General features: G+C 39.2%; 2 protein-coding genes and 1 long non-coding RNA gene across 3 annotated transcripts; 2 read left to right on the top strand and 1 right to left on the bottom strand.

Annotated features, from left to right (window-relative positions):
- Positions 1-10,493: 10,493 nt before the first annotated feature.
- On the top strand, positions 10,494-49,962 carry HPSE (heparanase). The gene is made up of 12 exons (XM_001376848.5): positions 10,494-10,922; positions 16,471-16,616; positions 20,466-20,591; positions 28,568-28,741; positions 32,554-32,719; positions 33,160-33,207; positions 34,117-34,210; positions 35,770-35,876; positions 38,274-38,388; positions 40,393-40,511; positions 43,629-43,775; positions 49,549-49,962. The coding sequence occupies exons 1-12, from the start codon at positions 10,690-10,692 to the stop codon at positions 49,706-49,708; spliced, it is 1,635 nt and encodes a 544-aa protein (XP_001376885.2). The 5' UTR covers positions 10,494-10,689; the 3' UTR covers positions 49,709-49,962.
- Positions 49,963-61,562: 11,600 nt separating this feature from the next.
- LOC130455118 (uncharacterized) lies at positions 61,563-62,753 on the bottom strand. Its single transcript, XR_008913027.1, has 2 exons — positions 62,614-62,753; positions 61,563-61,697 (listed from the first exon to the last, which is right to left on the bottom strand). It is a non-coding gene; the product is annotated as an uncharacterized LOC130455118 (long non-coding RNA).
- Positions 62,690-122,090, top strand: COQ2 (coenzyme Q2, polyprenyltransferase). The gene is made up of 7 exons (XM_056803282.1): positions 62,690-62,939; positions 89,680-89,846; positions 95,083-95,204; positions 98,671-98,756; positions 108,176-108,309; positions 114,390-114,578; positions 121,535-122,090. The coding sequence occupies exons 1-7, from the start codon at positions 62,711-62,713 to the stop codon at positions 121,688-121,690; spliced, it is 1,083 nt and encodes a 360-aa protein (XP_056659260.1). The 5' UTR covers positions 62,690-62,710; the 3' UTR covers positions 121,691-122,090.
- Positions 122,091-131,960: the final 9,870 nt, after the last annotated feature.

The following is a 131,960-nucleotide window of genomic DNA, read 5'->3' as shown; positions in this document are numbered from 1 at the left end:
GAAAACACCATCTAATTTTAAAATGGTCAACTATTCAACATATTTGTAGTTGATCAAAACAAAATCATTGTTGTTCAAGAAATTAATATCTATCATCACAGGAAAAATAAACATTCTTTTTCATGACAATAATGTTAATATGACATTTCATAAGTAATAAAATATAGCAACTACAAAATCCTACATATGCAAAAGATAAAGCACCAAAGCACATTACTAAAATACCAAATCTAGATGCAAAAAGCATAACATAAAAGCATTAGTATCAATATTTTATAGACAGTAAAAAAAATCCACATATTTCAGTAACAATGGATGGTATAAATCACAGAGTAAAATCTAATTGTACATTCTAATATGTACATTGTACATATATTGCATATTTCCCGTTGTGGCACCATATTAGCTATATGAGTAATCACTTTTCTGGTTTTACCTGGAATATCATAGGTAGGTCTACTCACTGGTTTAATAGTTCTGACACTCTAATTTCTAGATAATTGACTATTATTAATGTATAATTATAACTCTGAGCTCATCAGACTCATGCTAGCCATTCCAGTCCCCTATTGATGCACCCTCTTTTCTCTATGACTGTAAGACTTAATTCTGCTTTATCATTTGAATTCACATTCCCCTGTGACTGAGATATATTAGGTTGAATTCTTTGAAAGTCTTGGGAACAAGATAGACAGACAGACAGACAGACAGACAGACAGACAGACAGACAGATAGATAGATAGATAGATAGATAGATAGATAGATAGATAGACACCCTCAGCTTTGTCAGTATTAAAACTTTCTGAGTTGTTATTTACCCCTGTAAATCTTTCTACAATATGCAGCCAAGTTCTTTAGCTTTGAGACTGTTTAGTTAGCTATGCATCATCACTGTATGATGGTTCAACATACAGGAAGCTTTACTGCCCAATGAGTAATAGATGGTGCCAGATGCATATGGCCCTAATTAATTTTATAGAGTGATTTTGGAGGCCCAGGCTCTCTTCAATAAGATATAGTGGAGTTTTCTGGTGGTTTGATAATTTGTGTGTTCCAGGCTAACTAAAATTGCTCAGACTCTGTGACTTTTATGAATATCTTGACAAAGAATTCAGGCATGTTGCAATTATCTGTTTATTGTCATTTTTTAATGAGCTAATGTTATAGATACTAAACCCTTTCAGTCCATCTCTCTATTTTTTTTTTTTTAAACTCTTACCTTCTGTCTTAGAATTGGTACTAAATATTGGTTCCAGGGCAGAAGAGTGGTAAGGGCTAGGCAATGGGGTTACAGATGGTGTCTGGGATCAAATTTGAATCCAGGGCCTCCACTCTCCACACCTGGCTTTCTATCCACTGAGCTGCCCCCAGTCCATCTCTTAAAAGAGATATTTACTTCACTGTGAATCTTACTATCCTCTTTATTACCTCCAACTCTAAAGCATGAATCAGTAGTTGAGGGTGGTTCTCTACCAAACATTAACAAATAAAGGGTAAATAAATTCTGTTGAAGAATTTCAAATACCCTAGATATCAAACATGTTGACGCCATGGTAAATAAATAAAAGAAAGAAAGAAGCATTTTCAAAGTGTTTACTCTGTGCCAAGCACTATGTTTAATACTGAGAATACATACAGAGAAGGCGAGACAATCCCTGCACTCTAAGAACATACTCTCTAATTGGTAGAGACAACATATAAAAGTTTAGCTGCAAAGTCAATGAAAAGGCCCAGATAAACTCAGTGTTCCATGGTTCCATGGTGGGTTGGATAACAAGGCCAAGGTATCTCTGAGCTACTACACTGAGTCAAATGAGAGTATAAAGGCTTAGCAAGTGTAAAGGCAAGACCAGTTGGTAAGGACTGATGATCCTTCATTCCACTGTAAAGAATAGAGTTGATAATTCCCATCTCACCCCAAGTTTTATGAGCAAACAAACAGCCCAAATGGGTTCTGGGCAGCCTCAGTCTATGGGAGGGGAACAAAGAAAAGGAGAGAAGAGGGACATTTTTAGTAGTGATAGGTCTTCCTGCCAGACATGTGTTTTGGACCATTGAAACCAAGGAAGTCAAAGGACATTTCTGCTTAGTTTTAAAAGTTTCTAACATATTTAGCAATTAGTCAATAAGCATTTATATACCATGCTAAAAGCTAGGATGCAAAAGAAAAGAAAAAGAAAAACAGCAGGGTAGCAAGCATGAACTTAGACAAAGCTAAAGTGGAAATAGGTCTAATAAATGAAATAAGGGACACAATTTTATCTTACTAAAAAGTACCATAAACAGTGAAGTAATATCAATACTAAACATATATGCACCAAGTGGTAGAACATCCAAATTTTTAAAGAACTTAAATTTAGTTACAGAAGGAAGTACAATAAAACTGTATTAGTGAGGGATCTCAGTTTTTTCCTCTCAGAACCAGACAAATCTAACCAAAAAACAAACAAGAAGTTAAGGGAATGAATAGAATTTTAGATATGATATGTTTAGATAACTTAGATATGATAAGCCTCTGAAGAAAATTACATGAGAAAAGAAAAGTATATACCTTTTTCTCATCAGTGCATAGTACCTACAGAAAAATTGTGGGCATAAAAATCTCAAATTAAAAAAAAGCAGAAATGTTAAAAGTATCCTTTCCAGATTATAATGCAATAAAAATTACACTTAATAAAAAGTCATGAAGAGGGATTAAAAATTAATTGGAAACTCAGTAAAGAATAAGTGGGTCAAAAAACAAATCAAAGAAAAATAATTTTATTAAGGAGAATAATGATACAACATATCAAAAAATTTATGGGATACAGATAAAGTAGTACTTAGAGGAAAATGTATATCTCAATAAAATAGAGGAAAAAGCAGATTAATGAATTGGGCATAAACTAAAAAAACAAGAAAGAGAACAAATTTAAAACCTCCAATTAAACACCATATTGGAAATCCTAAAAATCAAAAGTGAGATTAACAAAATTGAAAGTAAGAAAACAATTGAATACAAATTAAATACAATTAGAAACTGGTTTTATGGGGGGGAGACATACTCTTCCCTCTTTGCAAAATTGGGAGTTTTATAATATATTGATCATTAAAGAAATGATCAGCAAACATCTGGATAAGATAGGGCATTGGTGGCAAGTCTTTTAGAGATGGAGTGACAGGCCTGCCCCCACCTTCCCAAACCACATGCTGGATATGCTCTTCCCCTACCCCCTTACCCCACACAGAAGAGGGGAAAAGCACTCCTATTGGGCTCCTGGACAGAGGGGCAGGGTTAATATGAAAAAATATCATCAGGCATCTTGGAAAGGGGGAGGGGAGCAGCTCCACCTGAGTCCCTCTGCCTTTCTAGTAACAAACTCTGGGGTTGGGGGGTGGGGGGTGGGAAGGGAGGGTGGGTGGCCGAATGCTCACAAAAAGTACCCTGTGTGTCATCTTTGGCATCTGTGCCATAGGTTCACCATCATTGGGATAGGGTAAAAAGTCAGCATGTCTTCAAGAACAAGTCACAGTAAGCTAATTGCATTTCTTTTTTTTTTTTACAGTACTACTAAGCTAGTAGATGGGTGAATGTTATATTCTATATATATATTAACTAGACATAATATAGATATAGTTTAGATAGATTTTAGCAAAGCTTTTGATAAAGTATTGTAAACCTCAAATTTCCTTAGACTTATAAATGTTGGAAATTTCACCATTGGGATATTTCATACTTGGAAAATTTCTTACTGATAGTCTATTGGAATGGGAACCCCATTGGCATGGGAGGTTCCTTCTCTTCCCTTCTTAAGATTACTTTAGGACAGAAACCCTTTGCTGAACAATGGAAAGGACTTTGACCTATGCTTAAGCATAGAACAGGAATTTCTTTGAGTCTTGATTGATTTTAGAATTGATACAATGGAGATACTTGGAATAAATCTCCACCCTATTCAGTCCTAAGAGGATTGAGTAAGGGCTGCAGCCTAGATCAAAATTTAATTATTCCAATCTCTACCCTACTCAAGTTAACAGGATTTAGAAAGGGCTGTAGCAAAGGAGCAAAGATTTAATCATTTGAAAATATGACCTTCAACAGACATGTGCAAAAGCCAGAAACCTCTGGGCGGTCCTGGGTTAAGCTAGAGCCTCCATTGACAGGGAAATTGATGAACAGTGATTGGTAGATGTGAGGACTGAGGGGAGGCAACTTGGAGGGTTTCCTTAAAGATAGGGGGTCTGAAGACTCAGGGAGGTTGTTGAGGTTTTGGTCGGTGTGGTTCCTGGGCTCTGGGAAGGCTTGCTCTGAAGGAAGCTGAAGGTGGGGGCCTCTGAGGACTGGTTCTCCATTTTGGACACGTGAGTAATAGGGACTGATCTCTTTTCTTTGCCCCAGCTATCTAAGGGCTTGGGCCTTTTGGCCCAGCCTAAACAGAAGGGGTATTTAAGCCCTATTCCCTTCTCTCCTTTTTTCTCTCTATCTCTAATTCCTTTCTTACTCCTATTGTAATTAAACTCCAAAAACAGGCTGATGGCTGACTTGAGTGTTTCATTTAGGAATTACATAGCTGAATTCCTTGGCGACCTTAAATTAATATATATCAGTCTTTTAAAGTGATTCCCTTGTAACAGTATCTAACAATAATAACACTTAATATATGCCACTGTGCCAAGTACTTTGCATTTACTAAATCATTTGATCCTCACAATTCTAGGAGATAGGGCTATTATTGTCCCCATTTTACAGGTGAGGAAATGGAGGCAAATAGAGGTTAAGAAAATTGCCTAGGGTCACATAGCTAGTAAATATCTGAGGCCAGATTTTAACTCAAGTCATCCTGATACCAGATGTAATGTTCTACACACTGTGCCACTTCATTATCTCTAATATTTTTATAGAGAACATGGGTAAAATATGTTTAGATTAAAAAAATCAAATAAATTCAGTATTGGTTGCATTGCCAGAACATATTGACATGGGCACTGTACCTCCAGAAACCCAGGAACTCCCTGGGTCCCTAGCTCCCTTGCATCCTAGAAATACCCAATGACCCCCCTAGGGACCTGAGATGTTTATCCTCTTTGATAGCCCTCTAGATTTAAGATGGACAAAGAGATGAATCTTTATGCCTCCAGGCAGACCCCAGTCAGATGACTACCCCACCCCACCAAATGCCTGAGGGACTAACACTCTAAGTCATGTCCACACCAAGACATAGCATCTGTTGTAAAGAGTATAAAATCCCCAGAACTGATGTCATCTGGGGGACAGCCTTTCCTTTCATGCTGTCCTCCCAGGAACTGCTCCCTATCTTGCTGTCCCACCTTGCTATCCTCCTGGCCATTTTCAACATTACTTTCTAAATTAATAAATTTCTCTTTTTGTTTTTAAAGCTAAGTTTTGGAGTCTTGCATTCTTGCAAAAGGTATCCTTCCCAAACCCCAGGGGTACATATCTGAACCCCATAACAATGTCAAGAAGTAACCAATGGAATACTTCAGAAATTCGTGCTTGGCCCTGTGCTGCTTTAATATTTTTTGTCATTCTTAGATCAAGACATGTATGATGTGCTCATCAAATGTGCAGATGGCACAAAGAATTAGAGCCAGGACCCAAAATTATCTTGATAGGTTAGAAGATTAGCTGAATCTAATAAACTGGAATTCAGTAGTGGCAAATGCCATATTGTACACACAAAATATCAATTTTACAAGTATAAGATGGAGGAGATATAGAAAGCAGTTGCACTTGCTTCTCTTGCTGTGGAAGGTTTACTTCTATCTTTATCTGAAACCTTTTCTTGCCTAATCTCCAGCCCTTGGATGACTGAGGAGTTGTAAAGCAGAGCCTCCTATTTGACCATCTAATCATACTGGTCCCATCTCATATTGCACTTGCCTCTAGCCAGATCTCCAGCCTCTAGTGGTAAAAGGAATAACTCCCTACACTCAATGGTGAGAATTCTCACTCCTGGTCAAACCCTTCCCTTCTTTGTAATTCTAAACTCTTATAGATCTTTATCCATACCCCAATCCCCATGGCCAGATTCTTCATGCCAGGCCCCCTCAACCTGCCCACCCCAAAGTTTCTGCCTAATTCTCTTCAGTCCTTCTATTGTGCCTTCTGGAATACTAATTGTATAAGTAACAAACTTCATCTTAAATCTGTTTCTCTTCCTCTCTGTCCATATACTGGCTTTTAGTGAAACCTGATTCTCTACACAATCTCAGAAGCCACCCTTTCCAGCACTGACTGCACATTCACTCATTCTCCTTGGCTCTGTTAACTGGGAAAAAACTTAGAACTATGTCAACATGGAATCTAGGAATCCCAAACTTGTGGCCTAGTGGGATCTGATGAACCCCAAGTTTCAGGACTAGTTTATAGGTTGGAGACCCCAAAGCTTGCCCAGAAGGGAATCCCAGGCTAGCAGTTTCAGACTTGCGAGGGAGACCCTCAGGGGAATGACAATCCTGGTTGGGTGAGACTAAGCATATGCTAAGGACCCTCTTTGTTTTAGGTTTGTATCTGACCCTTTCCCAAGAAGATCCACACCTGGGCAGGAACCATCCTTTAGTATCCATTGGAAGCAGCCCTTTCTCTTACACCTTAGCCTCTAGCTATGATTTCTTTCCCAAGCTTGATTGTATCCTGTCAGTGTATTGAACACTCCCATTTTCTTTGTAACTATAGTGATGTCAATCATCTTTTCCTGCCCCTGGACCCCCCCAATAGTATAGAGGTTCCCCAAATTCTTTTGTTCCTCAGAGTTGTCATCTAGCATTGTGGCACTCCCAGGGATAACATCCCCAGAGTCCAGGGTTTGCACCCTGAAAAGGTTGTGGCGCTGAACTCTGAGTAAAGGACCAAATATTGGATTTATCCCTATCCTGATTAAAGACTTGGTTTTTCTGACTATTTAATAGTTCTGTGTTATTTCCAAGTTAACAACTGTTAGTCAGAAAAGCCACTCTAATTAAGGAAAGGGGTACAGTGCTGAGTTAGATCTCCACACTGAGCTGTGTGCCAGAGTCCGAGGACTGTACTCAGGACCTTGACCCCCGGGAATCGCCAACTTCCCTAGATTGGAGCCATTAAAGTGGGGAAGCTTAAATACCTTTCTAGGGGAACATGGGTCCTGTGGATGAGAGGGACAGTTGATTGACTTTACAATGGTAACAAAGGAAAATGGGGAGTTCCAGACAGGAATGACTGTTTGGGGCTGGTGCTTTACGATGGACACAAAAGGGAAAGATCCATTGGGACAAAAGAGATACTCAAAACCTGCTGGGATTCTCCATCCCCCCCTAAACTATTTTAAGGTCTATTGTCAGTCTGAGACTAGTGAAGCTGGACTTTCCCTCAGAGAGGAACTCTCAAGAGACAAAGTCAAAAGTGGGGCTTTCACCTTTAAACTAAGTAAACTGGGGGGGGGGGGTTGTCATTGAATGTTTCTGGGCAAGTTTGGGGGTTTCTAGATTCCACACTGACAGCTCAATGGTCAAAGCAGAGGAATTAGAATACTCCTTGTTCTCCATTGCCACTTCTAGGTTATCCAACCTCCATCACTCTGAAACCTCTCTGCCTTTGAGTCCAGGCTATTCATATCTACCACAAATCCTGGTTAGGATCTACCATCAACAAAATTCTGGCAGTTATTTTCTACAAATCCCCCCTCCCTTAAAGTCATTCCCCTTCTTTGCTCAATGAATTCAATACCCGGCTCTTAATTTTTCTCTCCTCCCCAACTCCTGCCCTCATCTTAGTTGACTTTGACCGGAAAAAAATACAGAACTATTAAATAGTCAAAATCACTCTTTTAATCAGGGGCAAAAAGGGGTTCAGCACTAGTAGACAACCGAGCTGCCCACCACACTGCACAGGGTCCCAGGATTAACTCTGGCTGCTCTGGTCACTGATCCCTGAGAATGCCAAAAGTGGGAGAATGACTATTCTGAGGAGCCAATAAAGTTGGGGAGCTTAAATACCTTTCTAGATGACCTGGGGGCTTAGAGAGGGACAGTTGATTGACTTTACAATGGTAAGAAAGGAAAAGGAGGAGTTCCAGACAGGAATAATAGTGAGTGGCTGATGCTTTACAATGGACACAAAAAGGAAAGGTCCAGCCCAGGGCTGGGCCACCTTGGTAAAGGACTTTAGCCTAGGGGGAGAAACCATTGGGACAAAAGAGATACTTAACCTCTGATGGGATTAGCTATTTCCACCCAAACTACCTGGATGTCTACGGTTAGCCTGAGTCCAGTGAAGTAGGACCTTCCTTCAGGGGGAAAACTCTCCTGTGACAAGGTCATTTCTACCTCCAAACTAAATAAATTGGGGACTTCTAAATTCCGCATTGACATCTTCAACACATATATTGATTTAAATACCCTAACCAGTGTTAACCTGGCAAAAAACACAGTACTAAAATAGTCAGAAAAACCAAGTCTTTAATCAGGAAAGAGATAGTATTCAATATTTCGGCTGCCACACAGAGCCAAAAGCTCTGACACTCTGGGAACAGTATCTTAGAGAGGATCACCATGCTAGACGACTGAAGAACAATAGAATTTGGAGAACTTACATACCATTTGGGGAATCAAGGACAGGGAAGTATGATTGATTGACATTACCTAGGCTACAAGGAAAGGAGAGATCCAACCTACACTGACAGGATGCAAACTGGCTTGGAAAAGAAACCAAAGTCAGAGTCTGGGGTATACTTACTATAGATACTCCAGATAGGATCCAAGACTTGTCAAGTACTAGAATCCACCTAAGGCAAATGTGTTTTTGTCCTACTGGGAGAAGGGTGGAGGGGTGGGGTAATCTTTACTTAGATATCAATAACTTGAGAATAACACACCGATTTCTCACTCCAAACAGCAAAAATCAAAAGGACAGAAGAAACCCAAAATAAATACCAGGAAGCTAACTTCATGGGAGTGAGAAGGGGAGGCAGGGAGGTCACTGGCATCTAGTAACATGGTCCATTTTGTAGGGGGATTTCTGAAAGTCTGGAGAACAGCTCAGTGGTATCTTTCTAGTTCTGATAGTTTTCTTTCTTTTCTTTTCTTTTTTTAATAAAACCCTTACCTTCTGTCTTGGAGTCAATACTATGTATTGGTTCCAAGGCAGAAGAGTGGTAAAGGCTAGGCAATGAGGGTCAAGTGACTTGCCCAGGGTCACACAGCTGGGAAGTGTCTGAGGCCAGATTTGAACCTAGGACCTCCTGTCTCTAGGGCTGGTTCTCAATCCACTGAGCTACCCAGCTGCCCCCCTGATAGTTTTCTTTTAAATCTTTTTCCTATTGACATTGTTTTCCTGGTTCTGCTTACTTGGCTCAGCTAACAGAGTATCAAGAGAGGAATTCGAACCCACTGACTTTTGGCAGCCAAGTCACACAGCTGACTCTTAAATTCTTCCTCTCGATTCATTAACTCCTTCCTACTTGACTCACCAAACTGATCTTATTCTACCTAAAATTTTTATCTAGAGAATCTTCCTTTATACTGTCCCTGTGAAACTGACAAAAAATAAATTAATGCTTCTAGGCAGCTAGGTGGCGCAGAGCCCTGGAATAGGAAAGGCCTAAATTCAAATCCCACCTCAGCTTCTCTGCAAATTACTTAATCCTGTTTGCCTCAGTTCCTCATCTGTAAAATTAGATGGAAAAGGAAATGGCAAACCACTTCAGTACCTTTGACAAGAAAACCCCAAAGTGGGTCTTGAAGAGTTGGACATAACTGAAAACAGTTAAACAAAAGACTACAATATACTTTAAAAATTAATTTCTATTGGCAAAATGCCCCATAATAGATTATTAATTACTCTCCCCAGGTCTTCTGTTACCTGTTCACTCACTCCATATAGTCATACACTTTACCTTCTCACATATTTGCCAGTCAACAAACACTTATACATATACATACTTATACATACAACAAACACTACAATATGCCAGGCACTGTGCAAAGCTCTGGCGGGCACACTTTTATGTCTCCATTGTCCTCACTTTCCACTATTTTCTATCGCTATTCCCAAATATCCTTATACTTTAAAAAAATCATATTTGATGCTCTGTGGTATTCCATTTCTTTGAAAAGCTTTGAAGCTGAGGCACATGCAGGGTGGTTCAGTGGCTTGGAGCACTAGCCCACAAATCCGAGGGTAACTTCACCTGCGGTGACAAACCCTTCCAACCTCATTCCCCTAAATGAGCAGCACCCAGGGTCAACTTGGCTATTATATATCCTCACTCGGCCAGAAGGGTGTCGGCTCGGGCCGTCAGAACAAAAAGAAGGGCTACAGTGTTGGGTTTCGTCTGTTAACTGGCCGACTGAGAGCGAAGGAAAAAACCCAAAAGGCCATGGGAGTTACTGATAGGAGGGGAGGGACTACAGGAGGTGGAGGAACTGGGAGTGGGATGTGGCTTTGGTTCAGGTAGGAGGGGGAACGAGAAGGCAAAAGGGGGAAAGAGGGGAGGGGAGGAGGGAAAGGAGGAAAAAAAGGGAGGAGAGGAGGGAATTGGAGGAGGAGTAAGAACCTAGAGAAAAGGGAAGATGGACTAGGAGAGGAGGGGGCAAAAGGAGGAGGGGGAAGGGGGATTCAGAGAAGGAGGTGGAGGCAGCGGCAGCGGCAGCGGCGCTGTCCAGTATTCCTGTGCTGGGTCGTTGCTGCTGGCAGAGTTCCCCGAGGAGTCCGACATGCATCCCAGCGTTCGGGTGTTCGCGATGCTGCTCTGGCTATTCCTATTACATCAGATGGGGCTCCCCACGCCGCTTTCAGGGAGCCCCCTGGCGGTTTCGGAGCCGCTTCCCGAAGTCTTGAAGCTCAACCTGCGCACTGAAGTCACGGTGCAGGAGGTGAGCCCGGCTTTCCTCTCCATTACCATCGATGCCAACCTGGCTACAGATCCCAGATATATCATCTTTTTGGGGTAAGTTGATGGCATTCACCGGGCCCTTCTCTGAATACTGTTTATTTCCCCTTGTTTCCTACCTCCTTTCCCTTCCCTATTCATGAATACTGTCCACTGCTCTCCCCATTTTTCTTTTTCAGTCAGCAATTTTCTTCTCCAGTCAAGTTTCTATGCACTTTCTAACTACATTTATTGTCCTTGGCAAGATCTTGAACTCTGAATTTCTCTGAATTGTCTTTGGCAAGATCTCGAACTCTGAATTTTTTAATCAGGAGGCAGCTGTACTACAACAGGGGTTCTAAATGTGGGTCTCTGGATAGACTTCAGGAGGTCTGTAAGAGGGAATAAAAAAATTACCTCTTTATTTTTACTACTGACTAACTGAAAATTGGTAAGTTGGTATTTTCCTCAATTATTTAAAAATCTTACCATTTCACTCTCTCACTCTGTCTCAAAAAAAGTTGAAGGCCAGAATAGGCATTGGTTATTCTCAGTGCCTACCACTATGCTTTGCATAAGAGATTCTTCTTTTTTCATTAATTCATTTAGAATATTCCATGGTTACTGTTCTTTCCCTCCCCTCCTATAGCCAACCAGCAATTCCACTGGGTTTTACCTGTATCATTAATCAAGACCTATTTCCACATACTTAATATTGGCAATAGACTGAAGAGATTCTTCTTAATACATAATGTAAATGGGGACTTTCCAAGTGAGTTCTTGGGGAAAGGGTTCACTCAACAGTCTAAAATCAAAGTCCTTATCTTTCTGTAAAAACCCTCCCTTTCCTATTTTTAACCATTGTCATCTTATCAATTCTTATCAATTAATCTTATCAATTCTAAGACAAAAGGACAAAAGCTTGGCAAACAGGATTAAGTGACTTGCCCAGGGTCACACAGCTAGGAGGTTTTCTGAGGCCATACTTGAATAGATACTTATAGTTCCAGCCCTGTACTCTAGTCACTATGTTACATAGCTAGTCCTTTTCCTATTGTTATTAAAGATATCTAAACCTTTAGTCACCCATACTTGACTTTAAATTCTCTCACATCCAATCTGTTGTCAAGTCCTGTCTTTATAACTCCTTTATAGCCTCTCCAGCTTGCTTCTTCTCTTACACTGCCACCATGTCCCCCAGAGCTTTGCTCTATGAGGTTATCAGGCTTTGCCTTCTATAACTTCACACTTGGACTATTATAGTAGCTTGTTGATGGAGGAGGGTCTCTCCCCACTCCACTACCAAAGTAATCTTCCTAAAAGGAGGGGCAGAGGAGAGAATAAAAATTTATAAAGTGCCTGTTTTGTGCTGTACACTGTGGTAAGTACTTTTACAAATATTGATTTAATTAATGATCTTTGTCACCCTCCCAAGCCTTTCCAACTTCTAAAAGATCTGATGCTTTCCTATTCCCTCAAGGATCAGCTATAAGGTACAATTGGCTTTTTAAAGCCCTTCATAACATTATTCCTTCCTACCCACCTTTCCAGTCTTGTTATACCTTACTCCTTTCCATGTGCTCAGTGATCCAGTGACAGTGGTCTCTTTGCTTTTTCCCATCCCACCTCTACCTTTTCAGTGGCCAACCCCAAATCTTGGAAAGCTTAATCTATTCATGCCTCTCCTGGAATCCCTAACTCCCTTCAAGTCTAAGCTAAAATCTCTTAGCAGAAAGAATATTCAGGGGAAGAGGGTGTCTAAGACTGAAGAGAAGGAAAGAGGATTGAGAAAGATTTGACCACTTTGAAGAGAGGAGTTTTTGGAAGAATGATGAGGTTGGAAGCGAGAAAGAAAGCAAAGGATTTAGAAGAGTGAGAGGCAAGGAAGAGGAAGCATTGGTTTGTAGCTGTGTTTTTCAGGCAATTTCATTCTGAAAGGGAAGAGAAATATCCAGATGGCCAAATAGATCAAGTGAAAGGGTATCTGAGGATGGGTTTGTTTGTAGGTATTGGGGAAACAGCCAATGTATAGACATTGACAATTAGTGAGAAAATAATTATAATAGAAAGAGCATGGAGAAGGATTTGCTTTTGGCAAGGAGAAGGGTTATTACCCTTTTGTGAGAAACAGGGATGAAGGAAGAAAAGTGAATGATAGGGGACAAGAGGGAACTCTACTTGTGAATATGTCATTTTTTGTTAGTGATATGAGACAAGATTCTTTTTCTTGAGAGGGTGAAGAGGGGACCCATGGAAAGTACAGATAAAAAGATTTTGAACAGCCACTGGTATGTGGGATATTGAACTAAATCTATAGTGGATCCAATTGGTATGACTTCTTTAATGATTTAGCAGCTTGGGAATAGGAGAGAATGCAACAAAGACAGTGGGAGTATTCTAGGATTGGGGGTTGGCAAGGTAAGGTCAGCAATATAGTAAGAGGGCAAGGAAGTTAAATGTATAGGATGTGGTCCCAGGGACCAAGATAGGGAAGAAAAAAAGTATAGCAAGGGCAAAAGTGATGGATGGCCTAGGAAAGAAGTAAGGGGGGGTGGAGGACTGGAAGCTATTGTGAGAAAGGAAGAACAGTTAGGGACCTTGGGGCAAAGGGAAAGATAGGAGGCTAAGAGATTATGATGAGTTTTGAAGTTCATGCTTTATTTTATGGCTGATAGCGAAGATCAAGGGTATGACTATCTGCAGCTGAGGGGAAATGAAATGAAAGAGGAAATTTAAGGTATGCATGGCACTTTACAATAATATCTCAAGTTGTCCTCCCAACAATCCTAGGAGGTAGGTGTTATAATTATCCTTATTTCACAGTTGAAGAAACTGAGGTAGACAGAGGGAAGTGATAATTCAGGTCTGTACTCCAGATCCAGCTATCCAGATGTATCCAGATACATCAAACCACCTAGCTATCTCCACTGACCAGAGATGTCTTGCAGTTAGTCATTTTGTTGAGACAATACTTCAAAGTGAATAGAACAGACTTTAAGACAAAAAACAAAAAACAGGGCAAGACAAAGACTAGGGTCTTGGATAATAATGGTGGCAAGTTACTGAATTACTCTAGAATTCAGTTTCCTCATTTGTAAAAGAAAATAAACTAATTTTTATTTTTTATTTTTAAGTTACTTTGGGGGCAACTGGATGGAAGACTGGATAGAGAACCGGGATTCAAATCTGGACTCAAGATACTTTCTAGCTCTGTAACCCCATTTGCCTAGCCCTTACTACTCTTCTGCCTTGGAATCAATATTTAGTGTCAATTCTAAGATTTTTATTCTGAACTTAAACAAAATATACATTTGCATATATACCAAAGAACATAAAATTAAGGATTGAGCATGAAGCTTCTTATTATTTATAGCTTGCATTTCTTTGTAAGTTGTATGTTTAGATGGCAGAGTAGATAGAGTGCTGGGCCTGGAGTCAGGAAGACCCGAGTTCAAATGTGACCTCAGACATGACCTGAATTCAAATGTGACCTCAGACATTTACTAGTAAGTCTCTTAACCCTGTTTACCTCAGTACCTCATCTGGAGCTAAAGAAGGAAATAGCAAACTAGTCCCAGCTGCTCACTCCTTCTTTATTTTCAAGCTCTCTAAATGTTAGCTATTAATCCTTCTCTGGATGCTGGGAATGCCACCAGATCTGGAGAAAAGAATGGAAATGATCTACTGTGACTTTTTTTAATTTGGAAATTTTTATTTAGTTAATTTAGAATATTTCCATGGTTACAAGATTCATGTTCTTTCCCTCCCCTCCCTTAGCCTGCATGCAATTCTACTGGATTTTACATGTGTCATTGATCAAGACCTATTTCGATATTATTGATATTTGCTGGGGTGATCATTTATCAAACCATGTGATCATGCAGTAGTTTTTCTTCTGTCTTTCTACTCCCATAGTTCTTTCTCTGGATATGGATAGCCTTCTTTCTCATAAGTCCCTAATTGTCCTGGATCATTGCACTGCTGTTAGTAGAGAAGTCCATTGCCTTCTATTGTACCACAGTGCACAATGTCTCTATAATGTTCTCCTGGTTCTGCTCCTCTCACTCTGCATCAATTCCTGGAGGTCGATCCCGTTTACATGGAATTCCTCCAGCTCATTATTCCTTTTAGCACAACATTATTCCATCACCAACAGATACCACCATTTGTTCAACCATTCCCCAATAGAAGAGCATCCCCTCATTTTCCAATTTTCTTCCATCATAAAGAGTACAGCTGTGAATATTTTTGTACACATCTTTTTCCTTATTGATCTCTTTGGGGTATAAATCCAGCAGTGGTATGGCTGGATCAAAGGACAGAAAGTCTTTGGGCATAGTTCCTAATTGCCATCCATAATGGTTGGATCAGTTCACAACTCCACCAGCATTGCATTTTAATGGCCCAATTTTGCCACATCCTCTCATTACTTTCCTTTGCTATCATGTTAGCTAATCTGCTAGGTCTGGGGTAGTACCTCAGAGTTGTCTTGATTTGCATTTCTCTAATTATGAAGATTTAGTACACTTTTTCATGTGCTTATTGATTTTTTTTGAGTTTTAATTTCTTTTATCTGAAAATTGCCTATACATGTCCCTTGCCCATTTATCAATTGTAGAATGGCTTGATTTTTATTATTATTGATTTATTTCCTTACATATTTTGAGTAATTAGACCTTTGTCAGAGTTTTTTGTTATAAAGATTTTTTTGTTGCTTCCCTTCTAATTTTGGTTGCATTGTTTTTGTTTGTACAAAGTCTTTTTAATTTAATGTAGTCAAAATTATTTTACATTTGTAATTTTTTCTAACTCTTGCTTGATCTTAAAATCTTTTCCTTTATCAAATATCTAACAAGTATACTATTCTGTGTTCACCTAATTTACTTAGTTTCCTTCTTTATGTTATATTTATATAAATCATTCACCCATCCTGAATTTATCTGGTGTAGGGTGTAAGATGTTGATCCAAACCTAATCTCTCCATACTATTTTCCAATTTTCCCAGCATTTTTTGTCAAATCTACTGTGACTTTCAGTTGAGGGTCTTATCATTAACTTTCAGGTCCTTGTACCATAAAGAAAGATAATCCCCAATCTACATGTGCAAACAATTTATTTGCACACAGGTTTATAGAGGAAGGAAACAAGCATTTATTTAAAGCATTTATTAAATGGCACTGTATTAAGTGATTTATAATATCCCACTTAATCCTCATAACAACACTAGGGTGGTACCTAGATTCTCTATAGATAAGGAAAAGCAAACCAGTTATATGACTTAGGGTCACACAGCTAATAAATTTCTGAGGCCAGATTTAAACTCCTCTTCCTGACTACAGCTCCACTTCTGGATATATTGCCATTGCCATCATTTTTCCTTCCCTCCAAAAGAGTCCACACCCTCCCTAGTAATAAGTATTTTGGGAGCAGCTGGGTGGCCAGGCCCAAAGATTGAAGGTCCTGGTTTGAAATCTGGCCTCAGACACTTCCTAGCTGTGTGACCCTGGGCAAAGCATTTAATCCCCATTGCCTACCCCTTACCACTCTTAACAACTAAAAACAAACCCACTAGATTTTCTCAGTGAAAATGTACTTTTTACTAATTTGATGAAACCTTGTTTCTTAGTTCTCAAAGACTTCGAACCTTAGCCAGTGGCTTATCTCCTGCCTACTTGAGATTCGGTGGCACCAAGACGGACTTCATGCTCTTTGACCCAAAGAAGGAATCAACCTTTGAGGAAAGCAGTTACTGGGAATCTCAAAACAACCCAGGTGATTTTTTTCTAAAAAAAATCCTTACTTTCCATCTTAGAATCAATTTCATGTACCAGTAAAGCCTAAGCAATGGAGGTTAAATGACTTGCCCAGGATCACACAGCTAAGAAGTATCTGGGGTTAGATTTGAACTGAGGACATCCTAACTTTAAGCTTGGCTCTCAATTCACTCAGCCACCTAGCTGCTCCCAGACAAGTGATTTTTTATTTTAAAAGATCTTGTTTTTCAACATATATCTTCTTGAGTTAGTCCTGTGTTTGCCTTTGGTTTGCTTTGGTTTTGTATCATTTTGAGAAACAAGGACATTCTGGGTGCACTAATACATTTAAGAGAAATATTTAAAAAATTTTTATAGGTTCATTTAAGTACTTTCCCCTTTTTTCCAATAAGTTGCTAGGAAGATTGGGAACATGGGAAGTGTGGCCAGCTATGAGGAGGTAAGGATTAATATATCAAAAAGATTTTAATTTTTAAAATTTTATTAGTCTTTTTCCATTAGTCACACATTTAAAATACTCCTGGTTACAAACAATAAAATTCTCTTAAATACACTTATTACTTTAAATAAGAAAATATGCCTTTTACTTATCAAGAAACCCTAAGCATTCTCTTTGCTAATATTAGTGGCATTATTCATGTTGTTCTTTTTTTTTTCTTTTTTTTTTCATGTTGTTCTTAAAACATCCTTTTTGCTCCCAGGGATCTGGGCTAGTAGCCAAGGGACTAGACTATGCAGCTTTGATGACAGGAAGTTATCTGAATGTCAGCTATTTCTAGCTGCACATGACTTTAGGCAGCTGGTGGCTCAGTAAACAGAGACCTGGGCTTTGAGTCTGTAAGACCCGAGTTCAGATCTCACCTTGACATATATTTACTATGTGAACCTGGACAAGTCACTTCACCTTTGTTTGCCTCAGTCTCCTTAACTAGATAATGGACATAATTATAGCACCTACTATTCAGGGTTGTTATAAGGACAGACTTCAAATAGGATAATGCTTGTAAAAAGTACCAGGCACATAGCAGTCACTATATATGCATGCTTGTTCTATTCTCCCCTTTTCTGATGTGATAAGTGTCACAATCTAATGAGGATTTAAGGAGGACTCCTTCATACTGTTCATTTTGCCCTCTTTGACAACAAGTTATATACAGACTTTTTTTACTCTTCAGAAATGTTTTATTTTTTCCCAATTACATGTGAAAACAATGTACCTTCTTTAAAAGGTCAGCCTTCCTCACATTATCACTTTTCTCCCATCTCCACTGTCACTCTTCCATAGGATCCAATAGAGCACAGTCACATGCAAACCTAGAATTTTGTAATGTGTTTCTTTTGTGGGGGAAAAAAGGTAGAGGAGTGGATCAAACCCTGGCCTTGGCATCTTGAGTTTGAATTTTGCCCCTGGCACTTGCTAACTCAGAGTTCACCTAGGCAAGTTACTTTAACCACCTCCTGTAAAATGGGAATGATAACAGCACTTGCTTGGGGGAATTTTGTGAATCATGTTACTATAAGCTTTCCAGTCATTTCTGACTCTTTATTTTGGTGTTTTCTTTTTATAGGTCCTAAAATGGGGGCCCCTAGATGACTCCGTGTATAAGAGAGTCAGGCATGAAGACAGGAAGTCTCCTGGGTTCAAATCTGGCCTCAGATACTTCCTAGCTGGGTGACCCTGGGCAAGTTACTTAACTGTCATGCCTAGCCCTTACCACTCTTCTGCCTTGGAACTAATAGTAGCAATTCTAAGACAGAAGGTAAGGGTTTAAAAAAGAAAAAGACACTGGGATGGTTTGCCACATTTTACAGATGAGATGAATAGGTTAGGCCATTTGCCCAGGGACACAGAGCTAGGAAGTATCTGAAGCCAGATTTGAACTCCGGTCCTCCTGAGTCCAGGTCTGCTGTTTTGTCCACTCTACCACCGATCTGCCCCCAATTTAATTAGTTTTTTTTAAATTATTGGGTTTTTATTGATATACCGAGTCCCCTCTTAGAAACTCCCTTCAGCAGGGTAACTTAACCTTGACTTGCCCGATGCTACATAATTGGTAAAGGGTAGAATTTAAACTCAGGTCTTCTTAACTCCATGGCCATGTTGCCTCCCAGTTAATCACAATTTCATTGTGTGATAAGAAGAGCTAGGATGTTTATGATGCATTTTACATAGTATCACATTTGATCTTTACAACCCTATAAAATAGGAAGGAAATAAGCACTTATTAAGCACCTACTACATACCACACATGTGCTTAAGAGTGCTACAAGATTATCTCATTTGATCCTCACAACAACCCTGGAAAGTAGGCTCTTTTTGTCTCCTTTTATAATGGAAAAAACTAAGGAAAATACAAGTTAAGAGACTCGATCTAAGGTCATACAGGTTGGTTTCTAAAACACAGGTCTAAAACTGGATTTGAACTCGTGCCCACTATTCCATCTACTGTGCCACCTACTTGCTTCAATAGGGGATATCATCATTATTCCCCTTTTTAAAATTTTACTTATTTTTATTTAATTTAGAATATTTTTCCATGGTTACAAGATTCATGTTCTTTCCCTTCCCTCCCACCAATCCCCTCCTGTAGCACAACTCCACTGGGTTCAATAAAATAAAATAGGTTCAAGACCTATTTCCATGTTGTTGTTTGCACTAGGGTGATTATTTAGAGTCTACATCCCCAGTCATGTCCCCCTTGACGACCCATGTGATCAAGCAGTTGTTTTTCTTCTGGGATTCTACTCGCACAGTTCTTTCTCTGGATGTGGATAGCATTCATTCTCATAAGTCCTTCCTAATTGTCCTGGATCATTGCATTGCTGCTAGTAGAGAAGTCCATTATGTTCTATTGTACCAGAGTGTATCAGTCTCTGTGTACAATGTTCTCCTGGTTCTCCTTTCGCTCTGCCTCACTTCCTGGAGGTTGTTCCAGTCCCCATGGAATTCCTCCACTTTATTATTCCTTTGAGCACAATAGTATTCCTTTTTTTTTAATTTTTTTTAAATTTTATAGTATTTTATTTGATCATTTCCATGCATTTTTCATTAAAGACAAAGATCATTTTCTTTTCCTCCCTCCCACCCCCCGTGGCTGACGTGTGATTCCACTGGTATCATATGTGTTCTTGACTTGAACCCATTGCCATGTTGTTAGTATTTGCATCAGAGTGTTCGCTCCGAGTCTTTCCTCTGTCATGTCCCCTCAGCCATTGTAGTCAGGCAGTTGCTTTTCCTTGGTGTTTCTATTCCCTCAGTTTGTCCTCTGCTTTTGGATAGTGTTTTTTTCTCCTTGATCCCTGCAGATTGTGCAGGGACATTACACCACCACTAATGGAGAAGTCCATTACGTTCGATTATACCACAGTGTATTAGTCTCTGTGTACAATGTTCTCCTGGTTCTGCTCCTCTCGCTCTGCATCACTTCCTGGAGGTTGTTCCAGTCTCCATGGAACTTCTCCACTTTATTATTCCTTTGAGCACAATAGTACTCCATCACCAACATATACCACAATTTGTTCAGCCATTCCCCAATTGATGGGCATCCCCTCATTTTCCAATTTTTGGCCACCACAAAGAGCACAGCTATGAATATTCTTGGACAAGTCTTTTTCCTTATTATCTTTTTGGCATCCTTTTTTAATAGATGAAGAAACTGAGGGCAAGTGACTTACCCTCAGGCAAATAGCTAGTATGTATCTGAGACAGGATTCATGACTTGATTCTTTCTGATTACAAGTCTGGTCTTCTAGCAAACACTAGGATCTGAAAATAGTAGCTGAAAATAATCAGAAATAGTATCTGAAAAGTCTCTAAATTAACTCAAGGCATTTCCTTCTACTGCAGATTCTTGTAATTTGGGTCCTATCCCTCATGAGGTGAAGCAGCAGTTACAATTGGAATGGCCCATTCAAGAAGTGCGACTCCTCAAAGAACAACATGAGAAGAAATACAATATTTGCACATTCACAAGTAAGAGCTGCAGGTGGTTGGTAGGGTAATCTGATCTCAGGAGTACTCTTAGGCAACCAGCATGGCAGAACACTAATTGTTATTCTAGAATTCCCAGTTGTTCCTCACCTCTAGATTTCCTTGGATGGCCCTTGGGAGTTGTTGGGAAATCAAGGGGGATGAGCTAGTGTGCTGACTAATGGACTTCACTGGGTAAGTCAAAGAGATTGAAGAGTCTTAGATAAAACCAGAAATGTTCTCTTACTAAACTGCTTTCTTCTTTCCGCCATTAATACAGTTTTCTTAGCAAAGATATTGGAGTGGTTTGTCATTTGTCATTTCCTTCTCCAGTGGATTGAGGCAAATAGAGCCTAAGTGACTTGCCCAGGGTGGCAAAGCTAGTGTGAGACCAGATTTAAACCTGTCTTCCTAACTAGGCCAGCAGCCTCAAGTTATAACTAGCATAATAAATGACAATAGTAGAACCTCTGAAAAAAAGTGATTTGTCCATATTCAAGATAGAATCTTTATAATGTATCATTTTAGTTTGAGATGCTTATCTCCACAATAGAAGTCTCAATTCATATAAAATTCAAAGAATTACTAAGGATTGGTCTTTGAATTCAAATAGTTTTGGAGCATCCAACATTTTTATTAAAACTAGTGTCAGAGTGTCAGAGGCCATATTTTTTAACTCAGGTTCTCCAGTTCTAGACCTAGTGGTTCTATACCCTGTGCCACCCAGCTACCCCAAAGTTGTTCTTTACAGTGTTATCCTTCAGTGAAATATGTTCTTTCATTCATATAACTACTTTCTTTCATTCATATAACTACTTCAATTCATATCATCTAATATTCTCTGCCATAATCTCTTTCCATTACATCCACATTTCACAGATTGTTCAGCCATTCTCCAATTGATGAGCACTGGCCCGCTTAGGCTAGAATCTAGTCTTTCCCTTCTTCCCTTTATGAATTTGATATATTTCTCCATGGTCTTTCTGGGCCACAGTTTCCTCATTTGTAAGATGAAGGATGGGACTAGATGGTCTTCCAAAATATTGTTATCCCTGGAATCCATGCCATGGGGTGATTATTAAAAATAAAACGGTGATTTCAGATTACAGATAAATTAATTACCTTATACATTCTAGAGAATCTTTTTTAATGAGATATTAATGTTTCAGACTGGGAAGAGTATATCTTCCTGAAAACAACAGCATCACTAATTCTGGGCTGTTCAGGCTGTTCAGACTGGATCCACAATAACCCCAAATGAGTATTAATCTTTATAAAAGGAGTATGTTTTAATTATGTTGCTATCTATATAATGCTTTGGATTTTTTCTGTTTTTGAATTCTCCCTAAAATGAAGGAGCTGACTTACTGCTGCTGCCATGGTTTTTCTATACTTTTTTCTTTACTTGCAAGGTCCATTTCCGTTTTTCTTTAGGAGTTGGAGAACAGGAATTATCTACCTACTTGAGTATGTGGCAAAGATGGTACTTGAACTCATCTTTAGGACCCCCCCCCCCCCCCCAATTTTTTAGAATATTAGATATATCCTGGGAGGTCTGGAAGTTCCACTAACATAGCCAAGAAAACAAAAACATGACTACAACAAAACACTCTGTTGGGTTCTTGCTATTGGTGAGCTCCAAATCTGTCTTGGGTATTTAATTATCAGTATTAGAAAAACTCCTTATAATGGGATTTTACTTACAGAATAATACCAGGGTGTGGATTCTGATCAGCCTCCCTTTGGATGGTATTTTTCCAGTTCTCTAATCTTGTTAGTAACAATTATTTGTGTCCTAGTTCCATGAGTTGTTTTTTTTTTTTAAACCATAGCATCTACTACTTAGTATTGGTTCTGAGGCAGAAGAGCAGTAAGGGCTGGGCAAGGAGGGTTAAGTGATTTGCCCAGGACTTTCTAACCTCTGAGTCCCCTAACTGCCCTGTCCCTTCCTCACTCAGCTGAAGAGACTTTCTGCCCAATCTGAAACTTTACTGCCATAGTATTGTTTACTTGAAAACAGGTAGAAAACAGATTAGTTTTTGGAGTGGAAGGGCATCTGGGCCTGTGATTGTGGGAAGTGTGGGAAACTCCAGAGTGTATTCACCCTCCACCAAGGCTGATGCTCTGCTTAGAGAATTCCATGGAGGCCCCCCCAGTCAAGGTAAAGTGAGTTGTTTGTGAAGGCCTGGCACATAGTAGACATTGAATAAATGTTTATTGATTAATTGATGTCAGAGACTGAACTAGAACCAAGTGCTTCCTGCCTTCAACCATCTCTCCACTCTGTCATGCTGCTGCCTTGATGAATGACTGATCCAAAAATGAAACCTTGATGTTTTTACAAATTTATGAATGCCAAATTCAGATATTTAGAAACATCTGGATTTAGCTAAAATTTTAAAACTCATTTATTCGACACATTTCCTTATTTAGGCATCTGCTCACCATGTTATTGAAGCAAGTAGATATTTCGATTCTATTTACAGGGTTGTTGTGAAGCCACAGCCTGGGATGGCAGGGCTTCAGTTAGCCCAGAGAGCCTTTTTCTTTGGACATTTGGGTGGAGCTCAAATCAGTTGACCATTAGAACAGGAACTGCCTGTGTCAGTACATTTATTTCCCCAAGATGACAGAACACTGGACAGCAGGATAGGAGCTCATTTCAGACCAGATATGACCTTGGGTGTGTCTGCCCTCAGGGGGATTCTTGTGTTAGAACAATGGTGATTGGAGTTAATAATCATTGTATTGAGGTGACTATGGAGGAAGTAGTAAATAGACAGCTAACCTTAAAGCCAGGAAGATCAGATCCTGCCTCTGACACATCCTGGTTATGTTTCCCTTTATAAGCCACTTAGATAATTGCTGACCCAATTTGCAAAGGGAGTTTCCTTACCCTCTAATGAAAACACAATCCAGTCCTTAACCCTATGGTTGGACCTTGGGATGTAAAGACTGGAAGATCCAAGTTCAAATCTGAGGCCAAAGTTGAATTCAGGTCTTACTAAATTCACAGATCTCCTTAAATTGACCCACAAAGCACTAAAGGAACACTAGTGTGAGAACTTGTGAACTTAATGCCACTGCCTCTCAAATTCTTTATCTGTGAAACCACTGAGTTGTAACAAATCATTTTTAAAGTTGTATCCTGTTCAAAAATTCCATCTTCTCCCTTTATTGAGAAAGCAAAAAAGAGAAACCCATTATAAACATAGTCAAGCAAGATAAATTCTTACATTCATTTATTTTTGGAGCATAGCTCTTTGTGAGTTCATTTGGGATTTTCTTGGCAAAGACATGGGAATAATTTGCCATTTCTTTAGCTCATTTTGTATATGAAGAAACTGGCACACAGAGTTGAGTGTCCAGAGTCACATAGGTAGTAGTATCTGAGGCCAGATTTGAACTTGGGAAAATGGAGTCTTCCTGACTCCAACCCTGGAACTATTCATTATATCATCATTCTTTTCTTAGACATGTTTAAAATGTATGTATCAGTGATGGCGAACCTTTTAGAGATGCCCACCTACTCCCACCCCAGACTATACCAAGTGCCAGGCATGCCCTGTGCGTGCGCATACAAACACACACACACACACACACACACACACACACACACACACACACACAGGGGAGGGAAGAACGAACCGCTTCCATTGGGCTGTTGGACAGAAGGGTGGGTCAAGTGAGGAATGTCCTCTGTGAGAGGAGAGAAGGGGAGGGGAGTGGCCCTGCCCCCTGTGAGCTGCCCACCTTACCAGCTGTGTGTTCCCATTAGTCTGCTGGGTAGAAGGGTGGGGGGTGCAAAATTTCATCTGACACAGTGGAGAGAGGGAGGGGAGCAGCTCCTCCTGAGTCCCTCTTCCTTTCAAGTAACAAATGTGGGGAGCTATGTGCCATTTTTGGCACCCATGCCATAGGTTTGCTATCGTGATACATATACTTCAGTTTATATTGGATCTATCACCACTATCTGGAGGGTAGGTAACATGTTCCATAACAAGTACTCTGGAATTATAATTGATATAGTAAGCAGATTTCCCAAGTCTTTTAAATTGTTTTCTCTTTCTAGCATTGTTATTATGTGAATTGTTCTACTTTCTGCTTCCCTTTTTTTTTTGTATAAGTTTGTATAAGTCTTCTCAAATTCACTGAAATCCTTTTCATCATTTTTTAACAGCACAATAATATTCTGTTGTATTCATATACCATAACTTGTTCAGCCATTCCATAGTTGTTCCCCATAAATTGTATTCTTTGCTGCCACAAAAAAAAGTTTTATGCATGAAATTATTTCCCTCTTTCCTAGGTTGATCTAGAGAGTATAAATTTAGCAGTGTCATCACTGGATTAAAGGAGTATACACAATTAATAGGTTTTGGGGGGTTGTTCCAATTTGCTTTCTGGAATGGAACTGATATATAGTTCCACCAAAAGTTTGAGTTTACTTGTTTCCCCATGGAAACATGTCATTTTCTTTTTATTGGTCAGCTTGGTTAATATGTTTATGAAGTATCTCTGAATTGTTTTAAATTGCATGTCTTAATTATTTGTGATTTATAGCATTTTCTATAAGCTATTGATAGCTAGAATTTAAACTCCTGAAATCTGCCTCTATATCTTTTGACCATTTCTCAATTTGGAAATGGTTTTAGTTCTTATACATTTAAATCAGTTCCCTTATATCTTAGAAATGAGACTTTACCAGAGAAACTCATTGTAAAGATTCTCCCCTCTCCACTTTCCTGCTTCTCTTCTAATTTTAGCCACATTGGTTTTACTTGTACATAAACTTTAAAATTTTTTTATTTCAGAATTATCTATCATGTGTATTATGCTTATTTATTGTCTCTCTTTGGTCCTGAAATGTTCTCCTTCATATCATAGATCATAGGTAATTTCTCCTATGCTCCTTAAATTTTTTTTTATGTCACCCTTTTATGTCCAAATTATGTTCCCATTTGGAACTTAACTTGGTATACAGGGTAAGATGTTGGTCTATGCCTAGTTTCTGCCAAACTACTGTCTAAATTGCCCGGCAGTTTTTCTTGAAGACTATAAAGTCTTGTCCCAATAAATTAGATAAAATCTTTGGGTTTTCCAAACACTAGGGTCCTGTGTACTTCTGTTTTGTATACCTAATCTGTTCTAATTCAACCTCTCTTCCTTACACCATACCAATTGTTTTGATTATAGGTTTGTGGAATTTTTTTTATATTAGATACTAATAGGCAGTAACATTACTTTTTTTACTAATTCCCTTAAGATTCTTGATCTTTTATTTCTCTACATGAATTTGGTTGTTATTTCTAGTTCAATAAAATAATTTTTTGCAAAGCAAAAGTAAACTAAAGCTAAGTAAGTTAGGTAATGTCACTTTTTATTATATTGATGACCTAACCAAAAGTAATATTTGTCCAGTTACTTCAATCTATACTTATTTGTATAAAGAATATTTTATAATTTCACCACAAAATTCTTGGGTGTCTTGACAGACTTCTAAGAAATGAAAAGTCCTCTTCCTGCTGGGTTTTGTTGGTAATAGAAAGAAATGTTGATTTATGTGGATCGAATTTGAAGTTCATCTATTTTGCTAAGAATTTCAGTTTTATTGGCATAAAATCGGAGGAAATAGATCCTAATAATTTTCCATTGGTTGTGAATTTATCCTTTCTTTGTATACTGTTAATTTGGGGGGGGTGCGAAAAACTGGGGAAATAGATCCTAATAATTTTTTTAATTCCTTTTTCATTGGCTGTGAATTTGTCCTTTTGATACTGTTAATGTTTTTTATTCTATAACTTTTATTAGAGACATTTTATTTTAAAGATGTTTTAAATTATATTATAATCTTATAATTTGTATTTTTATGATTATATGAATATAATATATTATAATTGCATTAAATTCTTATTTTTTAATGAAAAATCTGCTTTCTCTCTCCCACTCCAACTCCTTCCAACCCAAATGAAAATGAAAGACAAAACCTTCATTACAAATATGTCCTCAAACAAAATAGATATACACACTGGCCATGTCCAGAAAAAATCGTCTCATTCTGGATTCTGAATCCTTTATCTGTCAAGAGATGAATAACATTTTTAATGTAGAGAGGGGTCTGTGTATACTGTTTCTTGTTGTGTGACTCAAAGGGAGACAGAATAGCTCTAGTTTTTTCTCCCCCACCTATCTGCTCCCTTAAATATTAGTCTAGATTGGATTCCGTCTAACTTCTGATCACTTTTTTTTTAAACCCTTATCTTCTGTCTTGGAGTCAATACTGTGTATTGGTTCCAAGGCAGAAGAGTGGTAAGGGCTAAGGAATGAGGGTTAAGTGACTTGCCTGGGGTCACACAGCTGGGAAGTGTTTGAGGACGGATTTGAACCTAGGACCTCCCATCTCTAGGCCTGACTCTCAATCCACTGAGCTACCCAGCCCCTCCCCTCCCCCCCCACCTTTGTCTTGAGAGGGAAGGGAGACCTTCTAAGCCTTGACCCCTCTCCCAAATACTAGTTCCCCAATGAACTACTGTAGGCTTCCCTTGATCCCTGGATTTCTCCCCTTGTCCACTATAGGCTTCAGGTGAGGCTGAAGGCTAGAGGAATCTGTTCTGTTATTGGGGTCAGTGCTCCATGACTACTCCTGGCTTTTGATCTTGTTTATTGCTTAGTATACAGGTAATGCCTTCAAGTCCTTTTCAACACCCCTATTCATAGGTCTTCTCATCAGTGACTCTGGATCTATGACCATGAACTGGGTTGTGAGTAACAGAGCTTCCAGTTGGTTTCTTGCATCTTGCTTCCCTGAACTACCTACCCTGATACTCTTGGTTCATGAGCACTAGAAAGTTCCATGTGACAAGCTCCTGACCAACCTTGTCTCCAATGACTGGGCTTTCCTATCCGCAGTGACTCACTAGAAGTTTTTTCTTGAGTTTCCAATCTGGTTTCAGTCTGGTGCATTATCTAGTTCATTGTGGAGGGGGCATGGTGGAGGAACTGGGCTGTTCTCCAAGGTACTCTGCTATCTCAGCTCATTTCCCAAGTGGTCTTTTCAAAACTTAATAATTATAATTCCTTGATAGACTGCAGACATTATGGAAGTAAGAGACACATGGAACACCTAGAAAACAACAAACGACCCCGTAGATTAGTTTCAGCTTTTCGGCCTTTTTCATCATTAAGGTCGGGTCTTCACACCTATAGTTACTCAGGTAATTCAGGCAAACCTTTTTCTTCCCCTCAAACTCTGGAAGAAATGCTAGGGAATGAGGTGGAATGGGTTTGTTTGTCTTTAATGATTTATATACTAAAATAGTTATCTGGGTAGTTTTGTATGTTTTAGAACAGAAACTGGAAACAGTGATATATGTTAAGTGTTAATATATGTTAACATTCATGCATAATAGCTCTGGTTTTGAGCATACCCCCCAAAAAACTATACTATCACCACCTCTATGAACCAACTATAATAAAGTAAATGGTTAATTACTTTAATATTTTGTGATGCACCATTATTCTACATGAGAGTCTTTGGTGTTGAGTACTTCAGGTCAAAAAAAAAAGCCTTTGTCTAGAAATCTAAATATATTACATTTACCTCATTTATTGCCCTATTCCAAATCCAAAATAATGTAGAGGTGTTTAGGTTGTCAAGAGGAATTGTGATTGTTTCATCTTATTGCATTTAACTGGATAAGATGCTCAATAGCAAGGCAAACTGAGGCCTTTTAATATCGAGGCCAGAGGTTTGGGGTGCCTTCACAGTCCTATAGATAGGCTATAGCATCTGGAGAAGATGGAAATGTATTAACCACTCCAATGTGTTCCTTTTCTTATAAGCAAGTATTACCACTTATTAGGACTAATTCAAAAGAGTTGGTGATAAAATGGGAATAAGGCTATATGTAGAGGACATCTTCAGGTTCTTTTTACCCTAATAGCCTAATAATTCACTATTAAATTATGTTTTGATACAGAAAGCACAGTGGATATGCTGTACAGTTTTGCCCAGTGTTCAGGGTTGGACCTGATCTTTGGCATCAATGCCTTACTAAGGAAAAGAAATTTGCAATGGGACAGCTCAAATGCCAAGTTGTTCTTGGATTACTGTACCTCCAAGAAGTATAACATGTCCTGGGAACTCGGCAATGGTAAGTACACTGAGGGTATTTCTTTGATTAGAGTGCATAAAATACAATACTGTGCATTGGTTCCAAGGCAGAAGAATGGTAAGGGCTGGACAATGGGGATTGAGTGACTTGCCCAGGGTCACACAGTGTGATAGAGATGTGAAGAGAGAGGGGTTTTGCAGGGCTTGTGGACTAAGATGCAAGAACCAGGGTTCCAACGGAATGTTCCCAGTTGGTGGCAGTTTGAGCTGACAGGGGGGAGGAAATCTGACTGGAAGTCACTCTCTTTCCCTGGAGGTTTGAACCTGGATGAAAGACCTTTGTGAGGCTGACTTTTTTGGGGTTTCTCTGGCTCTGAGCAGTTGAAGTTGACACTGAGAAGAAAAACTTGGCTTTTGGGACTTGGTCTTTGTCTCTGTCTCTTTGGCTCTGAGCAAATGGAAGCTGACCAGGGGGAGAAGCTTTTGAGTTGGGAGTTGAGCTGGCCAGGAAAAAACTTAGAGACTTTGAATTTTGGTTTTCTTTGGGGTTGAGGCTGAGAAAGGAGAATAGCCAGGCTGGATTTGTGAAGAAGAAAGAAGATTTTGAACTGCTATTGTCCTCCATCTCCCTAACTGTCTCAGAATCACAGTTTGTGACTGGAATACCTTTCTAAAATTATCCCTATAGTTTAGGGAAATCCTCATCCCTCTTACCTCAGTTTCCCATCCTGTTATCCCAATAAACCCCTTGACTGAGAAATCAACTAGAGTATCTTTATAGTTCACTCAGGAGGGAGGGGAGAAGCAAAGGCTTCAAGAAGATTTGGGAGGTGAGGGAGGCAAAAGGGAGAGGTTGGTTAAGGGAGGGAGTGAGGGAGGAAGGGGGTTAGGAAATAGGTTGATCCTTCAGCCATCAGTAGGGATCAGTAGGCAGACCCCAGAGCATTCCTTATAAGCATTTCCCCCGTGTACCAGTATCCCTGTGTGGTGGCATCCCTCAGCATTTCTCATTCCTACCTCCATTATAAATAAGCAGCCTCAAGTTCCTATAGGCAGCCCTCTCTAGACACAGCCAGCCAGAGAACAGTTTATCCTCTCTATTTCAACAAGTAATAGTTTTCCTACAGTTTATTCTTATATTTCAACAGCTGGGAAGTATCTGAGGCCAGTTTTGACCTCCCATCTCCAGAGCTGGCTATTAATCCACTGAACCATCTAGCTGCTCCTGATCAGGGAGTACTTTTAGTAAAATATAGCATGTTTTCCTTGATTGTGATAATAGCCTGAACTTAGAGCTGTTTAAAGTTTGCAAAGTGCTTTATAAATTTTATCCCCACAACAACACTGGGAGGAAGGTGCTATTTTTGTGTCCATTTTATAGATAAGGAAACTGGCAGTCAGTGGTAACTTAGGCCAGTAACTTCTGTATCTCATATTTTTAGCAAGTTCCTTTGGTTTTCAGTCACTTGAAACTAGCATGCAATAACATTTTTAAGTAGACAGTTTACATTCATTCTTCCATCTCCTTTTCTCCCCACACATCTACTCCCTACCTCACCATCCAGCATCTGAAAACCTGGTATTATTCCATCCTGTGAACTATGTTGAGGGGTCCTTAGTATGAACTCATCCTTCCCTTAGGGCCAGACAGCATCCCATTCTTTATTTCTCACCTCCAAAAGGGCTCTGATCTTTTCTAGGTAATTAATAAAGTGTTTCTAGATATTAAGTGAATAGTTAGCTTTCCTGTTATAGGCCCAGTCTCATTCAGACAAGTTTGGTTCTTGAATTTGAAATTGGAACAAAATGAGACTTACAAATGAGTTCATACAAAAGAATGTTTACTTAGTTATAGCAGGGAAATGGTATTCAGCAAAAATACATCTGTTTCTAGCCTGTTTCCCATGCTGATCTGCCTGAGGAAGTTGCTACTGATTCCTTGGGCTGGCTTTTTGCACCTAGATTGCTTCTTGCTTCCCTGATAGTTTTCATCCTATACTTCTTTTCTCTGATAAACTCCTTGAAAAAGCTTTCAGTACTACATATCTGTTTCCTTTCTCCTCACTCTTCTAAATCCATGACACTCTAGCTTCCAACCTCATCATTTAGCTGAACTTGCCCTCTCCAAAGTCATCAATAATCTCCTGTTTAGCAAAATCTCAGTCCTTGACATCCCTGTTGATATACTTTGGATAGTTAACTTTAGATATAACACTGCTGATTACCTTATACTAGGTCCTCCTGGTTTTTTTTTCTCTCTGGTAATATTACCCTCTTTGGTTCTCCCTTTACCCATGAGACTACCCCCTCCTAATTTGGATCTTCACTTAAGATTAGCCCACTAACTGATTTGTGTCTCCAGATCCTTATCCTGGGTCATCTGACTTCTTTTTTTTCTATACTTTCATAACATCTGCAACTGTGAGTTTAATGGTCATCCTTCAGATAATTCCAACATCTATTTATCCAGCCCTCATCTCTTCTGGGCTCCAAACCCATGTCTCCAACTGCACTTTGGATATTTCAAAATAGACAGCCCATGTCCACCTAAAACTCAGCATATCCAAAAAACAGAACTAGTGTCTCTCCTTTGTTCCTCTTTTATGCCTTATTTAAAAAAAAAAGAAAAGAAAAAGAAAGCTTTTCTAACAAATATTCAAAGTCAAGAAAAACAAGATCCCATAATGGTTATGATCAAAAATATCTTTTTAAACATGTCTTTTTTTTCCGTTTGTTACATTAAAATTCCCCAGGTATCTCCCACCCTCCCTCCCCTCTCTGCACTAGAGCAAGCATTATTCAACAACAAAAACATATTTATGTGTGTGTGTGTACACACTATTTCTTGCTGTGTTTTTTTTTTATCAGTTTCTCTGGAGGTACATATGCACAAGTCATTCTTCAAGTAATTACTTCTGTTCTCTTGTTTCTAGCTTCACTTTCATTGTGATGATGATGATGATGCTTCATATCACTTGGTTCACCTGCATGTCTTTCCATGTTTTTAAGAAATTAATCTGCTTGAGGACAGCTAGATGGCTCAATGAATTGAGGGCTTATGTATGGTAAAGAAAAATTGGCCAGCTTTGTTTCTTAGTCACAATCATATCACAACTTGTTCAGTCATTCCTTAATTGATGGATATCCCCTCTGTTTTCCAACTTCCTGCCACTACAAAGAGCAGCTATAAATATTTTAGAATATATAAATATTTTCATTTTCCCCTGATCACCTTGGGAAAAGGGGATGGCCATCATATGGGGAATGATTGAAAAAATTATGATATGTGAATGTGAAGGAATTCTGCAGGAAAGAATGAAAAGGATAGTTTCACAAAAGCCTGGGAAGACTTCTATAAACTGATATAAAAGAAAGTGAGCTCTGAGAACCAAGAGGAAAAATAACAAAAACAAATAAGATTGGAAGACTTAGGAAATCTTATCAGTATAATGACCAGAAGAATGTTGACATACGCTACCCCAAATTCTCCAGCCCTGTGACTACTCTTAAATTATGAACCTTCAATCAATCAACTCAATTTTTTCTCTATTGTGGATGGAAAACATGAACTCCACAGAGGTTACACTTTTAAGAAGTTTACATATTTTTAATAGTACCTTTTAAACTCAAATTGATTTCCATTTGAGGGAAATAGGCAAACCCTTCTCCCCACTTTCCCCTAACTTTACAGTGAATTTCAAAGGTAGGAAATGTTTTCTTTGTAGTTCCAATTAGCCTTTTTGCTTTGTTAAAGATTATCATCTCCTTTAGATTCTAGAAATTCTCTTATCTTTAGGGAAGATAAATATTTCAGAGATGAGAGGTTATATATGGAGAATTGTTTTTTTTCAGAACCTAACAGTTTTAGGAAGAAGTCTGGCATTTATATTGAAGGATCCCAACTAGGAAAAGACTTCATTAAATTGCATTCACTTCTAAAAACATATGATTTAAATGCAAAACTCTTTGGACCTGATATTAGTCAACTAAGGAAGACCAGTGGGGAGCTACTAAGAAGGTAAGTAAAGGGTTTTTTTCTTTTTTTCATCTAAAAAAAAGGAAAAGTGCAACCATTTCTCTTTAAGATTGCAAAGTAATTATAAGTATTATCTCATTTGTTCCTCTCAACAACCCTGGGAAAGGAAGTGCTATTAGTATCTCCATTTTGTAAATGAAGAAACTGAAGCAAATAGAGGGTAAGTGATTTTCCCAGGGTCACACAGGTAGTAAGGGTATGAGGTCATATTTGAACTCAGGGCTTTATAACTTCAAGTCCTATGCTCTATGCTCTATACCACTTAGCTGCCTTGATAATTCTAAGAATGTCCTAGATTCTTATTTCCAGATTTAATAGCCAGCCAGCCAACTTAGGTTTGTTAATAAATATCATTGGAGTTCAAATCCAGCGTTTCCATATGAGGGTGGAAAAAAGATATAATGATGGCTATTTGTTCCTAGCTTCCTGAATGTCGGGGGAGGAGTAATTGATGCAGTCACATGGCACCAGTAAGTATGTTTTCTACTATTAAAGAATGATTACTAGTCATCTCAAGGTCTCTGCTTTTTTATCCTATATTTCATATAGAAAATGATGCTGCTACACTTATTAAGCACCTTCTCTCTGCATTTCCTATGCTAAGCACTAGGGATACTTGAGTATCCCTCCATGAATCTGCCATGGTAGCTGTATCCATTGTATTAGAGGCTTTTCTCTTTTCCTTTTTTTATTTCATGGGGACCTAGTGCAACTTCGCTTAAGAGGAATATGAAGATAATAAACCTCAAGGGTGTGCAAAGAACCAAAAAGAAAAACAAAGCAGTTCAACCTAAGTTGGTGGGATCTGACAGCATATTCAACTTTCTGTACCCATAGTCACTACCTCTAAAAAGAGAAAAGGAGGTACATTCTCATCTCTTTTTTTGAGACCTTTGCCTTTTAATTTAGTTCTTTATCTATCTCTCTGCCCAGAATAGTACCTAGGAAGCAGTTCATACGAGTCTGATCAATGAATAAATGATCAATAATTTGTAAAATAATTGAGTTAGTTTAGATAATTATGCTACTCAAGCCCAAAGTGATTGTGGCAAGGCAATTCATACTTAGATGACCAAAATGTCACCTTCTTACCGGAAGGCTGATGGGTGATAAAGAAAACTTAGCACTTAAATGGGAACTTTTATGTGTACTTTAAGGCTCTAAGAGTGTTTTAAGCTCTGTTTTATTGCAGAAAAGAAAAATGACAGCTTTTTTTCTTTAGGTCGATGTGGTATAATATGTTCTCTTTTTTGTACTAAAGTAGGAAGAAAATTATGAAATGTCCATGTTCTGGTGTCAAGTGGGATAAACCTGGTTTGGTTTTCATTAAAAGAAAAATTCTCCTTTTGAAAAAAACTTCATATATGTGTGTGTTTCAGCTACTACCTGAATGGACGAAATGCTACTAAAGAAGATTTTTTAAACCCTAACGTGTTGGATTCATTTATTTTCTCAGCACAAAAAGTTTTTCAGGTACTTTTTCTTTCTTTTAGAGCACAAAACCAAAAAAGTTAGTATTTTGTAGACTTATATGTTCTAAGTTTTTCAGTCATGTCTGATTCTTCATAGCCCCATTTGGTATTTTCTTGGCAAAGATGCTGGAGTGGTTTCCCATTTCCTTCTCTAGCTCATTTTACAGATGAGGAAACCTGAGGCAAACAGGTTTTGCTAGTCACGATGGCTAGTAGGTGTCTGAGGCCAATTTTTTTTAAACCATTATATCTTCTGTCTTAGAATCAATACTAAGTATTAGTTCTTAGCAGAAGAGTGAAGGGCTAGGCAATTGGGTTAAGTGACTTGCCCAGGTTCACACAGTTATGAAGTGTCTGAGGCCAGATTTGAAGCTAGGACCTCCCCTTTTCAGGCTTTCTATCCACTGAGCCACCTTGGTGCCCATAAGGCCAGATTTTAACTCTGAAAATGAGTCTTTCTGACTCCAGATCTAGCACCGCCACCCACTGTGCCAAATACAAATTTCTTACTTTTGATATTGCTATCAGGTTGCTGACTAAAATACTCATAAGTCAAATTTTCTCTGATCCACAACAAAAACAAGTTCCTTAAAAAGTCCTTGTTTCTATCAAATGAATGATTGAAGAAGAGTTAGGGAGGAGGTATGCTGCCATGTCAGACATCATGGTTTTAAAAAATGTCATCATTAATGGAGAACATCCAGGATAGTAGCACAGTGGATGGAGGGTTAGGCCTACAGTAAGTCCAAAGTTCAAATTTAGCCTTAGATACTTTCTAAGTTTGCCATCCTGAGTAAGATACTTATCACCTCTGAGCCTTAGTTTCCTCATCTATAAAAAGGTGATAATAATAGCATGTACTTCCCAAGGCTGTAATGAGAGTAATATTTGTAAAGTGTTTTGCAAACCATAAAGTGTTATATAAATATTATTGTTATCACTATTATCATCATTAGATTTGCTCTTCTCCCAGAGGACAGCAGTAGGGTCAAAGGCAGATGTTGCAGAAAGACAGTCAGGAAAAACAATTAGATCTGTCAAATATAATGGGTTACCTGAAGAGATTTGGAGGGCTCCTTTTTTTTTTAACCCTTACCCTCCATCTTAGAATCAATACTAAGTATTAGTTCCAAGGCAGAATAGAGCTATAAGGGCTCTCATGGGGGTTAAGTGACTTGTCCAGGGTCACACAGCTGAGAAGTGTCTGAGACTAGATTTGAGCCCAGGACCCCCCATCTCTAAGCTTGGCTCTCAATCTACTGGGCTACCCAGCTGCCCCCGGAAGGAGGGCCCCTTGATGGGGATAAGTAGCAAAACCTGTCAGACCAGTGTTCAGATAAGTTGTAGAGGGAATTCTTGTTCAGGTGCTATTTGTCAGTCATTTAGTTACATACCTACTGTATGCTAGGCACTGCTAATGGATGGGTAGAGAAAGAAAGGCAAAAGACAGTATATAGAGGTCAGATAAATTAGAGACAATTACAGAGTAAGATCTTTTGCCACAAATCATGCAACTCCTCCATTATTATTGCAATCACTGTAAATTCTTCTTTTCTGTAGGTTGTGGATGAAACCAGACCTGGCAAGAAAGTCTGGTTGGGAGAAACAAGCTCAGCTTTTGGAGGGGGGGCTCCCAAGCTCTCTGATACATATGCTGCTGGTTTTATGTAAGTGTGAATATTCATCTCAAAATTTCAGATTAATATAGGCCCATATCTACCCTATTGTAGTAGATCACAGATTTGGACAAAAGTGGATTGACTTAGCTAGAACTTTGTCTCATCAAATTGACCTAGGCCGTTAGTTATTATAAGAAAAAAAATCCAAGCTTGTTTTTTGTTTTGTTTTTTAACCCATACTAACTGTTTGTTCTAAGGCAGAGGAACAATAAGGACTAGATAATGGGGGGGGGGGGGGGTGAGTGACTTGTCCTGGGTCACAGCTAGGAAGTTTCTAGGGCCAGATTCATACTCAGAACCTCCCATCTCTGGGTGGGCCTGGCTCTCAACCCACTTTCATTTTTATTTTTGTGCTTTGACATATGCTATATATAAGAAAAGATTAATTCCTCTAAGTATATTTTAAAAGAACCTCTAAATTTGAGAACATTGCTTAATATGTACATATATATGTACATGTACACAGAAGTGCTATGCATGTAATCTAAGAACTGGCTAAAAAGTCCCTTCTCTGGAGGTAAGAGAAGGACATAACATTTTTTAAATTTTATTTTCATTTCCTAATTTTCTCTCTCCCTTTGAATCCTCCCCCACCCTTTGAGAATGCAAGAAATAAGATATTCATTGTCTATGTGAAGTCATGCAGAACATATTTCCATATTGGCCATGTTGTGAAAGAAAAAATGCTTCATTAGGCACTATATGCCAGGCACTTTATAAATGTAATGTATTTGATGCTTATATTATATATAAAGTGTTATTTTTATCCAGGAAACTGAAGCAGTCAAAGGTTAAATGACTTGGCCAGGCACTTATACAGTAAGTGTCTGCATTCGAACTTTTCTGACTCAGGGCTGTCTACTGCTCTGCCTGTAGAGGGATTAGGAACTTTGGGGCCCCAGTATTTCTAAGATACTGACCCTGAGTTCATAGTCTGATAACTGAAATTCAACAAGGAATCACACAATCATGAAATTAAAGCTAAGAAGGGTCTCAAACCCATACAGGAAAGCAATCAGAGGAAGTTCTGATAACTCCTCAGTACCAGTGTACTTCTTAATCCATGGTACCCTGAACAGAACACAATATTTCAGCCAATGCCTGATGATGAAAGAATACTTCTCTGTTCTTGACAGCCATACCCTTATCTTTTTCTTCCTCTGATAATATTTTATTGTTTTACAAAGAGACACACATTTTAATACTAGTTTCTTGACATTTTGCAATCGAAATTTTCTCCCCTCCCTGAAATGGCAAACAATCTGATGGGTTATACATGTGCTATCATGGAATATATATTTCCATATTTGAGATGTGAAAGAAGACACATTACACATGAGAAAAACCTCATGAAGGAAATAAACACAAGACTCCATTTGGCCACCTCATCACCCTGCTGGCTTCTTTTGAACTTAAAATAATCCATCAACACCCCCTGATCTGTCATGACCATACCTTCCCCAATTAATGCTTATGGAGGTGATTCTTTGTATGCATTGCAAAACTTTAAATTGATTTCTGTTCAATCCACACTGTCATCAAGTGTGACACCAGCTTGGTGGCATCTATAAATCTGATAAGAATGCCATCCACTTACAAAATGTTGACACCAAAAAGATTGTTTTTTATAGAAACAGAAATCTTGAATAAAATTTGTTTATTAGTAAAATGTACTTTGAGTCAATAGCTGTGTTCCAATCCCCATTCTTCCACTTCATTTCTTTGAGCTTCAGTTTCTTTACCTGTGAAATGAGGGGATTGAACTAGATAATCTCCAAAGCCCCTTTGTAAAGTTTTAAAGTTCCCTGATTAGATCTAAGTTACCCTTTGCTGAGATTTGACTGAACTAAGTGATTATGCCTTTAATTCCATCTCTCAATTGGAGGCAGACTTAACCATTGAATTAAAAGGAACAGAAGCTGCAGCCATGAGCCAATGGAGCAAGGCAGTTACCCGACTTTCCTCTCTCCTCTTGGGCTGCAGCAGTAGCAGTAGCAGTGGGCAGAGACCCTAGTTTTAACTTCCATTCTGGGTGGGCAGGTTGTAGCACTGGGCAAACTTAGTATCTTTACTGCAAGGCTATCTTAAAAAAAAATTTGAGAATTCTATCCCTTCGTGGTTGCCAACCAAATTCTGAGAATTAAAATTAATGTACAATAACTTAAGTATTTATAAGATTTATTAAAATTAAAAAGTAGAGTTAAAAAGGAGCTAACTAACTTAAGCCAGAAGAAAGAGAGAGGAAGAAGTCACAGAAAATTACATTCAAAAGTGACCATGGGGTACTGAAGTCCAAGGGTTCAAAATTCTAATTAATACAGTTTCTTTTCTGTTGGCATTTTTTCCCCTGTTTTTTAAAATAGTCTTTGTCTATTTCTTCAACAGGTGGTTGGACAAACTAGGCTTGTCAGCTAAAATGGGTATTGAGGTGGTAATGAGACAAGTGTTCTTTGGAGCTGGAAGTTATCATTTAGTAGATAAGAACTTCAATCCTTTGCCTGTAAGTGACTATTAATTTTCTGTTTTTCTGTGAATTGATTGCATTTCTTCACTTTAAGAAAGCTTCCAGTTCTCCAGCATGTAGTCTCATCACAGTGATCTATGATAACATGGATTAACGCCTCTCCATAGATTCCTTTCTTATAATAAAGATGTAGAATAAAAGAAACTGCTGCCCCACTAATCATCTATCATCATAATCTGTATTCCCTGAATCCTCTAATGAAAGGGGAGAGGTATATTTCATTTTCAGTTCTGGGATCATGATTGTTTCATTGATCTGAATTCTGATGTCTTTGCATATTTTTTTATATTATTTTCATCAGTGTGAATGTTATCTTGATTCTCTTTTCATTCCTCTATTTTTCCTAAACTTCTCTGAATTCTTAATTTTGTGTATTAGAGTAATCCATTATGTTCATGTACTACAGTTTCTTCAGCTATTTCCCACCTTACCAACATTCTAAGGTACAATAGGAAGTGCTGCTGTGAATATTTGGGATATATGGGAGCTTTTGCCTTATTCAAGTCTTTTGACTTATTCAATCAATCAGAATGAATTCTTTAAATGCCAAGCCTTGAAAGACAAAGATAAAGTGCTCTGCTCTTAAGGAGCTTCCTATACTATTGGACTTTATGCCCAACAAACATTGGGGTAACCATCTTAAAATCTTAACCACTAACTTTGGTTCCAAATTGTTTTCTAGAATATTTGGACCAATTCACAACTGCATCAAGAGCAGTGAATGCATTTGAGTACCTATCTTTTTACAACTATGACTATTCTTTTTTTCAGGCCATATGATAATTCTTTTCTCTCTTAAGTGCCTATATTTTTCTGGAGATTTTTTTGTCAGGGAGATTTTTTTTTTTAATTATCTTTTATGGGTGAGTTGTTTAAATTTCTATTTCTCTAATTATAATTATTTTCAGCAGTCTTTCACATGATTGTTGATTTGATCTTTTTTTCCTTGAAAACTGTTCTTTTCTAATTTTTGACCACTTACTTACTGGAGAATGAATGGTTCATGGTCTTGGTTATACCATGAAAAATTTTCAAGGATATAAGAAAATGTAGTTCTAATGCTTTCTTACCCTCCTCCCAATTGACTAACTGGCATCATTCTTGTAGCTTTCCAAACTGAAAAATAAAACATTTGTGCTAGGGCTCTAAGAAGCGTTGGAAAGAGTAGATGTCAATAGGATATCTAGCTTGTGTGGTTTGTGGGTAGATTTCCCAGAAAACTTGCTCTTTATCTACACTGGTCAGTGCACTTAGAGAAGTCTAGTTGTAATTTAGAACCCATCATTCTTTGATTAGTGACCTTGTAAAAATGGAATTTATCTCTTTCCTATATGTATTAGTTGAAAGATAGGAACAATGCCAATTTCACCTCTGATATATACTAGCAAGTACCTCTCCATGTTCAAGGGCCACTCTCAAGTAATAACGAAAGTGCCAGCCTTTATGGATAGAGGAAATTTCTTCACTTGACACCTTAGTAATGAAATTACTAAGGAAATCTAATTCATTTCCCCTGTAGAATTATCTCTGTAGTTAAACCAAACATAGCTGGCTCCTTGAAGCAGTATTCCAGATCTATAAATACCTGACTTGTCTATGGGCAATATACAAGAAAGGCAAATAATTTCAAAATAGTTTAACAGACACATCTTGAAGGTAATCCTTATATCCTGTGAGATTTCCCTTACAGTTACTGGTCGATTTATTAAGTTCCAACTTCTTTCCATAATTAATTCATGTCTTTGTCTTAAGGGCTTAATGAATTTAATAGGGACATATTAATGCTAATACCTTCCCTTTCATATTACCTCCAGTTTTTCCTGTCAATGTCTTAGTTATATTTGCATGGATTTGTTTTTTGTTTTTGGTTTTTCTCTGCAGCCCCACAGTTCCTGGTATTTATTAGGTGCTTAATCAAATACTAGCCTGCTAGATTTAATCTTGACAAAACAAAGAAACAAAACTTTTTCTTCCATGTAGGATTATTGGCTCTCTCTTGTGTTCAAGCAACTGGTTGGTACCAAGGTGCTAACAGCTAGCGTGAAGAGTCCAGACAACAAGAAACTTCGACTTTACCTTCATTGTACCAACAACAAGAAGTAAGTGTTCATAACACAGCCACACAGTATGTATTATTCTTGGTATCATTTCACCTAGTAAGCATGGTGTAGTGCATAGTGAAGAGGTCATGATGTCTGGATGACCTGGATTCAAGGTGCACCTCTGTACTGGGTCACACTAGGAAAGTCACATAACCCCTTAGTACTCAAGGTAACAAGATTATCAATTGAAGGATACTTGCTGAACTGAATTGAGATAAAGAATTTCCTACCTGGTAGCTCATTTTGCAGATAAGTTAAGGGACAGCTAAGTGAGTCAGGCCTGGAGATTTGGTCCTAGGTTTGAATCTGGCCTCAGGTACTTCCTAGCTATATAACTTCACTTAACTCCATTTGACTAGCCATTACTTCTCTTCTGCCTTAAAACTAATATTTAGTATTCATTTTAAGAAAGAAGATAGGGTTGGTTTTTTTTTAAATGAAGTAAGCAAACAGTCATTTATTAAATACCTTCTATTTGCCAAAAACTGCATTGGGATTGCAAGTAACCAAGAAAGAACGTATCTTCTTGTGGCAAAGCAACTATGCTATGATATAGACCCACTTTAGTTCATGATGAGTCCAGTAATATTCACTGTGCTACATAAACAATCAATTCCAAACTAACCCTGATACTATCCAGAGTGGTGTTGTCAAATTAGCACCAAATCTGACAATTATTTACCCCCATCAATAAAATCTTAAGCTTCATTTCTGAACAAATCTTATGAGTTCATCAGATTTGACATTTGCTTAGACCTTTAGTTCAGCTGTTTTTTTTTATTAGTCATAATTGTCATTCTTTAGGAACATAACTTTTTAGGACATAATGGTTCCTAAATAATCTTAAGAAAAGTCTTTCATATACAAGCTATATTGTGATAATGTAGTTTAGAAGTCAAGTACTATTGTATGAAAATGCTGGAGCAGTTAGGTAGCTCAGTGAATCGGAGTGAATCAGAGTACCAGGCCTAGAATCTGGCCTCAGACACTTCCTAGCTGTGTGATCCTGGGCAAGTCAATTAACCCCATTTACGCCTAGCCTTTGCCTTTCTTCTTGAGAGTTGTCACTAAGATAGAAAGTATGGGTTTAAAAATACCCTAAATCATTACAGTCTGATATATTCCTCTCTTTGTAGTATAGTTTGTGTGTGTTTTAAACCGATACCGTCCATCTTAGAATCAGTACTGTCTATTGGCTCTAAGGCAGAAGAATGGTAAAGGCCCGGCAATAGAGGGATAAGTGACTTGCTCTCAATCTACTGAGCCATCCAGCTGCCCCCTGTAGTTTTGTGTTTGTAATTTTAAAATTACAATAACGATAACTTGCATTTAGGTATTCTTTTAAGGTTTTCAGATAACTATATAAATATTATGTCATCCTCACACTAACTGAGAAATCCCCATTTTATAGATGAGCAAACTGAGGCAGACAATGGTTAAATGATTGCCTAAAGTCACACAGCTATCTTTCTGAGGCAAAATTTGAATTGCCTCAAAAATCTGAATTTGAATTCAGGTTTTCCTGATTCCAGATCCAATGATATATCTGTTGGATTTTTCTGGCTGCCCATGAAAATGGGCATGGAGGGGTGTGCTTACAGTGCTCCTGGGTGCTTTCTGTGTGCTTAAAAGAAATGAAGTTTCATAGACTTAGTTGCTAGCCACCAGAGTAATTGGACTTTGTCATTTATACAAAGCTAGTTTTCTCACTTTGGGGTCAGATCTGTCAAATCTTTTTTACTAGATAAGATTTCGAATCTCAGACTTGCCAGGTCCCATCTCCATTATTCTTTGCTGAGAGTTTCAGCCCAAAACTTTTGACTTTGTTTAATTTGCTAAGTGTTTGGGGATACAATTGGATATGGTTTAAGAACTTTTTACATTTTCTCTTTTAAACCTTTAACTTCCATCTTAGACTCAATAAGTCTTGGTTCCAAGGCAGAAGAGCAAGGACTAGACAATGGGGGTTAATTGACTTGTCCAGGGTCACACAACCAGGGAGAAATCTAGGCCAGATCTGAGCCTTTGACCTCCCATCTTTAGACCTGGCTCTCAATCCACAGAGCCACCTTGCTTTTTTTCTTTATGAACCTTCTATATATAAACAATAGAGTGGGGTAGGCCATATTATCCATTTCCTTTCTAAATGTCAATATGAGTAAATTGAACCTATATTCTCAGAATTTCCCTTGACAAGGCACCATGCATTTCAGAATACCTTAGCTATGGGGACAACACTACAAATGAATTGTGATTGAATCAGTGGGTGGCTGAACTCAGTCTTCATAGATGTAACTCAGACTTTAAGCCTGGAGTAGGTGGTCTTGTTTTTCAGTGATCATCTCCCCCCCCCCCCCCCCCCCCATCTGCCTCACCCCCACCAAAAAAATCCATCAGTATCTGTTGGCTAGCCTTCTATTAATGAACCTGTCCAAACTTAGCTAGATTAGTTCCTGGAGAGAGAATCCAGTATAAGGTTTACATTTAAAGCCTTTCTGGGATGGTAAAACCTGAGAGAATGTGTCCTCTTCCATCACATAGTTCTTAAAATTAGTAGGACCAAGTCCTAAAAGTGTCCATTGACACTTTTTAATGTACCTTAAGATAGTAATCCGTGCAATGATTCTTTCCCCCCTGTCCCACCCATGAGACTGCAATCACCAGAAAATGCCAATCTGAGATGCCCTTTTGGTGACAGTTTCAGGTTTCCAACAGTAGCCAGCAGGTCCTACTCCTGGAATCACCATGGTTTGGGATCACAGAAAGACAGTTCAGGCTATTAGGAAAAGCCACCAGGTAGGCAAGTTGCAAGGTGCTGGTGGCTTGGAGAGAAGTGACTCTAGGCCTAGATGAGCACAAGCTCTGGCTGGTTCTGCCAAAATAAAAAAGGTTTTGAGTGTGGAGTCTAGGGGTGGGTTCTGAGGTGATCCTTAAAGAATTACTTCCTCATAATTCTTTTCTATAAGATTAAAATGTTTCTCTTCAAAGGTCTTGTTCAATGCTTATAGCTTATAGCAGGCACTAATTAATAATGAATTAAGTCTGTAGCATGTGTGTGTTCACAAGATTTATGTTAGGCAAATATGAAACCATTAATTTAATCTTTTGTTTTAGCCCAAAGTACAAAGAAGGAGATTTAACTTTGTATGCTCTAAATCTGCATGAAGACACCAAATATCTACAGTTACCCCCTCATTTAAATGATAAGCGTGTGGAAAAATACATCTTCCAGCCTTCTGAATACCAAAATCTACTCTCACAGTAAGTAAGATCCCATGCTCCTCTTGTAACTCTTTAAGGATCCTCAAACTTATCAGTGTTGACCAGTATATTGTAGTGTTTTTAGCAGTGGAAATGGTGCAGCCCAAGTTCTGGGTGTATTTCCTTTTGATTAGAGGCATTTAAAATGAAAAGTAAGTGATTAATCTTGAGTATGCCAAGGTATATCACTTCAGATCTTTCACTACTTTAAGAAAATCCTATACATGGGAAATTAGCAAACAGATGGCAAAGTAAGCCTTGAAAAATTCTGGGTCCCCGGTTTCCCTTGTGCCCACAACCTATGGAAATATGTTTTAGACTGAAGTCAGTGGTATGATAATTTGAAGAAAAGAATTCTCAAGCCTGCTCCTGGTGAGAATGACGAGGGAAGTGTACTGCTAATCACTAGGCTTAACCAACTCTATAAAGAGGTAAGAGGATAGTATGTTTCAATCTATAAAGAACCTAAGGGGCCACATAACCCTTATATTTCAGGTGAAAAAACAGGTCCAGAGATGTTCGGTCTTTATTGAATAGTTTTTCCCTTCATTTCCCATGTCACCTCTCTCTGCCTTTCCGGAGTTTCTTGCCACGTTGTTTCAAATTAATCCAAATTTAGATGTTATTCAATTTGTGCCCTAAGATAATGTTTGTTTTATTTGGGGGGGGGGGTGCTTAATAAATTTGACAGTTCACACTCAGATGTTGATTTCTAAGTCCAAAGTGAACTTGTGGCACTAAGATGGTAATAATGGTCTAATGAAATTGATCCATTCCTTTTAGGTAGCAAGCTTCCTGTGAATATTTATTTTTATTAAGCCTTACCTTCTGTCCTAGAATTAATATTAATATTGTAGGGGGCAGCTAGGTAGTTCAGTGGACTGAGAGCCAGGCTTAGAGACAGAAGGTCCTAGGTTCAAAACTGGCCTCAGACAATCGACTGAGCTAGCCCCCCTGTCTTTTTATGTTGCTTTTCTTTACAACACTTCTTACAAGTCACTCCAAGTGTCTTCCTTGTATTTGTTATTTCTATTGGCTCTAATCAATGATTACAACCCTATGTCAACTTGAAATCTAGAGACCCAAATCTGCTCCTGTTCCCTGAGAGCTCACCCTGAAGGAAGTCCCAAGACTCCACATTTCATTTGAAAATTATTTTGAGGTAGACCTTATCAGATGTTAAGTACCCTTTTGTTCTAGTACTTTTCTCCCATTGTATCAAAGCCTCTCCCAGGTAGTCCAGCTATCCTCTGTAAAGCACCAGTCCCTCATACTTCCCTGTCCTATGTTCCCAGGTTCTATTGTTCTTTGGAGAAATCATCTAGCAAGAGAAATCATCCCAGGGATTTGGCTCTGGGCCAAATCTATCTCTTTCCTGATTAAAGACTTGGTTCTTCTGACTACTTTAATAGTTCTGAATTATTTCCAAGTTAACACCTATTTTATTATATTTAGATATTATAATTTGGTTAGGTCAGTCAGTATTATCTAATTTTGTTAGTTTTTTAATACATTTTATCAACACCTTTTGTTTTGACATGTCTTTTCCATTGTTGCCTTGTCCAACAACTAACCCTCCTTTGTAATAAAGTCAGACAAAGTCATGCTGCATAGTGACTAAACTTGAAAGTAGAAGTGACATTTTGTGTGCCTTGGTTCCTACATTTCTATGAAAGCAAGAGTGATGCATATCCTCATCTCTTCTCTACGGGCAAGATTCACTGTTTGGGTGTCTTTTTTCCTTGACATTTATATGGGTCCCTTGGCTGCTCCTGGAAGAGTCTCCCCCAAGTTTTTCAATCATTTTGTAAAGTGCAGTGGTATTCCAGTACATTCATACCAGTCAGTGTTCAGCCATTCTCCAACTGCTGGACATCCTACAAAAATAAAGTCAAGAAGTAGGCTAGAAGAATATATTCCAGTCCTTCTCCACCTCCCACTTGCTCCTTAGTTTTTGTATCCCCAAATGGTATGCTTTTATGTCCATCAGGATGCCAGGCAGCTATTAAAATCTTACTCCTTGGGTAACCTTTAAGTAAATATCCTTCTCTTGGTCTTTGTTTTATGACAGGATGACTAAATTCAGATACTGTGGTCAAGTCTGGATGTAACAGATATCCTGACTCTTTTTTTTACTTAGTGTTTTCTCTTCCTTTTCTTGCTTTGTTTCTAAATAAAGCTTTGCACAGTCTTATTGGTTTAAACAGCAAAAAAATTTCGATTCCATTATCATTCCACCATATTGTCTTCAGATGCTTTGTCTATTAATTCTCCTTATTACACATCCTTTTTCAGCCAAATAAAAAATCTTAGAATCCTAGCACTCCAACTGAATGCAGCCTCAGAGGTCACCTTGTCCAAACCCCCCACCTCCCCCCCCCCAGCTTTTTGAGGGTTTTTTCCCAATCCTCCTTATTTATTTGTTTTTTTAACCCTTTATCTTCTGTCTAGGATCGATTCTAAGGTGGTACAGGTTAGGCAATTAAGTTAAGTGACTTGCCTAGCAAATGATTGAAGTCAGATTTGAACCCAGGTCCCCCCAACTCTAGGCCTGATGCTGGTCTTTTGCACCAATGATTAGCCTGGGATCCCACTGCAGTTTCCCAAAGGCAATCTCCTACTCAGTTCTAGATCTAGCTCATTGTGGCTAGGATACACATTCAGTGAACAGTGTATGATGATTTGGCTATTATGCATTTTTCATCTAGCCGACAAGATATGGCAATGGATAGAGCACTAGATCCAGTCAGGATGACCCAAGTTCAAATCTGATCTCAGATATATACCAGCTGTATGTACAGCTGTGTCTGTAATGGGAGCCTGCCCCTGAACACAGGGAGGGGGGCATTCTAGCCTCTCCACCATCTCAGGGGCTGAGCCAACCCCTGTTGCCCTGAGGAGTGTGGACCACCCAAGGCTGGTAGTCTGACACACACACACCCCGAAAGGGAAGGATATGGGGCACTGGAGCCTCCCCACAGAGCTTTGTCCCCACCCCTGAATCACTGCTTTAGGCAAATCACTTAACCTCTGTCTGCCTCGGTTTCTTTACCTGTAAAATGGGGTAAATCATTGTATCTACTTGCCAAGATTGTTGTGTGAATAAAATATTATACTTGCAAAGCACTTTGCACACCTTCCAGTGCTATATAAATGCTATGTATCTACTTAATTTTTTCTACTATGGCAGAGAATGAAATAGTACCTAGTTATGGATCTAGAACTGAGTAGGAGATTGCCTTTTGGGAAACTGCAGTGGGATCCCAGGCTAATCATTGGTGCAAAGACCCTAAAGGATCTAAAAAGATTAATTTGTTCATCCTCTATAGCATCCTTGATAGGCTTAAAAAGCCTGTGCTTTTAGTATCCCGTCTAATAAATAGCACAATAATTCACAAGTCAAGAATTTTTTTTATGCTGAGTCAAAATCTATACCTTCTAACTTAAATTACAAAGCCTATTTCATTCAGAGCAACAAAGGAAATTAATTTACTTTCGCTGTTATGTGAAGACCATATCCCTGAAGTTATCTTAAGGAGGGATCTCCTTACAACTTTCTTCATATAGAATATTCTAGACTTTTGTACATTGAAGTTTTCCAGCTCTATTCTTAAAATGCGGCATTCAAAATGAAACAATGCATAGTGTGGTCATGTATGATAAAAACTTATCTGGACCTTTTTCTGGCTCTGCTACTCTTATCTATTAAAATGTTTTGTCAGTCTTTTGCTTTTATCCATTTGTGAATATATCCCTCCTTGTTCAAAGAACTTTCCCTTGTAATAAAGATTTCAAAAGAAGGAAGTGGTGGGTGGAGTGATCTGGTAGAATCAGCAAAGTCAAGCCTGTTCCATTATCTTTTCTATAGAGTTTTTGGTCAGTGATTCACCATTTTAGAGGTGTATTCTCTTGCAACCTTGAGTCCCTTGTCTTTCTTTCATTCCTAGTCTTTTAACCCTAAATTTGAGGCAATTAATTGGTACAGTAGTTCAAAAACTGCACCTGGAGTCAAGAAGAAAAATGTGAATTCAAATCTAGTCTCAAACACTAACTAGCAAGTCACTTACTCTGCCTGCCTCAGTTTCCTCATCTGAAAAATGGAGACCTTTCAGGCTTACTAGAAAGATCAGATGTGATGGTATTTATAAAGCATTTTTGCAAACCTGAAGTTTGCAAATGATGAATTCTGGCTATTAATTATAACCATAAAGAACAACTTGAGTAGACAACCTGGTGCAGTGGATACAAAGCTGGATTTTTCATCAAGAAGCTTTGGGTTTCAATTCTACTTCAGATACTTTCTCTGTGACCCTCACCCTGAGCTAGTCACAGCTTTTCTAAGCCTGTTTCATTTTACAGATGAGGATATTAATGGCACCTACCTAAGGTTTGTTGTGTAAAGCAAATGAGAGAAGCTATAAGAAGTGCTTCAAGAATGACATGAAGGTGAGCAAGTGTTATTAGGGAAACTCACCCATGAGCTAACTTGTGGTTTCTGAGAGCTGTCACAGTATTTGCTTTTTTGTACCAGTCAATAACTAATGGGTTCTAAGTGTGAAAAGCAAAAAATGGCGAATATATCATATCAGAGCTGCCTTAGTAATAATATCTTGGATGTCACATGTAAAATAAGACAGATATAGATACGTTAACGAGATCCTTTTGGATAGATACATCGATTCCAATTTAAACTGGGCTTTGTACTAGGAAGAGCAGGTTTGAAGACTTTTTTTAAAAGTTCCTCCCCCAAAAAAAGTTATTTTTCACTTCTTTGAAGAAAGTCAAAGCAAACTTTTTTTTAAAATGCATTGTTTCTAGACTCGGGTTCCATTGGTCAGGTTTTCTATTTCTTTAACCATTATGCAATAGTTTAATTACATGTAATTAATGCATTAGTTAAAGAAATAGAAAACTTGACCAATGGAACGGATTAGATAAACCAGAATCTAGAAACACATATTTACACACAAAAATGTGTGTAAGTAAATACATATATGCAGATGTGGAGGGGGGAAGATGAAGCAGGGTTAGGTGACAAGAACAGTTCAAATCTTTACTCACATTCTTGTCTTCATATTTATACTTAATATATATATTACTTTATATTCATCATTACAATAAAATTCCATCATGTTCAACCACTTCCCAATCAATGGATATCCAACTTCCTTTTGCTATTACAAAAAATGTTGTTATCAATATCTCATATCCATTGCACCATTTCCCTCTCTTTGACCTCTGTGGGGATATATACCCCAAAGCACTATTACTGGGTCAATAAGTCATATAGTAATAACAAGAAGAACATTCATATAGCACTCACAATGTGTCTTATGTATTTCCCTCAACAATTTGTGAATGTTGTCTTATTTGGTCCTTACGATCACCCTGGGGTGGGGGTGGGATGTTATCTTCATTTTGCAGATGAGGAAGCTAAGACAAATAAGGATTTATCTCATATTATATGAGCCCATATTTGAAGTGTTCCAGACTTTGCATTATTCATTATACCACCTCGCTGCCAATATCTGGTTTATTATTGATTTGTATTCTTTAGAGCTGAATTTGGTCTGTGAAAAATAGAAATAATTATTTTAACTAATTAAAATAGTAATGATAACTAATATTCCTTAACATAAACAATATAGCATTTGTGTAATTCTATTGATGTCATGCAGGCTATCAAATACATTAATTTGTCAAAGAATGATCTCCCACTAAACCTTTTGTGGGTAGATGAATTAATTTATCCTCTTCTCCCATTTATTTGCAGATCTGTGAAACTGAATGGCCATATTCTCAAGATGGTGGATGACAAAACATTGCCAGAATTAATTGGCAAGCCCCTCTGCCTTGGTTGTACATTGACTTTGCCACCTTTGTCCTATGGATTTTTTGTTATAAGAAATGCCAAGGTTGCTGCTTGTATCTAAAAGGTGTGAAGGCTAACCAGCTTAGTCCTGTGGATGAATTTCAGGAATAATAGAAATGAAGTACAACTTGAAGCATTATGAGGTCAGACAAATATTTTATCACATATCAGCAAATGAAAGCTCCCAAGAGACTAGGATGGTATCCAAGTGAATGCATACACCAAAAAGGATTTCAATTTCAAAACCTACAGAGTCTAATTTTTATATGTGAGTGCTTTTATATTTTCATATTTTTAATAAAAATTATTTATGGAGTCATCGTTTTAAGAATTTTTATTAAATGCAACTAAAAACTAGAGCCGAGATGAGAGAATAGGGAGGAGTTCAGGGGGTTCTTTGTCCTCCCCCCAAAAAAAGATCTAGAAAATAAACCAGACTAATCTGAAAAAAAGTAATTTTTCTGGCCCACTATAAGGAGACAAAGGGACTCTAGGAATGAGGTATAGCCAAGGATCCAGTGTGAACAGGCAAGGATATGACATAGGTCAGTGATGTCCTTTTAGGGACCTCTTATTATACCTCACCCAAAGCTCCCCAGGGAAACTCCAGTACCCTCACCTTGCATTTGGTGGACCTGCCAAGCCTATGACTACAAGGTGGGTCCAGCTGCAATGGTGGAGAGGGGCCAGAATGCCCCACGCTCTGCATTCAGTATTTGGGCCAAGTTCCTAGCTGGTCATGCCATCATAGTCCTAGGGCAATATTAGGTCCCAGATCCAGCATGAAGGGACTTAGTATAGGGTTCAGAAATGGGAATAACTTTGCATATGCAACATGCATATATCCAGAGTGAACTAAGCAAGAAACTTTAGAAGTAAGTAGTGTTTATGTTGGCTTGGATGCCAAGAGCAGAATGGAGTTAATATAAAGTCCAAAGTCAAGAAGTAGACTAGAAGAATGAGCAAACAAAAGATGAATCATCATAAAAAGTTATTAGGGTGACACGGACACAACACAAACCCAGAAAAGAATGACTTAGACATTATAAATGAAATTATATTATTGAAGGGGAAAAATAGAAAAGAAGTGAAAATTATGAGAACTAGAAAAGGACTTAACAGCTTGTCATAAGAAATTCAAAATTTTGCTTAAGCAAGTAACTCACTGAAAACTAGAATTGACCCAGATGGAAGATAATGACTCCATGAGGCAAGAAATATTAGAAAGTGTAAGGAATTGTGAAAATGGGATTAACTCTCCCCTCACCCACTTTTAATCACCAGAAGCCTATACACCACACTTATCCTTAAGTTCTGTGCTATAAATCTATAGCTGCAATTGGTTCACTAAAATGGAAGTAAGGCACAGGAAGTGATGAAAGGAATGGCTTTTAAAAGTGGGAGAAACCAGCTCTTTCGCCTTCAAACTTTGACCTTGAAGGAGCTCTGGCTTGGGACCTCAAAAAGTTGCTCCTAGATTTTCCCTTTCACCATGTGGGTGAGTGAGAAAGGCTGATTCCTTTTCCTGGCTTTTCTGGAGGTATTAGCCCCGGGAGAGGCCCCTCATTTTGGAGGAGGCCTCATGGCTTTAACTCTTGCTTAATTTACCTCTGGGCCCGCTTTGCTGGGGCCTCTGAATCCCTGCCTGGTTCCGACCTGTCAGGAGTAATTGTTTCTTTCTTATTTCCTTATTTTCACTCTTCTTTTGTAAATAAACTACCATAAAAAGTCATCCTGACGTGAGTAATATATTTTCCCACAAACACATTTTTTAAACAAGTCACCTCAAACGGAAAAAAAAATCTGGGGCATATTACAGCCCAAATCCAGAGCCTCCAAGAAAAATATTGCAAGCAATCTGAAAAGAATCTATATACCAAAGAGCCACAGTTAGGATCCACATTATTTAGCAGTCAACACCATAAAGGAATGGGGGACTTTCAACCATTCCTGATGATAATAACAGAGTTGCATATTAACTTTGAAATACAAATATAAAACATAAAAAGTGAGTTAAAATCATACACCAATCAAGACTAAACTATTTATGTTAGAAGATATTACACATGTCTCCTGAACCCTAACCCTATCAAAAGTCATATAGGGAGGCTAATTAGATATAAAATCTGGAAGTGGTTTTCTGTTGTATCTTGATCACCTTAAAAGAGTGGGAAGGAAAGGATTATATTAAGTAAAAAGACTTTTGACAAACCAATGTAACCAAAATTAGGAAGAAAAAAAAAACAAGTTGGCAGGGGGATGGATTTTATAACAAATGCCTCAGGAAAAGGTCTAATTTCTCGAATTTATAGAGAACTCAGTCAAATTTATAACAAATAACCCCTAATTGACAAATAATCAAAGGATATGAACAAGCAATTTTCAGATAAAATAAAAAACTGTAGTCATGAAAAAATGTTCTAAATCACTCTTGATTAGATAAATGCAAATTAACTCTGAAGTACTATCTCACTTATCTGTATCAGATTGGCCAATATAGTGAAGAAGGAAAGTGATAAATGTTGGAGATAAGGAAAAATTGGGACCCTAATGCATTATTGTTGGAGTTCAGGAGTCACCTGATCTAGCCATTATGGAAGGCAATTTGGAACTGTGCTAAAAGTAAAACTGCACACTCTTTGATCCTGTAATGCCAGTATTGGGTCTGTATCCCAAAAATAACATAAAGAGGGAAAAGAATTACTTGTAAAAAAAATTTTATAGCAGCTCTTTTCATAGTGGCAAAGAACTAGAAATTAAGATGTCCATCATTTGAGGAATGGCTGAACAAATTTTGGTAGACTTGGGGCTGAAATACTATTGTGCTATAAGAAATAATGAGGATGATTTTAGAAAAAGCTGGAAAGACTGTTGAGGTGACTGGAGGAATAGCTGATACAAACCACTCAAATTGGTCAAAGGAGAGAATATACACACAGAAAGGGTCGAGTATGAAAATATATTTTGCTCAAAAAGGTAACTGGAAGAAAAGGTAGAAGGGAAAATCCGACAGTGCAGATTAAGAGAAGGATTAGTACCAAGCAAAGAAAAATCTAAGGATATACAAAAATATAGGTCTTTTTGTGTTGGCAAAAGAATGGGAATCTGATGGGGTATACATCAGTTGAGGAATGACTGAACAAATTACGGTATATAAATGTAATAATTCTGTTGTGCAATAAGAAATAATGAAGGAAGCACTTTCAGAGAAATTGAGAACACATATGAATGACATGACATGAGCAAAATGAGAACAATATACAATTACAATATTGTAAAGACAAACGACTTTGAACGACTTAAATCTTAAATCAGGGCAATAACCAACCACAATTCTGGAGGACTAATGATGAAACTTGCTCCTTACCTCCCAAAAGAAACAGTTGTTTGCATGTTTCTCTCCACTTAGACTGAGTGCCTTTAGAATAGGACTTGTCTAATACCTGATTCAAGACAATCCTCAAGGATTCATGATAAAAAAAAATACCATCTCCCTACAGAGAAAAGACTGAAAGAATCAGAATACAGACTGAGACATACTATGTTTCTCTTTTTTTCTTCATTTTTCTTTTGCTGGCTCAAGTTTTTTTTTCTTCCAAAAATGACTAATTTGGAAAAACATTTTATACTACTACACATGTAAAATCTATACTTATATTGCTTGCTATTTCAGGAAGGAGGGAGAGAAGGGACAATGAGAATTTGGCTCAAACTTTTTAAAAAATATGATGAAAATGCCTTTTCCACATAACTAAGGAACAAAATAAAATACTAAAATTAAAAATAAGGAACAAGGGCTGTTTCTTGGCCTGATATATAGTAGGTATATAATAAATGCTTATTGCTTTGACTTTAATTTAGCCAAGAGTAACAGTATGTGATAGATGCATATATCTTCATTGTTGCCCTCCTCACTGTGGAGTCACTATTGTTTTTAACACCCTTAAATAATTTTTGAAAGTGACATTTTAACTGTAGCAAAGCATTTAAGTTGAGACTTTGTGAGTTAAAATATTTTGTATTTCCAAAGTAATTTGAAAAGACATACTTACCTGAATTTATTCCTAGATTTATAGAACATAAAGAGAAAACCTAAAAAAGTACATTTATTTGAGTAATTGGAAAGATGAAATATGTCCCTTTAGAACAATGTCTGCAAAGGCTATAAATAAGAAAAGCAGATGTCCTGGGCTTAGCTTGGTTCTGCTCTGAGAATTTTCAGAGAAAGAAGGGGAAATTGGAGAATAAGATAATATAGAAAGGAGGAAGAAAGGAGATGAAATTTGGGAAGAAAATTATGGAAAGGGCAGGAATTAGACTTCAAATGAATCTAACCCTTATCTGAAATGGTTAAAAGAAAATTAAATTCACATACAAAGAGTTTGGTATAGGAATACATTAAACTCCATAGGGAAATAGGTGGAGAAGAGAGGCTGGAGATAAGAAAAGAGGAAAACATTGGGGAGGGAATAGTCCCTCAAAAAAACAAATTTCCTATTCTGGAAATGGGATTAAAAAGGAAAATGAAATAACTATAGGAGTGCCTGATATTGCCTTTTTTAGACCACTATGGTTTTAATTATATTGGCTTGGGCTACCCAAGAGTACTTAATATTTTCTTCAATAATTTAGATCTGTCTTCATGGAGTATTTTGGAATTATGTCCACAGAGTTCTTGTGGATGGAGCTCTGGCAGTTAGACTCCCAAGTATATAATGCTATCTGTATTTATTTTAAATAGAATTTCTCTTTCTATCTGTTCCTTATGGTTGTGTTGGTTATATGCAGACATACTGATGATTTGGGTGCATTCCTGAAATTGTTAACTCCATCCTTTTATTTCTCTAGTATTCTCTGCAAAAGCTGATAATTTTCTGCTATTGTATCATTATTCTTTCAATTTCTTTTCCCTCTCATTACTATAGCTAATATTTCTAGCATTGGTAGTAGTTTCTCGGTAACCGAGGATGACAATTGTCTTTTTGCGTTTTCATCTATGGCATATAGATGAGTGCACAAAGACACTTGTGTGTGAAGGAGATTTAAGTGGAAAAGTCGATGCACAGAGACAGTCCCACTCTCTCGGTGTTGGAAGCCTGGGTCCAGTGGCACGAAAAGTCGTTACACCTGGAGACTTCCTTAGCTGCATTGGATGGCCGTGTTGTCCTTTGTGCTCCAACAGGCCCTGAGCACTCCACAGTGCTTTGCTGCGTCGCCCTCTCAGCCGTTGAACCTTCTTATTGGTTTCTTCCATCTGTTCAGCCGAAGCAGTTTTCACATGCTGGGTGAGCAAAGCCTTAGTTCACCAGGGGTCTACAAGCCAATGGCTACCCTCACAAGGTTTAGCCGGCCTGTGGAAGCTGTTGCCCGGTGTGTGGCCTCTGCCGCATGCTAGCAGCTACTGGGAGCCACAAGTGAGAGCTGGGTGTCAAGTGAGGGTCAGAGGCTGGAGAACTGCCCTAGGAGGGCACGACAAGCCCTCCATACCAGAGATACTACCCCTCCCTGAGCACCCCATACACCCCTAGCATTTCTAGCATTATATTGTACAGAAGTGACGATAATGGTCATTCTTGCTTTATTCTCAAATTTATTCCCATTATGTATCATTTGGGCTTTTGGTTTTGGCTACAGACTACTTATCATATTAAGAAAAGAAAATACATGTTTATTCCTGTTTTTCTAGTGTTCTTTAAAAAAAAAAACAGGAATGGGTATTACAGCTTGTATACAGCATATACTTACAGCTTGTAACTAGATATTTTTTATAGTCAATGATACTTATAGTTTTCCTAATATTGAAACAGCCCTCCCTTCCTAGTATAGTTACCAACTTGGTCATAGTTAATAATCTTAGTGATGTTAACTACAGTCCCTATTCTGTTTTATTTAAATTATTTGCATCAATATTCATTATTGTTCTATAATCTTTCTCTGTTTTACTCTTATCTGGTTTAACCATCATGATAGCATTTGTAATACATAAGAAATTTGGTGGGCCCCCTTATTTTCTCATTTTTTTCATCTTATTAATAGTAGAAATAGGTATTAGCTATATTATCCATTTAATTATTATTAGAAATTAGTATTAGGTATATCTTATTAGTATTAGAAAGAATTGTGCTTTAAATGTTTGATAGAATTTACTTAAAAATCTATGTGGGTCTGGGTTCCCCACTCCCACACTCTGGGAGTTCTTTTATGGTTTTAAAAAAGAATTTTTGGGGGTCCTCTCAAGTCAGTTCCTATCAGTTTGCTGTATTTTGTCTGATAACTTTCTCTTGTCACCTCCTATGTCTTCATTCCCCAGTTCTTCCCATGCTCAGATTCTCCCTATCTTTAAAATTCCCTCCTCAAAAGATAGTTGTTTTTTTCAATTAGCAAGTATTTATTTAGCACTGACTATGTGCCAAGAACTGTACTAGCTGCAGGGGATATAAGAACAAAGGATAAAACAATTCCTGCTTACTCAAATCACTAATGGAGGAGACAAAAAAAAATACAGCTTTGATTCGCTCTTTGCTCATTACCTGTGCAGAAGCTGTCTATTGTAATTTCTTTCTTTTTCTGTTGTTTGCTCGAGTTTACCCCTTCTTTGCTCCCTGTATTTGGCTGTGCTCTTGTTCCTCTCATTTTGTTTTGGTTTTGTGGCTGTCAGTCTCCCCTCTTGGAGCTTTGTCAGATCTCTTGGTACAGTCTCTAGGGAAGGAATGTTAGCTTCCCTGTCCTCTGGAGGCTTTTGATTGGATTGAGTTCAAGTGGGTTGGGCTGTATGTGGTATGAAGCTCTGAGGCTCTGAAGACTCCTGGAAGGCTGGGCCACCCAGGCTCTCTCCAGTTCTCTCCAGCTGCTTCTCAGCAAGTGCCTTTGCCCACCTCCCTAAACTCTGAGGAGTTCTGATGGGATTAGTTCAACTGGATTGGTCTGGATGTGCCTGAGGCAAGGGTGAGACTGGAGCCTGATGGAGGGACCCAGCCTAGGCCCGTTTCTCCCTGGCTTCCTCCCAGCTGTCCAAGCTGGATGCTCCGAGCCTGGTGCCCTGCTGCTCACAAGGTAGACCCTCCAAACCAGCACCTTTGCCTGCTCAGAGGTTCCCGCTGCTGCCATGGGCTCAGCGCTCTGGGTTGTTGGGGAGGGGTCCTGGGACCTACTCTCTGCCTTCCCCTTAGCCCTGAGTATTCTCAGATTCCGGCTCTTGGGGGGTGTACCTTTTGATTTGAGTCCAGAAGGAGGGTTCCCCGCTTCTGTCCTGTTGTTCAGCTTGGATTTCGGTGCCCTAGGAGCATTCAGTCTGTATCGGTAAGAAAGGGTCTTCCACGAGGTCTGAACTTTTGCTGCTTGCTAAGCTGCCATCTTGACTCCGCCCCAAAAAATACAGCTTTGAGAACAATACCATGGCAATGTAAGGTAGTATATGGCTTTACCAAAATTTTACTCAAAAGAGATATGCTCAGTATTGTGACAAGGAAATCACTTTAAAAGACTGATATATATTAATTTAAGGTCGCCAAGGAATTCAGCTATGTAATTCCTAAATGAAAACTCAAGTCAGCAGTCAACCTTTTATAAAGTTTAATTACAAACAGGAGGAAGAAAGGAATTAGAGAGAGAGAGAGAGAGGGAGAGAGAAAGGGGAGAGAAGGGAATAGGGCTTAAATACCCCTTCTGTTTAGGCTGGGCCAAAAGGCCCAAGCCCTTAGAAAAGAAAGAAAAGAGATCAGTCCCTTTTACTCATGTGTCCAAAATGGAGAAACAGTCTCAGAGGCCCCCACCTTCAGCTTCCTTCAGAGCAAGCTTCTCAGAGCACACTCCAACCACTCAGACAAACTCCTCAACCACCACTCTGAGTCTTCAGACCCCTCTCTCTTTAAGGAAACCATCCAAGTTCCCTCCCCTCAGTTCTCACATCTACCAATCACTTTCCATCAATTTCCCTGTGCCAATGGAGGCTCTAGCTTAACCCAGGACCGCCCAGAGGTCTCTGGCTTTGCACATGTCTGTTGAAGGTCATATTTTCAAATAATTAAATCTTTGATCCTTTGCTACAGCCCTTCCTAAATCCTGTTAACCTGAGTAGGGTAGAGATTGGAATAATTAAATTTTGATCTATGCTGCAGCCCTTCCTCAATCCTGTTAGGACTGAGTAGGGTGGAGATTGATTCCAAGTATCTCCATTGTATCAATTCTAAAATCAATCATGACTCAAAGAAATTCCTGTTCTTTGCTTAAGCATAGGTCAAAGTCCTTTCCATTGTTCAGCAAAAGGTTTCTGTCCTAAAGTAATCTTAAGAAGGGAGGAGGAGGAACCTCCCATGCCAATGGGGTTCACATTCCAATAGACTATCAGTAAGAAATTTTCCAAGTATAAAATTTCCCAATGGTGAAATTTCCAACATTTATAAGTCTAAGGAATTTTAAAGTTTACAGTATGCACAAAGTTCTTTGAGAACAGGAAGAGATATTTTTGTATTTTACTCCTTTATAACCCTGCTATAAGGAATTCTAATCTTTCCTGACCAGAGGCTGGTAAGATTAGGCAAAAGATTATCTTCAATCATTGCTTTCATCCCTGGATATACTTACCACTCAAGGAAATAATTAAAATAATATTTGTAATATGCTTAGCCCAGTCCCTGGCTTATAATAGGCATTTCATAAATGCTTCTTCCTTTCCCTTCCCCACTAGGCAGACACAGAAACAGTTTAATACAACTGGGATCAACAATGTTCCCACCATAAATATTATTGACTTGCTTCTTCCTCCTTTCTATGTTCCTATTCTTATTTTTTTGAATCTACCTTGCATTTGTGAAGATTGGATTTAGCTATCTCCTGATTGTGACAATGAGGTACTTAGCTCTTCCTTTATTGGGAAGATTGAATTGTAATCCCCAATCTACTTTTAGATTTTAATCCCCAAAAGGTATAAACTCAGTATTTGAAGTAGCTCTATCCTTTTTTTTATCTGCAAAAAGTAACTATCCTCTAAAGGTAAGAACTACTAAAGGTGTGATATAACCAAAAAAGATAAAATCAACCAAAAATGGTGTGAACTAAAGAGTGGGCAGTCCTGGAGAAGAGCTTCTGCTGTGATTGGTAGACATGAAATTTAGGGGAGGAGACACGAGAGAAAAAAAATCTTTAAAAAGAGGACCACAGAGGCCAGAAGGACTCATGAGATTTGATATATTCTGGATTGAGAACTCTGACTCGGAGTTGGACTGGAGGATCAGTCTCTTCAGCTTGGAGTGAAGAAGAGTCACTTGGAGGAGAGACTGGAAGACAGACACTCAGACTTAGCTGTGGAACTGGATCCCTGAAGGACCTCACACTGCTTTCCTTTTAGAGGGTCCCCTTGGTGAGTGAAAGGCTGAGTTAGTTCCTTGGCCTTTCTGGGGATGTGAACCTCTGAGAAAGACCTATTGTCTTGAAACTCTTCTTCCCTGATAAGGGCCTTAGAATTTCTTCCTGGCTCAGAGGAAGCTGGAGTTCTCTCTCTCATTCCTTAATATCTTCCCTCTATTGTAAATAAACTATCATAAATTCCATTTACTTTAGTAATTCATTTTGGGATTTAGAAATTAAATCCCTGGTGACCATTTAAAATATTCAAGTCCAATCAAAATATTTAACATGTTTTAGAATCAATAGTGTGTATTGATTCCAAGGCAGAAGAGCACTAAGGTCTAGGCAGTGGGGGTTAAGTGATTTGCCCAGGATCACACAGCTAGGAAGTGTCTGAGGTAAAATTTAAACCCAGAACCTTCTGTCTCTAGGCCAAGTTCTCAATCCACTGATCCACATAGTGTAACAGTTAAAATTTAGGAATATGGGGAGACTGAGGCAGGTAGAAATTAGTTTCTCTCTGCAAGGAGTATTATATTTTATGAGGTTTATTAAAGTTAAGGATTAAAAGAAAATACAGGATAAGAAAAAACACGTGCCTAGGCCAGAGGCCTAGAGAAGACCTTGCCTACATTATGGAAAGAACCACATCTGCCCCAAAATGGAAGTCCAAGAAGCCCTCAAAAGCCTTTGTAATCAGCTTAAAAACCTTCTCAATCTCACCCACCTCAGAATTCCGTGGGATTACAAAGCATTTTGGGGAAGTGGAGCAAGGGCTTGTGGGGATTGAAGTCCAGAGTTCAAATCTCAATTTTACAATAGCTATCTCCCATGCTCAATTTCTAATAATTGCCTTATGACCTTGCCAAGGTTGAATCTTATTTTTTTCTGTTGCACAGTACATATGTCTCCTCCACCTTCTAAAATGTCATTCTATAAATGCCTCTTTCTTGCTGTTATGTGAAAATGAGGTTATGCTTGTCTAAAGTCTCTCCCTACAAAAAGTATAAAAACTCTTATGTAAGCTGCTTCCTTACTCAATTCTGAGCCTCCTCATAAAAACAACAAAAAAAAAATCTACTTTTCGGTCAGGTCTAAACTCAGTAGTTCTTATATGATTGCTCCAAAGTACCCAAACCATTATTTATAATTTTTCAATTATAATCTTCCAACTTTGAAAACAGATATTGACAAATGAACTGGTAAACCACAAATCCTGTGGTCAGTCATCTATAACTCAATGCTCACTTTCAAACAGGTTCTCTCAATACACTGAGCAAAAGGACAGTTTGCTTTCAAGTCCTCAAGACAGTTTGCATCTCTCCTCAACATTTTAATCAGAGAGGCTATATTTCTTTTCTTCTAAAACCCATACTTTCTGTCTTAGAATAAATTCTAAGTATTAATTCCAATGGTGAAAAGCAGTGAGGGGTTAAGCAATTTTAGGGTTAAGTGACTTGTCCAGGGTCACACAGCTAGGAAGTACCTGAGGGCAGATTCAAACCCAGGATCTCCCATATCCAGGTGTGGCTCTCTAAACATTGACCCACCTAGCTGTCCCTAATATATTTCTTTTCAGTCTTAATTTATAAGTATTCCATACACCAATGTTTTTTTCTGTTCCTTTAAACAAAGTGTCCACAAATAAAAGAGTAACTTACAAAAGATATATAGGACATTGCCCGTAGCCTGACAAGATGTTCTCTGTAATGGGAGTCTGGCATACATGAAGACCCTGTCAACATGCTAATGGTATGTCCATGTGGAATATACTTACAGGGAATGTTGGGAACTGCTTTCTGGAGATTGGCAAGTGATGTGTCTTGGAGGGGCACATGAACACTCCACACCTAAGACTGGCTAAAGAGGTATTCAAAAGGTTTATGGAATTCAACTATGGGCTCTTTGTCCTATTAATTTCTGCAAGCTCTTGGATCTTGGCGAGTCCTTTACTCATGGTATTTGATGAAGGAAGCATAGTCTCCAATCTTGCCAGCAAGACACAGGAAGAACAGGAATTAAAGCCTCATCCAAGTTTTTCATCCAGCACAGCATTGATGAACCCAGGAACAAGGAGTAATCTTCAGGAACACCCTCTGCAGGACTCTGGTTCAGTGGAAGAATCCATCCATCAGTTATGTGACATTCAGACATGAATTTAGTGGAATCACTGATATGTAGGAACTGAGTTGTTTTCAGCCTGATCTGTGCCCCACCCTCCTCCATCAGACTGGAAAGTTTTAGAGGAAATGTTTGTGTGTTTGATCTTGCTACATCCGTGAAGTAAATATTCCTTCAGCTAAAAGCTAATGATGCTAAGTGGTTAAATAGAACTGGGGTGCTAATCACTGAGCCTCTAAAATGGGGAAAATATATTTGCCATAGGCTCAAGCCAATAGCAAGTAGCAGAGAAAAGAAATCTCCCAATGTTCTAAGGGTATCTGATAACCTTCAGGAGGATGATATAACAGATCTGAGTGAATTAATAAAACATTTGTTAAGCATTTACTATGAACACAGCACTTTGATAAGCAATTCGGAGACAATTAGAACAGACAGAATCACAAAGCGGGCAGAAACGATTCCTCCTTTAATGTCATTTCCACTGAAAAATTTGATGGTGCCAAAGTCTTTGGGAGCAAAAGCTTTTTATTCTGGTCTTCAGTACTTGTGACTGGAGTAATTAATTTCTAAACTGGATTACTCTGAGGACAAAATGAGATATTTGCAAAGTGTCATATAAATGCTATTTTTTTTGCATACATTTTTTTTGCATACATTCCCTTAGGCATATTTTCATGTTTGTTTCTAACTTTTTTTTTAAAAACCCTTACCTTCCGTCTTGGAATCAATACTGTGTATTGGTTCCACCGCAGAGGAGTGGTAAGGGCTAGGCCATGGGGGTCAAGTGACTTGCCTAGGGTCACACAGCTGGGAAGTGTCTGAAATCACATTAGAACCGAAGTCCTCCTGTCTCTAGGCCTGACTCTCAATCCACTGAGCTACCCAGCTGCCCCCTTGTTTCTAGCTTAAAAAAAAAAATATTACAAATAATGTAGCTGTTGTGAAAATTGTTTTGTAAATACACCTGGGTTTTTAGCAGTCAATGCCTTCCTTGGAATGGGGATGTACAATTTAGTAACCGCATTTGCACAATTCCAGAGTGCTTTTCGGAGGGGTTGTAGTCTATTGACCTTGGGCTTTATTTCAGATATCTTTTGTAAACACCCTGGAGGGAAACTTGGCACTTTCTCTAGGCAAGCTAGAAAATGCAGTCTATGCCATCCCTGCGGAGGTTTGCATTTACTCGAGAGTACCAGAGAAACCGAAGTGAAATGGGAGGGGGGGGGGGCGGGAGGGAGAGGTGTGCATTTCATGCATGGGGGACAAAGGCAGCAAGGCAGGAGATGGAAGATTGATGCATGATCAGTCTGGTAGACTCTTTTGCACGGATAACGAATGTGTTCCAAAGGAGGTGGGGGAAGTTTTCCGTTTGAAACCGGGTAGCTGAATGATTAAAATGATCCTGAAGGTTTATGGAGTGGGCTGCGGGAAACCCTAACCAAGATATGACACGCTACTGGTAAAAGCAATCGAAGTTACGCCCCAACACCCCGGCACCTGGCAGGCGGAGCCAAGATGCGCAGGCGTTCTTCGGCCTGACCACGGCCGCTGACGTCATGCGCTACTCGGGACCCGGGGCGGCCGCACACTAGCCATGATGTTTTCGGGCCGCCTGGTCCAGGCTCGGGGTCTTCTGCCGGGGCTGCGGCAGCGGGTGCCGATCATGTTGGGGGCCTGTGCCGCTACTTCGAGCCCGAGCTGCCCGCCCCTATCAGGGCGCAGCCGCGGGCGCCCACTGACCCTGTCGGCGGCTGCTATCGTGAGCTCGGCACCCCGCCCTCTGCAGCCCTATCTGCGCCTTATGAGGCTGGACAAACCCATTGGTGAGTCCAAGGGGCGGGGCGGACATGCGGGCGGGTGATGTAATTGGGTAATCCTACGGGAAAGGACGCTGTTTTGCGGAGGGTGTGGCCGGCGCGCAGGCAGGCTATTTGATTGGGTAATCCCGGCACGCAGGCAGGCTAGTTGATTGGGTAATCCCTACGGGAGGGGCGCTGGGAAGGGGCGGAGGGAAGTGAAAGGTAAAGCGGCAAACAGAATGGGAAATGTGGGAAATGGATTAGATTGGAGGATTTAGAGAACAGACGACCCTAGAAATGGGTCCGTCTTCACCATCGGTCTGTCCAGGCCTGTGATGGGCCCGGGCACTGACGAGGATTTAAAGACGACATTGAAACGGGCGTGTCATCTACCTCCATGAAATTTATTTTAAGAGGGATAAAATGCAAATACAACTGTAATAGGCAACAGTTTTGCCAAATAAATCGATTAGGGAAGATTTCATGAAAGAATTGGCATTGGAGTTGAGTGTTAAGGGATGGGGAAGATTTCATCAGGCAAATGTGAAATAGGAGTATTACAGGCTTAATGAAAATGAACAATTCAGGTGGGGTAGGTGCAAAGAGGAAGGGGCTGCCATTACCACGAGGGGAATTTCAATGATGCCACAAAAGTGGATTTAATTTTAAAAGACAGATATCACTGTAGCTCTTGAAAAGTTTAAAGACAAGATGAATCAATGCTAAGAGCAGGTGGGTATTTTTTTTTTAATTTGGTCATTTCCAAACATTATTCATTGGAAACAAAGATAATTTTCTTTTCTTCCCTCCACCCCCCCACCTCTCCCATAGCCCACACGCAATTCCACTGGGTATCACATGTGTTCTTGATTCAAACCCATTTCCATGGTTTTTTTAAATTATATTTTATTTGATCATTAACAAGCATTATTCATTAAAGACATAGATCATTTTCTTTTCCTTCCCCCCACCCCCCATAGCCTACCCGTAAATCCACTGGGCATTACATGTTTTCTTGATTTGAACCCATTGCTATGTTGATAATATTTACATTAGAGTGTTCATTTAGAGTCTCTCCTCTGTCATGTCCCCTCAACCGCTGTATTCAGGCAGTTGCTTTTCCTTGGTGTTTCTACTCCCATAGTTTATCCTTTGCTTATGAATAGTATTTTTTTCTCCTAGATCCCTGCAGATTGTTCAGGGACATTACACCGCCACTAATGGAGAAGTCCATTACCTTCGATTATACCACAGTGTATTAGTCTCTGTGTACAATGTTTTCCTGGTTCTGCTCCTTTCGCTCTGCATCACTTCCTGGAGGTTGTTCCAGGGCAGACAGTCTTTTATCGCCCTTTGGGCATAGTTCCAAATTGCCCTCCAGAATGGTTGGATTAATTCACAACTCCACCAGCAATGAATTAGTGTCCCTACTTTGCCACATCCCCTCCAGCATTCATTACTTTCCATAGCTGTCATGTTAGCCAATCTGCTAGGTGTGAGGTGATACCTCAGAGTTGTTTTGATTTGCATCTCTCTGATTATAAGAGATGTAGAGCACTTTTTCATGTGCTTATTAATAGTTTTGATTTCTTTGGCTGAGAACTGCCTGTTCATGTCCCTTGCCCATTTATCAATTGGAGAATGGCTTGATTTTTTGTACAATTGATTTAGCTCTTTGTAAATTTGAGTAATTAAACCTTTGTCAGAGGTTTTTATGAAGATTGTTTGCCAATTTGTTGCTACTCTTCTGATTTTAGTTACATTGGTTTTGTTTGTACAACCCCTTTTTAATTTGATGTAGTCAAAATTATTTATTTTACATTTTGTGACTCTTTCTAAGTCTTGCTTGGTTTTAAAATCTTTCCCTTCCCAAAGGTCTGACAGGTATACTATTCTGTGTTCACCTAATTTACTTATAGTTTCCTTCTTTATGTTCAAGTCATTCACCCATTCTGAATTTATCTTGGTGTAGGGTGTAAGGTGTTGATCCAAACCTAATCTCTCCCACACTGTCTTCCAATTTTCCCAGCAGTATGTATCAAATACTGGATTTTTGTCTCAAAAGCTGGGGTCTTTGGGTTTGTCATAAACTGTCTTGCTGAGATCATTTACGCCAAGTCTATTCCACTGATCCTCCTTTCTGTCTCTTAGCCAGTACCAAATTGTTTTGATAACCACTGCTTTATAGTAGAGTTTGAGATCTGGGACTGCAAGTCCTCCTTCCTTTCCATTTTTTTTTCATGATTTCCCTGGATATCCTTGATCTTTTGTTCTTCCAAATGAACTTAGTTATAGTTTTTTCTAATTCAGTAAAGAAATTTTTTGGTAGTTCCATGGGTATGGCACTAAATAAGTAAATTAATTTGGGTAGGATTGTCATTTTTATTATGTTAGCTCGTCCCACCCATGAGCAATAAATGTTTTTCCAATTGTTTAGATCTAGTTTTAGCTGTGTGGAAAGTGTTTTGTAGTTGTGTTCATATCGTTCCTGTGTTTGTCTTTGTCTCGGCAGATAGATTCCTAAGTATTTTATATTGTTTAGGGTGATTTTGAATGTTATTTCGCTTTCTAATTCTTGCTTCTGAAATGGGTTAGAGATATATAGACTTATGCGGGTTTATTTTGTATCCTGCAACTTTGCTTAAGTTGCTGATTATTTCAAGTAACTTTTTGATTGATTCTCTAGGATTCCTTAAGTAAACCATCATATCGTCTGCAAAGAGTGATAGCTTGGTCTCCTCATTGCCAAATTTAATACCTTCAATTTCTTTTTCTTCTCTAATTGCTACTGCTAGTGTTTCTAGTACAATGTTAAATAATAGAGGTGATAATGGGCATCCTTGTTTTACTCCTGATCTTATTGGAAAGGCTTCTAGTTTATCCCCATTGCAGATGATGTTTGCTGATGGTTTTAGATATATACTATTTATTATTTTTAGGAAAGGCCCTTCTATTCCTATACTTTCTAGTGTTTTCAATAGGAATGGGTGTTGTATTTTATCAAAGGCTTTTTCTGCATCTATTGAGATAATCATGTGATTTTTGTTATTTTTCTTGTTAATATAGTCAATTATGTGGATGGTTTTCCTAATATTGAACCATCCTTGCATTCCTGGAATGAATCCTGCCTGGTCATAGTGGATGACCCTTGCGATGACTTGCTGGAGTCTTTTTGCTAGTATCCTACTTAGGATTTTTGTGTCTATATTCATTAGGGAGATTGGTCTGTAGTTTTCTTTCTCTGTTTTTGACCTGCCTGGCTTTGGGATCAGTACCATGTTTGGGTCATAGAATGAATTTGGTAGAACTCCTTCTTGGCCTATTCTGTCAAATAGTTTGTTTAATATTGGGATTAGTTGTTCTTTGACTGTTTGATAGAATTCATTTGTGAATCCATCTGGACCTGGGGATTTTTTCTTAGGGAGTTTTTTGATGGCTTGTTCAATTTCTTTTTCTGAAATGGGGTTGTTAAGGTAATTTATTTCTTCCTCTTTTAGTCTAGACAATGTATATTTTTGTAAGTATTCATCCATATCACCTAGATTGCCATATTTGTTGCCATATAATTGGGCATAGTAGTTTTTAATGATTGCCTTAATTTCCTCTTCATTAGAGGTGAGGTCTCCTTTTTCATCTTGGATACTGTCAATTTGGTTTATTTCTTTCCTTTTTTTAATTAGACTGACTAGTACTTTGTCTATTTCATTTGTTTTTTCAAAGTACCAGCTTCTAGTCTTATTTATTAAATCAATAGTTCTTTGACTTTCAATTTTATTAATTTTTCCTTTGAGTTTTAGGATCTCTAATTTAGTCTTCATCTGAGGATTTTTAATTTGTTCACTTTCTAATTTTTTAATTTGCATGCCCAATTCATTGACCTCTGCCCTTCTTAATTTGTTAATATATGAGCTCAAGGATATAAATTTTCCCCTGAGTACTGCTTTGGCTGCATCCCACAGGTTTTGAAAGGATGTCTCATCATTGTCATTTTCTTCAATGAAGTTATTAATTGTTTCTATGATTTGTTCTTTAACTAACTGGTTTTGGAGAATCGTATTATTTAATTTCCAATTAATTTTCGATTTACCTTTCCATGTTCCCTTACTAATTATTATGTATTGTGATCTGAGAAACTTGCATTTATGATTTCTGCTCTTTTGCATTTGTTTGCAATGTTTTTATGTCCTAATACATGGTCAATTTTTGTGAATGTACCATGTGCTGGAGAAAAGAAGGTATATTCCTTTTTGTCCCTATTTATTTTTCTCCACATGTCTACTAACTCTAATTTTTCTAAGATTTCATTCACTTCTCTTACCTGTTTCTTATTTATTTTTTGGTTTGATTTATCTAGTTCGGATAGAGGAAGGTTCAGGTCTCCCACTAGTATAGTTTTTCTATCTATTTCGTCCTTGAGTTCCTCTAGTTTCTCCTTTAGAAATTTGGATGCTCTGCCATTTGGTGCATACATGTTGAGTACGATATTTCCTCAATGTCTATACTGCCTTTTATCAGGATGTAATTACCTTCCCTATCTCTTTTAACTAGATTTATTTTTACTTTGGCTTTGTCTGATATCATGATTGTGACTCCTGCCTTCTTTTTGTCAGTTGATGCCCAATAGATTTGGTTCCACCCTCTTAGTTTCACCCTATGTGTATCTACCTTCCTCATGTGTGTTTCTTGTAGACAGCATATGGTAGGGTTTTGGACTCTAATCCACTCTGCTATTCGCTTGTGTTTTATGGGTACATTCATTCCATTCACATTCAGAGTTATGATTACTAGCTGTGTATTTCCCAGCATTTTGATTTCTGCTCCTTTACCTGCCTTTTCTTCTTTCACTATTTCCTCCTACACCAATGTTTGCTTTTGAACAGTCCCCCTTGTTCCCACCCTTATTTTACTTCCCTTTCTACCCACCTCCCTATTTATTGCCCCCCTTATTTTCCCTGTAGTCTTTTTAAAATTACCCCCCCTCTCCCTCCTTCTCTTGTACTGCTTCCCTCCCCACCAGACCCTTTGTTACCCTTCTACTCCTCTATAGGGTGCAAATCTATTCTCTGCCCCCAATGAATTGGATTGTTTTTCCCTCTTTGAGTCACTTTCAAAGCACGTAAAAGTTGAATATTTCCTGTCTCTGACCTCTTTACCCTTCCAGGGTATTGATGTTCTCCCCCCTCCCACCATGAGCTTCTTTATGATATATAAATTTACCCCCATTTGTTTCTTTTCCCATTTCTTTTAATATTAACCTATTTTTAAGCTCTAGTTATATGTATATATATATATATATGTATATATATATATGCATACTCATGCGTATGTATTTTTGCATGCATATATCTATATACCTATTTATGTCTTGTCCTTTCATCCTATACAGTTTGTTGCTGTTCCCTCTAAGTATACTTCTTTTTGCTGCCTAGGTAATAACAACAGTTTTTAAGAGTTACCAATGACCTCTTTTCTTATAGGGATACATATCATTTTAACTTATTGAGTCTCTTAAAATTTTTTTTGTTTGTTTTTCTTTTTTCCCCTCTTTTTAAATTACTTTTTGATGATTCTCTTGAGTTCTGTGCTTGGACATCAAATTTTCTGTTCAGGTCTGGTCTTTTCTTTAAGAATTCTTGAAATTCTTTATCTACCTTTTGACCCAGCCATAGCACTGCTGGGTCTGTACCACAAAGAGATAATGGACACAAAGACTTGTACAAAAATATTCATAGCTGCGCTCTTTGTGGTGGCCCAAAACTGGAAAACGAGGGGATGCCCATCAATTGGGGAATGGCTGAACAAACTGTGGTATATGTTGGTGATGGAATACTATTGTGCTAAAAGGAATAATAAAGTGGAGAAGTTCCATGGAGACTGGAACAACCTCCAGGAAGTGATGCAGAGCGAGAGGAGCAGAACCAGGAGAACATTGTACACAGAGACTAATACACTGTGGTATAATCGAACGTAATGGACTTCTCCATTAGGGGCGGTGCAATGTCCCTGAACAACTTGCAGGGATCCAGGAGAAAAAAACACCATTCATAAGCAAAGGATAAACTATGGGAGTGGAAACACCGAGAAAAAGCAACTGCCTGAATACAGAGGTTGAGGGGACATGACAGAGGATAGACTTTAAATGAACACTCTAATGCAAATACTATCAACAAAGCAATGGGTTCAAATCAAGAAAACATCTAATGCCCAGTGGACTTACGCGTCGGCTATGGGGGGTGGGGGGGAGGAAAAGAAAATGATCTATGTCTTTAACGAATAATGCTTGGAAATGATCAAATAAAATATATTAAAAAAAAAAAAAAACATCTAATGCCCAGTGGACTTACGCGTCGGCTATGGGGGGTGGGGGGGAGGAAAAGAAAATGATCTATGTCTTTAACGAATAATGCTTGGAAATGATCAAATAAAATATATTTTAAAAAAAAAAGAATTCTTGAAATTCTTCTATTTTGTTGAATGACCATACTTTCCCCTGTAAGAATATAGTCAGTTTTGCTGGGTAGTTGATTCTTGGTTGTAGACCTAGTTCCCTTGCTTTCTGGAATATCGTATTCCATGCCTTTCTTTTTTTCAGTGTGGATGCAGCTAGATCCTGAGTTATCCTCACTGTGGTTCCTTGGTATCTGAATGCTTCTTGGCAGCTTGTAATATCTTTTCTTTGGTCTGATAGTTCTTGAATTTGGCTATAACATTCCTGGGTATTGTCAGTTGGGGATTAAGTACAGGAGGTGATCTGTGGATTCTATCAATCTCCACTTTTCCCTCTTGTTCAAGGATTTTGGGGCAGTTTTCTTTAATAATTTCCTGTAATATAGTGTCCAGGCTTTTTCTTTTGTCATGGTCTTCTGGTAGGCCAATATTTCTTAAATTGTCTCTCCTTGAACGATTTTCCAAATCTTCTGTTTTGTGAATGAGATGCTTCATATTTTCCTCAATTTTTTCTTTCTTTTGGTTTTGTTTTATAGTGTCCTGCTGCCTTGTGAGGTCACTCAATTCTAGTTGTTGTATTCTGGTTCTTAAGGACTGGATTTCATCCTTAGTTTTTTGGTCGTCCTTTTCCTTTTGGTCAGATTTTCTTTGGAGGTCATCTTTCATCTTCTTCACCGCATCTTTCATCTGCTTTGCCTCATCTTTCATCTCCTTTGCTAGGTGGGTATTTTCTTAGACTTTACTTATTCAGTCTAGGCCTTGGACCATAAGTGGCTCAACTGGTCATGTGGTAGTGTCTATGTAGGCCATAGCTAGATGTCACAGTGAATAGACTATTAGACCTGGAGTCACAAAAGATTGTATTTGAATCTAGCTTCAGACATTTACTAGATTTGTGATCTTGGGCAAATCACCACTGCCTCCATTTCCACATCTATAAAATGGGAATAATAGTGCTAAGGATAAAATGAGATATTTTAAAAGTACTTTATAAACCTTAAGGTACCATATAAATGCTAATTGCTGTTATTATGGAGACGTAGAATAGGGCTATACTAGATGCATTAAAACCAGCTTTTTGGGGGCAGCTGAGTGGCTCAGTGGATTGAGAGCCAGGCTTAGAGACTCCTGTTTCAAATCTGGCCTCAGCCACTTCCTAGCTGTGTGACTCTGGGCAAGTCACTTAACCCCCATTGCCTAGCCATTAGCACTCTTCTGCCTTGGAGCCAATGCCTATCTTAACTCTGAATCTTTTGAAATATGCTTTCCCAGGGGGCAGCTGGGTTGCTCAGTGGATTGAGAGTCAGACCTAGAGACTGGAGGTACTAGGTTCAAATCTGGCCTCAGACACTTCCCAGCTGTGTGACCCTGGGCAAGTCACTTAACCCCCATTGCTTACCCCTTACCACTCTTCTGCCTTGGAGCCAATACACAGTATTAACTCCAAGACGGAAGGTAAGGGTTTAAAAAAAAACAAAACAAAAACAGCTTTTTCATGACTTCTTCATAAACCGATCTTGAGGAGGGGAAATAGTTCTTTGGTCTTTCAGACTTCTTAATTCCCATATGCACTGTTATTGTGGTTCATCTGGGTTTATCCCTATAGACCTGGGGAACTGCAGCTGCAAATGTATATCCTTGCAGAATTATTAGTTTGGCAAATATAGACAGCAAACTCTGGCCACAGGGGTGTCTCAACATTGGTCTCTGTCATTTGGTAGTGTAGGAATTGTGAACTCTGGAATGGATTCCATGAATGGGATAAGTTTGGAGTCACCTGCAAAACCAAAGGAGTTGGCCTGCTGGGTTCAACGAAGGAGGAATCCATTCAGTTTAACCATTGCTAACTGCTATTGAGAAGCTAGCTGCTGAATTGATTTAAGTGAATTGATTGGCCCAATGGAACCCTGATAGATGTGTGGACAAAAGGCCAATTAATTCATGGACATTTTGATAGGTCATTTGAAAGGAGAAGGAGAAGTGATTTCAGAAGCTGATTCTAATTTGATTTTCCACTTTAGGAAATGTGAGTTATTGAGATGAGGTTGAGGGCAAGAGTAATAGACTCTGCTATGAGTCCCCATCTTGACCCCAGCCACTCCTACTTGGATGGAAGGGTTGGCCTTTCTGATACCAAACTGACTATAGTGGTGCTGCATTCCCGAATGAGAAGACTAGAGACCTTATTTAGAAGGGAGTTGTTAATATTATTAAAACACAGAATTGAGAAAAAGGGGGTTGAAATCCAGACAAGCCATCTCACCCTACCAACTCACTTGCATTCTGATTTTATGAAATTTAAAGACTTTTACAGCTAGGCTCTCTAAATCTATTTGGTGTTTACCATTAGACCTAAAGGAAACAGGCTTGAGTGATAGTTCATAGGATGGAAGATAAATTCAGACCTTTAGAGGTTCTGTTAGACACTGGAAGGTACGTAATCATCATTTCTGTTGGCACCACTCAGGTAAGCCATGGAACCCTTGCAGAGGTGGGAGGTCTGAAGGTCTCACATATTAAAACTCAAGCAGCATCCTATCTCTAGAGGCCCCTATAAGCCTGGGCTGATGGATGCCAGAACTTCCACTAAGGATTCATTCATTGATCTCCCTAAAGATGATACATGCATTGAGCCCTTTCTTCATTATTCTGAGCTAGCCCTGAGTCCAATCTAGTAATTCAGGCTCAGTTAGAATACAGTGAGCCATCTGTGAACTGTAAGATGCAATAAGAACACATTTAATGGTGAGACAAAGGGTTACAAGTACTAAGGTTAAGAATATAGTACTTTAGATAAAATAGCTACTCCCCTTCCCCACCCATTTACCAAGGCAAGCTAGGTAAGAAATGTATACCCACAGGGCAGTAAGACCTCCAGTTCCCCTTAGACTATATCTTTCATAGGCCTGAGGTGACAAGAAAAACAAACTAATGAATTTGAGAATAACTTTCCTGTTCCCTACAAAAATCCATTCTACCAACTTCATCATTGTCAGTTCTGACCATCGAGATGCTTCCTTGTGAGGGTAAAAATGAACTCTTCATATAGCTCTGGTGCTGGTTTTTTTAGGGTTTACCCATCATGGGAATCAAATACCCCATTGCTACTAGTCCTCTGACCCCCACCTCGTCAGTTTCATTGTGTCTCTATGGGCTGGGAACTGGGGCAGTCTCCTTGGGGGGCTGGATTGGGGGCCACTTAGATGGCCTGTGAAGCTGACCTATGTGGGGAGAAGGAGGAAGTATACAGATTCTTGTACTGTCGCATTCCCTTGCTGAGGAGCTGGGATGTTGGAAGCTCAGTGGTTAAATTATTAAGTGGAGCCCTCTGGTAACAGAATCAGTGGTGGACTTATGGATGTAGTCATTGGCTTCTGACATTCAGCACACTCACAAAGGCCTGTATAGGCCTTTGGCCAGGATTCCTTCCTTGTGGAGGCCGGCCTCCCTTCATATTTTCTTATCAAGGGACGCATTTTGCCTCCAGTACTGTACAGGATTGGGTTAAATCCCATCATACTATGTGCTGTTTTTGTTTGGTGTGTCATTCTCAGACAGTGGGCCTCATTAAGCATTGGAGTAGGTTTTTCAAAGTCCAGTTTAATGGATCTATCCATTTGCTGAGCTGATTTTCTTGTAGAGGCAGGTGTTGCTCAATTGATCTTTCTATTGAGGCCATGGTTAAAAGTTAAGGGATAGGCAACAAGACACCCCCACCTCTCCAAGGGGAATTTGATAATCATTTAATTCGAGTCCCAAAAGTGTGGTTTTGCTTGCCAAGAGTGGCTGTCCCCATGAGAGCAAGGGATGATAAGAGATTCATTTCAGACCAAAAAAAGTTAAATGTCAAGCAAGGGGATTCTAAAACCTTAGCATCTGCCTCTGGATACAGTTTTGTGAATGTGTTAGATTGGAGATGGCCTTTTCAGCTCTTCAGGGTCTGGAAACAAGCTTTCTGTTCCTGGTTGTTCTCCTGGTACCATCTTCTATCAGCCTTTGACTCCAGTGTGACCTATGGAAGAGAGAAATGCTAAAATGAATGCAATAACTGGATTTTGCAAGGTGGTCTCATGAAAAGATGGGATGGAACTCTGACTACCAATGGGGGAATGGGGGATGGAACATTCCAGCTAAGAAAAGGAAGAGCAGTTAGAGACTGCTGGTCTCTTTCCTCTTTGACTTGAAGAGGGAAGGAGCAAAATCTTCATTGAGCTTACTTAATTACCAATATACAAATCCCTTGTTGAGCAGGAAAAGATCCAGACCATTCATCTGTATTACAGTAGTGGGATAGAGACTTTTTCCCTTCAGGGAAGACAATAGCCTATCCTTCAGAAGACTCATTCATGCTATATCTTTGAGACAAGAAATGTCATCATCTTGAATCTACAAAGACATTAAGATAGTCTGGGACTAGTCCCAGACTTGTGCCTCAAACCCCTGAAGAGATTGTAAAGATAATTTTAGAGTTGTGACTTAAAATCAAGATTTAATTGGTCTCCAAGGGAAATCTCAAATAAAATACCCAAGTCAGTCTGGAAATTTATGGTAATTTAATTAATATAGAGGGAAGGAATTTAAGGAGGAGGAGGGAAGAGGATATAGGATTTCTCCTGCCTGGCCTGTGCCAGGGGGAGTTTAAAATCCCACCTCTAGGTCTCTGAATAAGATTAGAGGCTTCTAAGAGGATAAAGTTGGAAAGTAAAGGAGGAAAACTCAGCCAGAAACTCACCACTGAACCGGAAAATAGCTTGTAGCCACACTAAGATGCAGAAAGGCCCAGCATGCTGCCACCAGCCAACTCTCTGTCGACAGAAAGGTGCCAGAGAGAGGAAATGAGCCAGATATATAGACCTTTTACTCTTGTGTCTCCTCCTCTAAATGCCCATTCTTTTTAGTTCTCATCTCCTTTGATTAGATTATATCTTTAGAGTTACTTAACACTTCTTTAAGTTCACCTTTTGTGAGTTACTTAACCTTTTTGTGATTAATTTAACCTTTATAGTTACTTAACACCTTTTTATATTCAGATCTTAAAATAGACTTAGCTTAAAGTTCTAGCTTCACTATAAGGTAAGAGTTAAGTACCTTCATTGTTCAATCAGGAGATTACAACTTTATCTTCCCCTAAAGTACGATCTAAGTAGGGTGGAGTAATTTAGAGTTCCCAAGACATTCCTGAGGAAATAGCTAAATCCAATCTTCACAACATCTATAAGAGGGAGTTAGTTCAGGGACTTCCTGTTTCCTCTTTCCTAGTTTATTCCCTAACCCCTTATCCAATAAATAGTTATTTTTACTTTCCTGAGGACTCAGACATCTTAAATGTACTAGATCTGACTAGAACTGAAAGGTAAGAGAAAAGCCCCTTCAGTCTCTTTCTTCTTTAGTTGATATTATTTGTAATACCCCTTCTAGTACATTGATATTTCTTGTCTCAAAGATATAGTATGAATGAGTCTTCTGAAGGATAGGCTCTTCCTTTTCTTATCTGGAATGTGCCATTCCCCATACCCCATTGGCAGCCAGAGTTCTATCCCATCTCTCCATGAGATCACCTTGCAAAATCCAGTTATTGCATTCATTTTAGCATTTCTCTCTTCCACAGACCTTCTGATTGATTTATGATCTAGAGGCACCACAACTGTTCTGTCTTGGAAATGGGGGTATTACTCATGTTTGTTCTTTTTCCTTTCTTTAGAGTATACTTTTTATGTTGTTCCTTGTGGGCATTACTTCTTCTGACTAAACCTTTGGCCCTAAAGATTTGGGAAGGAATTATTTCAAGTTTATCATAGGCCTTAATCAGGAAGAGCCAGAACAATAACACACTAATACTAGAATGCCTGGAGTTTTTTTTTTGTTTGTTTGTTTTTTGTGGATCCTATGTAAATGCATTCAGAAGTATAGAGATAGGATTATAAAAATAAGAAGTGAGTTTAAGTGAAGTTGAAGATTGTGAAATAAAAATCCTTCCTTCATGGACTGGAGATGATAACCAGCCACCTACAAACCTCTTCAGGGCTAGTAAAGCACAAAACCCCTTGGCTCTAGAAACAAAGTTTATTTTTTATAATAGGAGTAATGGAGAAATGATAGGTAGGTTCCTAAAACTATAGATCTAATCTCCACCCACCCTATGGTGAATTATTTCTTCTTCTTGAGAATTCACTCAAGCTACTCTAAACACCTTATCTCTAACTAAGACCCAGAAAAAAACAGCTGACTATATACTAACCTAATTAATACGGATTATCAAAATGATAAAGAGGGGGGGCAGCTGCGTGGCTCAGTGGATTGAGAGCTAGTCCTAGAGACAGGAGGTCCTAGGTTCAAATCTGGCCTCAGACACTTCCTAGCTATATGACCCTGAGCAAGTCACTTGACCCCTATTGCCTAGCCCTTACCACTCTTCTGCCTTAGAAACCATACATAGTATTGATTCTAAGTTAGAAGGTAAGGGTTTAAAAAAAAAGAGGATAAAGAGGAAGGACTCACAGATGTATTTGAGCCCTTACTTAAAGCCTGGGGTTGGCTTCACTAGGTAACCCAGAGTCCCAGGTGACAAAACCTTGGGATTACCTTAGCCAAGTGGATTTCTGACAGATGGATCTCAGGCAGATGGTCTTGGTACTTCAGGGAAAAAGCAGTCCACTCCAAGGCAAACTCTCAAACCAAGGAATCACTAATCTCTCCAGGAGATTAGGATTTCCAAGGGAAAATTGCCAGAGCAAAGATCCTCCTTCCAGCTCAGCCAAAACAGGAGTGACAGTTAAAACAGTCATATCCCAAAATCTTTCCCCCCAGGGCTTGTATCCAAATTCTCCTCTTTTCCTCTTAAAGCTAATCCATGAAATTTACTCTATCCCTTACTTCCTACAATTGTCTTGCAGAGGCTAACATGAACACATGCTAGGAACTCTGAAGAGAGGATTCTGGAATGCTGGGGGAGAGGAGGGAGAGTTTTAAAGGTACAACAGTCACCTCTCTTTCTTCCTGTCCTTGAAATCTGAGAGGAAGGAGACTGCTCACTGCTGAGCCTGTCTAACCATGCCTGTTTGTGAGAGAAAAGAAACCTTTCAATTTCCTTTGGAAATATCTTTTCCACAGAAGGAACCTACTTAAAGAAGATCTCTCTATCAGCCCTGATTAAGAAGTTTTATCCAGAGTCTGTTGGTGTGTGAGGACTGAGGTGTTCACCTCAGGCCTGATCTAGCCTGGGGTGGACTCAGTCAATTTGAGTTCACCCTTATTCAACTTGGAGAAACTATTAACAATCAGATAAACCGACTAGGGAGGATTTTAGTGTCAGGTAGCACAGAGAGGGTTTGGGAGTACTTAGCCAGAAGCAGGGAATGATAGGGAGCTTCAAGATCTTAGAACACTCCATCTCACGATGGATATAAAGGGAAGAGGAAAGTAATAGAATTTAGAGATTAGGGTATCCTTGTTCCTAAATTCTCCCTCCTTACCCTTTGTTAATTAATAAATCACCTACTATTATACCAAGCAGTTTGAAAGACTGGTTTGCACTCTGGCCCTAGTGTGGTAAGGCCAAATTTGCCTTACTTCACTAAAGGGGACTGTGGTACTTACAGGCAGTTCCCTAGGTGGATAACAACATCCATCCACCTCAGTTTATCTAAATACTTCAGAAGGAAGTGCATTTCCTGTCTGATGGGTTTTTTATTCCCCTGATGGCTCTTGTTATGCTGTAGATGCAATGCCATGGGTGGGGAGCTATACATTGCTGAGGGCTTGAATTTGGTAAGAGTTTTTTAAATATCTACTTCATAGGCTCAGTCTCCACAGATATCCTTCTTGGTTTTGTTGCATCATTCTCAATGGATTTTGAATCTTGCAACAAACATCTCTTCAGGCCCAATTTCTTTAACTTCACCTTGATATAAACTTTGGTGATATGATTGCATTTTTTTTTTCAGGGGGCTGTTGACAGGGCTTTGCTGGAAGTTGAACCTTCTTTCAAAGGCTGCAATCTCTCCCGGATGATTTCCCATGAAATTTCTTGGACTCTAGGCACACCTCCTATGGGGTTTCTCCCTGATCCTCCAGCATAATCTTAATTATAGATGAATGAAATATTCATTTTTAAGGGCTTATTCTATATAAAGAACTGGGGTAAGCACCAGAGAAATAATTAGAAAAGTAAAATAGGCCCTGCTTTCAAGGAGCTCACATTCTAGCAGACATCATGTAAAAAATAATAACTAACATTGATAGATTTATATGTTGTGTGCCAGGTACTATGCTAAGCACTTTAGAAATATTATCTCATTTGATCTTCACAACAACCAAGTAAGGAAGATGCTATTATTATCTGCATTTTATAGATGAGGAAATTGAGGCAGGTAGAGGTTAAGTGACTTGCCTAGGATCAAAATGCTAGTTTAATGTCTACATCCAGATCTGAACTCAGGACTTCTAACTCTAGGTCCAAAGACTTCTCCTCTGTGTCACCTACCTGCATAGATTTCAAGAAAGTTTCAGCTGCAAGTCAGACAAAAAGGTCATACTTAGGGTACAGTGGCAAAGCAGTTGTTCATCCTCTTCTTTACTGTCATCTTCACTCTGACAGCTCCTTACTGCTTGTTCAAGGTGACTGATTCAGGAGAAGAGCCTTCTTTTGGTTCTCCCCCAAGGGGACCTCAAACCTGGGGTGCTGTCTTTCTTTATTCAGATATTTCACAAAAGTATTAAGATCTTCAATGAAAAATATTCTTGGGTGGCTTTTCGCAGCTTTTTAAAAAATGCTTTTCAAGCCTCTTTGCTGCATTCTCTCTCCTGTAATGGTAGAAATTTTAGGCTTCTGGGAGAGGTTATGAGCACTGTAATGGTTAAAATGTGGCTACAGGATTTATGTAATATTGAACAATGGCCGCCAAGGAATTTACTTATGAAATTCCTAAAATAAAACACTCAAGTCAGAGTGAAGTTTATGGAGGTTTAATCACACTGGGAGTAGGGAAAGGAGAGGGAGAGAAGGAGAGAAGAGAAAAGGGAAAGGGGCTACTGAACCTCTGACCAAGGCAGAGGGAGTTTTAGGCCCAAGACCAAGGTGAAAAGAATCAGTCCTTAACTCACGTGAGTGATCTGAAGGAAAGCTGTCTGCGGGCGTCCTCCCTGTCCAAGCTCCTAACACCAACTCCGTCTAGCTCTCTCCACAGGAAGTCAGCGAATTACAGAGGCTGTTCCCTACCTCACTTCCTGTGTCTCACAAATGCCAATGGTTGGCTCTAGCTTGGCTTAGGACAGCCCAGGTGGGCAGTTAGTTATTTCTGATTTGTCATTGACTAGCACATGCCTGTGTAGTGTGGGTGTGCACAATTTTGGGGTGCTAGACCAAGATGGAGACTTTTAAAATTCACACTCCTAGGATCCATTCTCTTCTTTTGAACAAGTCATTTTGGAAGAAGGATTTCCCAGAACATGAAATCTTCCAGGGGCTCCTTGGACCCTGGCAGGAGGCAGCCTCAGATACACAGCCAGCCTGCTGGACCAGGGTGCAGGTGACCAAATCTACCCCCAACCCAGCCATGGCTCTGGCTCTAGCTCTGTCCACTCACTTGGTCCATGGTTTTCTGCTCAGGATGGTACCTCATGCCTATCACTGGTGGAGACTCTCCCTTAATTCCTGCCTGACTCTATATAAAGAGATGCTTTTGAAGACTGTAATGAAATCTTATGGCATGGAAATAAGGGGCAGAATAATTGTAAGGCTAAGTAGGAATTGGCAGCCCATAGTTCTTGTTGTTGTTATTGTTGTTTTTTAAACCCTTCCCTTCCATTTTAGAGTTAATACTAATTATTGGTTTCTGAGCAGAAGAATAGTCAAAGCTAGGCAGTTGGGGTTAAGTGACTTGCCCAGGATCACACAAATAGGAAGTGTCAGAAGCCAGGCAGCCTATAGTTTCTAGACTAAATTCTGCCCCTTTCAGCATATTGGGTGACTTGGAGACATACATCAAGTCTACAGGTTGTGGCAGGATCATGTCTGTCTCTGATTGGGCCACATCTTTGACCCAGTTTAGGATTTGTTAAATGGTCTAGGCTTGTATTGGCAAGATGAAGCCCTTCCTTTTGCCCCACTGGTGTATAAAAATTGAGTATCAGGATAGACTAATTCATTATAGATTTGACCATACTATCCTTATAGGAAAAAACAAGTATATGACAATGCCATTTGTTCAAGTTGTGACATGCAGTTCGATGGGCACCCTATAGAGCTCACCCATACCTTGGAAAGACACTCTCAAAGGTGCAGTTTGGTCCCAGAATCAAACAAGAGGAGAGCAGGCTGGCTTGCCTTTGGGGAACAAGCATTATTATATTATAATATTATGTGCCAGGCTCTGTGCTAAGTTAAGAAAAAAAAGATAATCAAGACAGTCCTTACTTATTAGAGTTATTTTCCATTTTTTTAATCTGAAATCCTTCTTGTCTAAAAGTTATACCTTCAGGCCTACTAATGTTTTGTGAGACTAAAGTTAATTCTTCTTTCTCATCATCACTCAGAAACTTTAAAAGAGAGAGAACAGAGACAAAAACAGAAAAAGAGAGAGGGAAGGAGAAAGAGAGGGGAAGGAAGGAGAGGGAGAGAGAGGGGGAAAGAACAGGGGAGAGGGAGCGAGAAAGAGAGGAGAGGGAAGGAGAGAGAAGAAGAGGGAGAGATAGACAGAGAGAGAGAGAGTAATAATTAAAATAGTGGAAGATATAAATTGTAGTAGATAAAAGAGTGGATGAGTAAATTGTAACCGCAGAAAATATGTTTTCAAGACAGTGTCTTGTTTAAATCAAATGTAAGGTGGTCGCCAGGGAAGAATTCCCAATTATTAAATATACCAAGTCAGCTGGGTTTTTTTTTTTTTAAACCCTTACCTTCCGTCTTGGAGTCAATACATAGTATTGACTCCAAGGCAGAAGAGTGGTAAGGGCTAGGCAATGGGGATCAAGTAACTTGCCCAGGGCCACACAGCTAGGAAGTAGCTGAGGCCAGATTTGAACCTAGGACCTCCCGTCTCTAGGCCTGGTTCTCAATCCACTGAGCTACCCAGCTGCCCCCGTCAGCTGGGTTTTATAGAGATTTTAATTAATACAAATGTGGAATTAAAGAAAAGGAGAGAAAGAGAGAAAAGGGGAATAATGAGAAAAGGATAGGCCGGCCCAGGGCAGCCCTGGCCATCCCAGGCCTAAGCCCTAAGAGAAAGATCAGTCAGTCCTTAATCACTCACCACAAGATCTGTCCAAGCAAGGATTCTAGTGACCAGTTCAGCCAGCCATCCTTCTCCAGAGAAAGATTCTTCTGACTGTCACCAGCTCAATCCTGAATCTGAATCTGAATGTCCCCACAGCTCTATCTGAGCTCCTATTTAAAGGGAATTTTCTCCTATGTCACCTCCCCTAAGTTCTTCCATCTATCAATCACAGTAGACGTTTTTCAAAGGACAGACCATTCTTAATTCACACAGAAGGCTTAAATTTTTGATTAAGTTCACACCAGGAAACCTCTGAGTAAGTTTCTCACCTCTTTGCTCCTTGTAAATTCACAAGTTGCCTGACCTTTATAGGTACTTAGCACCCTTTTGTATTAGTTCTAAAAATAGGCACAGCTTAAGAACTTTTTGCCTTATTATAAGTATGGGTTTAAGTACTTTTCATTGTTCAGCAAAGAGTTTACAACTTTATCTTCCCCTAAAGTATGCTTAAGTAGGGGTGGAGTAGAGGTCTTCACATTCCTGATCTAAGTAGAAGTCTCACATTCCTGATCTAAGTTCCTTCATTGTTCAAAGTGGGGAATGGTCTTAACCAAACCTTATGAAGTAGGGTCTGAAAATTTTTAAGGAGAGAGAGAGAGAGGGAGAGGGGAGTTTTAGGCATTATTGGTTCATCATCAATGGACAGTTAATGGGAAAACATGGATTGCTAAACAGGTTGCTAAGGTATAGAGGGATTCTGATTTGCCGGAAAGTTAATACCTACTCCCAGGGGGTAGCTAGGTGGCACAGTGAGCCTGGAGTCAGGCCTAGAGTCAGGCCTCACTTAAATTGAATTAAAGATAAATAAAGACCTGAATTAAAAACCTAGCTAAGTCACTTAATTCCATTTGCCTCCATTTCCTCCTCTGTAAAATGAGTTAGAGAAGGAAATGGAAAACACTCCAGTTCCTTAGCCAAGAAAATCCAAATGCATTCAATGAAGAGTCGCAGCTTAAGCCTATAGATCCTGCCAAGCTGAAAAGGCTTTAAGGCCAGAGGATGATTCTTATTCAGAGAAGTTCATCATTAAAAGCTAACCAAGGAAATGATACATTTTTTATATTACCACATTATAATCAGACATGGAGCCTGCTCAAGCAGTGATCAGAGTTTATTGATTTGAATTGAATCAAAGGGTTACCACTCTATTTGAGATCACAAGTCTGGAAACAAGGGTTCCCTGGAATGTCATATCTATGTGACATCCATCTTGCTGGACCTGTCTTCCATCCTGGATGGATCTTTTCCTCCATTTCTGCTTCCCATCATTGTCAGTGCAAACCTCAGGCCAGCCTTGGAATTGTGGTGAATGGACCAGAGGTGACTGGCCTTTGCATCTTTGTCCTTTGCTCATCCCTTATCATCTTTGGCTTCCCAGTATCATTGGATATTGTTGAACACTCTCTTCTCCCTGATTTTCTCTACTGCCTTAGCTTTCTTGACACATTCTCCAAGTTCTTCTCTGGCAAAAATACAATATTCCTTTAAAAATCTCTAGAAGGTGATATGCCAGAAGGCCACAAGATGGAGATGGATTCCATGAAAGGAAACCTTTTGATTTGTACATTGAGATTATAGACGTCTAATTTACCAGAATGTAAAGCTAAAACTTTTTACAAGAAAATGTGGGAAATATATATATATATATATATATATATATATATATATATATATGCTTCTAAATTTGAGGAAGTAGTGAAAATGTTTTTCATAAATAATCCATCCAAAAAGCTAGAAATTTATAGTATTTAAAAAAAATTCTTACTTTCTGTCTTATGTGAATTTTAAAACTACTCCACCCTACTTAGACTGTACTTTAGAAGGTCTAATTTAGCTATTTCCTGATTAGTAACAATGGAGATACTTGGTCTAACAGAATCAAGTCTTGGGAACTCTACATTTCTCCGCCCTACTTAGTTTAACAAAGTCAGGAATGTCTGCACCATACTCAAGGATTAAGTATCTGAGAAAATGGCCTTCAACAGACATGTGCAGAAACAGTAGACAGACCCCTGGGCTGTCCTAAGTCAAGCTAAGCTATCATTGGTACAGATGAGATGCAGGAAAGTGATGTAAAACCATCTATATAGGGCATGTCACTTCCTCTCTTCTCCCTCTTTTCCTGGAGAGGCGTCTCTGATTGGCAGCGTGCTAAGCATTCCGACATCTTGGTATGGTGGCAGCTATTTGTCTGAGTTTGGGCGGTGAGTTTGCCCTTGAGCTAATTCAGGTTCAGGCTGATTCCTTCCTCTTTTTCTCTCCAAAACCTTACCTTCTAGAGCCTCTAATCTTCCTGTCCGGCACAAGCCAGGTGGGAGAAATCCTATACTCTTTTCCTTCTCCCTTCTTCTTAAATTTCTTTCCACTATATTAATTAAATCACCATAAATTTCCAGACTGACTTGGGTAAATTTTTTTTTTTGGTTATTTGGGATATCCATGGTGGCCAATAATTAATATAGTTTAGGTAACAGTGCTAAAATTATCCTTTACACTTAGTAACAATTCTAAGACAGAAGGGTGAAGGCTAGGCAGAGGATTAAGTGAATTGCCCAGGGTCACCCAGCAAAGAAGTATCTGATGTCAAATTTGAACACAGGTCCTTTTGACTCCACACCTGGTGTTTCAAACTCTGCCACCTGGCTGCTCCTGATTTACATTTTTAAATGTAAAATGTAAAAAAAAGCATTTTTAAAAATACTGTTACTATAAAATAAGTTACATATTTACCTAAGTTCAAATCTAACCTCAAACCCTGACTAACTGTGTGATTGTGGGCAAATCACTTGCCTCAATTTCCTGATCTGTAAATTGAGAATAATAACAGCACCCACTTCCCAGGGTTGTTGTGTCATGGAGGTAATTGTGCCTGGAGGAGAGAGAAGCTTGTCTTCTACCAAGTCCAGCCTACAGATTGGAAATCCCACCTAACCTTTAGGGAGGAGGCAATGGAGGATGTGGCAGGGGCCAGAGAAGAGGGACAAAAGCAAGGGGAACATTATTAGTTCAGACATTGTCTCCATGTGGTGTTGTGTCTAAAAACAAAATAAAATAAATTAAATAGGGACCAGCTTCTATGAATGAATGGAGTCAGGGAATGAATGAATGAGTCTATAAGTCAATCAACAAGCTTCTCTTAAGAGTCTCCTATATGCTAGGTATATGCTAGGTAAGGGAATTATAAACACAAAAGTGAGAGTTGCACCATACTCATCACACATAATTAAATATGGAATATATAGAAAATAAGTTAGGAAGTACTTTGGGATGAGCAGAGACTAAAGCCTGGATTAGAGAGGGAAGCCCTGGATACGAGCAAAGAAGCCTATTGCAGTAGTCCAGCCTTTTTTAGAGACAGGTGGCCACAGTCAACCAGAGTCTGCATCTCCCCTGAAATTGTGGTGAAGGATCTAGCAAAAATATTTACTCTGCATTTTCTGCAATTCAAGGAGAAGGAATCCTTTAGATTTTGGAGTAAGGTAGATTCCATTTAAGTGGCTTACTTGCTATGAAACTTTGAAATGGTTATTTAACTCTTCAGTTAAATAATAAAAGTTAAACTATTTATTTCACTGAGTTCTTGCATAAAAAGTATTTCAAAGTAGTATGTAAATGATGCTGCATACTATTATTATTAAGGATAAATTATAAAATCATATACTTAAGTTATAAAGGCCCTTAGTAGTCATCCAGTCTAATTCTTTTGTCAATAATTATGAATTCTCTTTTCTGCACACTGTTAGAGTGACTGCTAGGTGGGTTTTGTTGCCATGAAGACCAGGGAAGGCTCTCTGTAGCAGAAATCAATTTTTAAAAATTTTGGCCAATCCAGTAATTCTAGATTTGGAATTATAAAGCATTTGGGTATTATAAAATGTAATAATTTTTTTTACGAATGATAAAGGATAAAAGGGATACCATTCCTTTTTTAAAGGAATTGTAAAAGGTTAAAAAGATAATCATTTAGATAAAAACAGCTCTGACTTCACATTCACTGTGACAACATACCATACCAAATCAGAAATATATTTCCCATATAGGGCAGTAAGAATGCTGGTAAAATCTCCAACTCTTCATAGTCTGAACTGAGAGCTTTTCTCTAGCCCCTTAAAGAAAAGATATGAACTATATATACCACTCAAGAGAAAAATTTCTCTAGCCTGAGAGAGTCAGAATATAATTAGGTCTTTGGGAGTAGAAATATAACACTAAGTTCTAGAAGTGTTTTCTATAGTAATAGGAATACAGAATCCACACAGCAACAGAACTTTAGGCTTCACTGTCTTCTCATTCTTCGTATTTTTCCAAAAGCAATTTTTTTTCTTTTCTTTGTTCTTTCTTTTTTGTTGGCCTAATGAAGAACTGGTAATAATAAATCATAGAGAAATACAGGCTTAGAAAAGTTTCTCAACCTAATAAAGCACCTATTATATTCTGGGCACTTGAGGATACTGCTTAGTCCCTTTACAAGGAATTTGCACTCTAGAGAAGAGGAGTACATTTGCAAGTATAAAGAGAATAAATGCAAGGGAGTTAAATCCCCAGCATTTTGGAAGGAAAGGCAGCAGCAGTTGGGCAACTAGTTTCTATAAAGAAGGTGATATTTGAACTACCTCTGAAAGGAAGAAAGGAATTCTGGAAGGTGGAGATGAAATGTTTGGAAAACTAAAAAGATAGTAATTGATCACATTGATGACAAAAAATATACAAACCATATGATTATATAAATTGTAAAGAGTAAAATTTAGGAATATGGGGAGACTGAGGCAGGTAGAAATTAGTTTCTCTCTGCAAGGAGTATTATATTTTATGAGGTTTATTAAAGTTAAGGATTAAAGAAAATACAGGATGAGAAAAAACACTTGCCTAGGCCAGAGGCCAAGACAAGACCTCACCTACATTATGGAAAGAGCCACGTCTGCCCCAAAATGGAAGTCCAAGAGGAGAGAGCTCAAAAGCCCTTGCAAATCAGCTTAAATACCTTCTCAATCTCGCCCACCTCAGAATTCCATGAGATTACAAAGCATTTTGGGGAAGTGGAGCAAGGACTTGTGGGGATTGAAGTCCAGAGTTCAAATCTCAATTTTACATTTCTCCATTTGATCCTCTGGGAAGAAGTCCTTCCCCAAAGAATCATGAGAACATAATCAATTTAAAGATTACAATAATTTGAGGATAAGAAAAAAAAATAAACCAATAATTAATTGCTGAACGCATTGACAGAAAGCCAGTTAGGGGGCAGTACCCTTTGGCATAAAAGTATACATACAAATAAATGTTCAATCAACTACACCCAAAGTTCATTTTTGTGCAGCTTGTGGTCTGGAGGCTTCTTCATGGTGGCTTCTCCAACAGTTCAGTTCTGGATTCAGAGAAGTAGCATCTTCTTTACCTAAAATTCTTCTCAAAAGGAATTTAAACTTTGCAATTTAAATGATATTTTTACATTCCCCCCATTAAGAGGGTGATTAAAAAAACAGGATCACTTAGGGATGCATGGCTGAAGTATGAGGTATATGAATCAATTGGCAAGAGAAATTAAAAAGATATCAGAAAAATCCAAAAAAAGAAAAATTTCTGGATGAAAATATAGACTATCAAAGTCTTGTGTGTAAAAATTCCAAGTGAAAAGAAAAATAAATCTACAACAGGTCCTTGAATCAGGGCCCAATCAAAATGATCTAAGCAATGATGCATTTACCCAATCAATAGCCAGGACTACAGAAAGGTGCCACACTATGAAAGGCAGAAAAGGGGACCAGATTATATGAGCCAAAGTTTCAGGGATACTCGTCTGTGAGTATTTTCAGAGTGAGTGTGGACACAAGGAAAGCCTATGTCTAGCAATGATAAACACAGTAACCTCGAGTCTTCACACTAGGTTCAAGACCTTTGTATTGGCCTGGAAGTGCATCAATCCATCCTCGATTGGCTTTTCTTTGGCTCTGAGCAATGGCTCTTGTGTGTATATCTTGTCCTGGAATCAGACAGAATCATTAAGCAGAGTCCCATAATTTATTTAAATAATTAGTGGCATCGTTTTTATAGTCACAAGCTTTTTGGGCATGCTCTGACAAATGTATTTCAAACTTGTATTACTGAAAAATCAAAAGGTTAAAGAAAATCTTAATACTGGTGACATGTGCTTCAAACATAAAAAGAGAAAAAATAAAAAAAACAAATAGTATATTGCACATGCAAGGAAAATATAATAAAAAAGAGCTTAAAAATTCAAAAATATAGCTTATAATCATTGACACTCTGTGTCAGCTAAGAAAATATAAAATGCAAGGCTTTCTCACCAAAATGAGATCCATTTCCTCTTAATATCTGGCCATGATCACTGTGAGTGGAAGGTAAATGAATTGAACAAGATTAACAATTTTTTCATTTTTAAAAAATACAGTATTACAAATATGTAGTTATCAATATCCCCAAAATTCTTAATAGCCCAATTAATTACAATAGCAAACAAACACACTTTCATATTTCACAAAAGTTGTTGTATGACATTTTAAAAAAAACTATGAATTGATGGATATTTGTCACAATTTTTACAAATGTAGCAAATCTTTCAACCTTGGTATTAAACATATTTTTTAAACAAAGTAAAACTCATCTGGGGTTAAGAACATAATCAAGAAATCTATATATCATTCTGGTGCAAGTAAAATAGTGGGCTGAAGAGCATAAATAAAGGGGTGCTCCTTTTTTGGAGGCTTTTTTTAGGGGTACAAATGCCCTGAGATTAACTGCCCCAACTTCCATTCACATATTTAGAATTATAAATGTTATATATATATATATACATGCAAATATATATATATATATATATATATATAGGATGGGCCTTACCTTGTGGTAGGGGCAGGCAAAAATAACCAGAGATTGTTAAAAAAAAATTACAAAAATCATATTTAAAAAACCCTTAAAATCATTGAGATATTTAGCATATTAAATTTTTCCAAGGTTGTTATACAATTATAACCAGTCCTGAAGTCCATCTATGTGATAATTTACAAAGTCAAAATAGGAAGGCTGTTTTGTTTTTTTATATGGGCTTAATTACAATAATATTTGTTCAGCACAGTTATAGGAGAAAAACAACAGAATTTCAAAACTCAGTACATTCAAAATAAATTCAATCAACCTTCAGTGTAAGAGAATATTGAATCCAGTAATATATGAACTTAAAATCACAAAGTTATATCTTAAACAGAACAATCAGGAAATGCAATAGAAATACAGAGATTTTTTATAAACCATTGGAGTCTGAAATGCCTTAGAATATAGCCTTTAGTCTTTTTAAAGACTTGGGGGTTTATCCATTTAAATGTCTATTGTCAGAAGGCAGAGTGGTAAGGGCTAGGCAATGGGGGTTAAGGGATCCATCCAGCACCCCACAGCTGGGAAGTAACTGAGGCCAGATTTTAACCCAGGACCGCATGTCTGTAGGCCTGGCTCTCAGTTTGCTGAGCCACCCATTTGCCCCTTCAAAGTTAAAGTTGAATCTTTTGGCTGAGTCTGCTCCCTAACAGGCAGGTGAAGTCATTGAAATTACCAGAACAGTCAAAAGGTACACTTTTAAACAGCCCATTGCTATTAAGTTTCTGTTTGAAAAATCTGTTTCTTCTCTCTCCCTTTTTCTCTCTCCCCTGATATGATACCTCCTCTTGCCCCAGTCCACATGGAGCCCAGGCCGCCCATGTGGAGTCAATACCCCCGTCCACTCGGAGGCTTAGCCTAAGGGAAAATTACCCGTTCTCCTTTCCCTCTCCCCTCCACCCATGTGGGCAATACTGTTACCAGCTGGTCGAAATGAGTCCTGAGAGATCTGCTCCAAGGATCTGGGTGATGAGCCGGCTGTGGTCACGCTCATGGGTCTGGGGCAGGGGTGATGAGCCGTCTGGGTCTGAGGCCAGATGGGTGAGAGACAGACTGCCGGGGTGGGTAGGGCCGGGAGCCGGAGCGCAGACAGGTAGGGCCGGGAGCTCAGGCACCAGGTGAGAGGCCAGGAGCAGAAGCAGGAGCCAGAGAGGGCTGCAGACAGGAGCTGATCAAGATGGTTTTCTAAAGAGCATCTTGGAGAAACGTGGCTTTAAAAAAATCATTATCTAGGCTAAAAATTTTGAGAAGTTCTCATCTAATCTAGTGGTCACCAAAAACTGTAAAGATTAAAATTTAGGAATATGGGGAGACTGAGGCAGGTAGAAATTAGTTTCTCTCTGCAAGGAGTATTATATTTTATGAGGTTTATTAAAGTTAAGGATTAAAGAAAATACAGGATAAGAAAAAACATGTGCCTAGGCCAGAGGCCTAGACAAGACCTCACCTACATTATGGAAAGAGCCACATCTGCCCCAAAATGGAAGTCCAAGAGGAGAGAGCTCAAAAGCCCTTGCAAATCATCTTAAATACATTCTCGATCTCGCCCACCTCAGAATTCCCGTGAGATTACAAAGCATTTTGGGGAAGTGGAGCAAGGACTTGTGGGGATTGAAGTCCAGAGTTCAAATCTCAATTTTACACAATAAAGGAGAAAACTCCTATAATAAATCATTCATTTATGTTAAAAGGAAATTATTCAAAGTAACTTAAATAGAGCTTTCCTAATTATGACAAATAGTATCTGTCTAATACTAAGAGTTGGCTTTTTTAATTTTAGAAACCTTACCTTCTGTCTTAGGACAGATAAGGGCTAAGACAATTGGGGTTAAATGACATGCCCAGGGTTACACAGCTAGGAAGGGTCTAAGGTCAGATTTGAGCCCAGGACCTCCCATCTCTAAACCTGCCACTCTATTTGCTGTGCTATCTAGCTGCCCATCATTATTTGTAACAGAAATACCAAACACCTTTCTAAGACCAGAGTTAAAGCAATGACATCCTTTGAGACCTGTATTATTTGATATAGGCCTAGGAATGTTTCTGCTGCCATAATAGAGGGAGTACCCATAGCAATGAAATCATAGTCTGTGTTAAGTAGCAGAATAATATAACTACTCATTTTAATTTGTAATGTTTGCCTCTCTGATTTGTTTTAGGAACCTGGCTATTGTATTTGCCATGTACCTGGAGTATTGGCTTGGCAGCAGAGCCAGGCTGTTTTCCAGACTGGTATATGCTGTCCCTTTTTGGCACGGGTGCAGTTCTGATGCGGGGAGCCGGCTGTACAATTAATGACATGTGGGATCAGGAATATGATAAAAAGGTAAATAAAGTCTTCCTACATGTTAAAAATAACTTAATTAAATGTTATAAGTTAAGTTATAAAGGAGTTTGCCTATGTAACATTGTTTCACGACCATCACAAACCCCACAGAACGGATAATATAAATATTCTCCTCCTCCTGTGGCACCTGAGGAAACCGGTCTTGAGAAGCCAAGACCCTTAGTATGGATGTGCTCTGTTTTCCCAAGGCAGATATGGGGGAGGGGAGGGACGAAATGGACATTTCATCCACTTAATTGTCAGATGTGGATGTTTTAGGAGAACATATACAAGTATAAAGAGAATAAATGCAAGAGAGTTAAATCCAAGGCAATTTATTTTATTTTTTTAAACCCTTACCTTCCATCTTGGTATCAATACTGTGTATTGGTACCAAGGCAGAAGAGTGGTAAGGCAATGGGGGTTAAGTGACTTGCCCAGGGTCACACAGCTGGGAAGTATCTGAAGCCAGATTTGAACCTAGGCCTAGCTCTCAATCCACTGAGCTACCCAGCTTCCCCCTAATCCAAGGCAATTTAGAAGGAAAGGCAGCAGCAGTTAGACAAACAGGAAAGGCTTCTCCAAAGAAGGTGATATTTGAGCTGCCTCTGGCCAGAAGAGAGGAATCCTGGGAGATGGAGGTGAGGAAGAGAGTGCATTCCTGGTATGGGGATGCAGTGAAATAAATGTGGACTTCAGCCTGGGCACAGCTGTCATGTCCCTTTGAGTCTTCTCTTCATACTAAAGATGAGTTGTGGTCCTCAACTGGTCCTTGTAGGCCCTTCCCCATCATGGGTGCCTTCCTCTGAACACACTCTTCAGCTCACTGCTTCACAAGATACCCCCATAAGGTCTGATCAGGGATTCTCACTGCCCTGTTCCTGGTCGCTGCGGCCCAAGATCATGTTCAGTTTTCTGGCTGCCATGTCATGCTGTTGATTCCTATTGAGTTTGAAGACAACTAAAACCCCCAGATCCTTTCCAGAACCCCTGCCATTAGCTTTGTCTCCCTATCTTATATTTGTTGAGTTTATATTTTTTTGTGCCTAGGTATAAGACTTTCCATTTGTTTCTGTTCACTTTCATCCTATTGGATTCACTCCAGTGCTACAATCTTTCAGAAACTTTTAGAACCTTTTATCGTCTAGTATGTTAGCGTTCCCTTCCAGCTTGGTATCCTCTGCAGATGTGATGAGCAACTGTTATCTATGCCTTTATCTAAGTTACTGATGAAGGTTAAACACCACAGGGAAAAGCACAGATCCTCCTGACACATTCTGGTAATCCAACTGGTACTGGATTCATCTTTTCTAACCCGGAGGTACCAAACTCACAGCCAGTGGCCAGCTCCACAAGGCAAAACATCCACATGCATCTCAAACAAGATTATAATGTAATTGGGAAATGTTTAACAAAATAAACAAAAATCCACTATAACCTAGGTCAGTGATGAAGAACCTTTTGGGGGCCCTGTGCCATGCCTCACCTGCTCCTCATACTGTATGCCCATGCCCACCCCTAATTGCATGGCCTGCCAGAGCCCCACCCACATTTGCATTTGGGGATGGGACTAGGGGCAGGGCCAGGCTATACTGCTTCAGAGTGGGAGGGGCACAAGGGAAGGGCATGGCCAGCACCAAATCTCTGCTTTGGGGCAGGAGACAGTGTGGCTGTGCATCCTCAGCCCTTGGGGTGATGGAGAGAGGCTAGAATGTTCCACCCACTGCATTTGGGGGTGGGGCCAGGGTCTAGCTGTCCTAAGCCAGGGGCCTGCCCATGCCCACAGAGAGGTTCTCTATGTGCCATCTTTGGCACATGTGCCATAGGTTCACCACCACAAACCTAGGAAGTCTTTCTAAATCAGAATGAGGACTGCACAATCTCTTTCTGTTTAAGTTTGATGTCACCCATCTAAAACATACTCTTCATCTTCTTTACAAGAATAAATGGAGATGCCACAAGGATGACAGGGAGAAGCTATGGGGCTCAGTGGATTGAGAGCCAAGCCTGGAGACAGAAGGTCCTGGGTTCAAATGTGACTCAGACATTTCCTAGTTGTGTGACCTTGGGCAAGTCAATTAACCCCTCATTGTCTAACCCTTATTGCTCTTCTGCCTTAGTATCAATTCTAGGATGGAAGGTAAAGGTTTAAAAAAAATAGTCTGAACAACTTTACCAAAAGCTGTGTAAATTATACATCCTAAATTCCCCTCATCTGAGTAATCCTGTTGTAAAATGGGGCACAGATTCTATAGAATTTAGGGTTCTCTTTCCCCCAAGCAGGAACAAATACCTGGGGTGCCTTGATAGAACCATTGACACATCCCACTTTCCCAGAATGGGAAGATATCTGAGAGCTCTGATGCCTTTAAAGTCAAGATAAATCTTTATTAAGCAAGGACATATATGTACATGTGGTACTGATCTGCCTATTGCCAAGGAGCTCTGTTCAAAAACTGTGAATAGCAGCTTAAATAATTTTCTAGAGAAGGGAAGTGGGAAAAGGGACTGGAAGGGGCCGATTCAGGGAGAGATCTGAGGTGGAAGGGGCAGAGAGTTCCCAGGAACAGGGATGGGAGGTTGATGGATTAGCAGGTCAAGGGAGATCAGAGACTCTTTGGTACATTTAATTGGCATAAGACAGAAAGATAAAGTATGAAGTAACTCAGGCTCAAGGTTTCAGCACTCTGAAGAGCCACTGAGACTTAGGGCCAGGTGTCGGGTTGTTAAGGGCTAAGGTTAGAGCAGAACAGGAGACCTAAAATTAGCTAAGTGGCCCCCCATTTCCATGGCTACTTCAGCTTGGTTTATTCATGATCATTCTCCCAATGATTGTCAGATTTTCCAAGTCACTCTGGTTGCTATTAGTTAGTGGTACACATTTTCAGCACCCTACAGGACAACTCCAGCATATCAAGAGAATTTACAAGATTAGTCTGGTGTAACTTGTTCTCAATGTAGCCATGTTGGCTCTTTGTAATCACTTCCTACAGAACTGCCAACCATCTTTCACAATCCTTTCTCAAATCTTCCCCAAAATTGAAGTCAGGCTTGTTAGTCCCTGCTTTGCGGACTCTGTTCTCTGCTCTTTTTGAAAGATCAGGACATGTGACCTCCTCTGATCTCCTGATGCCCCTCCTATTTTCCATGATTCTTTCACATATCACTGGTGGTGACTTTATACTCTCACCTCACAGTTCTTTCAGGTCCTGAGACCATAGTTCACCTGGACCAGGTACCTCAGCTTTGTCCAGGGCACCTAACTATTGTTACTATTGCCTTACATAGCCTGATATCATTATCCTGTTATACATTTTGGTAGTTATTCCCATTCTTTATCTTTTTAATTAATTTTTTTTATGTAAACCCTTACCAATATCAATACTTATCAATACTGTGTATTGATTCCAAGGCAGAAGAGTGGTAAGGGCTAGGCAATGGGGGTCAAGTGACTTGCCCAGGGTCACCCAGCTAGGAAGTGTCTGAGGTCAGATTTGAACCTAGGACCTCCCGTCTCTAGGGCTGGCTCTCAATCCACTGAGCTACCCAGCTGCCCCCCTGTTATTCCCATTCTGTCAAGATCTTTCTCCTTTGCAGAGAAAACAGAAATATTATTATAGTTGATTTACTCTGCCTTTCCAGTTGCATTTGTCATTGTCTCATCTACCCCAAACAACAGACCTATTTTTTCTTTAATCCTGTCTATGTAACTGAAAAAACCCTTTTTTTGTCCTGCCCATCACCCTTTTAGAAGGACCAAATCCTGGCCTTTTGTCCATCTTCTCTACATTTCTTTTAAAAATCTGAGTTGGTTGGTGTATCCTACCTCCATGTTCATATCAGTCTCTTCAGACAAATTCAATTTTTCTTCTTTATTAAAATTGCTTCCCTCTTTATTTTGTTCCAAGGGATATCAGAATATGCACAGTTTTTCTCTCCTTTATCATAAATCCTAGGATGGAATGGGCCCTTTCCTCCAAGGTTCCCATCATTTCCAGCTTAGGAAACAGATCCTCCAAGTTAGTGAAAATCAAATTCAGAATAGAATAGTCCCTTATCACCAAAGCAAGTCAAGGAGTTATCAACTGCTCTGCTTTTGGCCAACCAGCAGGTGCTTGGCTAACAGAAGTCATCCATCACTACTGTGTCCCTCCCTCTTAGGTATAAGATTGATCATGAAGAGTGTTTTTGCTTTGGATTTTATTATTAGAAAACAGAAATTCATATTAGAATATATATTTGTGATTCCTGTGGATTCTATCCATACTTATATGACCATTATATGAAGATTAAAGCTATAAATGTTGAGATTAATTTCAAAAATATAGTTTCTATTTGGTTTTAAACTTTTTCTTTTGGAAAATCAAGTCCATCATTTTGAAGTTTTTCTTTTTCATACTTAGCTAGAGATGCATGTTACATAAGTCAAATGTAAAGCAGTGAATATTGTCATTTCCTGTTTTAAGTTTAAGTTAACTGTAAAACAAGATATTTTAGGCATTTGACCCAAGAGGGTCATAATAACTGAACTACTTCAGATAAGCTATTTGCTAACTCAGAAAAGAAAGATTAGTGAGCAGTAATGTTAACAGATATATTCCATGTCTTTGGTTATTCTGGGAAGAATAATTTTTAAAATTTTCACTTCATATAAGAGAAACAGTTAAATTCTATTTGCCCACACAACATCTGTGCCTCTTTTTATACTTATAATCACTGCAACTACTCCTTGGGGAGAGATTTGGGTTACTGTATTTAGACTTAGTCAGAGGTTGTCCCGAGATAGCCTTTCAGAAACCCCTCTCTTGTATGCTCACATGAAGAGTATCTTCCTCATTCACCTTTACTCTTGCATGGGTCATCATTATAACCCTAGTGTTCTGCACACCTTGCTCCAAAACCTTGTTGGTATATTAGTAGCACCTTCTACATTACTTCCATCTTCCTATATCCAAGTGTCCCCAGTATCCTTACTCTACTTACTTTCTATCTCCTGCTTTCAGTGTGGGAGTTGAACACTCTACATGATAAAGTGAATGGCTAGGTATATCAATTATATAGAGATTTTTGTAGAGAAGGGAGGAATGGGGTGATATTTTTTTTGATAGGTTTCTTAATTGTGTTTTTTTCCCAAGCTCATTCAAATCTAAATTGCTTGTTCTTGACCATATCTCAGACACTGAGTTTTATCTTTGCATGGGGTTTTTGGTAAAGAATCTGATTTTTCTTTACAAAGGTTATAAGGACAGCAAATCGACCAATAGCTGCTGGAGACATTTCAACATTTCAGTCCTTGATTTTCCTTGGAGGACAGCTGAGCTTGGCACTGTGTGTACTCCTGTGTCTGAATTATTACAGGTATATTTCATATGCATTTCCCAATACTAATTAAAAACATGTCATTTGAAACTTGAAAAATAGTAACATAAAACTGGTTTACTTCTGTCACTCAGACATTTCACATACATTATCATTCTTCTTGAAAACAACCTCAGCTAAAGTGAGAGGTACACTCATAGCATTTCATAGTCCTTACAGTTATTTGATATAATTAAAAATGCAAACTATAACAATTAGACAAGAAAAAAGAGCAATCAAAGGAAGAAGCATAGGAAAAAAGGAGATGATTTTTATCTCTGGAGGTAATATGTTTTACTTAGAAGCTCTTAGAGATCCAATAAAAAACATAATTGAAACAATGATTAGTAAAATAACAAGATTAAAAACAAACTAACAAATATCAGGGTTTTTTGTAAAATAGAAAACTCAGAAATAGGAGATAGATGAAGAAATTCAATTTAAAATAATTGCAGAACACATAAAATACCTGGAAGTTAACCTACCAAGACATACTCAGGACTTATAGTAATACCTACCATATACCCTTTGCAAAAAGGAAAAAAGAAACCTTAAATGTTTCAAGAACTGTTCAGTGTTCATGTTGAGTCATGCCAGTATAATAAAAATGTTGTTCTCACTCAAATTCATGTGCAACTTTAGTGCTATGCCAATGAAACTTCAAAGGAAATTATTTAAACTATACAAAATAATAATAGAATTAATCTCAAAAGAAGGGCTCTCTTCATATATGTGTATCCATTCCCTACAAGTCTTAGACTTTTGTCAGATGTTTTCTATAAAAATGTTTCCCATTTGACAACTTTTCTTTTTATTCAGGCTACATTGACTTTATTCTTGCAAAAAATTTTTTAAATTTTATGTCATTGAAAGTGCCTCTTTTATGGTCACCTTTATCCTTTGTGAGGAAAACCCATGTGCTTGGAGAAACACAAAACTTTGGAAATGTACATTTTGTCATCTTCCTTTCTGTAGTAGTGACTGTCCATAAAAGTTCCTTGATTAACAAAAAAACATTTGTGTTAAACAGATACTTTAGCTGCTAAGCTGAGTTATTTAATTCATGCTTACTTGACTGGGCATGGCATCTTAACAAACTAATCAGTCTTCTGGGGAACTTTTCTGATTCTCTGCTTCTAGTATGTTTGTTTGCTCAGCCAGGATTATGTCTCAACAACTACAATATCCATCATTTCTATATTACTAGTGTTCATATTTCTTCAGTATTTTATACATTATCCCATTTAAAATGAACAGTCTCATAACTTCAAGAAAGAATAATGCTTCAGTAACTTCTTGTCTTAGAATTTTAAACAGACTTAATTCACCACCCCATATAAAAGGACATTACCTTGAAGGGATGGTACCATATGTTTATAGGATGGTACCCTTACTTTCTGTGTTAGTGACAACTCTTAAGGCAGAAGGGCAAGGACTAGGCAAACAGGGTTAAGTGACTTGCCTATGTATAATTGAAAATGTTACCCTAAAAAAAGGACTACATTTCCCAGGAGCCCACTGACTTCCGGTCATTATATACTTCCTGTAGGTAGGGGATATTAGGCGGGGATGTGGAAGGTCCTACCTCTTTACTTCCTGTCCCGAGCTTGGTAGTGGTAAGGTGGGTGTTTGAACTGGCTGATCAGCCATGGGCACATGGTCTTTATTTTGTATCTTCTTTATTCCTTGATTCCTTGATTAATGATTCCTTGATCATTAATAAATCTCTTAAAATATAATATTTTTATTATTGAGATTTAATTTTAACTTTTACACCTAGGGTTACACAGCTAGGAAGTGTCTGAGGCCAGACCCTTTTTATTTTTTAAACACTTAACTTCCATCTTAGAATCAGTACTGTATATTAGTTCCAAGGCAGAAGAGCAGTAAAGGCTAAGCAATGGATGTTAAGTGACTTGGCCAGGATCACTCAACTAGGACATGTCTGAGGCCAAATTTGAACCCAGACTCTTAATCCAGTGAGCCACCTAGATGCCCACACTCATAAGAAGCAACATCAATTGAGCAAAATGCGCTGATATGCAAACATCTCACAGCATTTGCAACATTTTATGTCCATAGCCTGCTTACTCTGAAAAGAAAAAAAAAATTATCCTCTGGAACCATGAGTAGTTCACACATTTATTCTGATTTCTGATGTTTGAATGTTGTTTTAATTTGCTTGATTATCCTGATTCTGCTTTCTTTTTCTCTATATTAGTCTTTCCAAACCATTTTTAATACAAATGTACCTGCTCTTCTAAGGACTTGATACTTTGAAACATTTTATTTCTTTTATAGTAACCATATCTGAAAAGTAGACAGAAGAAGAAATTATTGCCTTTTTTCCTGATAAGCTAATTGAGGCTGAAGCTTAGAGAAGTTGTAGTGACTTGCCCAATGGTCTTTTTGTTAAGGGTCAACTGCAGAGACATAACTTAGGTCTCTTGACTCAATCTCTTTACATCAATGAGAAAGCTACTTGCTTTCAACAATGGCAATAAAAGAGTAAAACCAAAATAATCATTTTTGTGGTTTTCTAAAAAGAAAACAGCCCTTATGACTCATGTGTTCTGCGGGATATTCATCCACAAAATGAAAACATTGCAAAGTACTTCCTAGGTCACTAAGATCCCCCATAAATGAAAGCGTCTTTAGCTTTTCGATTTGGGGACCTCTTTGGTAGGCTAATAACAAGCCCATGTATAAATTTCTCAGAATCAGATCTTTAAAGGTGAAAAATAAAAAAACAGAGGATGACAGAGGAAACTGAAAGTTAAAAGGTGTCATTTTTTTCCCCATCTAAGATCAGAAGACTCCCTGACATCTACCCATGAACTTCTAAGTTATCTATGGACCCCACTTACCATAATGTGATAATAACAATAGCTAATATTTATATAGTGCCTACTGTGTGCCAGGCTCTGAGCTAAGTATATCTCACCTCATTTGAGCCTTACAACAGCCATAAGAGGCAAGTGCTATTATTATCTCCATTTTAGTCAAGGAAACTGAGGAAGACAAGTTAGGTGACTTGTCTAGGCTTACCCAGCAAATAAGAGGCTGAAGCAGGATTTGAATTTGTCTTCCCAAATCCAGACCCAGGACTTCTAACAAGTTGACTTTGTTACCAGCTACCTTAAGAGATATCTTCATTATGATTCTTTTTTCCAGATTTCTCAATTTACCCTAAACTTGAATTTAGCTTCTGTTCAACCAAGATGACTCAATGCAAAAGAAGAGCTATTTGGTTTTCAAACTCTAGTGACATCTTCTATCACTTTCAGTGCCCTAGGAAAACTGAGAACTAGGAAGGTATTTCACAAGCTTGAAAATCAGATTTAGAAAGGAAATTTTTCTAGTTTATCTCATTACTGCTTTTACTACCTTTAAGTTCATTATAGTATTTATCAGTTTCTAATAAATTGTATCAGATAATGCATATTTAATTTTTCCTTCATTTCAGTATAGCACTGGGAGCTGCTTCATTGTCCCTGGTGGTCATTTATCCTCTGATGAAAAGAATTACTTATTGGCCACAGCTAGCCTTGGGTGAGCTTGAATTTACCATATTTCCTATTGTCTTTAAAAAATCTTTCATTGATTACTTTTTCTTTCTTCCTTCCCTCCCTTTCCTTTCTCTTTCCTTCCTTCTGGCCTTTCTTCTCTTTCCATTCTTTTCTTTTTCCTCCTTTCTCCTTTCCTTTGGTTTCCTTTTTCTTCCCTTCTCTTTACTCCTTTTCATCTTTCCCTTTTCTTCCTCTCTCTCCTTCTTTTCTTCCTTCCTTCTCTCTAGCACAACCATCCCCTACAAATGGAAGACTTTCCTCATACATTCCATCAGATATAGAGAGGAGCTGAAGGAATTGAAAGCCAGTCTTGGAGATGATGTGAGGTCCTAGGTTCAAATTTGGCCTCAGACACTTCCTAGCTGGGGGACTCTGGGCAAGTTACTTTACCACCATCACCTCCCCTTGCCCCCCCATTGCCTAGCCTTTACCACTCTTCTGCTTTGGGACTGATACACAGTATTGATCCTAAGATGGAAGGTAAGGGCTTAAAATAAATAAAGAGTAGGTGTGGTGGAGACAAACAACTCAGTGCTTTGGTCATGTCTTATATGCATGTCTCATTCTGCACTTCTAACCCTTTCCCTGCTTCATAAGTCTTGGTTCACATGCCTCATCATCAATCTTCTGAATTCATGACTTGAGTTCTGGAGATTCTCAAAGTACTGTAAATTGTTTTCCCAGTTCTGCTTATTTTACTCTGCAACTGTTCATAGAAGTCTTCCAGCTTTCTCTGTACCCGTCATCTTTGCCATTTCTTATAGCATAATAATCATAAGATCTGATATCCTATTTAATTAAATCTTAGAGCTACAAGAAAGTTCAGGGGACATCTAGTCCTATCCATTCATTTTACAAATGAGGAAACAGAGTCCTAGAGTAACTCACAAAAGTAACCCAGGTTCATACTAATAAAGACAGGATTGGAATCTAGATCCTCTGACTCTTTCCCTTGCATCAGATTGTCTCAATATTCCATTACATTCATATAACAATTGTAAAGATTAAAATTAGGGAATATAGGGAGACTGAGGCAGTTAGAAATTAGTTTCTCTCTGCAAAGAGTATTATATTTTTTAGAGGTTTATTAGAGGTTAAAGATTAAAGAATATACAAGTAAGAAACATGTGCCTAGGCCAGAGGCCTAGACAAAATAACCTCACATCACGGAAGAGACACACCTGCTCCAAAATGGAAGTCCAAAAGAGAGACCGAAAAAACCTTTGCCACCAGCTTAAACTCTTCCTTGATCTCGCCCACCTCAGAATTCCCGTGAGATTACAAAGCATTTTGGGGAAGTGGAGCAAAGGCTTGTGGGAATCGTAGTCCTGTATTCAAGTCTATTTTTTACACAATTTATAATAGATCCGAAGATGAACAAATTGCTCCAAACTAAAGGCAAAGTGCTTTTAAATATAGTTTTTGTTTTTAAAGAGTGATTTAAGGGGTATCTAGGTGGCTCAGTGGATAGAGAGCCATGTCTGGAATTGAGAGGTCCTAGGTTTAAATATAGCCTCAGATACTTCCTGGCTGCAAGTAACTTTGCCCCCATTGTTTCACTCTTGCCAGTCTTCTGCCTTGAAGCCAATACTTAGTATCGACTCTAAGACAAAAGTGTAATAGTTAAAATTAAATCATGAGACTGCTAGTATCTTTAGTAGCTTTATTACATCAAAGTAGTGATAGTAAAGAGAGGGAAATGTAGGAAAGAGGTAGAGAGTAGCTTAGCTTACTATCCTATTTGCTGTTTGATGGATTGAAGCTCACCAGCAACAAGAGTTTCTCCAGATTCCAAGCTCCAGCCAGAAGAGAGTAAGATAGAGTGAGCAGTGCCTTGGTCTCACCTTAAAAGCCATTTTGTCCACCCACTAGCCCTCCCATATCACATCTCAGGAACTAATCATAGTTTTTTAATTTGCCTGGCACCACCCAGAGGGGCAGTGCCTGGGGATCAGTTTCTGGTCTCATTGGTTTCAACTTCCTTTCTTCTGAGGGTTTCTCTATACTTGCACATGTCAGTGGTAAAGAATCTTCAGGTCTCTGGTTGATGATATCAAACAAAGTGGCATACTGAAGAGGGGAATTCCCTTCCCACACAAAGTAAAGTATTTTTTTAAGTGATTTATCAAATTTGTTAAGTAATTTCAAATATCCTAGACCAGGGGTTCTTAATTTTTTTTTTCTCATGAGCCTCTTTGGCAATCTGATGAAACCTATGGACTCCTCAGAATAATGTTTTCACATGCATAACTTAAAATATATTTTGTATTACAAAAGAAACCAATTACATTGAAATATAGTTATCAAAGCATAAAAATTAAAAGTCAACAAGTTTATGAACTCCCAAGTTAAAAACCCCTGACTCTGGTACATCCAGGTTTTTAAAAAAATCCTTATCTTCTATCCTAATCACAATCTTTAAGACAGAAGAGGAAGGTCTAGGCAGTTGATTTTAAATGACTTGGCCAAGCCCATGAAAAAGTGTTCTGAATCTCTTATAATCAGAGAGATGCAAATCAAAACAACCTCACACCTAGCATATTGGCTAACTTGACAGCAAAGGAAAGTAGTGAATGTTGGAGGGGATGTGGCAAATTTGGGACATAAATGCACTGCTGGTAGAGTTGTGAACTGATCCAACCATTCTGGATACTAAAAGACTGTCTGCCCTTTGATCCAGCCATAGCACTGATGGGTTTGTACCCCAAAGAGATAATAAGAAAAAAGACATGTACAAGAATATTCACAGCTGTGCTCTTTGTGGTGGCCAAAAATTGGAAAATGAGGGGATGCCCTTCAATTGGGGAATGGCTGAACAAATTGTGGTATATGTTGGTGATGGAAAATATTGTGCTCAAAGAAATAATGAATTGGAGGAATTCCATGTGAACTGGAACAACCTCCAAGAATTTATGTAGAGTGAGAGGAGCAGAACCAGGACAACATTATACACGGAGACTGATACACTGTGGTACAATCGAATGTAATGGACTTCCCCATTAGTGTCAATGCAGTGATCCTGAACAACTTGGAGGGATTTATGAGAAAGAACACTATCCCATTCAGAGGAAAAACAACGGGAATAGAAACACAGAAGAAAAACAAAATGATCATCCTAGAGCAAACATCAACAACATGGAAATAGGTTTGGATCAAGGACACATGTAAAACCCAGTGGAATTGTGCATCGGCTACAGAAAGGGATGGTGAGAGGGGAGGGAAAGAATATGATTTTTGTAACCAAGGAAAAATATTCTAAATTGACTAATTAAATAAAATTTAAGTGACTTGACCAAGTTCATCCAGTTAGGAAGTGTCTGAGGCCAGATTTGAACCTAGGTCTTCCTGACTCTAGGCCTGGCACTCTTTCCACTATGGTAGCCAAATTTTAAAATGGAATTGTTAAAAAATTCAAAACATTGTAGTGATTGTAGTGAAAAATATTGCAGATTTGACCTCACTACCGTCAACAGATGCCTTATATTTCTGCCTAAATTAGTTCAACCATATTCCAGGTAGATCTTGCCACTTGCCATTGTATAGTATAATTGAGGTGTGCATGTCTGGACATGTCATGGTAATCCCAAGGGAGCCCATATAGGAATCCCTTCTTTGAGTAACTGTGAAAATGTGGTTTGCCAAGACTGTGAATTGCCAAAACTGTAAAGGTTTCGGCCAAACTGTAAAGATAATTTTTAGTGTCTTGATTTAAAATCTAAAATTAAGTGGTTACCATGGGAAAATTCCCAAATATGAAAATACCCAAGTCAGCTGGGTTTTATGGAGATTTTAATTAATACAAATGAAGGAATTAAGGGAAGGAGAGAGAGAGAGAGAGAGAAAGAGAAAAATAGTAGAAAGGGCCTAGGCCAAATGGCCTAGGCCTGAGCCTAAGGGAGAGCAAGTCAGTCTTTATCATTCACCACAAGATCATCTTCAAGCAAGCTCCAAACCTCCAAACTCCAACTCCAACCAACTTCCAATCAAAAACTCACTCTAACTCAATAAGTCCCTTCCTTTTAAAGAAATTTTCTCTTATGTCATCTCCTCTAATTTTTCACATCTACCAATCACAGTAGATGCTTTTCCCCAGGACTGCCCATTCTTAGTTCTCATCTTCTTTTGTTCTCACCTTCTCTGGTTAGATGAAATATACTGAGTATTTCACATCTCTTTTGTTAAGCTTGCCTTTTGTAAGTTGCTTGACCTTTTAGGTACTAATTTAACCTTTATAGGTACTGAGCACCTTTTTGTATTAGATCTAAAAATAGACCTAGCTTAAGGTTTTAGCTTCACTAAAAGTATGAGTTAGGGACTTTTCATTGTTCAATCAGTAGTTTTCAACTTTATCTTCCCCTAAGGCACTGTCTGAGTAGGGTGGAGTAATTTTAAAAGTTCTCAATACATTCCTGATCAAGTACCTCCATTGTTAAAAATTGGGAATAGCTTAATCAAATCTTCTGAAGTAGAGTCTGAGCAGTTTTAAGATTCACATTTGATAGCCTGTCCCTGCTTGCTACCTAAGCTACCATCTAAAAAAATAAAACTTTCAAAGAGATACTGCTGGGATCCAAGACATTTTAGGGCATATTAGATACAGGGAGTGTGTTTGTGTCTTTTAGCCTTATTAATTTAAGGCATTCCTTGGAGAATTCTATATGAATATAGCATATAATATATTCTCCACATCTTTCTATTGTGTAAAGAGAAATCATGCACTGGGGTCATCCTACTTGCATCCCTGCACTGCATGCACTACGTCATGTGAGAGTGCTCTAGCCCTGTGGCCAGAGATGATTGAGTATGACCCAGAAAGGAAGGGGAGGTTAAAAGGTTCAAGGCAAGGAATTGGGCTCTATTCCTTTGGATGTGGTAGTGAGGTGAAAGGATAGTGGCTAAGATAGAGATCCTTGAGGGGAGAGCTCATGTGATTTGCTGTGTATTAGAGTGGAAAAAGCCCCAAACTTGAATTTAGGAATTTAAATCGCAACCTCATCATTTATTACTCATGACCACAAACAAATCATTTTATCTCTAAACCTCAGTTCACTGTAAAATAGAGATTAATACTATTGATACTGCCTTAGTGTTGTTTTCTTTGACATTATTGTCATAATTGTACATACTGTTTTCTTGATTCTGCTTACTTACTAGGCATTATTTCATACAAGTCTTAGCATATTTCTCCAAGTTCTTCTTATTCATTGTTTCTTATCATACAAGTAACATTCCATTACATTCATACACACAATTGTTCAGACACTCATCATGTGGGGCATGAGGCAGTGGGCCCCTATTTTCTTCCCAGTTTTTGCTACCACCAAAAAAAATGCCATTAAAAATATCTTGGCCTCTATGAGAACTTTCTGTCTAACTTCTTTCAGGTATCCACCTAATAGTGAGATGTATGGATCAATGACATAAATTTAATCACATAATTTATGGTGTAATTCTTTACATTGAGATCTTTTATCCATGGAGAATAAAGTTCTTTTTAAAGTTTAAGTATCTCTTGATTAGATCTTCAAGAATTCAAACAAGTGCCTTTTCACTTAAGTGATATCTATGCCTTTTCTTTTTTCATATCCCAGAGATTTCCTGGGCCCAATAACAAATGAGAAATAAGCAAAGAGATTATCAGAACAGCTGTCATTGACAGTCTGTGCCATGTGGCACCTGCATAGCACCTGTTTCAGAGCCCTTTTTAGGTGTGCTCCATCCCTGGCCAGAAGCTCAGCATTCCTATGTTTAAAACCAACCTCCTCCTTAGAGATCAGAGTTCTTTGTCTGCTTTTCTTTTCTCATGTATACCTTTCTCTTCCAAGTCCCATGGATTCAGTTTATATTAGTGATTAAAGCAGTGTCTGTACCCACAAGATTTTCAGCTTTTTGCAGAGGACTTCATAACCTTTAGCATTAGGTTCCTCTAGGGGTATCATTTGTCTCCCTAGGAGTGAGCACTGATTTGTGAGTTCAGGATTCATTCAATGTACCTTTGTTCCTAGTGCCTAGAGTGGTTCCTGACCCAGAGAAGGCCCTTAATAAATACCTGTTAATTGCTTGATTAACTGTTACTTAGAAACCTCTCCTTATATCCTGAATACTTTCTTCTGGGAAGCCTGACCAGCCTCATTGTTTATATCTGACTGATTACTAGTTATGTCAGTATCTCCTTCAACAGCAAGTCTTTTCTTCCTTTGACCATTATTGGATGATGCCTTGACTTATGATACCTGAGAATTTGGATCATTATTCTTTGGAGAATAAGAATCTATTTCCCTCTAGGAAAATTAAGCCTGTTATAGAGCTCAAATGTTCCACGTGTAAAGCTGAAAATTAATGGTCAGACAATAATTTTATGAAATTATGTGGTCACTAATATTTATTATATCTTGAGTCAGAAATTTAATTACAAATATTTACAAAATAGAGAGGAAACAATAAAATAGAGAAATATAAAGAGCTTAGAGAGGTTATCTATCCTATCAGCCTAAATGTTTACTCCTGGGTCTGCTTAATCCAGGCAGAGATTAATTAATTCTCAACCAGGAAGGCTGGTGGTGGTGAGTAGCCACATGGCCTCCTCCAAGATGGAAACTAGTCTCTTAAGAAGCTAGGAAAGGAGCCAGCCTTTCACTCACCCAACAAAGTAGTCCCAAAGTCAGAGTCTAAGTTGAAGCTGAGCTCCAAGCCCACAATCCAAGCCGCAAGTCTCCAGCGAAGCTGCCTTGACTGCCCAGTTCGAAGACTATCTCCAAAGACAATCTCCCTCTGAGAGAGTTAGGGGCTTGCTTTTATGGTGACTTTTTGTCCCTGCCTCTCATCGCAGGGGCCAATCATAGTTTCCCAATTGTCTAGCACTGCCCAGGGGGCAGTGTCTGTGTGATCAACTTCTCACCTTCTGAAGGTTAAGTTCTCTTCTGGAGAGGTGAATACTCATCCTGGCTGATTGGATTTCTGAGAGTGTGAATTCACTAAGTGATCTGAAAGCTCCTCCACCTAGTTTAAACTCATGGTTGATTCATCAAAACAAAGGAGAGTTAATCCTGTCTTCACAATCTATTGAGGTACTTAAGTTAGTATTAACTCAGGATAGACAATAGAGTAAAGAATTCTTTTTCACACATGGGTCTCCAACTTCTTTGGGACATGTTCTTTCACCTTTTGGCCCCTTGATAGAGGCAAAAATTATCTTCTGATTTACTAAAACCTTTTTCTTTATGATTTTTCTTTTTCTTTATTATTTTCTTTTTGAAATACTTTTTCTATTCTCTATGCCTGAAAGGTGCTAAAAGACTGTCTGCCCTTTGATCCAGCCATAGCACCGCTGGGTTTGTACCCCAAAGAAATAATAAGGAAAAAGACATATACAAAAAACTGGAAAATGAGGGGATGCCCTTCAGTTGGGGAATGGCTGAACAAATTGTGGTATCTGATAGTGATGGAATACTATTGTGCTCAAAGGAATAATGAACTGGAGGAATTCCATGTGAACTAGAACAACCTCCAGGAATTAATGCAGAGTAAGAGTTGCAGAACCAGGTGAACATTGTACACAGAGACTAATATACTGTGGTACAATAGAACATAATGGACTTCTCCATTAGTGGCAATGCAGTGATCCTGAACAACTTGGAGGAATCTATGAGAAAGAACACTATCCACAATCAGAGGAAGAACTGTGGGAGAAGAAACACAGAAGAAAAACAACTACTTGATCACATGGGAAGATGGGGATATGGTTGGGGATGTAGACTCTAAATGATCACCCTGGTGCAAACATGGAAATAGGTTTGGATCAAGGACACATGTAAAACCCAGTGGAATTGTGCATCGGCTATGGAAAGGGATGGTGGGAGGGGAGAGAAAGAATATAATTCTTGTAACCAAGGGAAAATGTTCTTAATTGACTAATTAAATAAATAAATAAATAAAACATGAAATACTTCTTCCATTCTTTTGAGGAACCCTTTGCTTTCTCTCATGCCCTGGATAGTAGAGTAGCCTTCCTTGAGCCCTTCTATTTTTTTCGTCTAGGATTATTATCTCCTTGTGCTTTGTATATACATTCATAGTACTATAAACAAGAGCAAAGTGCATTTAAAAAAAATTTAAACCCTTCCTTCTGTCTTAGAATCAATTGATTCTAAGGCAGAAGAGCAGTAAGGGCTAGGCCCAGGGTTACACAGCTAGGAAGTGTCTGAGCCCAGATTTGAACCTAGGACCTTCCATCTCCAGGCCTGGTTTTCAATCCACTGAGCCACCCAGCTTCCTCCACCAAAGTGCATTATTGAAGATCACAGCAAGTCCTCCTTATCCTCCATACTTGATTGAAGGACCACAGTGGCTCTCTCCTCTAATTACTTTGTCAAATTACAAATTTGCAAGACAGAACTTGAGATGTGAATATGCTAAGGTCATCCACCTAGCTTCCCTTTGTTACTGATCTCTTGATACCTCTATGTCCTCCCTTGGGCTCTTACTCCTTTGTCTCCTCTTCTCAAGATACAATTTAATATCTTTTTAGCATCTAGAAGCATAAGGACAGAATTCAGTTATCTGATGAGCACCTGGCTGTTGCTTTCCATACACTTCCATGGACATTAGGCTTTCTGGCCCCACTTGGGGATTGAGACTTAATTTGTTTACCAGACAAAAGCCCCCAAGGGCAGATGTTAAGAGAGCTTTCCCTCTCCTCGTTATTCTATCAGTCCTCTGTAGAATCTTTCTCTTTCCCCAGGTTCTGTCAGCAAGTGTGACAGTCACTGTACCTGTGATAGTGCTGGCCAGGGTTCTGAGTTGGAAGGCACCTGGTTTAGAGGGAATCAATCTGTTTTGCAGTTTGCTAATGAAAGGAGAAATTGCCCAGCTTGCACTGATATCTTTGTTTATAGGATTATGTTTTGAATTATGGCCTGGACTGTGTGATGACAGATTATTGGGTTGGTTTTGTTTGTTTGTTTTTTTTTTTTAATCTGCATCCCAGTCCTGAGCCCCGAATTGATCATTTTGCTGAAGTCTATAACCAAAACTCCTCCTCTCTGGCTTGTTCTCTTCTCTTGTTTACCTTAGTTTTATGAACCTTTTGTTATCTTTATGTTTCCCCAAAACATGACAAATAGCCATAGTAGTAAGACAAGATGGAGTGAAATCATGTTTCTAGGAGACTTGGTCACATAAGACCATTATACTGTTTCCTCTTCCCAATTTAAAAAAATAATGGAAATATATACTCCTTCTGCCCTTTTGGCAAAAAGTTTGGGAAATGCCATTTTCTCAAAAGTGGATTTAAATATGTAAATCATAATTCTATATGTTTGTAATTAGCTTGACCCTTGAATTCTGAAATCTATTCTGTGTTTTTTTTTTCCCTCTTCCTTCCTTATCCTTTATCACTCATAGGACTGACCTTCAATTGGGGAGCATTACTTGGATGGTCTGCCATAAAGGGTTCCTGTGATGTGTCTGTCTGCCTGCCCCTTTATCTCTCTGGAGTTATGTGGACCTTAATATATGACACTATCTATGCCCACCAGGTAACAGTATTATCTTCAAATCTAATCATTTGTTGTATTTAACTTTGTGGACTTGCAGATAGTAGCTTTTATTTTAGTGTTACCACTCAAATGTGACTCATGCACTCTGTCCACTTCCTGGATTAACTATGCCTAGTCCAGCTCAAAAATTTTCAGCGTCTCCCAGTTGACTCTAAGTGAAAATATAAAATTCTCCCAGTTGACTCTAAGGAAAAATACAAAATTCTCCAACCTGTCCTTTCGCCTCACTTCACATTATTGCCTTTCACCAAATCCATTTTCCAGTCCAACCGAACTCTCCTAGCTGTTGTCCAAGTCCAACAGCCTATCTCTTACCCCATGCATTCACGCAGCCTGTCCCCTCTGCCTGGAGAGCACCCTTTCTTTCCTCTCTCCTCAGCTCCTCTTCACCCATGAAGCCTTCTCAGATTCCCCCAGATGTTTGTCTCATCTGAGTACAAGTTGTATGAAAATGGAGGCTTCTCCCAGGCACAAGTGATCTCCTTGTACCCTCAGCACTTCCCATTGATACTTTGCACACTGTAGACATTTAATTCATGTGTATGGGATTTAACTGAAATCAAAGTAGAAATTTCACACTCAAACCTTACAAGATGTTGTTATCCTTAATCCTTAGTGTTCTAGCCATAACTTTACTCTCTCACCTTCTGTACCATGCTTTGATGTAATATCTGTTCACCCTGAGGAAGATATCCACATCCTAAAACCAAGAAGTAGGATTAATCCGAGGAGGCAGGAGTGCAGCCTGACCAGGTCAGGGGGTGAGAAGATAAAAGAATACCAAGCAGAGGAGGAAGGAAAGAAGGACTCCTGAGCATTAAGGAGAGCATTAAGCATTTCTGAAGGATGTGAACTGACTTCCCTGAGAGAGGGCTAGCCACAACTCACTCTTAGGAGAGACCATGAAGTAGGGGTCAGAAGTAGAGAAGAGCAGTGGAAATTGGTGGCATTATAATGTCCTAGGTCTTGGTGTGACCCACACAGAAGGGTCCTCTGGAGAACCTCGTCCATATTGGTAATCTGTACTTCACAGCTCTGCCAGAGAACCTTGACCCACTTGCATCTCCCTATTTTATGTCTTTCCTGTCAATAGTGATCCAAAGACTGCCATGCTTTGACTCATCTCTTTCAAGGAATCTTGAATAATAGATATATGGATAAGAGGCATCTTCTTGGAAGAGAACCTTTGAAATACTAGTTGGCTCTAACAAACCAGATACTTAAAAAAAAATAGTTAAACATCCTACCTCTGTGATGGTGAACCTATGACATATGTGCCAGAAAGGGCACACAATGCTCTCTGTGGACACATGTGCCATTGTCAGAATTCATTACTAGAAAGGCAGAGGGCCTTGGGTGGAGCTGCTACCTTCTCCCTCTCCACCATCAGAAAGGAACAACATTCATTTCTACTATCCTCTAGGCAACGACCAGTCAGCAAAGAGTTTTATTTTATTTTGCTTATATCTTTACAATGAAATTTCTCCATAACTGGAAGTAATATTTATATGACAATATATATTAGCATAGTTATTTTGTCAGAGGAATAACCAGGTTATCTCTATCTACTCATCAGAAAAGGATATGAAAAACACAAAGGAGGTCTTTGGGAGTTTGAGAGTTTTTATTTTTTAATAGAAGAACTTATCAGTAGTAATCTAAGTAAATCTTCCCGGAAGGTTCATGTTCAGTTACGGAAATGATTTAAATGTTAAAATAAAACTATAATAGAAGCTACTGTGGTATAATGGGAAGAAACTTGAATTTGGAGTAGAATAAACCTAGATTTGATTGCTCTCTCTACTATTTACTAGCTAGGACAAAATCATTTAACCTCTGTGAATTTCAGTTTCCTCACATTTTTAATGGTGATAACATTAGAAGTTCCTACTTAATGTTTTTTTTTCCCTCCCTTATAAAATGATATCTGTAAGGTATATAAATCTTTAAATACTCCATCAATTAAATAATTCATAAAGATTTATTAAGTACCCACAAACTGCCAGACAAGGTGATAAAGGAGAAAAAACTAGCAGCTGGGGAATCACAAAAGATATATATGCTAGATATTATGTCTATAATATGTAATTATATTTTTAAATATATACTGACTATATATTTATGTATGCATGGATGAGGTATACACACCTGACAACATTTTTTCACATCCCCCACCCCTCTGCCCAGCAACCCAATGGGATCACTTCTTCTCTCCCTTGTTTGGGATAAGGCAAGGAAGAGGCAAAGCTCAGCACTCAGACTGGAGGGGGAAGGGCACAGCATGTGGTCCCTGGGGTGGGCCATGACACATAGTCATTAAAAGGTTTGCCATCATTGCTCTATGTAAAGATGTGATCTCTTGTGGAATATCACTTATCAAAATATATCTGTTGGGGCACCTAGGTGACTGGTTTCTGGGTTCAAATGTGACCTTGAATACTTACTTGTATGACCTTGGGCAAGTTTTTTAACCCCAGTTGCCTAGCCTTTCCCACTCTTTTGCCTTGGAATTGATATTTAGTATAGACTCTAAGTCAGAAGGTAAGGGTTTTTTTTTTTAAGTTTATCTGTTTATTATTAAAATTAAAATTAATAATCATAATAATAGCTAGCATTTATATATTACTTTCAAGCTTACAGAGCACTCTATATATCTTATTTCATTTGATTCTCACAACAGCCCTAGGAGAGAAGTGCTATCATTGTCCCCATTTTACAGATGAGGAAACTGAGGCAGACAAAGGGTTTTTTTTGTTTGTTTTGTTTTGTTTTGTTTTTTATTGTTTTTTTGCCCAGCATAACATAGCTATTAAGCATCGGAGGCTTCATTTGAACTCAGATCTTGCAGAGTTCAGGTCCAGCACATTGGGTGCCATGTTTTTATCCATCTGCCTGCTTCTAATACCCTCACTGGGGATGCCTCCAATACTTTGTGTACATATGGGAAAGCATGTATATAAATCAGTAAAGGTTGATATTCTCAGCAGTTCTTTTTATTTTATAAATTAATGAAGTCCCATTTTTTCCCCATGCCTTTAGTATTCTCCCATCTTCCTGATACTCATCAGTCATTCACTCAGAGCCCTCATAATTGTGTCACCTTCAACACAGGCCCCTTCCATGTACCCATAATCTCACCCAGATACTTTTCCATATGTTGAGAGCATTTCTAACTCAAGCATAGTTGGTCCCATGAGAGTGAAAAATGACCCTGTTTCCCTGTTCCACTTTTAATGCCCCCAAGCTAGCTTTGCTAGGTTGGGTCTGTTGCCAAACCATCATTAAATTTCGTTTACCCTGCCCTGCTTCTCTTGTTTGTGAGGCCGTATTTCACTGTCTTTCTAATTGTTCACTACAAATGAGTTTTTGTTCTAACCCAAGGTTACCTTTGCCAAGTATGTTGAGTGTTTGGTTTCTTTTCAGGTCTTGCTGAAGCCATTGAATTTTAGCAGTTCGACTTATATATGAAATTACTATAATCTGTGTCTATGTCCATTTTCAATCCATAGCCCATTTTTCATCATTAGTAACTTTAAATAGGTCAAGATAGAGTAATTTTAATAGTATATCTTTTGGGGGGAGTTTTATTCTCCTAGCTTTGTAGTAATTTTGATCTTTTTTTTTTCCACCCTTACCTTCTGTCTTAGAATCAATACTGTGATTTGCTTCTAACACAGAAGAACAATAAGGACTAGGCAATGGGGGTTAAGTGACTTTCCCAGGGTCACATAGCTGAGAAGTGTCTGAGGCCAGACATGAACCTCTTGTCTCTAAGCATGGCTCCACTGAGCCACCCAGCTGCCTCCACGTAATTTGGATCTTTAATGAGTCTATAGTCCAAGCTATATTCAAGAATGACTCCCATATCAATCATTTCATGTTGATTAATAATCAGTTTCATTTTTTTGTGATGCTTTTTGGTGATTGCCATGGTTCTTTTTTCCAGGAAAGTATTCATGAGGCATGAGACTTCTGTGTAGTCAACTATTTGTTGGCCAGATTTAGAACTGGAAAAGACTTTGGAAGCTATAACTAGCATCCATTTTATAGATGAAAAAACTGAGTCCCATGGAGGTTAAGTTACTTATTCCATATAACTCCAGCAGGATTTGAACCCATCTTTCCAGAGTACCTTGCTTGCTCTCATTTTCCATTATCTTTCTCACTACCTTCCCATATTCTCACCTTTTCATTGAAGTCTTCAATTATCAAAGTATGTTAATATAATTTGGAGTGTCTTCATTGAGTTCTTCAGCGAATTTCCTCTACTTCTCTAGCCCATGTGATAGATATTGGTGCATAAGCTAGAGTTATATTCAAAGTGTTTTGTTGTTTTTTTGGATTTTTTTGGCAAGTACTTTTAAGATGCCTGAAAATCCCATGAAATAATGTTTCTTTTTGCTCTTGGGCACCTGATAACACCAACCTCACCAACCCTTTTCTTTGCCTCTAAAAGGAGAAGTATGTATAACCATTCTTCCATTTGGCTACAACTCCCTTCCTCTCGTTTATAACAAGAATGTAAACAAAGATTGAGATAATTCATTTCTTCTAGGAACATACCCTGTCAGTCATTGGACAGATGTCTCAGATTTCAAGTACTACTATATACAGTACAGTCAGTTATGACAAAGTGGTTTATTATTATCATTTAATTTAGATCTACTCTGAGTCAAACCAAGCCCTCAAAATATAAAAATTACATGTTCTTCCAAGCATGATGTAACACAGACTATAAGGAAGACATTGGCACTGTTCCCTGGTATATATTTGTGTGTATGTATATATACATACAGATGTATGTATGTTTGTGTGTATATGTGGGATGAACCAACATCTATACATCTATTCCATGTAGGCTGGTCTTTCCCTAAAAAGGCCACATGAAATGTCCTTGAGATTTAATCAATCCAGGAAACTAAGCCTTGAATTTAGAGTAAGGTTTAAGACTAAGTTGTGAACATGCCACAGCTTTCTCGTTGCCTAAGGCAGGAAAAACCCCATCTGAGGAGTTGGCATGCCCTGGATTGGCACACCCTTTTTGCCAGGCATACCACCATGGCATATGTGAGGAGAACTGAGCCCAGTTGAATCTGTCCTTGTCAAATATCCTTCCCATGCTATCACTAAATAAGTTCCTCTTGTTAAAAGCTGTATCATCCATAAGAGCCTGAAGTCCTGGATTACCCAAGTCGGCCCTGCCTTGAACAGTGCACATCAGGTGGGGAAGTCTGAGGACTCTGTGAATGGATCAGAACCAAGTTATGCTTAAACACTGTCACAGAGGAAATCAAAGATAGATTGTGTGATAGTGCAAACATGAACTTTAGGCAGGATGTCCTAGCCAGTTAGTACTGAGAAAAGACTGAGCGTGAAGTTGGGTGTCCTGGCCAGGTAGCACTTTTAAACCTTAAAAAGGGATGTCAAAAGCACATGAGCAAGAGTGACAGACCTAGAATCACATTGCTATGAAAGTCTCCTCTCATGTGGAAACTGACGCCTGCATTAGCATGGAGGAGGCTCTGCAGCCCTGGAGGGGCATGTCCTTCATTGAGACATATCCAGGGGGACTTAGTGACTTTGGTGCTCTCTGTATCTACTATTCATCCAAGATCCAGCCAGCTGGAACTTAAATCCTTCATTGGTTCCACTGGAATAAATAGGTGTTCCTTAGATAGTATGGAGATAATTCTCACCTCTCACATACATATTTAGAGAAGCATTTACTGCTCAGTGTTGGTGAGTTGGTAGGAAAGTCTGTCCCTAGGGCAGACTGGATTGCCCTTAAGACAGAAATGTGGAATTTTGTTGAGATCATGATAAAATAAAAGTTGATATATAGGGATGTGTGAAGCTCATTGCCATAATCTCAACTGACCTTTATAAGTCTCCCATTCAATCCTGACCAGACCTCTGAAATCTGGAAAATTAAGCAATGAAAAATCATACTTGTAATGCTGTTACTTCAACCCTCACTAGCCCTTTTACCAACTTAATTTTTTCCTTCTTAGTTTGCAAATCACCAATACATCATTTAAAACAAAGTTTCTTTTTGCCAGGATAAGAGAGATGATGCCCTGATTGGTCTTAAATCCACTGCTCTACGTTTCAAGGAAGACACCAAGCAGTGGCTAAGCGGCTTCAGCATTGTCATGTTGAGTGGCCTGACTCTGGCCGGACTAAACTGTGACCAGACCATCCCTTACTATGCTGCTGTGGCTACCATAGGGGCTCATTTGGCTCACCAGGTTAGTCATTCATCCCTCTTGTTTCTTCCCTGTCATGGTACCAATTGGAAGTTCCTCTTTGTTGCAATTACGTGTTAAGATTAGACAGCTCCATAATAAGCATAGCCCATTGTGCTCTGAACATTCATACTTACCTCTTCCACTTGACATCAGAGAGCCATTATAGCTAATGTATAGACTAGCTAATAGTTTCTTTAGACCCTATTAGTATTAGTCTCTATTAGTATCTCAGTATGACATTGCCCTGTGATAACATTCTCTAGTTTTTCCAGAATGCATATCAGAAAGATTAGCTCTTGCAAGATTGTTATAAAGTAATACATGGTATTGATTCTAAGGTAGAAAGTAAGCATTATTTTTAAAAATTGTTATAAAGTCCTATATTCTTAGAGTTTGAAGGGAATTTGGAGGCTAAGTGCAGCCTTTACCTAAAACATGAGCCCTTCCTCCCTAAGAAATGAGCCTCCATCTTCTGCTTGAACACCTTCATGATGGGGTACTTACCACCTTTTGGTGCAATCTACTTTATTTTTAGCTAGCTTTTCTTGTGGCACAGTTTCTTAGTTAACTGGTCTATCTCCCTGAAGCTTTCACCCACTGAGCCTGCTCTGTACTGCCTTATGGACTCAAGTCGAATGTCTAATCCCTTTACTAGATAAGACCCTTTCACATATTGCAAGTTTTATTTTCTCTAAATAAAACACTCCCATATTCTTCATTTCACCTTTATGTGTCATGATTTTGAGTCACTCCAGGAAAGGGAGTTGTTCCCAACTGTCAAACAGGATTGCTAAAAAAGACTAATGGTAGTCACTTAAATAAATTGAGGGCTAACTCTTATTTGAGACAATAAGTGACCAAGGCCACATGCCATGAAGTTACTGTAAATATGCTGCAATACAAGCTTTCATTCCAGGACAGGCTTCTTTGTATTGCCAGTCAAGTAGCCTCTATAAAATGAGTGAGCTAAATGAATGAGTCATCACAAAGTCAACCAGTATTTTATAATCCTCATTGTTTTCTTCACTTAAAAAGACTGACAATTAGATTGAATCTGTATTTTTAGTTTGCTCAGTTTGCAAAAAGTCATTTGTCAATCTAAGGAAATAAATTCTGGAGAAACATCCTTTAAAGACTACTAAATTGGGGGTGGCAAAATAGCTCAGTGGATAGAGAGCCAGGCCAAGAAATATAAGATCCTGAGTTCAAATCTGTCCTCAAATACTTCCTAATTGTATGACCCTGGGCAAGTCATTTAGCCCCCATTGCCTAACCCTTACTGCTATTCTGCCTTGGAAACAATACACAGTAATATAAGGGTTAAAATTTAAGGTTGGACTAAATATATGAGAATGTGGTTGCCAAAATTAATATATCTCAAATCAAATGACTTTTTAACAGTATTTATTTATAAAATAGAGGGAAAGAGAAATGAGAAAGGGAGTAGAGTAAGAAGTCTAGCTTAATGAGCTAGATATCTGCTCTGGTGCCTGGCTTTGCTCTGACAGGGCTCCAGAAGCCTAGCTAGAGGGCTCAGAGGTAAATTAGGTATCATCCACATGGCTGGGGGAACGGTTGGGGAGGGGGTTTGGTATTAATCTCTCCAGAAGTCAGGAAAGGAAGGTCAGCTTTTTCCACTCACCCATGTGGTAGTCCAAAGGGAAAATCCAAGAGCAGTCTTACCAGAAACAGTCCAAGGTCCCAAGCTGGAGTTCCTCCAAAACCAAGTTTGAAGGAGAAAGAGCTGGTCATAGGAAGTTGCAACTATTTTTAAAGACCCTTCTTTGTGACATTTCCTGTGCCTTCCTTCCTCTTTACATGGACCAGTCACAGTTTTGGAATTTTCTTTTTTTTTTTTAAAACCCTTACCTTCCGTCTTGGAGTCAATACCATGTATTGGCTCCAAGGCAGAAGAGTGGTAAGGGTAGGCAATGGGGGTCAAGTGACTTGCCCAGGGTCATACAGCTGGGAGGTGTCTGAGACCAGATTTGAACCTAGGACCTCCCATCTCTAGGCCTGGCTCTCAATCCACTGAGCTACCCAGCTGCCCCCTTGGAATTTTCTTAGGACCACCCAGGGGGCAGTCGGTCATTTCTGAGTTGTCACCCACATTAGCATGTGGGTTGTGGACCTCCCCTAACTTAAGGAAATGTGGGGGTGTATTCATGTCTGGTGATTAAATCTAAAAGTGGGCAAGGGAGAGTTAATCCCACCTTAACAGTGTTGATTCCAAGACAGAAAGTAAGAGGGTTTTATTTTTTTTTTTTTAATTTTTTAAAGGGAGAAAAACTTTAAGGTAAAATTCTGATACTCTCCAGTATTAGGAAAAAAGAGATGATGTTCCCATGGACATTTAGGTTAATAGTATTGCTTTTTTTCCCCCAGGGGAGCATGATAGCCAATACATTCAAAGTTAGAGTCAGTATCAAATATGTTTCCTCAGTGTCTGAGGGAGTGTTTGATTTGAACTTGAGTCACATCTCTTGAGATGTAATCAGAGAGCACATCATTCAATGGAATTACCTTCTAGATTCATAGACCTTCTACATAAGTGAATCTCTTTCAACTGAGAATTTCTACTTTTCTAACATTTTGGGGTGAATTTATTGTCTCTGAGAAGAAGACTTCCAGTTTGAGAAGATACCTTCCTATATGTGACAATACTGTTGTCATAGCTTCCAGTCATCTTAGATTGTCATCCCCACAGATTGTCATTCTTTTTTCCCAAAAAACCTTCTGACCCTGCCCAACCATTGCCACCACCACCATCAGATTCTAGAATGTATCCTCTCAAAGTTCAGGAGAGAGATCTCCTCCCTTACAAGAAGAAACTCCTGGAGAGCCATTGATTACTTAGCTATCCACATCTGGCAACCCCGCACATTCTGCCTAATAATGTTCATGACTAGAAGGACTTATTTCATTCCATCAACAGTGGAAAAAAGGATTTTCTAGTTACAGGGAACAGACCCCTGTGTCATGACAAAATTAAAACAGCCCAGTGTGTTATTGGATGAGTGTATTTCATAGCAAGTATCTATCTGAATAATTATAATTTATGAGGAAGGACTAAGAATACAGAATTGGAATGTAGATTTCTAATTTCAGGCTTCTAAGTTGTGTGTGAAGCCCCTGGACCTCATTTGATCATTATTCTTTGCTAAGTGTATTGTCCTACTCAAGGAAAGCTTGATCCACTCCACTTAATTTTTATAATGTTGCAGTGTAGTATCCTATATCAAGAACCAGAAGAATCCCAGAGGCAGTCCAGTCCAACAGCCTCATTTTACAGAAGAAAAAACTTGGGTCTAGGGATGTTATTATTCACTTACTGGCTCCACCTTTAAAGAGAGGCATTGACTGGAATGTATCCAGACAATGGGGACAAGGATAAAATGGAGGCATGAAGACCGGTTAAAGGAATGAAAAATGTTTGGCTAAAAAAAAAAATATGGATATATTGATATTAAGAGGACTAAGGTGGATTGATGATGACAACTACCTAGGAAACTGTTCACATCTGTTCTCTGGGTCAGTGTGCAAAGAAGTCTTTGAGACTATGTTGTATGAAAAACATTAACTATTCTTATTTATAGATGGAGGTAAAGACTGAGGATTAAACAAGGTGTCCCTGACCCTAAGGAAAACTAGCTCTCCAACCCACAAAATCTAAATTTCCGTCATGAGAAAGTCTTCTGTTCTTCAAGTCTACTCTACCAGCTCTCTGTTCTAGCTATTCTCACAAAATCCTCACTGCTCTAGCTATTCCCACAAAATCCTCACTGCTCTATCAGGCTATAACCCTCAGTTGTTGATTTGGTTATCTTTCTTAGAAGTTGTCTCCAGTCTGTTAAAAGTGAACTCAAATTGACTAAGTCCACCCAAAGTGTGTCTGAACCCTGAGGTAAAACCTCAGAGCCCACTGACAAGATTTTCCAGGCAAAACCTTTAGGGCAAGTTGTTAAAATGCATCAGGTAAAGTTATATCTTCTTAGGATGTATTTCAGTTTGTCAAGAACCTCCAAACTTCTCTAAAACAGTTAAATCAAGGTAGCCAACAAGAGCTCCTCCTTCCTCTCCTCAGTCTGGGACAGGAAAAAGTGTCAGTTGTACCTTCAAAACTCTTCCTCCTCTGCCCCCTACATTCCAGAGTCCTCTCTCCAAAGTTCCTAGCATGTGCCCATACTAGCACCTTAAAGGCAACCTTCAACTTCTCTTAAAACTTACAATATGGTACTGGCTAAGAGACAGAAAGGAGGATCAGTGGAATAGACTTGGAGTAAGTGACCTCAGCAAGACAGTCTATGATAAACCCAAAGATCCCAGCTTTTGGGATAAAAATCCACTATTTGACAAAAACTGCTGGGAATAAATTAGAAGACAGTATGGGAGAGATTAGGTCTAGATCAACATCTCATACCCTACACCAAGATAAACTCAGAATGGGTGAACGACTTGAACATAAAGAAGGAAACTATAAGTAAATTAAGTGTACACAGAATAGTATATGTGTCAGATCATCGGGAAAGGAAAGATTTTAAGACCAAGCAAGAGTTAGAAAAAAATTACAAAATGCAAAGTAAATAATTTTGATTATATTAAAGTAAAAAGTTTTTGTACAAACAAAACCAATGTAATCAAATTAGAAGGGAAGCAACAAATTGGGAAACAATCTTCATAACAAAAACCTCTGACAAAGGCCTAATCACTTAAATTTATAAGGAGCTAAATCAATTGTACAAAAAATCAAGCCATTCCCCAATTGATAAATAGGCAAGGGACATGATTTTCAGATAAAGATATCAAAGAAATCAAAACTATGAGAACATGAGAAAATGTTCTAAACCTCTTATAATCAGAGAGATGCAAATCAAAACAACTCTGAGGTATCACCTCACACCTAGCATATTGGCTAACATGACAGCAAAGGAAAGTAATAAATGCTAGAGGGAATGTGGCAAAATTGGGACATTAATGCATTGCTGGTGGAGTTGTGAATTGATCCAACCATTCTGGAGGGCAATTTGGAACTATGCCCAAAGGGCACTAAAAGACTGTCTGCCCTTTGATCCAGCCATAGCACTGCTGGGTTTGTACCCCAAAGAGACAATAAGGAAAAAAAACTTGTACAAAAATATTCATAGCTGCACTCTTTGTGATGGCAAAAAATTGGAAAATGCGGGGATGCCCTTCAATTGGGGAATGACTGAACAAATTGTGGTACATGTTGGTATTGGAATACCATTGTGCTCAAAGGAATAATAAAGTGGAGGAATTCCATGGTAACTAGAACAACCTCCAGGAATTGATGCAGAGTGAGAGGAGCAGAACCAGGAGAACATTGTACATAGAGACTGATACACTGTGGTACAATCGAATGTAATGGACTTCTCCATTAGTGGCAATGCAGTGATCCTGAACAAGTCGGGGGTATTTATGAGAAAGAACACTATCCACATCCAGAGAAAGAACTGTGGGAGTAGAAACACAGAAGAAAAACAACTGCTTGATTACATGGTTAGAGGGGATATGATTGAGGAAAGACTCTAAATGAACATCCTAATGCAAACACCAACAACATGGAAATAGGTTTTGATCAAGGACATATGTAATACCCAGAGAAATTGGGCATCAGATACGGGAGGGGGTTGGGGAGAGGGGAGGGAAAGAACATGAGTCTTGTAACCAAGGAAAAATATTCTAAATCATCTAATTAAATAAAATTTTCAAAAAAAAAAAAACCCTTACTCTGATTTCTATAACTACTATTACACAGCCTAGAAAAGAGAAAATTGTAAGTGACAGAGCCATTTCTGTGTAGTGAGAACAGAAGGAGGGCCAGTGGTTGAGAATTTCAGGAGGGTACACTTGGCCTCTGCCTAAAGAAGAACTAGAGTTGTCCCAGAAATCTTTACAACCTTTAAGCTCCCATAACCTTGTGTGTCTTGTCAGTCAGCAAGCACTGAGTATGTGCTGAGCTCAAAGACAGGTGTGCCCTTGTTACTATGGAGGAAGACAGAGCTGGCTGAGGAAGCTCAGGGGTCAAGGAATGGAGGGTCCTGCCTCTGGGACATTGTAGGTAGTTAAAGTCCTGGAGGAGAGGCAGGCTTTCAGTCTGGAGAGGAAAGAAGACCATAGTGACCCAGGTGGCCTCCTTAAAATGGAGGTTCTGGGGACAGCTGGGTAGCTCAGTGGATTGAGAGCCAGACCTAGAGACGGGAGGTCCTAGGTTCAGATCTGGATTCAGACACTTCCCAGCTGTATGACCCTGGGCAAGTCACTTGACCCCCATTGCCTAGCCCTTACCACTCTTCTGCCTTGGCGCCAATACACAGTATTGACCCCAAGACGGAAGGTGAGGGTTTAAAAAAATAAATAAAATAAAATGGAGGTTTTGAGAGGGTCTGGCCAAGCAGAGGGAGAGGCTGCTGCGTGGCTATCAGGGGCCAGTCACTGGTCCAGATAGTCCAAGGTTACTCATTCTTTCCAGTTTCCTGATTCAATTAAGATGTGCTGCTCACCCAGGAGAACAGTGTCCTCAGTAACAGAAATATTAAATGATGATCAGCTGTGAAGGACCCAAAGCAAGGCTCCAAAATAACCACAAGGGACTCATGATGAAAATGCTGTAGGAGGGCCGATCAGAGCATGCCTCTTCCTCTTTATCTTCTTCATGAGTTCTTTACTGTATGGATGATAAACGTCTTCTGTTGTGACATGAGCAGTATGGAAACAGGTATTGCACGAAGGCAGACATGACCTACCTCAGACTATTTACTGTTGGGAGTGGGGAGAGTCTGAAGCCTAAAATGTCAGAAATTGTTCCTAGTATAACCAAACACAAAAAATAAATAAATGTTTTACAAAAGATGTTCCACTGGTGCCAGACAAGTCTTGTACAAAGAAAGACCAAATCCTATCATATATTCCTAATACATTGTCTTCTGCTTTTACAGATTTACACTCTAGACATCCACAAGCCTGAGGATTGTTGGGCTAAGTTTACCTCCAACCGGACAGTAGGATTTGTGCTTTTCATAGGGATTATACTTGGAAACTTATGGAAAGAAAAGAAACCAAAGGAATCAAAGGAACTTGGAGACAACAATTAGGAAATTAACCCATGAAGTCAAAGAACTTTTCCGTCTGAGTTACAAACTTTCTCTTTTGTTACCAGAAAACTAGTTTGCACAGTCTTAATAGACTTACTTTAGTAAGTAAGAATGATTGACAGATGAATATTCAAGGTGAGATTTCCCAGATTAAACAATGTCACCAGCAAAATTCATCCCCAACTCAGGTATTAGCAAATTCTCCTCTTTTGAAGCTGGGTGTAGCCTTGGATTTTAGATGAACATTTTGTCTCATGCATGAAAATTCTCCTTTAAAAATGATTGGAATCACAAACTTTAGCACCTTTTTAGAAATGTGATGAGTATCTCATCCAAGAGGAATGTATTTTGGAAAATGTACTATTTTTAGAGAAAAATCAAATAAAAGCTGCTATGGTAAGCCCTGTGTCATTAATTTTGTCAGCAGTTCACTGACAGAAAATTTAATTCAGAAAGTTATTTTGTATTCATCTTTATGAATAGTTCTAAAAATGCCTATAAAGGTATGCCTTCTCATATTTTTTTAAAACCTTTACCTTCCCTCTTGAAATCAATTCTACATATTGATTCCAAGGCTGTAAAAAGTTTAGGCAGTGGGGCTTAAGTTGCCCAGGGACACACAGCTAAGAAGTGCCTGAGGCCACATTTGAACCCAGGACCTCCCAGTTCCAGGCCTGACTCTCTATTCACCAACCCACCTACCTGCCCCCTTCTCTCATATTTAATTGCTACTGTAAGCTATTCTTTGCACACTTAGTGGCCAAAGCAGATTCAGCAAGCAGGGATGTGCTCAGCACTTTGCAGAAGCCTAAATTTGATGAAAATAGATGTGACCCTGCCTCAAGTAACTTGCAATGTTGTCAAAGAACTTAACTTTCTCTGCAGTAATTCTGGCGCAGTGCACATAGGCAGTTCCCAATTATGAATCCAAGACATTTCTCTATAGACCTAAAATATAAATGCATTGACCAGCAGCTGTTATCTAGCCCTATGGTGTACCTGAATTACAATACAAATAGTGAACCCTTCCAAGCAAGTAAGGAGTTAGAATGGTTCCTCTGCTATACCCGAAGCATTTTCTCATTTGCCCATCTGTTTTCCTGGCCCCCCACCTCACTCTCCTAGTTCCTCCTGATGCCTGAAGTCCTCCATTTCAAGAGCAATTTCATTCACACTAACAGGAGCTACTTAACCTTTTTCTAATCATTTGCATCTTTCTTTTTTTTTTTATATTTTATTTGATCATTTCCAAGCATTATTCGTTAAAGACATAGATCATTTTCTTTTCCTCCCCCCCACCCCCCATAGCCGACGCGTAAGTCCACTGGGCATTAGATGTTTTCTTGATTTGAACCCATTGCTTTGTTGATAGTATTTGCATTAGAGTGTTCATTTAAAGTCTATCCTCTGTCATGTCCCCTCAACCTCTGTATTCAGGCAGTTGCTTTTTCTCGGTGTTTCCACTCCCATAGTTTATCCTTTGCTTATGAATGGTGTTTTTTTTCTCCTGGATCCCTGAAAGTTGTTCAGGGACATTACACCGCCACTAATGGAGAAGTCCATTACGTTCGATTATACCACAGTGTATTAGTCTCTGTGTACAATGTTCTCCTGGTTCTGCTCCTCTCGCTCTGCATCACTTCCTGGAGGTTGTTCCAGTCTCCATGGAACTTCTCCACTTTATTATTCCTTTTCAGGTATTCCTTGCTCTTTGATTTTCGGTATCAAACTTTCCACAGAGCTCTGGTCTTTTCTTTGCAAAAAGTTGGAAGTCTTCTATTTTGTTGAATGCCCATACTTTCCCTTGGAAGTATATAGTCAGTTTTGCTGGGTAGCTGATTCTTGGTTGGAGACCCAGCTCTCTTGCCTTTCTGAAGATCATGTTCCATGCCTTACGATCATTCAGCGTAGAACTTGCAAGGTCTTGTGTGACCCTGATTGGCATTCCTTTATATCTAAATTGTCTTTTTCTGGCTTCCTGTAGGATTTTTTCTTTTGTTTGATAGCTTTGGAATTTGGCAATTACATTCCTGGGAGTTGTCTTTTGGGGGTTTAGTGTAGAAGGTGTTCTGTGAGCTCTGTCAGTGGATGTATTGCCCCCTTGTTCTAGAATCTCTGGGCAATTTTCTTTGATTATATCTTGTATCACCATGTCCAGTTTGGTGTTTATTTCTGGCTTTTCTGGGAGTCCAATTATTCTTAAATTTTCTCTTCTCCCCCTGTTTTCCAGATCTATCACCTTGTCGGTGAGATATTACATGTTCTCTTCTAATTTCTTGGTGTTTTGGCTTTGCTTTATTAGTTCTTGCTTTAAAGCCTGGTTTTCTTTTACAGTTTGGTCAAACTGGTTTTGTAGATGCGTGAATTTCTTTTGCATCATTTCCCACTTTTCCTCCCAGAGGGCTTCCATCTTTTTGGTCCTTTCTGATTCAAATTCTTCATGGGTTTGTGGAGAGTTTCTATTTCCTTTGGAGGATTTTGGAGAATTTTCTTGTATATCTTCTTCTATCTGCTCTGTATTTTGTATTTTGGCTCCATAGAATGTGTCCAGAGTCGCCCCTTTCTTCTTATTTTTCTTGGTATTTTGGGGCTTCTGTGCTTCTGTGGAGTTTGTCATCTCTGAACGTGGAGGATTGGCTTTTCTTGTCTTTGTCTGGTGATCAGAGGCTTTAGTCCTGGGCAGATGTTGGTTCTATGAGCGTTCCCTGGGTTAAACTGAATATGCCTCACTGGAACTGGAATGGAAGGGTCGGACCACGAGGCCACACTCTCCCCCTGGCTCGATTTCCGGAAGTTGCCTTCAGAATCCCTGGCCGTGAGGCTGTTTCGTCCCATTTGCATCTTTCAAAGAGAACATTAGCTCAAATGAATTTATCATTGGAATTTTAAGCAGGGCAAAAAGTGAAGGGAGAAAATTTGGACTGTATGGTGGGAAGTACTTTGGGGAGCTTGTTGCTACTTCTGAATGAGCTCCTCTGTTCCTCTAAATGTGCTGGAAGACCCGAGTTCAAATTCCACCTCAGACATTTAACTAGCTGTGTAGCCTTGGGCAAGTCACATTGGGGCAAGTCTGATTGCCCCAGTTTCTCTATCTTTAAAATGGGAATTATTGTAATAATGTTGTGGGAGGGAAGAGGTTCACCCCTGGGAAGGATATCTTTTGCAAGAATGCAAGACTCTAAAACTTAGCTTAAAAATAAAAAGAGAAATGTATTAATTTAGAGAGTAATGTTGAGAATGGCCAGGAGGATGGTACAGGTGGAACAGCAAGATGGAAGGCTGCTCCTTGGGAGGACAGCATGGATGGAAAGGCTGTCCCCCAGAGGACACTAGTTCTGGGGATATTATACTTTTTACAACAGATGCTGTGTCATGGCATTCAGTCAGGGGTTTGGTTATCTGACTGAGGTCTGCCTGGAGACATAGGGAATGACCCTCATAAAAGATTCTTTAGATGTATCCTGATAGAATCGAGGTGTAGCCTGGAGGTGCATCTCTCTGTCCATCTTAAATCTAAAGGAGGACAATCATGTCAGGTCCTATAGGGGTCATTAGATGTATTAGGCTCCGAATTATAAGGATATAAGGGAGCAAAGGAATTTCCCTGATAATAATTTGCCTAAGCTTCTGGGGGTACAATGCCCATGTCAGTAGCACCTATCTCCCAGGGTAGTTGTGAAGATCAAATTAGATGATTGTAAAACACTTTGTAAGCACTATATAAATGTTAGCTGTTATAGCTATTATCATATATTAGCTATTAAAATTTTGCAGAGCCCTAGCATTCCATGTAATACAAAAGAATTCCATAAAAAACTTAAATGCTAGTTATGTTTTCTCAAGTATTATATATTGCTAATAAAAAGATTTCATGTGGCCATTTTCCAGTAAGAAAAATAGGTTTAATTCCTTCAGCTTTAGATCTCTTTTATCTATATTTTCTAATTTTATTTAATATTTTTATTCTATGCCTCTAACCTCCTGGATCAGTCTTTATAATTCCATAAGTGTATATATAAAATATTGACTGGGAAAAAACACAGAACTATTAAATAGCCAAAATCACTCTTTAATCAAGGGCAAAAAGGGGTTCAGTGCTAATAGGCCTCGACAACAGAGCTGTGCACCACACACGACTGCACAGAGCTCGAGGATTGAACTCTGGCCACTCTGGTCACTGACCCCTGGGAGTGCCACCGCGATAGATGATGACTCCAAGGAACAAAAGAATTTGGGGAACCTCTATATCATTTGGGAGATCCAGGGGCAGGGAAAGATGATTGACATCACTATAGCTACAAGAAAATGGGAGAGTTCAAACTACACTGACAGGATACAATCAAGCTTGGGAAAGGAGTCATAGATAGAGACTATGGTCTAAGAAGGGAAGGAGCTACTTACAATGGATACTAAAGGATAGTTCTTGCCCAGGTGTGGATCTTCTTGGGAAAAGGTCTCTGATACTCTAGGGGAGACTACCTAAAACAAAGAGGGTCCTTAGCATATGCTTAGGATTGCCATTCTCCTGAGGATCTTCCACTCAGTCTGAAACTACTAGCCTGGTATTCCCTTCGGGGTAGATTCCCATGGGAAAAGGGAACAAGGACAAGCTTTGGGGTTTCCAACCTAAAAGCTAGTCCTAAAACTTGGGGTTCACCAGCTCCTACTAGCCCACAAGTTTGGGGTTCCTAGATTCCATGTTGACACTATATACACATGTACATATACATATGTAGGTAGATAATTTGTACTTGCATGTTTAAATTTTATATTAGTCCTTTTATTTTTTTTTAAACCTTTAACTTCCATCTTAGAATCAATACTGTGTATTGGTTCTTTCTTTCCACATTATTTTGTTTATTTATTTTACAATATTTTACTATGGTTACATGATTTATATTCTCTCCCTCCCCCTTCCCAAAGCTGATAAACAATTCCACTGGTTTATACATGTCTTGTTACTCAAAACCTACTTTCATATTATTCATCTTTGTAATAGAGTGATCTTTTAAAAACCACAACCCCAAGTCATGTACTCATATAACCAAGTGATAAATCATGTTTTTCTGCATTTCTACTCCCATAGTTCTTTCTCTAGATGTAGATAGCATTCTTTTTCTTTTTTCTTTTAATTTTAAAATATTTTTCCCATGTTTCCATGTTTCAACAGTCTGATGTTGTCTGGGGGGTGCTGGCATTCAAGAAGGAAAAGACAGTTGTGAGCATAGTGAGGAGAGATTGCTCTCTGTGAGGACGCTTTATGGCAGTCTTAACTGGTCGCCCAGGTGTGGAGACAGTGGGGGTGGGTTCCAACCCAAATCCCACAATGACCTCTTGGTTCTGGCTGACAGGTAAGGGTTGCATTTTGTCAGCTATTCGCTGCACTATAAATTCCTTGCCTCTCACATCCAGCCTAAGTCCCCATGTCTGGCCTAGTAGCCATCCCTTATCTCTGGGTCTTTAATAGTTAAGGAAAGGGAATTTCTGGAATCAAGTGGAGCGTCCCAGCCCCTGCTTTGCTCCTTTTGTAGTATGATATTGGGGTCTTTCTGCCGCTACGGGGCGATGGTTTCACATCCCCAGGTTGCTCAATAGAATTCTCTTGATGATTTGCATGATGGGCAAACATAGACAGGTGTTTCTGCTAGATACAGAGTCCCCACTGGGGTTGTGCATGAAAGGGTATGTGAGGGATCTATCCACTTTATTCCCAAGTAAATCGCACAAATCAAAAAGAATTTTGGGGGCTTTCTCCTCCCAGGTTGGTCTGGCACTAATTAATTCCTTCCCATCCCCTGTTCTACTGATTACCCATCGGTATTGAATTACCTGGAAGGGTAGACTAACTTCCCAAAATCCCAAGAGTACAAGTCCAAGCATAGCCCCACCCCACCCTCCCTTTCCCATAGTGCTCAATGTCGATGAATCTTGATCTTTAGGGGATCTGAGGTTTTGGTGACCTTCCACTGCTCTGCTCCTTGTGCTGCTGTCCTTGGTTTAACAGGTTTGAGTTGAGACACTTGGATCCAGCATTTCTTTCCTGCCACCTTTACAGCTCTGAGGGTGGTCAGTATTATTACGTAAGGTCCAGTCCACCGTGGTTCGAGAGCCCCTGCAGAAATCTTCCGAACCCACACAAGATCTTCTGGTTCACCTGTAAAAGGGGGCAGGTCACATTTGGGGGGTGAGGGATGGGCAGCTCGGACAGTTTGACTGATAGTTTTCCTAAGCTTATCCAAAGCCTTCAGAGAAGAGAACAGATATTGGTTATCACATTCAGTCAAATTTTCTAGTCCCAATTTAGGAAGGAGGGGAGGTGGTCGACTGAACAGAATTTCAAATACCTTGTACATATGGTGTGTACTGGGCTCTCAGGAGGGCAAAGGGGAGGAGGCTTACACAGTTCTCACCAAACTCTAGGACCAGTTTTGTCAGGGTTTCCTTCAGTGTGTTGTTCATGTGTTCAACCTGTCCTGAACTTTAGGGCCAAAATGCACAATGTAATTTCCAATTTATGCCCAGGGTCTTAGCCAATTGCTGAGTCACCCTAGCTACAAAGGCAGGACCATTATCTGACCCTATTCCCAGTGGGAGCCCAAACCTAGGAATGATCTCTGATATTAATTTCTTAAGTATCACTGAGGCAGTTTCATGTTTTGTTGGATAAGCTTCTATCCATCCTGAAAAAGTGTCTACCAAGACTAAAAGATACCCGTACCCATATTTCCCCAGCTTAATTTCTGTAAAACCTACCTCCCACTGTTCTAGGGGGCAGCTGGGTAGCTCAGTGGATTGAGAGCCAGGCCTGGAGACGGGAGGTCCTAGGTTCAAATCTGGCCTCAGACACTTCCTAGCTGTGTGACCCTGGGCAAGTCATTTGACCCCCATTGCCTAGCCCTTACCACTCTTCTGCCTTGGAGCCAATACACAGTATTGACTCCAAGACGGAAGGTAAGGGTTTAAAAAAAAAAATCCTACTGTTCTGGCTCCAACCCTTCTAACCTGGTGCCCCCTGGTTCCTTCGGTCCCCCCTTTTGATTAACTCACGCACATGTTTCACATCTTGAAGTGATATCTTTGCAGATTCAGTGCATATTGTGAAAGAAAAAGTCTGTACAGCATATCACTCAGTTTTGTACCTCCCATATGTGTGGTGTCATGTATTCTTTTTGCTAGCTGTCTCCCCACTGCTTCTGGTAAGAGAGTCCTACCAGATGGCAGGCCCAGCCATGCATCTGAATTTGGGGTGGCGCCCAGCCTCTTACCTTGGTTTGAGTCATCAGGAGAGTAATGAAGGACTGGGGGATCTCACAGCACACTCTTGGGCAAGGCTTGAATGGGAGACACAGGCTGCAAGGCCACAGCCCTTGCTGTCTCATCAGCCAGGCAATTGCCTACAGCTTCAGGGGAATCGCCCTTCTGGTGTCCCTTGCAACGGATGATGACAAGGTGAGAGGGGAGCCACACAGCCTCCAGGAGGGCCAGAATCTCAGGCCCATTCTTGATATCTTTGCCACCAGCAGTGAGAAATCCCTGCTCCTGGTACAATGCTCCATGGACATGGGCGGTGGCAAATGCATATCGGCTGTCTGTATAAATGTTAACAGACTTCCCTGCTCCCCAACGTAAGCCTGTGTTAATGCAATCAGTTCTGCTCGTTGGGCCAAGGTTCCATTTCCCAGGGACTGTGCCCAGATCACCCTTGGGGGCTCCACCACTACAGCTCCAGCATAGCAGTATCCCATCCTGTACGAAGCTGCTACCTACAAAGAGGATGTGGGCAGCCATGGGCAGGGGAACATCAGTCAAATCGGGGCGCAGACTGGTCAGAGAATCCAAAATTTGTAAGCAGTCATGGGTCACTACTACCTCCCTTCCCGTTTCTGGGAGGAGGGTGACTGGATTCAAAGTTTCAGTCTTAGAAACAGTCATTGTAGGGGGGTTAAGCAGGAGAGCCTGATTCTGAGTAATGCGGGCATTAGAAAGCCATCTCTCTGGAGGACTTCTAAGCAGGGACTCCACTGAGTGCGGTGCTGTCACAACCACGTTGTCTTGGCCAAAGGTGAGTTTCAAAGCCTCCCTGAACAAGAGTGCAGTGGCAGCCACAGCCCCAAGACAGTTAGGCCATCCTGCTGACACAGGGTCCAGCTTCTTAGACAGATAGGCCACAGGCCTCCGCCATGGTCCAATGGACTGGGTGAGTTTGCCCACTGCTGCCCCCCTACATTCGTCTATGAAGAGGTGAAAAGGTTTAGACAGGTTTGGGAGCCCAAGGGCAGGGGCACTCACCAAGGCTGCTTTCAGTTGATTGAAGGCCCGCTGACAGTCCTCCATCCACTCCAGGGTTTCTAGCTTGCCAGCCGTAGCTGCATACAGGGGTTTAGCAATCTCAGTGAATCCTGGAATCCACAGCCTACAGGACCCCACTGTCCCCAAAAATTCCCATACCTGCCGCTTGGTTCTGGGCACGGGGATATTGAGGATCGTCTGGATCTGAGCACAGGAGAGTTTCCTCACACCCCCTTCCAGCTCATAGCCCAGATAGGTGACAGAGGTGGTGCAGATCTGTGCTTTCTTGGCTGAGACCCTACAACCCAGGGTGCTCAGCAATTCCAACAAGTGGGGAGTAGCAGTCTTACAAGTCTTGGCACTTGGGGTGGCCAAAAGCAAATCATCCACATACTGGAGCAAGGTGACATCAGAATGGCTTTCTCTGAAAATCCCTCCCCAGGGCCTCCCCAAAAAGGCTTGGAGAAGTTTTGAACCGTTGTGGAATTCGAGACCAAGTTATCTGACCCCCCTTTCCCTCCCTGGAGTCCTCAGAAGCAAAGATTGGCTGACTAATAGGGGCCAAGCGCGTCTTTGAGATCCCAGACAGTATAAACTGCATGCTCTGGTGGAAGCTGGCTTATGTAACAATTAAAATTAGTTATTTGCTAAAAGTATTATATTTTTATGAGGTTTATTAAAGATTAAGAAATAAAGAAAATACAAAATAAGAAAAGTGGGTGCAACCTACATCTTGCCTGTGTGGTAGAGAGCCGTGTGAGCCTAGAAGCAGAAGCCGAGAGAGGGGCAAAGTAGGCGGAAAGTCAGTTTAAATACAAATTGTGTTCTCGCACTCAGGTGAGGACTTGGGGTGATATTATAGGGAATTCTGGGAACTACCAAGGACTACTGGGAATTGAAGTCTGGGGTTCAAATCTCCATTTTACACTTAATAGGGTATAAGGGTTTGGTACTGTAGGATGGATAGTTTCAATTCTCTTATTAACTTCCCTGAGATCGTGAACGGGGCGATAGTCCAGGGTGCCAGGTTTTTGCACAGGTAACAGAGGGGTATTCCAAGGGGATTGGCAAGGAACCAGGATTCCAGCTTCAAAAAAGTCTCTGTGTATGAATGCTGATTCCTTCTCTGGCCTGCTTGCTGATGTACTGTCTTACCCGGACAGACGTGGCAGAGCTGAGAAGCTGCAACACCACTGGTGTTTGGTGGGCGGCCAGGCCAGGGGGATTAGACTCTGCCCAGACCCCAGGAACTCTGGCTTGATATTCCTGCAGTAATGAGGATAGTTCTGGTCGGCTGGCCTGTGCTGTCAATAGATATTCCTCTGGGAGTGGACAGGACAGGAGGAGGGTCTGAGGTGTGTCTATAAGTAAGAGTTTAGTTCCCCCTCCCTTGAACGAGATGGTGGCTTTCAGTTTGTGCAGTAAGTCCCACCAAGAAGGCAGTAGGGGCAATCAGGCATGACCAAGAAGGAGTGTGTCACTGTCCCTGTTCCAAGATCCACTATGCTACCTTGAATGAAGGTATTCTAGGAATAATATGGACAGGGATCCATGTGAAAAGCAGAATAAGTGACCCCTGTGCCAACCAGGAAGTCCACCATCTTGCCCCCCACTTTTAACTTAACCATGGGCTCTCGGGGGCTGGCTGAGCCCTGGCCCCATCAGCCTAGCAACTGAGGAACAACCTCCCTGCCTGTTGCTCTTCTTGGGCACTCATTTTTCCAATGGCCCTTTTCCTTGCCATAAGCACATTGATCTCTTTGCAATCAGGGCATTCGTTTCTCAACATCACCTCTCCCCCTACCTCTGTCATCCCCATTGCTTCTCTTCTTCCCATCCCATACCTTATTAGGCTGGTGGGTTCTCTCATCAGCTAATGCTGCTAGAACTGCCCTAGCTGCATTTTTTGTATTTTGGTTATCAGTCCCATACCTAGTATTGAACACTTTTTGAGCTACTTCCATGAACTTGGATAACAGTT

This window comes from Monodelphis domestica, chromosome 6 (genome assembly GCF_027887165.1).
Source record: "Monodelphis domestica isolate mMonDom1 chromosome 6, mMonDom1.pri, whole genome shotgun sequence".
Classification (NCBI taxonomy): domain Eukaryota; kingdom Metazoa; phylum Chordata; class Mammalia; order Didelphimorphia; family Didelphidae; genus Monodelphis; species Monodelphis domestica.
This window is presented reverse-complemented; position numbering and strand designations above follow the sequence as displayed.

Coding starts and splice junctions, on each gene's coding strand:
- HPSE (XM_001376848.5), top strand. CDS start 10,690: ATGCATCCCAGCGTTCGGGTGTTCGCGATGCTGCTCTGGCTATTCCTA. Junction 40,512..43,628: donor CATTGTACCAACAACAAGAA/GTAAGTGTTCAT, acceptor CTTTTGTTTTAG/CCCAAAGTACAAAGAAGGAG. Junction 43,776..49,548: donor TACCAAAATCTACTCTCACA/GTAAGTAAGATC, acceptor ATTTATTTGCAG/ATCTGTGAAACTGAATGGCC.
- COQ2 (XM_056803282.1), top strand. CDS start 62,711: ATGATGTTTTCGGGCCGCCTGGTCCAGGCTCGGGGTCTTCTGCCGGGG. Junction 89,847..95,082: donor ATCAGGAATATGATAAAAAG/GTAAATAAAGTC, acceptor TTCTTTACAAAG/GTTATAAGGACAGCAAATCG. Junction 114,579..121,534: donor GGGCTCATTTGGCTCACCAG/GTTAGTCATTCA, acceptor CTGCTTTTACAG/ATTTACACTCTAGACATCCA.